This window comes from Haemaphysalis longicornis, unplaced genomic scaffold (genome assembly GCF_048455015.1).
Source record: "Haemaphysalis longicornis isolate Haplotype H1 unplaced genomic scaffold, Haemaphysalis longicornis Haplotype H1 scaffold_14, whole genome shotgun sequence".
NCBI lineage: Eukaryota > Metazoa > Arthropoda > Arachnida > Ixodida > Ixodidae > Haemaphysalis > Haemaphysalis longicornis.
In genome coordinates, this window is record NW_027526245.1 from 23,375,041 (window position 1) to 23,519,219 (window position 144,179).

General features: G+C 48.4%; 1 protein-coding gene across 2 annotated transcripts; it reads right to left on the reverse strand.

Moving 5' to 3' along the window:
* Window positions 1–39,256: 39,256 nt before the first annotated feature.
* On the reverse strand, window positions 39,257–117,483 carry LOC144165197 (sphingomyelin phosphodiesterase 4). Of its 2 annotated transcripts, none has more exons than XM_077695317.1 (16): window positions 117,369–117,483; window positions 114,258–114,344; window positions 112,896–113,105; window positions 108,167–108,272; window positions 108,014–108,078; window positions 103,566–103,825; window positions 94,622–94,955; window positions 87,022–87,176; window positions 82,291–82,378; window positions 81,449–81,555; window positions 75,847–75,970; window positions 72,118–72,157; window positions 69,622–69,773; window positions 52,699–52,914; window positions 47,504–47,746; window positions 39,257–40,124 (listed from the first exon to the last, which is right to left on the reverse strand). In XM_077695317.1, exons 1-16 carry the CDS (start codon window positions 117,402–117,404, stop codon window positions 39,750–39,752), a joined length of 2,598 nt encoding a protein of 865 aa, XP_077551443.1. In that variant the 5' UTR covers window positions 117,405–117,483; the 3' UTR covers window positions 39,257–39,749. The 2 variants fall into 2 exon arrangements, with proteins under 2 accessions (XP_077551443.1, XP_077551442.1); XM_077695316.1 differs by lacking the exon at window positions 117,369–117,483 and adding an exon at window positions 116,851–117,297.
* Window positions 117,484–144,179: the final 26,696 nt, after the last annotated feature.

A 144,179-nucleotide genomic window follows, 5' to 3' on the forward strand; every position in this document is an offset into this window, starting at 1 on the left:
TCACACAGCCGTCTGCTACGGGCAAGCTTTGTTGACACCATGAATCCCGCACACCGCTCAAGGCTGGAAAAGCGAACGAAAAATCTGGCCCCATGTGTGCGGCGGCCTGGCCTTGCCCCTTCGCGGTGTACATTACTGAAGTTCATATCGGCGGCACGTGACTTTTTATCGGCAGCGAACTCGCAGCCGCACGGGGAGGATTCTGCGCTCGCTCCCTTGGATGCACAGCGCACTGTTTATCCAAAAAGCGCCGTATCAGATGTGGCCCCGCTGGTGCCGGGTCTTATTTTGTGGCGGTGGTAATTCCTGCCGGCGGCATGTGAAAAAGACATTTTAAACCGATACAGAACCCGTGCACAAAACGCCAGTACAGCTTGGGGCGGCGCGTGGTGGAGAGCGGCAACGTTGGCAAAACATGCTCCGCCACGGCTCTGAGCTTCCTCGCGCTGGAGCGAGCACCATTTCTTTGACAATATCAAACATCGGTTGTCCTGGCAACAAGGCACAAACTGCTCTAGAAGTCAGTTACGGTTGCGTGATCCCGGTTCAGCTTGGGGCCCCACCTCGCGGCATATGGGCACTGCAGGCATACTACTCACTTCCATTTGGAAGTGCGAGATGCGTTTGGCATTACAGGAGGCGATGGTGTGTGTGTTGTGGACGCCTTTGTTTCGCGATGAAATGCGACGTTGTGCTTCTGCGGGTGGATAGTGCTTCCCATGGTCTGGATTATCTTTCTCAAGCGGCGTACGACTCAACCTCGCATGGGGTATGTGCAGTGCGCGTGGCTAAAAGCCATCTCGGCTTGTGCGCCAGAGTTAAGTGACTTGCTGTTCGTCCCCGCAAACCGCGCGCGAGGTGAGTGCCGAATTTACGAGGGGCAGGAGGAGGCAACCCATCGTCTGTCAATCGCGGTTCGGACTTGCAACGCATGTTGTGACGTTGTGTTCGTTCGAAACGCATCTCTGGATTGTTTGGAAGGTGAATAAAATGTGTGCGTCAAACCCGGGCATTCGGCTCAGGGCGTTCTCTGCGATTGCAAGAAAGAAGTGCCACGGGGCTTCAACGCTTTCTTTATGGAACGTACTCAAGTAAGAGAATATTCATGTCGTGTTATGGCCCTGTTGCATTCAATACAAACGGTTAAGCGTTTGTTTACACTTGTTTCGTTTGTCGTAAAATGTCCAAGCACTCCGGCACTCCGCTGTCAGATCAGCCGGCGAGCCGACGCTGAGCAGACGACTCATCTCTTTGCCGGAAGTGCGTGAAAAAGCCGCCCAATAGCAGGATGTCTAGCTCATGACGAACATCTGGGAATCGATGATGTAGACATGTGAAGATGGCGGCGTCCAAAAACACGAAGTAAAGGGTGAGAAAAAAGCAACAAACTTTGCAACAAAAGTGTGAGCTTTCCGCTGCGCGTAAAAGAGTAATACTTGGCACAGATGATGTTGACGACCCAATCTAACGATTGCGCTAGTCAATTTAGTGTGCTCAAAACGCCTTTCAGGGTCCCTTTAAAAAATTCTTCTCATTCAACGATTTCCCGTGACAGCCGTGTTTTGCACTTGCTAGTGAAGCAAGTATTTTGGAAATCTGGTGCAGTCTGCAGAAGTCAAACAATGGCTTGCAAAACGTCTTCTGCACCTTTTCCCCTCCTTCGATCTATCGTAAACTCGCCGCCCTCGTCACCCTCTCTCAGTCCTTGTCTTTTTTAAGCAAAGCTTTCTACCTCGGTTCTTTCGTTCTCTGTTCTTTCTACAACGGTTCTTTCGTGGCGTGCGGGACAAGAAACTTTCAACGCGGCTGCGGAGGCAAAAGCGGTTTTCCCTCACGAAGCACAGTGTAGGTGGCGCGGCAAATTTACCCGGCGTCCCCCGCGCACTCAAAACGGCGGGCTCATCGGCGCGACCCGGCTTTGTCGTCTGCTTTAGCGACGGCTGTTTTGGGCCTGTTTTGGCGCAGCTTCGCGTCCATTGCGCACTTCCTTCGCACGGCTTGATTAAATTGTTCGACAGCCCCTGCTGGGTAACCCGGACACAACAGAAATAAGTGGTCGTACGGAAAAGATACGTTAAAGATTGGTTGGCAGGGCGGGAAAACAAAATGTGGAGACCACATACAGACATCTGGCCGCTAGAGAAACCTTTGCGCACTGCTTGCCACGAATGGGACTCCGTTTTCTAGTGGTGAATACCAATTCGGTTGTGTTTTAAAGGGACACTGAAGTGAATTTTTCAAACTCCCGGTTTTGCTTGCACTGCGTAGACTGGCTCAAAATACCATTTTTCGTCGTTTATCCGGTTGATAAGTCGGTAATTATTTTATAAAGCGGGAAAGAAGAAAAACTACCATGCGTGGTCTGTGGCGGCCGCACCAACTAAAGGCTGTGACGTCGGGAGGAGGTGGTACTGTGATTGGACGATGTCCAAGGTTAGCATTCAAAAAAGTTTCGGTTTCGGTTCTGTAAAACCACATGCTTGACATCCGACGGCATCGTTGGATGGGCATTCTCGATATCTCAGTAATCGTCGTACCACGCTTCTGCCATGTTGTCGGCTGTAATATGCCTAAGTTAAGCCTCCCAGGACGGCTTGGCATCGTATAAATCACTAGCCGAGGCTTACGCAGTGGATGAACACCCTCCGCGTCACCGCAGACGCTCAAATGCCATGAGCTTTTCCCGCATATTCGTAGCTTGCCTCACTCATGCCTGTATCGTAAAAAGCGTGTTCGCACCAGGCCAAGCGTGTGCTGATTCTGGCCTGTGCCCACTGCCAGCAAGCAGTCGGTGCCTGTGGCAACATCACGCCAACGAGAACTGGCTAGCGCGTCAGTGTAAGTCTGCGCGCGTTCTGCGAACTCGCTCGTGGAGCAGTGAACGTTACGGCCCAAAATAGTGAATTCAGGTTAGAAAACATCAGCTGCAAACAAAAAAATCAACTTACAAAAAAAAATAAGAATGCACCCTCGGGGATTAGAACTTGTGACTTGCAAAACAAACATCCTAGCGCTTAGGTCTATTTTTTTTTTCTTCAATAAAGAAAAAAAAATAGACCATTCGGCCACGAGCCATTTTTTCTCCTTTTACTGCCAAACGAAGCATAACAACAACAACAACTGTACAAAAACACGCTGAGCCAGGGATTACCTGGCGAAACAATGCCCTTTCATTCTAATTAGTTCACTAAACAACGACAACACTTCCTCGTCACCTTTTTCCTTCTCTATTACTTCGCGGATTCTACCAACACTTCCTACAAAGTACTGTTCGACTGAACGTGCCCTGGGGTCACTGCTTCTGACGGCCATACACAACCGCCAGATACCGTGCAGGCCCAAGAGCATTAGTAAGTCGTAGGGGTATTCGCTACCCTCAACGGGAGGAAACCGGATACCGTAGGCGTCTACTGGGAGGTCATTCTGCAGCGTGCGCTGAAGGACGCCCCACAGCATCCCAACAGTCAATGAACACATGCTCTACAGTCTCCGGCTTCTTACACAACATGCAGTATGTACCCCATGGCACAAAAAGACCTCTGTCGTGCATCCATACCAGTACTGGCAGCGTGCCGGTGTGCAGGTTAAAAAAGAAAGTCTTCACTCCCGGCGGTAACCTCATCTTTTTTACACGTTTTAGAACATTCTGGCCGGGGCGGCCTGCGTACACACTTCTATACAACGGTACAGGGAACACAACGCTCACTAAGTCTTTATACAGAACTCGCCTACTGACACCACTCAAATACTCTACTGAAAACCTGCTTGACAATAAATTAAATGAGAAAACAACCTCGCGCAGGAAGCGTGAGGACACCCTCGACATTCGCAAACACGACGACACAACGAACTCGATAGTTCGCCGGCTAGCACGACCTGCATGTAAGTGCGAAGGAAAGGGTCTCTTTGATTCCTAAGAAACATAAACCGTGACACAACCTGTCTCAAAAAGAGATGCCCCAGACCCAGCCCTCCACTGCCCACCGTTCGAAACAAGTTAGTCCTCGTCGTTCGCTCCCACCCGGAGTTCCACACACAGGTGGCGAACACACGGTGGAACAGTTCAAGATTCGTTCGTGTACAAAACAACGCTTGCGGCACATACCAAATTTTTGCCGCGAGAAAAACGTTACAGACGGTGGCACGCGCGAAAATTGACAAATGTCGCCCTCCCCATAGTTCCGCCTGTTTCCGTCCCTCTGTCGCCTTTTCCCGCCAAAACAATGTATTTTCTCCGTACCGGTCCAATGGTACAACTGGGTACCTAGTTGCAGTGGTGTCCCACTGAACGTTTTCGAACAACCTGGGAGGATCTTCCCACGTGCCGTGCCACACCCCCACACACTCCTCCCTGTTTATCACACTCCAACTCATGTCGCAATAGCTCTGTGTGATGCCCAGGGCATTGCGGACACTTTCTTGGTCAGTGGTAAAAATGGCCACGTCGTCTGCATACGCTAGTATGCGCACCTCGCCAGACTCTAACTGAAAACCTTGGACCTTGTCGCTCCCTATTATTTTTCTACACAAGGGTTCCAAGTACAAAGAAAACAACAATGGTGACATGGGGAAACACTGCCGGACTGATGAGCGGACGTCGATCCGCGTTGACAGCTCGCCATTAACTATAAAACTCGTTGTGCAATTTAACTACGCCATGCGCACCCGTTTGCAAAGGATCGACCCAAGCCCCACATACTCTAAAATGGAAAAACGACTTCGTGGGGAACTCGGTCAAACGCTTTGGAGAGATCAATCTGTAGCATGGCTACTCTGAGCCCGGCCGTGGCCGACGCTTCTGCGTTCGGGAAGCCACCCCCGCGAATTCCACGTAACGTCTGGCAGAATCTCTGGTTTCCCTCTTTGTAGAGCCACGTGTGTGAATTCAAGTGACATCGCATGGGCAGTTGTTGTGGGTGTCGTTTACAGCTGTGAGGAGGCGCTTGTCGCAGCGCTCAGAAGTGAGGACGAAGAAGACGCGGGGAAGGAGAAGAAGGGAAGCGCACAGCAAATCAGGAATGCGTCGAAACACGTTGTTAATTTTGTACAAATTGTACGTTCGTCCAATACTGAAATTTGGCTGTGCAGTCTATTCCGGTACTGCTGCATATAAATTACCTCCGCTTTTTTTGCTTGAAAAACGTGCCCTGCGCTTACTTCTTGGGTTGCCTAGATTTGTTGCTGACACTGTGGTATACCTAGAGGCACAACTTCCTTCATTAGAGACGCGCTTCCAGCTGTTGTCAGTAAAAAAATTCCCCGCATTTCCCCGAGGGGAAGAATGTGAAAGTGCGAATGCACGAGTTGAATTTGCGCGGTTCGGTAATGTTCGCGAAAGAGAGATCACACACACACACACACAACTACAAAGAAAGAAAGATGCATTTATTCACAGACACCTATTTGTGTTGTCGTTGCACTTGTTTGCTAGAGCGGATCTCAGCTTTCAAATTTCGTGTCAGTACTCCTTTAAGCGGGTGCATTAGCCCTTCTCACGCCCGATTCCTGGCCAATCCCCCCGTGGGTATGTGCCATGTCAGCGGCCAGGCAGCGCGCGCCCATCTCCCCCCGTTGCCAAGGAAGACGAGGAGCGCGCGCACCCGCAGCTGTTGCTATGCGGACGGCGGCGGACGCTTCAGGCTCGCTTAAGAAGTGCATTCGCACTTAAAACATCCCTGAGGATGATAGGTCCCCGATTGGTAGATAAGCCCCTTACATTCTTGACGACGACATGGCCTAGGTTTAGACGCCCTCAGCTCCTTTTTGTCAATTCAATTCTTCCCGATATTGGCGTAGACTTCTTTACCATTGAACCATTATCGACGGGGGATACGCTAGTGCCGGTTCATGTCGATAACGTATTCCCAAAGAATGCCAAGCTGCTTCCTGGGCGTATCCATCCTACAGAGCATTTTAGAAGAGCACATTGCTCATTATCCACATCATGTGGTCATTGCCACTGATGGCTCGCAATATGAATCCAAATCAGCGGTTGGAATTTGTTCTTTTGATCTAGATTGGAGTTTTTCTTTTAAATTGACTGATTACACTCCCATACTTGAGGCAGAACTAGTGGCCATGGCCATGGCCATAAAAAGAATTCCTAGCTCTGTATCACATGTAATTTTCATAACTGACTCACTATCCCTTTACCCTTCTTTTGTCACATGTAAACATTCTATCCATCTGAAAACATTTCACCACTTTTTTCCAAAGCACATCGTATGTGTACGTGTTGTGTGGGTGCCTGGACATACAGGTATTCTGCTCAATGAGAGGGCGGACTCATTAACGGGTTTTGCCATAGGTGGCCCAATACTAAATGTTTGTTCAAATCTCGCAGCAATAACTGTGGCACGTCTTCGTAGGTATTTTTTACTCAGGGGGCGGTCCAACGGTATACTCGATAGACCAGAGTATGCTCACCTAAAATTAAAATGGAATTCATCGTTTTGTGTCTCCCGCCAACGCGAAGTTGCCCTCACAGCTATGAGGTGCCGCCTTCCAAAATTGAACCTATATTTGAGAAGGTCAGAAGTGGCATTAACAGACGCATGCTTGCTTTGTGATCAACCCGAATCATTAGAACACTATTTGTTTGAATGCCGCCGGTTCACACAGCAAAGAAACCGTTTCTTTACTCTCCCATTCGAGCGCCTTAGACTTTAACTAAAGACTCCAGTTATCCTTTCATTCGGTGCTAGCTGCCTTGGCAAAGCAAGCAAAGAAATTTGCTTCCTCCTTCACGAATTGATCACGGCTACCGGAAGACTCATATGCTAGCGGATTCGTCCAATCATTTATCCGGCCCCGCCCCTAAGGAGTGTAGTTTATTATTAATATTATATTCCAATTCTAAAGAACAGTTTTTAAATTATTAAACAATCCTCAAGCCTTGGCCAATCCCCCTCAGTGGGTACGTGTCATTACAAACGGAGAAGAGAAGCGAGGTGGCATGTTGGAGGCACTCAGTGCCAAGAAATTGAATCCGAAGAGCATTTCTTTCTTTTTTACCGCTGATTTTCTAACCATTGGAGAAGGCTGCTGGAGATTTTCCAGCTACGTCTTGGACTGCCTTTGACTGTACCGGTGCTTTTGTCGTTTTGGGGGACTAGGCTGGGCCGATGCCATAGGGACGTGTGCAACGCCATCCACTCCTTCATTTCAGAGACAGCTCGTATGTAGTGTTAAAAACATTCCGATGAGGCTGTCGTTTACTATAGTTTTCCTACTCTTCTCTCTGTTGTTTTTTTTCGTGTTTTCTCTCTCTCTCTCATTAACCTAGACTAAATTCTTTCTTCTGCTCCATTATTTTACCTCGCATGATTGATTGTAATGAAAACATAACTCTTCTTGGCCAATCCCCCTAAGTGGGTATGCGCCATTTTTCGGGCCACCACCACCACCACCACCAGGAGGAGCGAGGTAATCGGCGAGTTCTCTGCTGGTCGCGAACATCCAGGAGACCTCAAGGTCGAGCCACGTCCTCCTCCTGTCTTGTCCTGTCTTCTGGGAGCAGGAAGCAGCGTCGGCAAGCCGCTCGGGTGTCACAGGAACAAGGTGTTCGGGAGTTACCAGCTGGACGCCAACTCCTAGGGTGTGGTAACTGGCATCACCTGGGAACAATACACGGAGGAACTCCCATGTACATCCACGAGATTCCGGGACGAGAGTGCCATTAAAAAATTCCCCCGCATTTCCCCGAGGGGGAGAATGTGAAAGTGCGAATGCACGGTTGTCGGCCCGCTTGCGGCGCTTGCGCTCGGCCCCCGCAGCCCACCGCCTCGCCGCCTTCTCTTCCATCTCTTCCATCGGGTTTGTAGTATCACGTGTACACCACGCAGTTATCAAGCCGCTATAACGCCGCTGAGTCGCCAACGCACGCCGCTGACGACGTAGTTTGAATGCGTTAAAGATATAAGGCGCGTTACTCACGCTGATATCAGCGTGGCGTCTCATTTTTCGGGAACAGGCGGCGTTGGTACGGAGCGTTTACGTCGCGCAGAGTGATCCACCAGAGTGGCTGCATCTTTTGGATGCGTGCGTTTGCTTGCCTGAGTTTTGAATTGGTGCCGACCTTTGTTAGACTGACGGGCTTACCCTTTTCTGTCTGTTAGTGTTTATATTGTGTGTCAATTGTCTTGGCTGACTTCTCTCTAAAATTTCCATGTATTAAAGAAAAAAAAAAAAAAAAAGTGGCGTCCGTGGCTTAGTCGGTAGCGCGTCGCGCTGCGGCCGCAAAGTCCTCGGATCGAAACCTGGCGCCGGATGCTGTTTCTTTTTTAAATATAGAGGAGCACTGCGGACGCCGACGCCGCCGCCGGCCGCCGCCGCCGCCGCCGGCGGTGGATGGTTTGGGGTCGCACTTAAAAGGTAGAGCGCGTGACCTGTGGGTCAGAGTGCCTACGCCCCCGACAGCGGCTGTTGTGTCCTGACTGCCACGCGCTGTGTTCGCGGGATCGGTCACCACACAGGGTACTTCCGCTGTGAGCCACACCTCCTTCATCACCTTCGAGATGGCAAGGCCGCGTGAATCTGCAACGTAGAGCTCTTCGGTGACCAACGAGCGAACAGGCAACAGCGCGGCGTCATCACTTGAAGGGTCAGAGCCAACGGCAAGGCCACCGGGCTAGCGCACCGCTCCAGAGCTCCGAAGCCACCGACTCCACAAAGTGAGTGCGAACTATTTTGAGTGGGACTTGCTCTTGGGACATTTAGTGTATTTTAGATTGATGTGTGTTCGTAATCTGTGTACTTGTTTACGTACTTGTCTCGACAGTACAGGCCGTGTCTGACGTCACCTGCCGCGCTTCCTCGCCCCTATTTCGCAATAACCTCCTCAACACAAAACAACCTGCTTTACAACAGCTTTGCTTTCCAACCACCTTCACAGCGTGGACTGGAGCCAATTTTTTTTGCGCTGTACTGTATCCTGAGCCGAAACTGCTAGTTTTTAACGTTGAAAGTGGTTCTCGCGGAAAAACAAAGCATCTTCCATTTTGGCCTATACATACATTTTTCCGCAACACGAAAAAAAAAATGGTACACTACGCTTTCTGCGCATTCAACAAAGGGTCGCCGCTCGCACGGGGCACCTTTAAATTCATGGTGACGGTACTGGGGACACCGCGGACCCTTAGCCCGTATTCGCCCCGAGATCGAACACAGTCGGCCCCTGGCGGCGGCGGGACGAACCGCTCCTAGTGTGGATGGCGCTCTCTGCAATTTTACGTTGCGTGCCGCGCAAGACTCGTGCTGCACACGACAAAACAACCAATATGAGTACTTGTTTGGCACTAAGCAATGAAATAGTTACCTCTGCTTGCGCATTTCCTCTAGAAACGCAATAATCACCCCCAGTTGCGGGTTAATGCGCTGGTTTAATTCCCCGAAACATCTTCGCCGTGGTGAAACGTGTTATACGAGTGAAACGTGTTGTAAACATTGCTTCGACACATTGCACTTTTCTTATTGATGAGTGCAGTCGTCTCCCATTTCGGGAACGTCAGAGGGTGCTTTTTGAAGGTGGCGGGGTGATTATTTAAAGGATAAAAGTTTAGCACGCGAAATGGGAAGGAAGCGACAAGACCTGTGCATACCCGTGCATTTGCCACACCCTTCTAAAATTACGCTGTTTCCTTATAGAAAGAAAAAACAAACAAAAACAATTACACTGCCCACAACCCGTGCGCTATCGCCAATACATTACCGGGAACGTATTTTACACGCACAAGCGTCTGTGTGATCGTGTTCTTCCCGTACCTTTTCTAAAATAAATACCATTTTTGGGGCAGTCGTTCTTTATACTGAGTTGCTAATTGTACGTATTATTCACAATACGTTTCTACGGATGTGCAAGAGTATTTAGGGGGGATTTCTCGGTAAAATTAAGCAGTTGTGAGTTTGCGTCTGTCATGTGGCATTTCGTGTGTCATTTTCATGTATAACATTTTCAAATCCCGAAATGAATCACCTTGTCCAGAAATGTGTTTCACTCAGCATAAACAAATGCCTACTATGGCCACGTCTTAACCTCTTAAGGTTGATCTAAGTTTAAAGGAGGAGAAAAAATCGCGTAATATAATGCACGTTGTTGCCCACATGGGTGGATGGTGTGTGTCGTGACTCGCTGAATTTTTTTATTTTCCCCATAATGTTCGCTTACAATAAAATTCTGAAAAAGGAGAGCCACAATTCCTGGACAATCTCGGGCGAAAAGGGGGTTAATCAGCTTTGAAAATACACGTGTCTTTCAAAATACAGGTTTCACCGCTACGGAACACGACGCCTAGCGTACTTTCAATTCGAATACTGGTAACCAACATTTTACTTTTCACGTTACATGCGTGCCCTTCTCGCTGCGCTTGGAACGTTGGCAGAACACCTCCCCCCCCCCCCCAAAAAAAAATGTACAGAAAACTTTTATTTGTGCATTTTTAACCAATCCTCAAGAATTAAATGCAAAGACAAAAGCCAGGTGATCAGTTTACAACACAAAGTAGTTACCGGGAACCTTTTGCGCTGTTTCGTAACGGGAAAAAGAGGGAACGTTTTACTACATCTGCAACAGGGCAACTTCATTTGCCATCTTTATGGTTCGTAAGTGACATTACGCAAGAATGCAAACACATCTTGCTGTCCTAGCCGCCTGTTAGATTTTAAAAGGAACGTAAATGGTCAACAGTGCACCCGTAACAGAAAATCTGTGCTCACTGTGAGGTCCCAGAAGCTTGGTTTACACACTATAAACCTGCTTGTCACTTTGCAAGGCTAGCTAAACATGAGATGTTGATTGTACTGCGCGCGTTAGCAATTTAATTCGCAAGTTCGCTTGCGACGAAAGCCTTAAAAAAGTGATCCGACACCGCTATTCATAAAACCTGCCTTCAAAGTCGCTAAAATTTCATTTAACTAAAGCTGCGCGCAGAAGACCTGTTAGAACGGTTGCATATTGTATATCTGCGCTAGCCAAAATTCGGTAATTTTATGTTGCCTTTTGGAACACAAAAAATATAGTAAGCTCTTTAAAAAATTTCAGGGCGGTTAAGTGGTGTTACCATTTCAGGGCATCCCACAAATGCAAGAATGCGTCATGCTACCAGTGAAAGCGATTGAGACGGCTGTTTTAAACTGAATTCTAGAGACCGAGGCTTCCTGATTTGTTTCTATTTATGATTTTAATGAAGGCTCAAAGCCATAATCTGGAAATATCGAGCTTGCTACGAGCCACGGCGTACAAGTTCATTGTCATTATTGCGGCCGTTCTCAGATTCCCGATGGGTCGCCGCTTTTTGGCGTAGTAATGAAAACGTACTGCCGCTTTCATGCTATACATTGAACGTTGAGGAACCGAACTACAGCATACCACTCTTGTTTGCGCCTTTCGTGAAAACATACGGCGCGAAAAAGGCACGAAGCGCGCCCACAGTGTGCATTCTCCCGGGCCGCTCAGCGGAGCATCCACACTAGTAGCGCGACGCTGTCGCCACCTACATGTCGATCTCGCGGCGATATGACCAATTGTGGTATGACCAACCAATGAGGCTTGAGGGGAACGGTAGAAACCACAAACGGTGGCCGTCGGAGCCGTACAGGTCGGGAGCTCCGTTGCAGCAAAGCAAGATAACTATCCCCATTTTGTGACAGTTGAATCTGTCGACAAATCAAATCCGTGCTTCCATTTTTTCAAAATCTTATTCGACCAATTATCTTCATTTACGCTATCATAACGACTACAGGTGGAATTTTCTCGAATCTGTATTACTGCGAAAATGCAGGGCGTTACACTGTTCGCCCTTTTCCGGAATTCATAGCTGTAACTTGAGCGCACAAAAAGAACGAGGACTGAACGAAGACATGAAGACACAGCTATGAATTGTCACCAACTAGCCCACCTTTCAGTGTTGTTGCAATTTATTTCCGGAATTATTTTACATTTTTCTAAAATTTATTTTTTCAAAATTCCTTTTCACCAATTATCTCCATTTCCGCTATTAGAACGATTACAGGGGAAACATTCGCGAAATCTGCATTATTGTGGAAACGCCATGCGTTATACATTTTGCTATCTTCCGTAATTTTTCACTATTTTTCTTATTTTCTAGTTCCTTAAAATTTCGTCCGACCATTATCTCCATTTACGTTATTATAACGATTACATTTGTAAATGAGAGCTCGCTTCTGGGCTAGTTGGTACATTATTTCTTGCAAAAACACTGCGCTAAATTGAAATTACGAAGACGAAGGACGGCGGAACACACGATGCACACTTACGAAAGCGCAATACATTTGTAACTTTCCCGAAATCCTCATTATTGTGGAAATGCATGCAGGGCGTCACACGGTTCGCCAGTTTTCGTAATTTTATATTTTTCCTATTTTTCGTATTTCAAAACTTCATTCGACCAACTGTGTCAATTTACGCGATTATAAGGATTACAGCTTGGACTTTTGAGGTATCTGCATTACTGTGGAAATGTCATGCGTTATACGTTTTGATATTTTCTGTAGTTTTGTAATATTTTTCTTATTTCTAAGTTTTTCAAGATTTCCTTCGATGAATTACCTCCACTTACTTTATATAACGATTACATTCGGAACTTCCCAGAAATCTGCATTGTTGTGGAAATGCCGGGCGTTACACGGTTCGTCAGTTTTTAGATGCAAAGCATCTCTTGCTCGGGGCTATGTCCGGCATCCGTCCGTTGTCCGCACCTCTCCCCGTACACTATAAAAAAAAGAAATAGCGGCGACCGGTTTCGATCCCACGACTCTCCGGCCGCAACGGGAGGTACGCGGCGCTCTTCCCACTGCGCTACAAAACCGAGACAGGAGCAAGTGCTCCGAACGCGCCTTATGTCCTTGACTCATTCAAACTACGTCAAGAAGCTACTGATACAACGAAGGCACGCGAAGCTGAACGTCAACGGAAACGACGACCTGAAAACTTTAGAGGAGGATGTTAGCGTCTCTTGCTCGGGGGGATGTCCCGCGTCCGTGCCCCGTCCGCAGCGTCTCTGATGCTGATTGTGGCAGGGTGTCCTTAGGGATTGGCCAACCAAAGAATCCATCACAAGATAGCTTCGCGTTCAACCACCATCATCATCTTCCCGTAGGGCAACCGCTGAAGAAGAAGAAGGAGAAGAAGAGAAAGCTGCGAAGACGAGGGCGTGTACGTTGCTCTCAGCCGGTGCGCCAACGTCAACAACCTTTACCTCACCAACGCTGACGGAGACTACCGATTCTACCACAGAGACAACATCGACAAGAACATGATGGACGAGTTTCGGCGCCTCGAGCACCGCCGCCTATTCACCATAACACAACAGTACTTGCATGCCTTTGCCACCGGTGTGGACCCGGACGTGGAATTCCCTCTGGCGCTACTAAACACAAGATCACTCAACATAACGGCAACACAATGGAACCACACGAAACCCCCATGATGCTTCGCATCCTCATCGGGGTTCCCCGCGGGAAGATGGTGTAATTTTTGTAATTTTATATTTTCCTTATTATATGTTTATATTAAAATCTCGTCCGAAGAATTATCTCCATTTACGTTATAACTATCCCATTTGGAACTTTCCCGAAATCTGCTGTGGAAATGCAGGGCGTTACTTTATTCCAGTTGTCATAATTTGATATTATTTTTTCAAAATTTCATTTGACCAATAATCGCCATTTACGCTATTATAACGATTGCAGGGGAAACCGTCGCGAAATATGCATTATTGTGGAAATGCCATGCGCTATACATTTTGCCATTTTCCGTAATTTTTCAATATTTTTATTTTCTAGTTTCTTAAAATTTCTTCCGACCAATTATCTTCATTTATGTTATTATAACGATTACATATGTAACTTTCCCGAAATCTGCTGTGCAAATGCAGGGCATCACACGGTTCGCTAGTTTCCGTAATTTTTCTTATTTTTTTTTTAATTTTTCAAGATTGTCATTGTCTCCATTTATGCTATTATAAGGATAACAGGTGGAACTTTCGCGATATATGCATTATTGTGGAAATCCCATGCGTTATACGTTTTGAAATTTTCCGTAATTTCTTAATATTTTTCTGTTGTAGTTCTTCAAAATTTCGTTCCACCAATTATCTCCATTGACGTTAGTATAACGATTACGTCTCGAACTTTCCAGGAATCTGCATTATTGTGGAAATACAGGGCGTTACACGGTTCGCCAGTTTTCGTAATTATTTTATATTTTATTTTTAGTTTTCCGAAATTATGTTGAGCAATTATCTCCATTGACGTTGTTATAACCTCTACATATGTAACTGTCCCGAAATCTGCAATTTTGTGGAAATACAGGGCGTTACACGGTTCGCCAGTTTTCGTAATTATTTTACATTTTCTTAATTCTTTTAGCATTTCAAAATGTCGTTCGACCAATTATCGCCATTTACGCTAATATAGCGATTACAGGTGGAACTTTCTCGATATCTGCATTATTGTGGAAATGCCATGCGTTATACGTTTTAATGTTTTGCATTACTTTTTAATGTTTTTTTTAGTTTTTCATAATTTTGTTCGACCAATTATCTCTGTTTACTTTATTATAACGATTGCATTTAGAACTTTCCAGAAATGCATTATTGTGGAAATGCAGGGCACTACACATTTCTCAATTTTCCGCAATTTTTGTACTTTTCTTATTTTTTAGTTCAAAACTTCGTGTGACCAGGTATCTCTATTTGCACCATTCTAGCGATATCTGCATTTTTGTGGAAATGCAGGGTGTTACACGGTCTTGGCTGTGGGGGCACTCGGCAAAGAATGCTGCGCAATAAAACACCACCACCGCCTGATGGCATTCCAAATATCTTCTTGAAAAAGTGCGCTAAGTGGGTGTCAAAATATTTCAATATTATTTATTTATTTATTTATTTATTTATTTATTTATTTATTTATTTATTTATTTGTAGATACTGCGATCTCGTAACGAGACCTTAGCAGGGTGGGTTACATCTTTGTAACGAGTACATAACATGACACAAAGTTATACAGAAACATAGTCGATGGCAGGTAATAGAAACAAATCAACAACAATCAAAGCAAGTGCGACTCGAATAAAGATAATGAACTTAGTGAAACAACATCATTCGCCAGGTTTTCGTTGTCTTTGTTTTCGTTTTCGTTGTCTTTGTGTGACGCAGATCCAACATATAATTTACAATCCCATCTACGGATTTCTGAACAACCATAGCGTTCTCATAGAACACTAAACGGCTGTAGAAAAGGTTCTTCAATGAGCACCCACTTCGTTGAAACAATACATGACCTCGCAACATCAATAAATGGTAGAACACAGACCGATCTTATCACGAGTAGCATTCTTTGCCGAGTACCCCCACAGCCAGGACTGAGCAACGCCCTGAATTTCCACAAAAATGCAGATATCGTGGAAGTTCAATCTGTAATCACTTTAATGGCGTAAATAGAGATAACTTTTCGCACAAAATTTTGAAAAGGTAAAAAATAAGACATTTAAAAATGAAGGAAAATGTCAAAACGTATACCACATGGAATTTCCACAGTAATGCGGATTTCGGGAAGTTACACCTGTAATTGTTATAATAGCGCAAATGGACATAATTGGATGAACTAAATTTTGAAAAGCTAAAAAATTAAGAGAAATATAATTACAAAAAATGGAGAAACGTGTAATACCCTGCATTTCCACAATAATACAGATTTCGGAAAAGTTCCAAATGATGATCGTTGTAATAATGTAAATAGAGATAATTGGTTGGACAAGATATAAAAAAAGCAAAAAAATTGCATGGGGAAAACTCACACTCAAGACAGGTGACATAAGAATTCTACGCATAGTAGATAATTCTGTGAATTTCTGCATTTTTTTTTTTCTGCTCTTTGTCACGTTCCGTTTTTTCTTCTCTCGCATCGGCTAGCGCTTTGCGCAGAGAGAGGTGCAATGTCTCCGCTTACTGCGCTTTGCCTTGTCTGCTAAACTACGGCTCCGGTTGCCGCGACTGTTTCACACCGGACTTGAAAATATGAGTTCGTAGTACTGAGGCAGTTAATATAATATGGCAGTGAATTAAACAAAGCGATAGCTATTCTGACGTACATAAAGTGAAATATTTTACATTAAAACTATAAACAGTCAGCATGGAATTTCTTAAATGTTCGTTAATATGAAAAGTTCATTGATGTGGTGTTCATTGTACCGAGATTGACTATATTCACATCCAAGCAAGGTCACACTGCTGATTATGTCCGGAAAATATGCCACAGTAAATGAGCTTTGTTTGCTTCATGCGAAGCTGGCACACGTTTTAGAAAAGCATGTATAGGTGCTTCACCCAGCTGAGCAAAAGGTCCTTGGCAGAAATGAAGTCCTTGAGGGATTGTCTCATGCGTTGGGCTACCTGCAAAGTTCGGCTACCCGAGAAGGTTGCTCAACCGCATCATCTGAGCCGTTACTTCAGCGCTGTCCAAGCACGTACCTGCGCAACGATTGCCCCTTCTGATCGTATGCCCCTGTATGCGCAACTTCTGATGTCGCGTCACTGGAGCATAGTAATAGGCAGTCTATTTTAGCACAGAACGCATACAGAAGTTGATGGTGCCATAGTTGCTCATTATTATATCCAATATATTGTTATACGTGGTATAAGTGGACTCGACTGTATAACCTTGATAATATAACTGTTCCCAAACCGTTTGACTAACCATTCCCACAACTGGTTCGAAAAGGTTTCTTTGATTAGTTCCATTTCGGTTTCAGTTCCAAAATGGCGGGAAAATGTAGGTTTGGTTCAATTCCGGTTCTACACCCAGGTTTAACGGCCAGGATTAGCAAGCGTCTTGATCCAAATTCGAATTTTGGTACCGGCTCGAAACAGCATATTGGGAAACACGCTTGACAGGTGACGATGAAGAGGAGCTGCAGTTTCGCTCTTGATGCCTGATTGTACCCTTAGAAGTACACTAAAATCTCTATTGTACGTTGTGTGTATCAAATGCTACTCTAGATTGTTTCGTCTGTGGCAAATGTGAAATTTCCTTGAGATATGCTCAGACATCTGATGGCGCGTTACACTTTTTGTGGGCGGAACAACTTTGCACTCTCAGGGCAGGCTGCGGACTAGAGCACTTACCCGGCCTTACCCGGCCGGGTCGAGCCGGGTAAGGAATTGTTCGATCGGGCCCAGGCCGGACTCGGGCCTGCGTCAGGCCCGCATCAGGCCCGGGTGCTAATGTTTGGCTTTATTGGTTCGCATGTTCGCTCGAACACAAAACTACAAGACACGCAACCCAGGCAACGAATTCTAAAAGGCTCAGAAGACAGACAGAGAGGAGGCGCCGCGCCAGCACGTACCGCGCCTGTCTCCGTCGGTGAGCCATAGTGCCACAACCGCGCCGAACGGCGAACGCGTGATATGCATGGAGGGAGGGAGCGTGAAGGAGCGTGAAGGAGGGAGCGTGAAGTCAGGCGGCCCAGCTTCGGCAAGGCAACCTCCTCTGATGCCTCATTCTCCTCTCGTCGGGCTCCTCCCGCGCAATGCATCATGGAAGATGCACCTCTTTCAGGCCCGCGGTAGAATTTAGTGGCTACGGCTTGCGTTGACCTCAGCTACTCAGCCTGGCATAATCCCACCAGGAGCAGTTGCAGCGCTTTTTTTCTCGCTCGTTGCATTGTGCAATGAACGAAGTTTGCAGGATAAGTTTCGCCTGTTGTTACTCAACAGTCCCAGCTCGTCAGCAATGAAACTACACTCAACTATAAATGTCCACTGTTTTTCCACTTTATGTGGGGGTTGTATGTTGTAGTCATTCTTTTAAATGTACTAATAAGAACATTGCGTGGTTATCACTGCGTGCATGAGACAGCCACCATTGCCTCCACTGATAATATTGCCCTGCAATTATTTCACAAAAGTGTTACGGGCGTAATTAACCGAAGATATACACAGTACAACTGAAAATCGTGACAGTATCTCAAGTTCTCACAGCACTCTCCAAAAAATATCTTCTGTGCGGCTGGTATCTTCACAATAACTGAGAATTGGACAGTGATCGTTTATGCTCAAGGCATAATTGGGAGAAATGGGTCGGGCCGGGCCGGGCTGTGCCCAAACCTTTCGGGCCCGGGCCGGGTACGGGCCGTATTTGAAAGCACCGGGCCGGACTCGGGCGGGCTGGAGCATGGTGCTTTCGGGCCGCTGGAAAAAATCGGTCCGTGCGGTGCTCTACTGCGGACTCTCTGCTCCCGCCAGAAGCAATCGAATTGGCTTATTTCCAACTGTTTTTCGATGACCAACTGTTGCCACTCATCACAAAAAAAGAACAAGTACGAGAGTGAAAAAGCAGGCGCATGTCACTCCGGCGCATCGCGGCTCAGAGCCTGGACAGCCATGGATCTGCCGTAGCTTTACTGCTTCTTGGCAATAGTGCTGCTTATGGGCCTGGTGCGGAAGAACACCCTGCGGGACTCTTAGTTGACGGACCCGATGCTGGTGACCCCATTTTTGGGGGAGATTCCTTTCTGTGAATCGCTTTGCTCTTCTGATGCGCGTCCTGCACTTCCGTTCGATAACAGAGCATTCCGATCACCTAAGGGCCATCAGACCGGTAATGGAGGCCATTCAGGAAAAATTTCCTTCTATACCAAGACTTACACATTGGTGAATCTCCGATGCCTGGGAGAGGTCGCCTTTCATTCTGGCAGTACATACCATTCAAAGAACACCGGTTTGGAGTGAAGATGTTCATGATGTGCGAGGTGAAAACCGGGTATGTACTGAGGTTTATAGATTATACAGGAGCTACACTTAGCCTGCCCAAACGAAAGGAACTTGGATATGCGGGCTCTGTTGTTGCTGACCTTCTAGCAGACTTCCTTGGAAAAGTACACTCTCTGTTGTGGACAATTGGTACAGTGCTGTTTGAATTTCTGCACAGCAACAGAACAAACACATGCAGAACTCTGCGAATCAACAGGAAGGGCCTGCAGTCTTTCAAAACATCCCCAGCTTTCCGGCTCACGCCTAGTTCAGGCATCGGCCACTAGGCGCTGTGGAACGAGCGTCACTCTATGGGCGGCGATATTTTGAGCGCGATTACTCATAAGTTTCGAAATGTGCTGCGATGTTTTTCTTATCAGGTTATCCTGGGAGTGAAAAATACCCGTATATAAAATATAGCTTCAGTATATTGGTTCCCCTAGGTTCCTGAAAGGTTTAAAGTGTGAGTATTGCGGAGAAGCTTCAAGCATTGCGGAAAAGCTCCTGCCATCCCCGGAGAAGACCACACTCCATGGGTGCTTTGCCTCGTCGTTGTATCAGTCCGGGTTTCAAATAAGTCTCATTTTTTAAGCCTACGTGTGTTAGTGGCGCGTTGAAGAAGAAACGGATAATGTGGAGCTAAAAATAAAGCGGCGGTTCGGGTTTTGGGTGCTGTTACAAATCGTCAGTGGGTGCGTGCGCGCGCACGCTTGTGTGTGTGTGAGTGTGCGTGCGTGCGTGCGTGTGCGCGTGCATGCGTGCGTGTGGGTGTATGTGCGTGTGTGCGTGTGTGGGAGTGCGTGTGTGGACGTGCATGCGTGCGTGACTTAGTGAGTGAGTGTGTGTGTGTGTGTGTGTGTGTGTGCATACGTGCGCGTGTGCGCTAACACACACACACACACACACACGCGATACTCACACACAGACGCACATACACAGACGCGCGCACGCGCGCGCGCCCGTGCATGCACGTGCGTGCGTGTGTGTGAGTGCGTGCGTGCAGCTCCTTAATTTCAATCCCAGCTACCACGGGCGGCGCTGCGAAGCGCGCCTCCGTGACGTCGGATTAGGGATTCTCGTATTTGTCGTCTGCTTCACGAGCTCGCTCTCCCTGCTGCTTCTTTGTGCTCGGTTAACGTGTGATGGTTGTCCGCGCCAGATTTTGCGTGTGCGTAACTTTTTATCATGATGATAGCCTTAAAATCGCATACACTAGCTCAAAGCGTGATTTAAAGTATATTTTTTGATGCCTCTACGGAAGAAACATTCACGGCGTCGCCCCGTTCTTTGCGAAGCCGGTGCTGTGCGGAGCTCGAAGAGTCGGAGCTAGGCGTCAGCTTCTGTATTAAGCAATCTTTCGAGCCAGCTGCTAGTAACCGACTACAGAGAGAATACAAGACCAAAACAAATTCCCTTTGGAGCTGTCGGCTTTGCCAGAAGGCATTCCGATTCCCGGTTATCATATGTAAGGTAAAACAGTTTTTGCAACCTTGCCGAACGCTCGAAAGTATTGTATCACATCAATTTACGTTGTCATGGCATGAAAGTGTGCCGCCATGTACTATAGGCTGCAGAAACTGTAGGTTGAGTTCCAAATAACCCACTGTGTGTATAGCTAGGCACGTGCTGGTTTTATACCACGCTTCTAACCAGCATGGAGATATATTGAGAAAAACGAGCAACGTCTACGGTAAATATATACGGTAACACTATGTTTGCACAGACCTGGACGGATATTCCGGTACATTTTCCACAGCCAAATCTTCCCAATATTCAGATATGCGTTATAGGAAAACTGCACTCAAGAGGGGGAGGGGGAGGAGGAGGAGGAAACTTTACTTAACAAAAAAATCGACGTGGTTAGTCGGCCGGCTGCTCAGAGTAGCAGTAATTTTCCTCAATTCATAGAATGCCATCCCAAATAGACCAGGATTTGTTCTTTAAACCTGGAAGTGTTGGAAAACAATGAAAAGCATCTTATAAATATTCATCCGTTTCGATTCTTCTAATATGCGGGCGTATACTATTCATTGCGTTCGTTGGCGTGTATATCAAGCCTTCAACACCGCAATCATGTTATAATTGTTCGGGTTGATAGTCAGTTCCTTATGATAACGATGGTTGCGATAGAAATATTGAGCACAAAAGCCGCCTTCGAGTACTGTGGACAACGTTGTTTTGGGTGCTATCGCGATGGCGTAGCACAAACCTCCTCATTGTATTTGGATGTGAATAAACAACGCACGCTGTGGATATGCACCTCCTTGAACGCAGCCATAACTAAAGCCAATTTGTGAAGAAAGAATGTGTGCCATACAGCCTGCAAAAAATACCCACACGACCTTTGTGGGCCTCCCAAACATCCCCAAACCTAGTAATAGGACGTTTGTGACGGTGCAGAAAAATCAATGCATTGGACACACGCACACACACACACACACACACACACACAAAAACATTCATTTGATACCAGTCAACAACAACGAAAGAAAAGGAAGACATCTGCTTTACTTCCTGCTGTGCCATGCGCGCGTAGGGGCCCGCTGCTTTGTACGTAGCATGAGGCTGTTGAGTCGCCATAAAAGCATCTCAAAAGTACGGTAGGGAAGCCTACGCATTTTGAACACTTATCGAGGAGCTCTGAGCGCTGAACCTCGCGAATAAGCTCGAAAGGACGAGTTACACAAAATCTTCTCACCGATGCTCTGAAGAAAGTTGTTCTCGCTCTTTTCGTGCGTTGAAAACTTGTAGGGGATACAGCTTGAAATTATTCAGATTTGTCTGAAGGTGGCAAAAATCACTGAAAATAACTGAATTACTGTAAATGCGCTTTTTAATGCACTAGAGCATCAAAGCGGGCGATTTCTAGCACAGGCACTGCTGCCCTTCGCAAGCGGAGGGTAGCAGACGACAGCGGCGCGAGTCCCTAAGCCGACGTCAGAGCCAGGGGGCGCCACTCAAACATCTCACCGCAATAGCGGCTAGCGGTCGCTCGTGTTTCAGTCACTGCGTTGCTCCTTCCTTCCTTGGTTGACGCTCGTGCCCACGTTTACTCGTGTCTGCTACTCCAGCATCACGGAAGAAGCGATGGAAGCAACACTGCCTTCAATCAGTACTGAGGCCCCGATGCTCTGCATTTACTCGTGTTCCCCTCGCGGGAAGGCGCGTGAATTTTTTTTTTATTTCTCCAGTAAGAAAAAAAAAACACTAATAGTGAATAGATAGAAAGACGGAAACATTTATTCGGACATACTACAAACCGCTCTGCAACTTTAAATTGAACATTTTTGCCTAGCTCCGTTGGTTCAGAAGTTGGCTAATTAAGCGTGATTGATTATCCGATTAGGCAAGATGCAAAAAATAGTGTGACGCACTACATATAAAATATAGCAACATGCATTTGGTCTCGTCGTCTTAGAGTGCATCGGCATATTTTAAAGTCCGGCTTAGTTAGCTGAAACACCGCTATATATAGTACGGGGTTGAACATTGAGATTGATTTGAGGATTGATTAGAAAGCTGGGTAACTGACTGATTGACGTTGGTTGGATTTAAAGGATTTAGTAATAAGTAACAATGTTCCGTGAGAATATTTTGTTGGGATTATTGTGAACTATTTCCTTTTGTGGTCATCTTTATCTGGCGACGAAAAGAGCCTTTCCATATGCCGCCTATTTCGCTTGTTCCGCTCGCGAAATGGACCGTGTGTATTGTTCGGCATACCGCCATTGGCGCAGCCGTTCCAAGATGGCCGCAAATATCCGCCATGGCTTCCGCTCTCCGGTAGGTGAAAGCATGGGGTCACAGTCGACCCTAAATTATGAGAACAGGATTTCGAAATTATGGTAGCACTACACTGATTCCGGGATGTGCAAAAGTACGAAGAAGCAATTGTCGTAGTTAACTGTTGCGGCAATCTTTGTGACTGCGTGACTCTCCTACATGCTGGAACGAAAAAGTGGAAGTCGGCACAATCCTCTCCGCATTCCGACTAGCTCAAGCACCGAATGTATGCGCTAATATCGTTATAGACTCTCAAATGGCATTAGAGTCTGTATTATGCTTTAGGCTCCAGCCATAATTAGGCATTAGGATTCATCCAGAGTACCTAAACGCTTTGGTAAGATACTCCCATCCACAATAAAGAAGTTAATGTTATCTGGACACCTGGGCAGAAGGGGTTTGAAGAGAACGAGGCACCGACAAAGAGACCCGTGAACTCACGAACCTTGCTCCTCGCGACCACGATTACCGCAATATTTGTGGTCGCGAGGAGCCATTGGCGATTAATCAAGAAGCCATTTCCAAAAAAAAACATTAAGAGCGTCTCCTTATCGTACTCTATAAACACGATACCTCACTGTGCCACAAGGCGTCTCAATTCTGACGAATCGCAAACTGTAGATGACAAACCAACACAAGTATCTACAAATCCACGTGGGCGAAGATGTTTGGCGGGAACATGAAACATAAGCTTTAAACTCTGCTAAATTCGGGAACACATCCATCCTCTTCTGCGTAGCCCAGCCATTTCCAAGCGTATGCTATGGGGAGAACCACTCAAACATTATACCGTATTTACTCGATTCTAGGCACCCCCTTTTTTCCAAGTTCGCGATACCCAAAGTGAAGGGGTGCTTAGATTCGAAAAACCTACAACCTACATTTCCTCCCCCCCTCGGGGCCGCCACTTTTTTCGCGGCCGTTTGCCGACGAGACGAGCGCAAGGAACAATGTTTTATTTCACAAATATTCAACCAAAAAATAGGTACAGTGAACCCACCGCTTTCGTATGATACCCAGACACCTTCACTACCATTAGAGTGAGTTGTGCCGCTTGGGCCGCCGCTTTCAGTATCTCCCAGCAGATCGTCTTCTGTTCCGTAGGAGTGCACGGTTTGTAATTGAAAGCTACATAAATGAATTGGCCACAACGTCAACTAGAGCCCGCTTCCAGTCGTCTGAAATCCACCTTCTTGCGATGGCTGCTTAGAAAACGGGATGCTTAGATTCGCATGAAACTTTTTTTTTCCTGATTTTTCCCCGAAAGTAGGGGAGGGTCCTTAGAATTGGGGCACTTAGAATCGCGTCAATACGGTATATTTCTCTTCTTTCAACACGTCGAAGGCAGCTTGTACTATCTCGTTACCTCAAGGTCACCGCGAGCTGACTGAGAGGACACAAAAAGTAGCTTTCGCATATTGTACCCTTTGAGCTTCCGCATATTACACCTTTGAACTTTCTACCATCTGTCTGCCCCATTTTCCTAGACTCTAACAACTCCTTCCACAACCAACATCTTCACTCTCTCCCTACACAAAACTGCACCGTTCAGTCCAGCCTAGACAATATAGCACAACACTTTAAAACACTGACAATGTCGCTTTCTCGCTAAACTGACCATTGCCCTGCTTTTTTTCTCTATATTGACCACCACCCGCAGCTACAATCTTTCACGATCCCACCTTAATCCCCAGAACAGCAGAGGCCTTTATCTCTCCTCGGAAGCGGTGATTAAAAATATCTGGCCATCTCCACTAACGTAAAACCTGGTGAAGGGCGACGCGTGTAGTGTATAAGAGTATTCTTGGCGCCTTGGCGTTTTTGCCAATAGAGATGAAACCGTTGGGTGGGGAGGGGGGGGGGGGGGGGGGAAGAGGTATACGGCTTTAGTGCCTGCCCTATGCAGCGCTAGTATTAAACCAAGAGTGTAAAACATGATTATATAGTCCTTTCTGGTAAGATGACATGTCATCACCCCGCTTCAAAGGGGAGACCAATAGCAATCATCATCATCATCTTCATCGTCATCGGCTTTGCTGTAAAGGTCTCTTGTCTTCGAAGCACGAAGCTCTCTTGCGTGAGGCGTAAACGAGTGTCGCGCTCTTTTTTTTTTAGTACGCGTTATGTTCTAGCGCGAGGCGTAAACTAGTTTCCCTGTGTTTTAGCACCGTGACTACACGAGACGACGATTTTATAAAACGGCGACTGGAGACACCAACAGCCCTTGCCACTAAGAGGCTCCGCCCCTAAAATACTTGCTGCTAGTCTTTCTCTGATGACTCATTGCTCGTGAAGCTTAAGTCTTAAATGCAGTAATAACTCCATTCCAAAACGCTTCCTGGGCTCCAATAGATATCGCGTCATAGATCTCAAGAAGCGAAATATCCTCTACAACTCTTCCTTGATATCTTAGCATAGACGTGCCTCTGCAGCATTAGCGGCTTTAGTAAGGCTTGATTATCGCGTGAGCGGTGCACATTCATTTAATAATACGGTTACAGACCAGCAGGACGGCAGAATTACGTTACAATACTCGGCAAAGGTTTCTGATAAATCCTTGGTCTGTTTCACCACAGCCAGATTTGGACATTTATCGTTAGGTGTACAAGCAAGTATGCCGACTGCTCGCTACTACTTTCTAACAGCAGAGCTGTAGAAGCGTTTTTCTGTCCGTGCGGATGTGGCGAGGAGGCAAGGAGCCCATAAGCAGGTGTTGAGAGTGCGCGCTTCAAGAAAGAAGTGCGGGTGGGGTGGATCTGGGGAATCGAACCCCGGACCTCCACGCCCTCAAAATGGTACCTTACCACTTGGCCATCCCAAAGGCACGAGGGTTACGGGGTTACTAGTGGCAGGGAATAGCAAAATGTGCAGCCAATTGGAAAGAAAAAAAAGGCCTCCCCTAGTCGGAATCGAACCAGGGTATCTCGTATTATAAAAGCGGCATCTATCCGATTGCGCTACCTTTTTTTTTTCCTTTAATGCATGGAAATTTTAGAACACTTCAAAAGCCAAAACACTTAACACACAATATAAACACTAACAGACAGCAAAGGGCAAGGACATCAGTCGAACAAAGATCAAAACTAAGGCAAGCAAACGCACGCATCATCGCACTCGCCTCGCAACGGATTCGATTTGCCGTCATAGAGCATGCGCTGGCTCTGGACTTGGGCGTAGTAGAAGGGGAGTTTGGCTTCGGACTTTTACTGTTTGTATTTTGGAATTTAGGATGGTGGATTGTGGACCGTGAAAGCGCGACCTGCATTTGTTTGAAGCGCTGATCATACAGGGGCTTTGAGTTTGGGTACCTAGCTGGTTTCAGGTTACAGCTGTGCTTGTGGAAAACGTGGAGAGGTCTTTGTGAGCAAGCGATGGTGCGACCTGCACATGGGTTTGAACCCTTTAAACATTGCTGAATCATCATTGATTGTTGGTCTGACTCATTGCGCATTATTGGGTTGCTGTTGCAACTTAGTGGTGACACCGAGGAAAACCCTGGTCCTGACACTTAGCTGTAAGAGATACTCTTATTTGTCACCGGTGAAATCTTCACAACAAACTCTGCAGACTGGCCCCTACAGAGTACAGAGACCACAACTGCGTACATAGTGGCCGCTCTTGCCACATGTAAACAGTACCACGAGAATGTTGTTGATGGCTGTGCCGAAGCAGTAACTGCCGTTCATTGTGAGGTCAACGAGGTGAATTTAAGATATCGATGATTTAGACAATCTTACACGTGGGAACAATCTAGTTTGTATTTGTGCGGCGTAGCTACCAACAAGAGGCGGGTTCGATTCCTTGCAGCGGCGGCCGCTTTTTTGATGTAGGCGAGAAGCAAAAACGCCCGTGAGCTGGAGATTTCAGTGCATGTTAAAGATTCCCAGGTGGTCGAAATTAATCCCGAGCCCTCCACTACGGCAAGTCTCATCGCCTGTGTAGCGTTGGCGCGTTAAACTATAAAATCAATCAATCAGCCTAGTTGTGTATGGCGTAAACGAAAAGGACAGTCAAGCTCATGGAGCTCTGTTGGGAACTGTCGTGACCAACATCTTTGCGGGCGGGGTGAGGGTAAAAGTGACCTCGGTCGAGCGCAAATACTGCGTTGGCAAGAAAAAATCCACGCGAGAGCGACCTCTTGTGATTCGATTTTATGACTCCACAGAAATAAATGGCAGTGATACGGAACTGTTTCAAGCTGAAGTGTTCAACTATATCTGTTTCGCATGATTTTTCACTGACTCTCCGTGAAACGCGTCGGAACCTGTGGCAATGGATAAAAGTTAACCCTGACAACAGCGATAAAGGCATTCTCGTGTATTGAAACCTAAAATAAAAAATTGGCCACGTATCTGCTCCTTTCGTTGCAAATGCCATCAAAAGACGATAAAATGCCTCCCTCGCTTTCCTGCTCACCTCTCATGTTGTTCCTCTTGCGTCGCGCTCCTCCCAAGGTAAAGACGCCAAAGGTTTGCTTAGATCACTTTAAATTTCCCGCGTTCCACTGCTCCAAACCGGGTGCCTCGATGCGAACACTGCCGTACGGCGAAGACGCGCGTTAACTGCGTTTCCATACTCCACGTGCGTTGCAAGCAGAACGTGGAACCTATCTAGTGAAACCTTTCGTAACTCTTGCCACTTGATTTCTTCAAATGCCGCCAGAAGCTATATGGCGTGGGCGACAGCAGGCGACGGCGGAGTGATATTTTTTTCTTCAGTTGATGAAGTATTTAATCTCGCCAAAATCAAACATGTACGATTTTTCATAAAGAAACGCTGGAAATATCACTTCTGTATTAATTTGTTGTCTTATCTTGTTGTTCTTCAACAATATTGACAAGTATGAACATTACACCGGACTTAGACGGGCACGTTTAGCCGTGACTATATAAGACTATTGCTCAGGCATTGTATTACTTTGGCCGGTTGGCTGAATCGAGTCACAGAGAGACAGACAGACCAAAATTTCTGGGTTTAAGTAGCCCAAGAAAGACTATCGTCTTTAAAAAAGCTGGTATGTTTGGGACCACGCACAGAATAAGCGAGTGGTAATAAACCGATCCTATGGCGATTTACCTGCTGATGCCAGGAATTCCGACGCGTGACGCACCAGGAATACTACACCGCTTGCATTACTATGTTTCGATGCGAGAAGTATTTTGAACAGATAAATTAGAAGATTTTTGTTACTGTATTCCCCTGATATAGTAGTTCCAAACTAATTTCTTTGCCATATACCCTGCTACGTACAAATAGTGACGTCCGAATAGTGCTACGTACGGATAGAGGGACCCTTTGCAAAAAGGCGGACAACACTGAGAATTCAGCGGTAGTAACACTGGTGGTGAACGCGACGACGCCATTAGAAAGGAAGCAGGTCGTAGCAACGCCGTTGCGGTTGCACGTTTTCGCCCACGGCTTCACGAGTCTGTTGCCCCACGACGCGCATGCAATTACGTGGACGGTGGACGGTAGCTACCCCATAGAAACTCTGTGCTCGCAGCCTTTTCGCTTCCTTTCTAACGGCGGCGGAGCGGGTGCACAGTGTTGCCAGAGTGGCTTGCTGCTTTTCCGCCAACGATTTGGCCATTTTGCAATAGTCTTTCATTTTTCGCCCATCAAGGCATCCCTTACCACAAAAGTACCTGGTGCACTATTAAGGTTAACAATACTGCAATTCTTATAGACGGAATCTATAGAAAACCAAACGATGATTAAAGATTACCTCATTCAAATGCACGATTTCCTTTTCCAGAATGTAATTGAGCGCACTCAACTTTTGATAACTGTGATTTCAATCTCGGTGACATTGACTGGGATCAGCTTATAACTGATAGTCACGATCGACGTAAAAGGCTGTGAGCGGCTTTTACATATAATGTATAGATACTTGCTATATCGGTTTATAAAAGCACCCACGTGCATAAAAGCGCTCATTCAGTACTTGATCTGGCCTTTGTATCCCGTCCCGACGATTAACCCCTGAAGTAAGTATAGAAGAAAGCATTTCTGATCCCCATATCCTTTTACTTACATTTGGTAACCGAAATCATAATTCAAGCCGCAACAATAATCTTTTAAGGGTTCCAAACAAGCAGTATAACAGGGCAAACGACGAAAGCATTATCGATCATCGAGAAATAGTGTCTGAGGATCGCGGAATCGCGGGGAATGAGACCGCAGATGAAATGGCCGCCACTGCTGCACTTGCAAACACAGTGGACATAACAACAATACCCTACACTGACCTCAAGCCACACATCCGACAACATCTTCGCAAAACATGGCAAGCCGACTGGAATACACAGACAGACAACAAGTTACACATAATAAAGTTACACTTAGGACAATACACTAGTGACTCACACAACAGATTCATCGAAGTTGCCCTAGCTAGATTACGGATAGGCCACACACACGCGACACACTCCCATCTCCAAGACCCCTGTGTAGCAGGTGTGGGGAGGGCCTATCCATACTTCACATCCTCATTACATGCAAAGCACTCCACTTCCCTCAACTCTACAGACAACACATTCCACTACACCCAGCACTCTTTCTAGCGGATGACCCCGCGATTCCTGTGCAACGCACTTTTAAGTTTCTCAGTGACATCACGTTTTCACATATCATTTCCTATCACGCGTAGTTTTTTAAAGCTTTATTTCATGCCACGCACCATCACAACCTGGCCCTTTACACCAGCCATCCTCACTGTCTTTTATTGATTTTACTTTTGTTCTTGCTTACTGATTTCAGTGTCTACGTTGTGGGAACCCAGAGTCCTGGCGCGTTCCCCATTCCTCGCCGCCCGCCGCCGATGCGAGGGGGGAAGGCTCCTTCTCTCTCCTCGGCGGAGCGGCGCTCCCGTCGCGGCGGCGGTGGCGTGGCCGTCGCTCGTCACGTGACCGGCTCTTCGGGGCCCCGGTCTCGGTGCGCGGGACGGAGGAAGGGCTCTCTTGGCTCCCAGCGGGCAACGAGGAGAGACGTGAGTACCGGAGATCCGGCTTCCCCCACCTTCCTTTGTCTACCCCCTTGCGCCTGCCTCCTGATCCTCGCCGGACGGCTGGGTCGGGACGAGCGAGAGTCGGCTACGTTATTTGGTGGCACGCCAATAAACGAGTGTTTGGCCGTTTCGCTGTGTTTGTGTTCCTTGCTGCTCTCTGCCGCTACGCCGGTCGGCGGTCCGTGGCGGAGTTCAGCCGAGCTAGCCTTGCGGCCGGAACCCTGGTCCCCACAACGTTCTCACCTCTCATATTTAACCACTGTTTTGGCGCTCTTTGCCCCAGTTGGCCTTGCGCCATTAACATCCAACCATCATCATCATCATCATGTGTCTGAAGAATTTTAGATGCGAAGGCATCTCATTCACTCGCCTTGTCCCTGCATCCGGCGTCGGCGTCCACCCCTCCCCCATTCTCGCCGCGCCAGCTGCGCTCTCCGCCGCTCACCCCCTCTCCTCTCCGATAGCGAACACTCTCTCGCGAGGGGCATTGGACTGGATTGGATTCGACTGGATTGGCTTGGCTTGGATTTGAATTGGATTAAAGTGGATTGTGTTGGATTGTTTTGCGTCACAGCCGCGGCAGACGCACTGGCGCCGGTGCGTCCCCTCACCGTTATGCGCGCTATAAAACGCGGTGCCTGCGCAGCTCCGCTCCATCGTTCCAGCGTCGTTCCTCCGCTGTCCAACGCTGCAACGTGAACCCCCGATGCGTCGCATCTACACAGGGGTTCCCGCGAGGGGAGGTGGGAGTTTTTAAAGACGATAGTCTTTCTTGGGCTACTTAAACCCAGAAATTTTAGTCTGTCTCTATGTCTGTCTGTCTGTATGTCTGTCTTTGACTCGATTCAGCCACCCGGCCAAAGTAAAACAATGCCTGCAGAATAGTCTTATACAGTCACAGCTAAATCTACCCGTCTAAGTCCGGTGTAATGTTCATACTTGTCAACATTGTTGAAGAAGAACAAGACATTACGCAAATATAAGACAACAAATTAATACACAAGTGATATTTGCAGTGTTCCTTTATAAAAAATCATACATGGTTGGCTTTTGCAAATTAAATACTTCATCAACTGCAGAAAAAAAATTCCCTCCGCCGTCGCCTGCTGTCGCCCGCGCCACTATAGCTTCTGGCGCCATTTTAAGAAATCAACCGGCAACAGTTACGAAAGGTTCCACTAAATAGGTTCCACGTTCTGCTTGCAACGCACGTGGAGTAGGGAAACGTGGTTCTATAAACGCTGAAGTAGGCCGCCTCGCTTCACGCGCGTCTTCGCCGTACGGCAGCGTTGGCATCGAGACACCCGGTTTGGAGCAGTGGAACGTGGGAAACTTAAAATGATTTAAAAAAAAAACCTGCGGCGTCTTTACCTTGGGAGGAGTGCGACGCAAGAGGAACATGAGAGGTGGGCGGGAAAGTGAAGGGAGGCATGTACTTGGCAAAAGTCGATAAAGACTATCGTCTTTTGACGACATTTGCAACGAAAGGAGCAGATACGCAGCCATTTTTTTTCATGTTATTCTGATAAAAGCATTAATTAGTTATGGTTAAAGTTTAAACAAGCAATAGAGTTTTGCGATGCCAACTCTATTCTTACTAAATAGAATCCTACATAGCGGAAAACACCTAGGATTACATGTGCTATCATTGATATTAAAAGGAAGAAAGAATACGAAAAAAGGGAAATGATTTAACAGACAAAAGTAATCTCCCATGAACATGAAAGATCAGAATAAAAAAAAAGCCACAGATAATTTCTTTTCAACAACACTGAAAGGTTTTATGATAAATCAGCCAGAGTAGTTTTGGCGATATTTGTCTAAGAAAGTTGCCCCCACCACCACATTGCAAGTAGCAGGTGCTGTTGTGAGCGGCGCAAAATCAATTTCAAACTTCTGCAATAAGTATTTTCAAGTGTGTTTACACGAGTTACTGTCGTCGTAGTAGCACCGCTGACAACGTCTCGATCAGCAATGCCGGGGATAGAGATAACAGAGTCCGGCATTTAAAACTTGTTTTTGCAGATTGACGTCAAAAAAGTGCCGGTCCTGATAATTTATCAAGTGTTTTCTTTATACAATACTCTGAACATCTAGTTCCATTCTTGTATGCAATCTTTACAACGTCCCTCAGGACGACCATTTTGCCCGAAGATAGACTCTGTGCAAAAATCACTCCCATCCATAAAGGTGGCAACAAACTGCAGGCAGGCCAGTCTCACTAGCAAGTTCCGGCTTTGTTGGAACACATTCTCAACAAAGCAATAATAAATTACTTAGAAGAAAACAATCTGCTTTACTCAAAGCAACACTGCTTTCGCAAGGGTTTGTCCACGGGGACTCAGCCTCTTGAAATAACTCAATTGCATCACCAATAGATTCAAATCTCCAAGTTAATACAATACTTTTGAGTTCACTAAAGCCTTCGACCATGTCCGGCATCGCAGGTTTTGAAAAACTGAAGTAAATTAGCTTCAAATCTCAAATAATATCGTGGGAAAGAGCATATTTATCGAACCACAGTCAGTACATAGCCATCAACAAATCGGAACCTGAATGTCTGGACGTTTTTTCAGGGGTCCCACAGGTTTCCTTCTTGGGCCCCTTACTTTTTCTTGTATGTTTATTGACGTTGCTTACTGCGTTTGAGATGGAGTTACCTAGTGCCGTTGCATAAAATACAGAGTACCGTCATTGAGGCTTGCAACCATTTCGGTGTTTATCAGTGTTGCCAAGTCCCGCTTCTTCAGCCTCACTGCTAACATTGACCAGGTTATTTGTAAATAACACTGCCAAAGACACAGCAACACTGCATCTTCGGAGTCACCTATGCAGCTTAAATGCTGCTAAGCGCGTTATTTTTTATTTGCGTTCGGAACAAGGCCACTGGCGCGCAGCTGCAGGCAGGACAAGCCGAGACGACCACAGTTGACCGACAGAAAACGCATAAACAACAAAATGGCGGTACCCATGAAGCGTCGCAGTGTAAACAAATGTCACGCGGTGCGAACTGAGCAATGATCACGGCGGCAGCATGGAACAATAAGAGAAAAGAGTGCCGACACTCTACAGCCTTATCTAGGGACACTAGAGGTACCGTTCGACTGTTTGGTGAGGATTGAGTTGTTTATTCAATCGTGCGTAATAACTGGGAATAATAAACACTAAATTCTTTGCTCTATAATACATCTCGTTCGTGTGACTTGGAACTTAAAATTTAACACTAGTAAAACAAACTCTGTGAGCATAACTCAGAAGAGGTCACCGCCAGAATTCACCTACACAATCAATGTCTCCGAAGTGTCGCCAACAAATTCTATGAAATATTAGGCTTAACTTTCGCGCATATGTTGAAATGGGATGCCCATATTGAAAACACATGCACCAAAGCATTCGCACAATTGTGCTTCCCCCGTAGAAACTTTTCCGCGCCACAGCCTCACGTTAAATTAGCAGCATATAAAACGCTTCTATAACCCATCCTCGAGTACGGCGGTATAGTTTGGAACCCACATCAGCAATATCTTGTACACAAATTAGATAAAAATTCAGAATAAGGCACTCCGTTTCATTTACTCTGATTAATTGATTGATTGTAGGGTTTAAGGCGCCGACGCAACGCAGGCGATGAGGCGCGCCGTAGTGGACGGCTCCGGATTAATTTTGACCACATGCGCCGAAATCTCAAGCACACGGGCGTTATTGCTTTTCGCCTCCCTCAGAAAATCGGCCGCTACGGCCGGAAATCGAACCTGTGTCCTCGCGCTCAGCAGCATTTTTATTTTAAATATTCTAGACACAATAGTGTAACTTCACTACGCATTCGACACCGAATTCTAAACCTTGTCGTCACGTCGTCTGGTTTCTGCTATGAAGTTCATGTACGTTTTGTATCAGGGAACTATAAACATACAGAAAAGTGGTTACATCCAACCTCCACATCGGCACTGGACAAGGACCAATCATGAAAAACATATAAGGCCGTTTAACACGCGTAAAAATGCATTCAAGTATTTTTCCCCTGATGCATTGAAACGTGGAACGTATTAGTACCACGCGATGTTACCAACGCCGGATCGTTTGACTGCTTTGTTAAGAAGGCAGAATTGTGGTTCACTTCATCCCTGGAGCTGTAAAGGCGTTTGAAAAATGTGTACAGGCGCCGTGAAATGCAATTGGAACATGGTCTCGTGAATTTACAAACATTTCTTCTTCCGGAAACTGCCTGGCTGCATAAGTGTGCATTTGCATAAGTCCTCGCAATAGAAAAAAGCTTCCTATAAACTGCTAATGGCTGTCATAAAGCCAATAAGACACGGTGGTTTGTGATATTCACAAATCCTTGTTCCAGTTACTTACGACGGCTCCTGTACGTTCTTGTGCCTAATACAGCCGAGATTACAAGGCAAGCAGGTCGTCACCTGTTCTTGCGTGCATGCTTTTGATTTACAATTTATTGCCTGGTTTTACCGATGATGTGTAGCGTTTAATAGTGCCTCACTGTGTTATGTGCGTTAGAATACTCTGTACAATGTTATTATAACTTGTTTTTCCCACAGCTGTGTGGTAACTGAACCGTACAGCTGAGAAAGCGCATATATATTTTTTGCATGCTTGGACAGCGACGTTTCCGATTTGTGATGTTTCGTTCATTTTACCGCTGAGTAGGTACCGACACGCAGTGCACCCATTTTTGTATTCATGCATGTTGCGCGCCGCGACTGCTAACTTCCTGCAAGAGCCTGACAAGGGTTACAGTATTTATAAAAAAATAAGTCCTCTCCACGAGGGAGGGGGGGGGAGGGGAAGAAATCAGTTGCGCCCTGCACATGTGTCTGGAAACAGGGCTGATACCAGAGGAATCCGCACTGCTAATTTGTGCACGTAAAGTATGTCCACCTGGCAGAGTGCCTTTTAAACACAGGTGCTGTCGGGCAATCCATGGGTTACGGCGTCCGAAAATCCCCGACAAATAAAAAATACCGGGCGCACGTGAGCGCCTACCTCGCGGGGACCACCCGACCGTTAAAAAATAAGAAAACGCTGAGCGCCATGAGCGCATGCCTCGTGGCGACCGCCCAGCCTCCCCGGCACCGTTTATCAAGCCAAGCATTGGCCAAGATTGGCAAAAAACTTCAGGGTTCACCGTAATCGTGGAAACACTTCCAAAAAAACTGACGGAAGCTTGTTGCTACACTTATAGCAACAAGAATGGAGTAAAGGTCGTCACGGAAGTGAAGAAGCAAATCCGCTGCAATCGTGAACTTAAACCGTCGTGATGGTCGTGAAGGTGGCGCACAGCTTCGCTACCTTCAAATCTTACGCGTTAGTGCGAGTTTCCTTAATTTTTAGTGCGTGCATTTCGTTCCTCCGTGACATTGTAGACGAAGCCCTGTCTCGAAAGTGCCAGAAAGAATAGGGTGCGGTCAAATCACGTAAACTTCGTCAACCCTTGTTGCCCTCAGCGGAGCCCCAGTCAACATGCTTCGAAATATTGCCCGGAACATCCGCTCCCGAGCTGACGTGTTAACCGAGAGCAATAAACAGCTTTGTTAATGTCATGCTCAACTTGTTTACTGCGTCATCTGTACCGTTACTTTTTTATGTTTTCTGTGTCATATAATAAAAACTTGACTACAATTATCATTTCAATATAATTAACAAGGTGTGACGGTATACATATTCAACCTTACTTCTCTGCATTAAAAGCTATGCACACTCACCTATACCTTTTTTATAAAAGCGATAGCAGAGGCAAACACTGTTTGAACTGTTGAAAACAATCTCTTCATGAAAGTTTTGCGGGTAATGACAATTCCCGAAACACAAGTATTCCTCGTGCGAAATTCCCTATGAGAAGCTGGCATTCCCTACCAGTCTACCTAGGGGGAATTTGCCTTTGAAAAATGGCCTTTTGACGAGTGGGACAATACCCATACGAGTCATATATTCGGGATTGTGTATACATCACAGTAAATTTCAGGCCTTTTCCTCCTTCAGGAATGCGTTGCCGTGTCTAGTGTCGCCGTTAGGGACGCGGCAAACTCTGGTGTCCAAATCATGTGCACTTTGTATAAAGTACAGGAACATATAGCATATATACAAGACAACTGAGATAGCGCGCAGTGGGTCTTAGAAAGTGCTTGCTGGGGTCTAACCGGCGCCCCGGGACTGTGCCCGCGACCTGTAGCAAGTTGGACAGCAAAAACCATCTTGCTCTCAAAGTGCCAAACATCATGCTTAGCCCTTCGAGAGCAAGAAGGTTCAACCGAATTCAACTGGGCTCAACCCAGAATCAAGTAAGCTGGGGGCGTTTAACGTTTGCCTGCATTTTCTATGCGAGCTTGGCTCAGTGTAGCCTCTCGTTTTCACTCGTGAAAAAAAATGCAACAAGTTCCACCGCCAAAGCAACCTTCTTCGTCCGGCCAACAATTCATCTCTACCCACGCTTCGCTATAAAAACGCAGCGTAACGGCCACTGTTTGCCAGAGCCGCACTACAGCTTCCTTATCATTCGCAGTCGGCGGAGCGGGGCTCGACTATCGCGTTGCCACGAAGAAGTCGGCTCTTTTCTTTCTACATTTATGCTTGATAAACAAACATTGACGCTGAAGCCGGGAATTTTAAAAACTGAACTGAATGCGGCACGTGGTGGCCAAAGCCAGTACTACTGGCCATGAGCCAGAAAGCTGGACATGAAGAAGATGACGAAGGGTGAAACCGAAAGCTGGCTTCCACACAAACACTCTGCTGGCATTGAAATGGTGCGGCGAGCGCGAAATCACTATGTTGACATCAATGCATGGACCCCAGATGCAAGACTCCGATAAAGTGGACAGAATGACCGGAGATAAAAAGAAAAAGCCCTTCAATGCACGAAGAAAATGGGGCTCGTTGGCAGAGTAGCTGAGCCTCAGTGAAAGCATCAGGAAAACTCTGAAGTGGAACAAGAAGTTCTTTTTTCACCTGCTCGACATATCCCTGCTGAACGCATTGATTCTCTACGTGAGAGAGCTGGCCCCACGGTGAAGCTTGCGTGTTTAGAAAGAGAGTTGCGGCCCAAATATTGGAACAGTACAAGTCCCAGATCCAACGACCAAGGCGTGGAAGAAGAACCACAGACGACCTGCTGCGACTGACGGAGCGCCACTTTCCAGAGAGGGTGTCTCAGGCCTCTTCCCAGGGCAGCCGCACGCAAAGATGATGTCATGTGTGTGCCAACACAACTCATCGCTCCAAAAGGAGAACAGACGCGCGCTGTGTGTGTGCAGACTGAGATGAGGCACTGTGCGTAGACCCGTGTTTCAAGGAATACCACACTCTGAAATACTACTGAACATTTTCCGGTTCTGAGTGATGCTGACACCAAAATACTGTTCGATATTTTTTTACAATTTAATCCACACTTTACTCACTTTGTACATTCCAAATCCGCAATAAAGTAACTTGAACAGCAGGGAAAGTCTAAAAAAAAAAATTCGACCCTCAAAAGGTTAAAGCCAGACTGCCCTCCCCATAAGCAAGGCGACTAATCCCGAAGTTCCCGTGTGAAAATGAGTCATTACCTCCCAACAAAGATATGCCGAATGAACAAGTGAGGGCACATCATCTAGGACCCTGTTTGTTCAACCCATTCATGCAGCTATGCTCGTTAAAACTGGTCAACTAAATTGAAGTTCACCTCCAATAAAGTACAACCTTCCGTCTGTATATTATTCTCTTTGGTGTTTGCAATGCAACTGAAAAATATTTCACTCACTTTTGGTCATTTTGAATTGATTACGGTGCAGGGCCGGTGATGGCAAACAAAGCATGCAAATGCCGCACAAAAAATCTAAAGGGAAGGCGGAGAAGGCACGTAGTGCCGTGGCATTCCCGCCAAGCCAAAGCCAACTTGCATAGCCACTCATAGCGTCAGTAAAACCGAAACCATAACCGCATTCAAACCAAATGCACAATGTTTCAGCCACGCTCTCGGGCACAGGGCATCGTGGCGGTCGTACATCGCGGCTCAATGTGGGCTCTGCTATGCAGGACGGCACTGATAAACGAGGTCGGCACAATAGGGGCAGTTTGGCGCAGGTGAACAAGTGTGGCACTCAATGGCGGAAATGGCTCAACTGTTTCGCCCCCGCTGTCTTTACTGCTTGCCACTGATGCAAAAAATCAAGTGAAGTGATCAAATACGGAGCCCTTTCATCTTGGTGTTCAAAGCACTCACTACTGGGACTCGGAAAGAAAGGGAGGCAACAAGGTGCGGGCATGGCAGGGTGGCAGCACTGGGCCTGCTGGCGGCATTGGGCCCTGAAAGCGCTCCACAGCAGGTCAGCGGGACACTCATGGTCCCCGCAAGGGAGCGCTCAAGGGCAGCTTGCACTCTTCCCTGTTCAGTGCTCTGCATGGGTGCTCAGTCTCGAACGAGAATGCAGGAAGTGGAGAGCACGGCCCGGGGGCCCAAAGCAGCAGGTGAAAGTAGGCTGGGGCAGTGCGCAATGATGGGCTGCGCCTGACAGGACCAGCATGTGTCGTCCTGTGCGTGCTCAACGTGGCCCTATTTCACCACCGAGTTTGATTGCCATGTGGTGACACGTGACCATGCGGATGGCTTCTCTGCAGCACATGGCACTTCGTTGCCGACAAGCACATTCCCTGCTCCCTGCGCATGCCTCTCTCTCTACACAGCACCCCATGCGGAGTAGTGCAGTGGTGGAGCCGTCTGAGCCAGTCGCGCCTGGAGCAGTCGCACAGAGCCTACAAAGGGAGCAGTGGCTTCCGCATCTCAGTCGCCAACAAAAAGAAGCCCCGTGACACGCTGCACCCTTCAACTAGGTCTTCAGGTCGAGATGAAGAACATGTTGTGCCTGGTGTCAGTCTTCCTAACCCTTTCAGGGTCACGGACGTACATGTGCGTCCTCTGCAAACACCTTCAAAATGGTCAATAACATACATGTACGTCATCGCTTGTATGTTAAAAAGCGCGCCTTTTTCACCAACTTCTCTTGCTTGGCATGTGCTGCTACACTGCGGAAATACGTCAATTATTTTCTTGCGCCGACGGCTCTTCCTTTTATTTTTTTATGATTTACTTCAGCGGCGCGCCGCTGAAGTATCTGGTAACATCTGGTAACAAGGTAACAAGGGGCATCTGGTAACAAGGGGGCGCGCTGGGTATCACCCACCAAAGGCCCCTTACGTCCACCGGGCGCCTCTCGCTTCTCGAGCCCACCACAGACCAAGGGCGCCTGTGAAACTGATGTCTATCTGATTTCGATTCACTCAAAAAGGTGCGGCTTGTTACTCTCTCGTTTTTATTTACAAATTTTCTTGTGTTACGCATGAATAAACAACATGTATGTTACAACACAAACGATCCTTTTGTCACTTTATGCTCACCTAAAAGAATTACGATAATTTTTTCTCAAAATAGATTCATCCAAAGAATTTAAATCAGCAATAAAAAAAATCGACCCTGGGAGGTCGCATTTGATGAAAAAATTCGACCCTCAAAGGGCTAAACAGTTCCCACCACCAATACAACTGAGCTTTGTCAGAGTGATTTGAAATTTCCGCTGTCGAGTTCTCTGCCTCTAGTTTTTTTCAATGCACATACATACCAGGGCAGTTTTGCAGCATAGCTTTCCCACCACTGTTTATGTACCCTTTCTCTGAATGCTCCCCAAGAAATGGTGACAAATGAATGTAATTGTGCGCGCAAATTTATTTAATTGCACACTGCAACAACACAGATGCAATAGCGACACTGACATTGCAGAGTGCACAATGACGCAGTATATTTACAATGAGAGTCCTTCCCAATTTCACAAAAAAATAAGTTGTACACGCAAGAGGACGCATTCCAGAAAGGCATCCCAACAAAACGTTGTGCACAAGCGCTAGGAGATGCAAAATGAATGCTCAAGTGCCACATCATGAATATCACCGTTATTACAACCAGTGGCACAAATAGTGCCACCAGGCGGGCGACCAAATGTCTGCCCAGTGTCTAAAAAACTATCCCCCCGGGGATTCGTTTGTGGCACCCTTTGGCACACCAGCCATTGTTCATTCTCCCGGTCCACTTCAAGGGGCCCTGCAACCTTCGTCACACCAACCGCCACCCAAATGCACTCGGTCAAGATGGCGTTGTACTTGGAAGGAAAAAGCAGCAGCCGTCTTTGTGGCAGACAGTGTGCCTAGTGCGCCCTCGCTGGGGGCGGCCTTGGTGCGGGGGGTCTTCGGCCGGCGGAGAGCGAGCGTGCCCAGTCCCAGGTGGCACGCAGGAGCACAAGCAGGGCCGCACAGAGGCCCAATACGAAGGTCACGACCCCGAGCCCGTAGCCCAGGCTGTGACCCACGAGGAGCATTGCGGCCACGTAGGCCAGCAGCTGCTTGTGCGCCAGCAGCCGCAGGCACACGCGCGGCGGAAGCACATGCCTCCGACGCACGGCCGGCTGCCCCACGCACCGCTTGACCACCTCCGTGTACGTAGTGGGCGGCCGAAGGAGCTGACGCGCCACGTGGCCGGCAAACCCCGGCCGCTCGTACAGCTGCACAAGCTGGGCTCCGTACTGCGCACACCACAAAAAGACACGACCACTTTAGGAGAGGAAATGGACGACACCAGCACAGCAAGATCAGCTACATTTTTATTAACACAGACAAGAAATATATAGGGGTGCGCGTGGTGTAAATCAGAGATGCTTGATGATGCGTGCGCAAGTGATCCTTCTGTATGTATGTATGTTTGTGGTTTATTGGCGCAAGGGTTTCCAAGACCAAAGAGCGCCAGAACTATGTTATGTGGTCTTTCAATAGTCATGTTTGTGCTTAAAATATGTATGAAATGAGTATGATACATCTTAAAGTACTGTATATATGGGTGTAGAGGGCCCGTCCACTAAAGCATGAAGATGTTCATAATGGTGGCTGAAATGGATTATGGGTGCAACGTGATGCACCTCGAGCCAAAGAGCATGCGACGAGAGTGGGCCTCCCGTGCGGACAAAGGGAGCATGAGGGCCTCACTCACTGCTCGTAGGCTCTGAGATCACGCACTGTACGAGATGAGTTTTAAAAACTTGATGTCTGCAAGATAACTTAAAAGACTTTTGTTTGTAAACATAGGTTCATCTCCTAAAAAGAGTGAAGGATGTAGTGGAATGTTGTAGGTATATATTTTAGGGAAATGCCGTTTTCTGGCCTCATTGCAGAATGTGCACTCAATTAATACATGGAGGACGGTGAGCCGTTCCCCACACTTGTTACAAACAGGTGGGAGTGTTCCATTCAAAAGATATGCGTGTGTAGCGTAAGTGTGGCCTATTCGCAGTCTGTAAATGGATACTTCAATGAATCTGTTTTGTTTTTCTGTTGTGTATCTTCCTAGGTTTGGTTTTACTGAGTGGAGCTTGTTGTCTGTGTGTGTGTCCCACATGTGCTGCCAGCATTTACGGATTCCCCTCCGGATTACTGGTTTCAGATCGAGGTGAGGGACCTGCGCTACATCAACACCACTACGTAGGGCCGCCAAAGTGGCGTTCTGGTCAGCAATTTCATTGCCCAGAATGCCACTGTGTCCAGGGATCCAGCAAAGAAGTATTTTTAGCTTTGACTTATAGGCAGTTATAAGAGCTTTAAAAAGGCGGTTTAGAATAACGTTTTTTGTGGGCTTAAAGGAATCCAGTGCAGTTACCACGCTTAGGGAGTCTGTGTAGATGACTGATTGTTGTATTTTGTTCTGTGTAATGTGTTCCACTGTGATTAGAATACCATAGGCTTCTGCTGTAAAGATGCTACAATTTCTGTTCAATGTCCTTGTGCTGGCAAAGTCCGGGCCATGTGCAGCACAGGACACAGAAGAAGAAGACTTGGAAGCATCTGTGTAAAAAGAGGCGCATGGATATCTGTGTTGTAAACTTAAGGGGGGACACTGGTCTTAAAACAATTTCTTTTAATTTTCAAGCAACCTTTGTGAAACTTGTCAGTCTTGCTGCTTTTCTCCCACTGATTCCAGATGTGCCATTATTTTCTCAGTTGGTCAATTAGTTCCCAAGATAATTAGCACTAATTAGCCATTTTTAGTCAATCAATAGACAAAACAGTGTTGGTCATAAAACTGTAATCTTTATATTTTCCAATACTATGAACCCTGGTGAGTGCAATAATCGAAGCAGTTTTTTGATGCATCGCTTGGAACTAATTTTACCGCTCGTTAAACTTTGGTGTTTGAAATGGGCACTCAGATTGGCTCCTCGTCACTGGTGCTACCAAAGTTTAATGAGCTGTAAAATTATTTCCAAGCGATGCATCAAAAAACTGCTTCGATTATTGCACTCACCAGGGTTCATAGTATTGGAAAATATAAAGATTACAGTTTTGTGACCAACACTGTTTTGTCTATTGCTTGACTAAAAATGGCTAATTAGTGCTAATTATCTTGGGAACTAATTGACCTACTGAGAAAATAATGGCATATCTGAAATCAGTGGGAGAAAAGCAGCAAGACTGACAAGTTTTACAAAGTTCACTAGAAAATTAAAAGAGGCTGTTTTAAGACCAGTGTCCCCCCTTAAGAAATGCTGTAAAATCAATTCGCGGGGTGCACGACGCTTGTCAATTTGTTTAAAGGATGTGTCACAATGAATAGTTGACATGTCCCAAGGTGGGACTATATCGGCGATACAGGTTTTGATGCCATCATCTAAAGACACCCCTATCTCCTCTGCAAGGCCTTTCACACGCAAGGCTACAGGGGCAGGGATCGACGGGCGCGCTAAATACAAATGGGCGGATGAGATGTCATTCACAATAGAATTGCATGGGTGATTCGTCATAGACATTGTCCTAATAGCATAGAGGAGTGCTGTATAAGCACGCTGGTGCTCTAGGCACCAGTGGTCGCATTCTACATAAAGACTCTGGATTGGACTTGTCCTGAAGGCTCCAGAGGCAAGGCGAAGGCCCAAATGTAGTACTGGGTCTAACATTTTTAAGGCAGTTTTAGACGCGGACCCGTATGTTACACTTCCATAGTCTATACGTGACCTAACTAAACTCACAAAGAGACGTAGAAGGCAGTCTTTATCAGCACCATAAGACTGATGTGACAACACTTTTAAAATGTTAATGGTTTTTAGGCATTTTTGTTTTAGTTTCTTTAAGTGCTGTACGTACATTAGTTTTCCGTCAAGTACAACACCTAAAAACTTGTGTTCTTTCTTGACAGCAATCCGTTCTCCGTTCAGTGTGACATCGGGTTCTCGACGAATTTCACGCTGTCTTGTGAATAACACACATGTACTTTTGTGAGGATTCAATTTAAAACCATTTTCTTCCGTCCATTTTGCAAGCCTGTTCACACCTAACTGTATCTGCCTTTCACATATGGACTGATTGCATGACCTGAAGCTTATTTGGACGTCGTCAACATACATTGAGTAGGAGATTGAGGGTGGCAACGATTTCCCAAGTGAATTCATTTTAATTATAAACAGAGTACAGCTTAATACTCCACCCTGGGGAACCCCATTTTCTTGTATGTATGTTCTTGATACCACTGTCCCTACTCTTACCCTAAATGTCCGCTCCGACAAATAACTTTCAATAGTGTTTAGCATATGTCCAGACACACCGAATGCCTTGAGATCAAGTAGTATGCCGTAACGCCAAGTTGTGTCGTATGCTTTTTCTAAGTCAAAGAAAACAGAAAGACAGTGCTGTTTGTGGATAAAAGCATCTTTGACATACGACTCAAAGGCAACTAGCTGGTCAGTTGTGCTTCGACCTGATCGGAAACCAGCCTGACAACTGTCCAGAATGCCGTTATATTCAAGAAAATGGATTAGCCTCTTATTTACCATTTTTTTTCAAAAACCTTTCCTAAGCAACTTGTCAGAGCTATTGGTCGGTAACTGGCAGGTAGTGAGGCATCTTTCCCCTGTTTTAATACGGCAACTACAACTGCTTCTCTCCAAGCTCTCGGAAAGTATCCCGCCGCCCATATTTTGTTGAAAAAGTGCAAGAGTGTTCGGAGAGTTTCTGGGTGCAGATGTTGTATCATTGTGTATGATATACTATCTGCCCCAGGCGCTGAAGCCTTACATGTTCCCAAGGCGACCAAAAGCTCTGTTATGGAAAATTCCGTGTTGTATGGTTCGTCAGATCTTTTGTTATCACGAATCGGTTTCTTCTCCATAGATGTTTTGTGTCGTAAGAAAGCATTCGTGTAATGAGCAGAACTCGATACATATGAAAAGTATTTCGCAAGTGTGTTTGCCTGGTCCTCTAGGGTACCGCCTGTACTGTTGACCAAAGGTAGGGTGTGTGTTTTCCGTCCATTAAACTTTTTAATTCTGTTCCATACTTTGCCTGCATCTGTGTACGAGTTGATAGAAGTCACGAAAGAGCGCCAGCTATCTCTTTTTGCTTGCTGGCGAATGCGTCTTCCTTGTGCTTTTGCACGTTTGAAGGAAATCAAGTTTTGCGTAGTGGGGCAAGTGATCCTTCTGTGGCCCCCATGGAGAGCAAGGGAAGACATGTGCCAGCTGCATTTTTGGGCACGTAACGATGATCTAGCCACTCGTGGACGGCTTGGGGACGTGGTCACGCTTGCTTCTTGTGTGCTTCATTTCCAGGTGATTTTACCGTGAGCACCCCCATATATTTCTCGTCTGCAGTTGACAGTACGAGAGTGCTTGTGCTTTTCAGAGTTATTCCCTATCACCACCCAGCTTTGGCTTGCTTGGCAATGAAAAATGGATCCGCCTTTCCTTGGACCGGGATACATGTACAGCAATCCACATCCAAACACACTCAGTGCACTTTCATTTCCCTAACTTCTGCATGGTCCTTTCAAACGAATACTGCAGGGGTGGTTGTATAACTTTTTTCCCCACCACCGACCGTGGTACAAGTGTTTTTGCTGGTTACAACTGGATTCCTTGCTCTACCACTAAACTGCCACAAAGCCCTCCCAGAAGTCGCACATCAGATGCACTCTCCACAAAGCAGGTACTGTATTTACTCGCGTAATTGGCGCACCCTCAAGTTTTATCCAGGTTTACAGAAAAAAAAAAATGTTCACGTGCATATTTTGCACTCCGTCTCACCCAAGACAACCCAATGGTGCGTGCACACAAACAAGCGCGCTTTGGCCAGCAGCGCTGGGGCGTGGTGCATGGGAGGGCACTGATAGATGAGACTGCGCATGCGTAGTCCCTACATTGTTTCAACGCTGCCTGTATTAACATTGCCAAACACGTGAGCGAAAAATCACCAAATAGCCGCTCTCCTGTTGCTCTCTCCTACCCTTTCCTGCGTGCTTTCATGCCTGCCAGCCAGCACCGCTTTGCAGAACAGTTGAAATTTTGTCTAGCGTTCCCCAGGCAACGCTCCTACGCCTTCTTGTTTTTCTCCATGCCTGTCTATCTTGGTCTATCACTGGTAAAACTGCAGACACAAAACCACTTGCGCTGCCCTAGGCTGATGCTGTTTTGTCTGCACTTAAATACTTGGACCATCGGTCCTCATGTTCCATATTAAAAGGCTATTACTACTATCACCCGCACGGCAGAAGCAAGCCACTTTATTACGAAGCAAACCGTGTCACGCTGCAAGGGCACGAAGCATTTCGAGAACGGAGGGCGCAAGCCGAGGCATTCAACTCGGCATTCGCATTAGAACTACTGTAGCATCCGAAATAACCGTTTTTCTTTGCTTTTTGTCTACCCGACAATCACTATGTTCTTACTGCTACTTCACTTTTGCCTCCGTCAGTCATTCTTTGAAAAACACCGCTGGTATGAAATGAGCTATAGTTTTACCGAGGTCCCCAGCGGCTCCAGAACTAACACCACACCATGGCTAAAATGTCATTTAAACAGCTCGTGACACTCAACAGGACAGCTGAAAGATGCGGACCACAGAAGTGGACGCAGCATTTGCGACTCGCACGTAATGACATAAGGCGGGACACATCTGCCAGCGCACACCACACAGCGGATGAGCAGCTGAACCAAGCGTCCCTACCGTTGCCGTTGGAAAGCCGGCAACGCGTTAGGCAATGTTAATACAGGCAGTGTTGCTTCTTTCCTCATCTCCTTCCTCCTCGCCACCTCTCTGTGACGGAGCAGAAGCGAGGACACCACTTGGCCCGCTTTTCTGGCATTTGTGGCACTGTCCAGAAGTTGCTCTCATTCCCAATAAGTTCTGATACTTTGCGCCTTTGTGTTTAGGGCAGTTTTTCAAAATACGGTATCGTGGCCTTTCATCAATGCCATTATGGACACATAATGTGAGCCGTCTTGTGAGTGTGAGCCGTCTTTCTTCGAAACAGCCCTTTACGAGCAGTTTTTCTTGGAATAACTGTGCTGCTGCACTCTCTCAAACAGCAGATACGAATTAGATCTCCCCGTCCGCCCTGCATGCCCACTACCCACTGCAGCAATGCCTCCATGCTGCTGTCGAGACTAGTGAAGTTGGTAACGGAAGGGGTTCATTACTGCAGCAGCCCAGTCTCGCTTCTTTGCTGAGTGTCCCCTTGAGCAGCTCTCCAGAGAAAAGCCCCCCCAACAGAGCAAGGGCAGTGAACAAGCAACGTGCTTGGAAAACAAGGACACACAAGGGCTCTGGAGGAATGTCCGCTGGAGAACACACCCGTGGCCTGTTCTCAATGCAGAATTTTTGCCAACAACTCGCATGAGATAGACGAAAGTGTCTGGCACACGAGACTCTGTTTGTTAGTGGGTATGAGCAAGGCCCTTCCAGTGTGCTTCCAGCTTGGGTGTTTTGCTTGGATGGAACGCTCTATCTATTCTTCTATGCAAGTGCAAAAAGAGCTCTGCCACTCTGTCTGAGTAGCCTAGGGGTAGTATCGAAGGTTTCCAAACAAATGCCCCTGGGCCAGAGCCGCAGCAGTGCGAATATTTCTCTCAGGATGCGTGGTTTTTGCCAATTCTAAGATGTTCTTTTGGCTCAGTTCCACGCATTGTTTTCATCACCAAGGGTGGTCTGCAGATGGGGCACGGCATATATGCCCGTCTCATTAAAGCAGCCATAAAGAGAAAACACAAGTTTGGTTCATTCAAAAGAGTGCCTCGTTAGAATCATGCTGACACCACTCTTAATGTAAGCTTTGCTCAAATAAGCTATATAATTAGGAAAAAAGGGACTGGCCATGCGACCCACCAGCTCGTTTCCCACAACAGAACCTATGATGTCATACCAGACAGCTCTGCGATTGGCGGAGGCCGGCAAAAGAAAATGCAAATTAGGCAGGGCTTATAAGCTTGCCGAATGAGCTATTTACGCTTAAATTTAGGGCACATTCTTTTTATACCAGAATGGTGGGACAAACAGTGGAAGTTACGAAAGCAGACATAAACATAGAAGTACCGATGGGTATACTGCTGTTGGTACTGCGCGCACTATGCTTGGTTGAGCTGCACAGGACTGCGGGGCTTTGAGGTTGTCTCAGTCGACACTGGCCGATTGACGGAAGCGATGATGTCTTACGTGACCACATTTGTCGAGCGCGCGCCGTGTTTCACGAAACGATTGTCTCCATGAGCAAAACAAGGCAGGCACAAATACATTCACAAACAAACGAAAGGCAGAAAACGGCTTGCCGCGGTGTGGTGGCACCATCTAGGTTCAGTAACGGTAAACAAGGCCCTGTGATGTCATTGCAGATGACGAAAACGCACGATTGAGTGGGAAAATCAAACTTTTAACCTAAATTAATTAATTTCTCAGTGAATAAAGCATCGTTCGCATTCGGACAAGCGCTGGGGGCACTATAAAACACGAAATCTTTGGAATAACACAAACTTGTGTTTTGTCTTCATGGCTCCTGTAACACTCTGCATCGCACCGGCCTTGCTGGGCTTGCACCCATTGTGTGAGGAAATACGGCGCCTGTGCCCGCTGGAGAAGCGGTCCGAGTGCTCACCCGGGCGTTGAGGGCGCACGCGAGCAGGTGCAGCAGGCGCACCAGGAAGACCACCTCGTAGCTGCGGATGGGCTCCGTGTCTGGGTTGCCCTGGTACTCCAGCGGGGAGGATGCGGCACCGCCGCCAGGGATGCTGCCGCCACCTGGTGCTGCCACCCCAGAGTCCGTCGCGTCGTCCCCTTCGTCCTCCGCTTGTGGCAGGGGGGCACCCGGCTCGTCCCACATCTCCGGCACGGGGCTCAGCTGAGGGGCACAAGAGCGCGCCACGTCACCCACACAGGGCCACCACCCATCGAGCACCACTGGTGAAACAACCCACACGGACCCCATCCCCCCCCCATGTCAAGAGAATGCACTGCTAGCCTGCCATCTGTCGACAGAGCGCTGGAAATGGCAGTCCAGTGTTTGCCTCTGATGCCGAAAGCCAAAGAAAAAAACTGAAAACACGAACAGCAGCTAATCCAATGTCCCCTGGTTTGGAATCCTTTCTTCATCGAGTTGTGTATCAAGTCCGATGTTAAGGAAGTCTGATTTTTGTCCCCTACGTGCTACACCGATACAGGTGCTAAGTGCATTGGCAGACCTGCCAACCAAGCACCATAAAAATTAGGGAGATTGGAGCATTAGGGAGGGGGTGTTTTTTTTTTTTTAGTTTACATTTCTGACCGACATCTGAAAGGGTTAAGGGTATTTACTGTGAGCTGCTTTGTTCTTGCATCATGTGACAGACAGACGCAATTGTTATGATGCCTTTTCCCTCACCTTCTTTCAGTACAGTGGCGAGCGCATTTTGGGGCCAGCCTTTGTAAGCTACAACCAACATTCCGGCAGTTTCCAAATGCACGGTGCACACGGTACTATTGTGGCCGGAGTATATTTCACTGTACTCTTACGGTATGGTTACAGGGAACAAAAAGTATGTGGCGAGTGCTCTCCCCCAGCACCGCAGATGTTGCAGCAGGGAAGACACAAGCACACGCATTATTAGGCAACCACTTTTCGGGAGATGGGAGATAGCATTCGTACAATTAGGAAATGCGGTCGAAATTCGGGAGACTCCCGGATAATTCAGGAGAGTTGGCAGGTATGCATTGGCCACCCTCCCAACGTGACCAATCCACTCGGCATGAAGCGCAGATGCGCACAATAGTTCAAGGGCCCTTGTCACAGCAAGAGGTGGCTGTACAGACGTCCGGGCTTGCACACGTTGGCAACATGTGTGGCCAAAAAAATTCCCGCTTCCTCTCGTTGACTGCACCTGACCACTGAGCCAGTCCACAGACCACCGCCAAAGACGGGGGCCAAAGACAAGGGTGCCCACAGTTGTGGTTGAATGAGAACATCCTCGACAGAAGTCTGCCTGGCTGGGTTACACTTGAGAAAGAGGCAAATACACCAACCAAGGGCATTTATTGAGAGCAGTCCCAGCGTTTCTGAGCCCACTCGGCTCCTTCATCAGGGGTGACTTGGAATGGCAAGAAACAGCTCTCACACAAGGTGTCTTCTTTCTAGTCTTCTTTCCACTCGCATCTGGCCCTTGCGCGTCGGAGGCCGTGGGCGTAGACGGTGGGAAGGGCTCCCAGGGACCTATTCAGGCCTTCCCAGTTCCCTTCTATGTGCCAGGACTCGAGGAGTATTCTTTCTGAGTACAGTATAAACCAGCATATAGGGTATATAGGTGGAGTTTTTTTCCAAAAAAATCCGCACAAAAGTAACCCCTCATTTTATATAGTGGTCATTGGAAAAATGCGAATCATTGTCTGGCAACAATGTGCAAGTGTAGTCCATCGCCATCGCCCTTTGTGTCGGACTGCTATTTGCTTTTCTATTTTCTATAGTTTTTCGTCTTTCACTCGTCTTGTGTGTGTGCGTGCATGCATTTCTGTACGTGTCTGCTCCGAGATGAGCAGCGGAAGTCGACGCCAGCTCACCACTGCGCTCAAGCTGAAGGCAATTGAGTCGCCGAGCAGAATGGGAGTATGGCGGAGCAACGCCAGTTTGGTGTTTCATAGAAAAGGGTGCAATACTGGCAGAGCCAGAAAGCTAAGCTGTGCTCGTGCAGCCCCCGGAACAGATCGTTCTGTGGATGTCAAGCGGTGCACCCCGAGTTGGACAACAAAGTGGCGGACTTCGTTCGGGAACTTTGCTCACAATCACTGCCGGTTGCAGCGAAGGCCATCCGTGGACCGGCTTCGCGAACTGTACAATGAGTGGATAGCCGGCGACAACGAAGACATCTACGGGCTGGCTGCGAAGACTATCCCTCACGACAGTGTCAAGCTGGGTGTCCTTCTTTGGCAGTCGCTGCCCGACGACATGGTTGCACAAGAGTTTCGTAAGTGCTCCATCAGCAACACGCTCGACGGCACTGAAGATGACAGTGAGAAGCAGTCATCCTCGGACGACTCTGACAGCCCGGATGAGTGACTTTGGGGCAGGCATAGTGGGTGGCAGTGATGGACGGGCGTCGAAAATAAATATAGACATTGTGTGTGTGCTTCTCTGCTGAATTATTTTTTTGTCAACTTTTCCCACCTCAAGGTAGGGGGTCGACCTATATTCCAGTTTATATGGTAATTGGTTTCAATTCCAATCCCCTGCACACCTTCCAAGTTAATCCTGTGTCAGCTGCTGAGTGTCCGACTTGCGAATGTTGTTTTTGTGTTGCCCGAGGCATTCCGGGAAGTTCCTGCATGGTCTTGCCAACGTAACTAGCGGGACATCGTGCGCAAGCAATTTTGTTGACAAACCCCCTGGGCTTTTTCTTTTGGTGAATGCTCTTTGAGACGGGGCATCAGCCGTCCAAGAGTTGACACTGGCTTGTGGGAGATGAGAATGCGTTCCTTCCGAACAATGCGGGATACTGTTTCACTTGTTCCTCTAACATAGGGGAGGGGGAAATACGGGTGGGTCGGTGAGCAGAGAGGGTGGGAGGGCAGACGGCAGAGAAGGGATTGTTGACCCATGGCATCGATAGAGTGGAATTTTCTTGATTGCAGCCAGATTGGGGTAGACGGCGTTTCACGTGCCGTATGAAGTTGCTCGTGTATCCATTTTTCTTCAGGTCAGCGATTACGGCTGTTTCTTCTTTCTTCTGGTCGTTTTCTGTTGAGCATACAGTTCTATCTCTGAGTGACAGGGCTCAGACTACTGAAGATTTGTAGGAGTTCGGGTGGTAGGAGTCGAATTGTAGGTAGCGGCCGGTATGGGTGGGTTTCCTGTACACTGTGAAATTTAGTCGATCTGGCTGTCTGTCTTTTTATCAAAACTTCGAGGAACGGTGAGGTGCTGTCCATTTGTTTTTCCATGGTGAACTGGATGGCTGGTTTGATCATTTAGCTGCGACAGGAAGTTGTCTGCTGTTGTTTCTTTGACGATACAAAAACAGTCGATCACGTACCGGAGAAACACCTCAGGCTTTTCAGGGAAATTTTCCAGAGCGGTCGTTTCAGTTTTTTCCATAGCAAGATTCGCTGTGGTTGCGGAAATGGCAGCCCCCATCGCAGTTCCAGTCGCTTGCTTGAAATATTACTGCTTGTAGCAGAAATACGTGCTCTACAGGCGGAACTGCAGAAGTTGCGCCATCTCGCCGACGCTGAGGCAGGTCCTGGAGCTCAGGCTGTCATCGTTATCGAGGGCAGTTGTGGCGGTTGCGACGGCCAGGGAAACAGGGATGCCGGTGAAAAGCGACACAACGTCAAAAGAGACGAGTCTGTCCCCACGGTCGATTGGCACTTCAGAAACAAGTTTGACAAAGTGGCCGGCGTTTTTGAAGCGGGTGGAGATTTTGCCGACGACAGGGGAGAGAACCTGATGAAGCAAGTTAAACAGGGCTCAAAGTGGTGAAGTTGCAAAGTCCACAGTAGGCCGGAGGAGGGGCAGCTCCCCAAAATTAAAATATCGCAGCTGACATAGCACCAGAAGAAAACTAGAGATAAGCATTGCTTTAAAAAGCTACGCCTAACTAGGCCTCAAACAGAAAATAAATGCTCCTGTAGTCACAACACTACAACTGAGATGAGCAAAGATCCAGACAAGAGCAGAGGTAGGCGAAATGGTCCCTTTAGCATCGAAAGTGTCAAATGTTTGCACTGATTTTTCCCTTAACAAGACATTAGACAAAAAAAAATAAAAGTAAAAAAACGAGAGGAAGAAGCAAAAAAGAAACCAAGAGGAAACAAGAGATAATTTCGTGCATTGGATAACTAAACCTCGCTAGACTCCAGATTTAAAAAAAAAAAAAACATGTTTATGTTATTAACAAAACACAAGAAAGAAAATTTGTGCATTGCCCGCACCCAAAGTTCTTCCTTAAGTCCCGTGAAACATTCCTGCCACAGAGTTCAGCAATTTATGAGGAGTGACTGAGAGTGTCAGTCCTCTAGGAAGTCTGCCAGAGCACTCTGTGTCGCAAATGACAGCTGAACAAATGAGTCCTATACTTTACGCTGTGCAATGCGACTGGAATCGAACATCATCTCATAGTTGCCTCTCATTTTATGGCACTGCTTTGGAGCAGTTTAGATGCAAGACTGCTTTTTGGAGCAGCATGGTGCAAATGGCGTAGCATTTCCACCTGTGCTGGATGTATGGGCAAATGCCACAGGCTTCGGTTGCCTCCATTCGGCAGCTCCGCTTTCACCTTTGAAGAAACAGATGCGCAGACACAGAGCTGAGATTCCGCTCCCTAGTGGGTACAAGCAAGGCCTGTGTGCACCCAGCATGGCCACCTGACACTCCACCTCCATGCCTTCTATGCAGGTGCTGCTAAGAGAGCTCCACCATTCTGGCTCAGTAGCCTATGGGCAGAACTGCGAGTTTTGGAACAAATGCCGCGCGTTTGAGCCCCAGCAGTGCCAATACTTTTTCTAAAGACCCGTGATTCTTTTTTTTTTTTTTTTTTTGCTGTAAAATGTTCTCTTGGGTTGACTCTGCACATTCCGTTTGTAAATAACAAAGGTTAGGTTCATCAAAGTGATCTGAGGGGCTAGTTGGTGTGCTGACATGATTTGATAAAAATGTGCATGTAAGGACGCATGTGCTGTGTGTTGTCTCCGTTCACTGGTCCCGTCCTTACATGCTAATTTTTATCAAATCACGTCAAGGTTAGGTATCTTTTGGGAGGGCAAAAAGGTGGGCTGCGGCACAGCAGCGCATGCAGTCAACTCCTCCCCCAGCCGGGAAGGGAGCGGCACCTGGAAGAGTGCGCAGAGGTCCTGGACGGCGGCCTGCAGGTGGCCCAGGGTCCTCCTGCGCTCGGCCGCCTCGTCCGGCGGGGCCCGGGAGACCAGGGCGCTCAGCCGGCCCACGCACACCGACAGCCAGCCGGGGGGCGCCGGCCGGCCGCTCAGCCGCTGCACCCGGCGCACCGCCTGCCACGCCTGCACCGCCTGCCGCACCAGCTCCGCCACCTGTGGGGCACGGGCAGGGGCAGGCACTCCTTTCAGGGGGCCACGCCTCACAGAAGGGCTCTGCGCTCACCCAACACTCCCAGCCACAAAGCAAGCACAGGGAGCACTGCACAACTTTCGCATTCTGCGCCACAGCGATGTTTTACAGGCAGGAGTGACACAACAGGGGGCCAACACCACAATATCAGTGTGTCAAATGCAGCACGCTAGCATTCAACTACAGTAGAACCTCGTTGCAAGAGACACTCGAAGGAGCCAAAAAACGCGTCTCTTGTAACCAAGGTGTCTTGTATGCAATGTTGCTGACATGGCGAACATAGGAAAACCCACCAAACCGCCTTCATTGAGATGTCTCTTAGAACCAATTGTCTCTTGCAACAGTCTCTTGTAACGAGGTTCTACTGTAATATAATGCTGCAATTCACCGTGCAGATTGATGCTTCTTTTTATGTAATTAATCCCTGCCCACCTGCTTGGTCTTCGGACTGCAGTATGTCTTAAAGGGGCACTGACACAAAATTTTGAAAGCGAGATAACTTCGGAGATAGATTGGTGGGAACACATATACATCATCTGCAAAATATCAGCGGCGAATACAGCCTAGAACATATTTAAAATCAATTTTAAAGTGTGCGAAACGCAACCGAGCAGCCAGGAGAGGACCACGCGCAATCGACATCCCGAGGATATTATGTAAATAAAGAACATCCAAACACGTCACGAGTTTGTGTTGGCCGCTTCCGCACTGCCGGCGTTATTCGCCGGCTCGCCGCTCTAATCGGAGGGCTGGAGGGCGGAGCTTCTGCTCTCGAGAACGAACAACCCGATCGTTGGCAGCGGAGGCGCCGTGATTTCGTCAGCTCATGGGGCAGCTGGCCGCGAACAAAGTTCTACAGCGATTCCAGGCACTCTGTTTCTATTACTGTTTATTACCATTGGATGTGAAAATGCGCCGGAGGCACGAAAAGCCCACTGAGCTAGCCGCACGGTCGCTGTGCAGGCGGCGGCCACGGCCGCGAAGTGGCCCACGCCGGCGCAGGTAGCTCGAGTGATAGCTTGTTACCGCTGCACGAAATTGTCCCCTAGTCCCAGCCATGGTGGCTTACATGAGAAAGGAGTTAATGATGCCATGGCGGGTTGCATTAAAAATTGTCATGTGCACCACTTACGAGAGCGGCACTCGAATATCCGCCGCAGTGCTAAGCCGAACACATCTGTAGGCGGACCTGTAGGCAGACCTGCCGGCTGCTCCCAGCGCGCGTCTTGCCACCCACCGTCTCGAGCGTCGCGCGTCGTTCGTTAGCCGCGGTAGCATTTGCACTCGCAGCGGCTGTGTCATATCCACGGTCGCTTTTTAATTAAGCGCCTCACGACATCAATACGTGGGGGCATTCGCAGAAGCTGCCGTCGATGCGAATTCGACAGTGCTACAGCGGCTCTGCTCTGTGATATCCCTCCGACTGTCACGTGGTCAGCTTTGTTCACACAAAATCCACAAAATCCATCGTTTCGCGGCACTCGCTGAAACCGAAACTGCGACTGGCCGCATTGAAAATGCCTCTAATTAAACAACCGTTGCACGCTGAATCAAATGAGGTTTCTACAGGTTATAAGAAGGTCACTAGCTACTTATCGCAACAAAAAAAAGAAGATGCAAAATTTTTGTGTCAGTGCCCCTTTAAATAAAAATAAAATAAATGCGATCAAACAGCACTTGCAGCTCCATTACAACCAGCCCACCATGTTTCGTGGCGGTGTCTTAGGCAGTGGCACCACTGACACTGTCGCCACTGCCTCCTCTCATTCCTTTAGTGTCTCCAGTAGTTGCTTGCAGATTGCAGTAAAATGGGCATGCCTGTTACCGGGACAGAGCAACTTCCTTTAAGAACCAAATGTGCATTTTGTCATCAACTCCCCTTAAAAATGCCTTACAGGCTCCATTACAGAAGACAGAGTACAGTGGGATACACAGGGAATCCTAAGCGGTGCTACACTTCCACTGGCACCACTAACAGAGACTGCTTGGAAGGCTCGAGGGGGCTCGTAAACAAGAACAATATGGCAGCAGAAAGGACAAACCACCCAGAACGGTAAAAAAAAGAAAATTAAGGGCTTTGTGCCATACTCGCATGGCAAGTGTTTCAATAGTTAAGGTGGCAGACTGGCCTTAGAGCTATATTTTTTATTTACCAACCAATTTTAATGAAACTGCACTACGTTATAGAGTTTTTTGTGCTGATTTCAAATCTCCTATTAGATTTTTTGTAAGTTGATTATATTTTGAGTTAATTAATGAATAATTGCCATTATTTTGGGACACAGTTACAAAATAACCACTCCATACAGAATGGCAATTACCATGTGGCTAGGCAGACAAATGACTAAAGAATACAACGTAGGAAGAACTTTTTTGATTTAGCTATTTTTGGTTGTTTTACAACACAGTGAACTTCGCTTCTCCCGCGCTCTGCCAGAAATGGCTCGCAGGTGGTGCCAATTGAACACAATATTAATTTTCCAAAGCCTCCATTTGAAAAATTTGTTTCCAACATTGTATTCTCCAGACATCTTGGTATCCGAAGCAAAAAGAATTAAAGTTGTACCTGCTCTGGGTGACAAGATATCTGAGGATGAAATGCTAGCTTTGCATTGGAAGAAAAGTGCCGTTTCACCATCGAATTCTGCGCTGAGCTGCAGAGTGCACTTTAAAATGCTATTATAATAGAACAACAAAATATGGTGCCTTTTGATGAGGAAATTTACAGACTGTTATAAAAATGGCTGTGGAGGCCAAAAATTCCATTTTTGAGAAAACGCTTTTTTTTACCGTTTTTCGGCCCCAAAGACCCAACTGCCCCCTTAAGGATTTTATTATTAAAGCCAATATTGTCGGCTGTTGTAGAGATTTTCAGTTTCTGCAGAAGGCACAAAATAGCGGCTTCACTGATAGTAATCTCCGGCATTGTTGTAGCGTATGAACTATTTAAAATGGGAGCGGATGAAACATCCTCTCGTAAAAACACTTGAAAAAACCTGATTTAGCAGCTCTGCCCTTAAGGGTTGGGTCTTTGGGGCCGAAAAACGGTAAAAAAAAGCGTTTTCTCAAAAATGGAATTTTTGGCCTCCACAGCCATTTTTATAACAGTCTGTAAATTTCCTCATCAAAAGGCACCATATTTTGTTGTTCTATTATAATAGCATTTTAAAGTGCACTCTGCAGCTCAGCGCAGAATTCGATGGTGAAACGGCACTTTTCTTCCAATGCAAAGCTAGCATTTCATCCTCAGATATCTTGTCACCCAGAGCAGGTACAACTTTAATTCTTTTTGCTTCGGATACCAAGATGTCTGGAGAATACAATGTTGGAAACAAATTTTTCAAATGGAGGCTTTGGAAAATTAATATTGTGTTCAATTGGCACCACCTGCGAGCCATTTCTGGCAGAGCGCGGGAGAAGCGAAGTTCACTGTGTTGTAAAACAACCAAAAATAGCTAAATCAAAAAAGTTCTTCCTACGTTGTATTCTTTAGTCATTTGTCTGCCTAGCCACATGGTAATTGCCATTCTGTATGGAGTGGTTATTTTGTAACTGTGTCCCAAAATAATGGCAATTATTCATTAATTAACTCAAAATATAATCAACTTACAAAAAATCTAATAGGAGATTTGAAATCAGCACAAAAAACTCTATAACGTAGTGCAGTTTCATTAAAATTGGTTGGTAAATAAAAAATATAGCTCTAAGACCAGTCTGCCACCTTAAAGCCATATCATTGAGCATTAGTCCCTTCTTAAGCGCTCTGTTTTCACAATCGTTAACTACCGGAACTGTACCTCAAGACTGGCTAACCTCAAGACTGGCTAACAGCTAAGGTTGTCCCTTTCTTCAAATCCGGTGACCACTCTTCCCAGCTGAATTACAGGCCCATTTCCCTAACTAATACCATATGTAAACTCATGGAGCATGTCATACACAGTCAAGTCATAAAATATTTGGAAAAACATAGCATCATTTCTAATTGTCAGCACGGTTTTCGTAAGGGTTATTCCTGCGACACCCAACTTGCCGGTTTTGTTCACGATCTTCACAAATCCATGGATGCCGGATGCCAGGTTGACGCGGTTTTTTTGGATTTCGCTAAAGCTTTCGATCGCGTTCCTCACCACAGATTAATACTGAAACTAGCAAAACTTAACCTTCACCCGGACATTCTTAAATGGATAGAAGCTTTCCTATCCTCCAGGTCCCAATTCACCTTTGCTATGAATGCAAATTCTTCCTCTGTTCCGGTAACTTCTGGCGTCCCCAAGGGTAGCGTCCTTGGTCCTCTCCTTTTCCTTGTCTATGTTAATGATCTTCCCAACTCTGTATCTTCTCAAGTTAGACTGTTTGCAGAGGACTGCGTAATATATAGAACCATTTCCTCCGATTCCGACCGTTCAACCTTGCAATCTGATCTGGACAAAATTAACCTCTGGTGTTCAACCTGGCTTATGTCACAAAACGTTTCTAAAACTAAGTTTATGTCCTTTACTAACGCTACTAACCGTATTCCCAATTATTACTTCTTGAATAATGCGCCACTTGAGTTCACATCTTCTTGCAAGTACCTTGGCCTTCACTTTCAGCAGGATCTAACATGGCAGCATCACGTCGAACTTACTCTTGTAAGCACTAACCGTTCGCTTGGGTTGCTAAAACGTAATTTAAAATAGGCTCCGTCGCAGTTAAAAAAGATTGCTTTCACCACTTTAATTCGCCCTAAATTAGAGTATGCTAGCGCCATTTGGGACCCTCATCAAGCCTACACGTATCAAATATTTAATCCGTGCAAAACCATGCTGCTCAGTTTATTTACTCTGATTATTCTTGCTTTTCCAGCGTCACTAACTTGAAAAACCATGCTGAACTAGTTGATTTGGCGCTGCACCGGAAACATGCGCGCTTATCACCTTTTCACAAGCTTTATAACCACCCGTCACTGCGTGAAAGTTTTTTTGAAAGCCCCTCTGCTCTCTTTCCACGACGCGATCACCCCAATAAAGTTAAACGCCCACAATGTCATTCACTTCATTTCGCACAATCATTCATACCACGCACCATTGTTGAGTGGAATGACTTGCCAGCACATGTTGCCACCGAAAAAGATTCCAATAAATTCTTGCAGCTCTTGCACACTACGGTCACTAACTAGAATTTTTTTTCTGTAGTTTTTACCTCTTGCATAAATTGTGGCAGTAGCTTGCATACGTTGCTCTTGGTCTTGCTGCAGGCTATTTCTGCATACGCTGCCACTTGTTATGTTCTCTGTTCTTTGTTTTTGCGTTATATTGTTTTCTTTTTCAGCCAATATTATGGGCGCAAAAGTGTCAAGCAAATTCTTGAGGTCTTGCGAGCCATGTTCCCAATTTATCTGATTGTTTAACGATTGTACAACGCGGTATGGCTGTAGGTTGTATTTATTGTTTCTTCCCTTCGTTGCAACTAATCACTAGTTATAATGCGTATTGTATTTTTGTCAGTATTTTTGTATAATGTTGTCTTGCCCCCCTCCCCCCTATGTAATACCCTCGCCTAGAGGGCCTTTAGGGGTACTCTGAATGAATGAATGAATGAATAGTTGCTAACCTTGATAATGTAACAACAGGCAGCCTTAAAAAAGCACTGACAAAAATTTTGCACCTTGTTTTTTTTTTTGTTGTTGCAACAAGTAGCTAATGACCTACTTATAAGGTGTGGAAACCTCATTTGCTTCAGTGTACAATGGCTGTTTAATTAAAGACATTTTTACACAGTTTCAGTTTCAGCAGGTGACATGAAAGGCTAGATTTCGTATAAACAGAGCTGTGCACGTGACCGTAGGAAGGATATCGCAGAGCAGAGCTGCCGCAGTACTCTCGATTCCGTGTCGGCGGTAGTTTCTTCTAATGCCCCTACGTACAGCCACTTAATTAAAAACCTGCTGCGAGTGCAAATTGCTGCGGCGTCTAGAGAATGACGTGCAACACTCGAGGCAGTGGGTGGGGAGACGCACACTGGGCTGGATTGCCTACAGGTCTGCCTACAGATGTGTTAGGCTTAACACTGTGGCGGATTTTTGATTCCCACTCTCGTAAGCAGTGTACATGACGATTTTTAATGCAATTTGCCATAGCATCATTAACTTCTTTCTCACACGTGCTGCCTGGTTTGTAACTTGAGTCCCATTTCGTGCAGAGGTAACAAGCTATCATTCAAGCTACCTGTGCCAGCCTGCGCCACTTCGTGGCCGCGGCTGCCGCCCGCACAGCGACCGTTGCTGGTGGTATACGCGGCTCCTGCAGGGCGCCTGTCGTGTCCCCGGATGTTTTCGTGTCCAGTGTAATAAAAAGCAATAAAAATAGAGAGCCTGGAATGGCCGTAGAACTTACACCGTGGCCAGCTTCCCGATGAGCCAACGAAATCCTGGCGCCTCCACCGCAAATGACCAGATCATTTGTAGCTCAAGAGCTAAAGCCTCTGATTGGAGCGGCGAGCTGGTGAGAAACGACGACAGTGCGGAAGCGGCCAACACAAACTCACGACGTGCTTGAATATTGTTTATTTACTCCGCATTCAAACAGATGTCGATCTCGCGAGGACCTCTGCTGGCTGCTCAGTTGCGTTACGCCCACTTTAAAATTGATTTTAAACATGTTCTAGGCTGTATTTGCCCCTGATATTTTGCACATGATGTATGTGTGTTCCCATAATCTAACTCCCAAGTTATCTCGCCTTCAAAATTTTGTGTCAGTACCCCTTAGTAATGACAAAACATGACTATGGGCCTCATGCACTGCTATGACAGCCCTTTCAGCGCCACCACTGGGGACACTAGGACCACTAGGGACAATGACAGTTTTAAGTGCGAATGCACTTCTTAAGCGACCCTGAATTACGCGTCCACCGCCGTCCGTCCGTCCGCACCACATACCCACTTAGGGCGATTGGCCAAGAAGAGTTCCTAATTTCTTTAGCACATACCCACTTAGGGCGATTGGCCAAGAAGAATTCTTTCGCATCACCCGTGCATTCCCACTTCCCCATGCTCCCCTTCGGGGAAATGCGGGTGAATTTTAAGTGCGAATGCACTTCTTAAGCGACCCTGAATCACGCGTCCACCGCTGTCCGTCCGTCCGCAGCACAGGTGTTATCGCGCGCCTCGTCGCCCCTAGCAACGGCGCGGAGCGGAGGGGAGCGTGTGTACCAACGGCGCAATGACGAAGTACGCCACGTGACGTCGCGCGCTCTCGCCTCCTCTCCCCTTCGCTCGCCTGATGTCGCTCACTCTCGCGCGAGGTGCTGAATAAAGAATACTGTCGTTTCACTTTACTTGCGTGTGTGTGTGATCTCCTCGAACATACACTTTAATTCACCAAGATTTCCAGAGAACGACTAACGGGGTGTGTGAATCCCCACTTGATCACGCGGGGGTGTTAAATGCAACTAACAGGCGAATGCCAACACAGTTCAACATAACTCCCCCTCATAGCATCACCCGTGCATTCGCACTTCCCCATGCTCCCCTTCGGGGAAATGCGGGTGTTTTATTTTTCTCCCTGTGGCCAGACAGCTTATCATGGCACCGTATCTTATACAGGACGATCACCAGTGCACAAAAGAACGAGTGCCCACTTTGCTGCTGACCTAACGCAACAGAAGAAACAAACCGGTGCTTGATTAACACGAAAGCTCTTCGCAAGGGCAATGGGCGAGCAATGCATCAGCACAAGAACCAGTTGCAAACAGGTGCAACAGCCACCGTTTCCACACTCTATGAACGCTCTGCCTTACCACACGGGTGCTGCCACCAATGCTGCTCAAACGAAAGAGAAAGTACAAGCAAGACGGAAACTTGCGAGCACACATGTAGGTGGCGAAAGAGGAATAGAAAAGAATGCGAGGAGGCTCGTTCGCTACACATAGGGTCCCCCCAATGGAGAGAGAGAGAATGGTGGGAGTGCATTGTTTTGCTTGTTTAGCCTCACAAGCAGGGAGACATCCGACTGACACAACCGCACAACTGCGCACTTTTGCATCGAGGGATCCTCACAGTGGCACGGGCACACCACACGTGGCTGCTGCTGCTGTGACTGCCATTTGACACTCGTTAAGGGGGGACGCGGCTTTCAACTTCGGAAAAATGACCAAAAGATCGTTTTTTTGAAACCCACATATTCGGCTTCCATGTTTCCTATTCTGTGCGTCTGCAAAGTTTTTACGCTGAAAAGCGTCGCAAAGTGGCATAAAAAAATACTTTTGTCAGGCGCGGTGACAAACTATCAGCGCAAAAGGGCGAAAAAACGGCAATTTTCGGAGCGCTCTATCTCCGCAACGGTGCCACCGGGCGCGGCCATTTTGATATGGTTAGATCGGCCGAGCGATCGTCTTTCCGGTTCCGCTCGTCTCTTGTATCTTCGTTCATTCACAAACGCACAAACGGCAGAAAAGAAACGACGCACAAACGAAGGTAGAAATAGATGCTGAAGCGCTATTGGTCCTCCGGTCGGGGCGCATAACAACGACCCTTCCTGATTGGATGTCGCGGGCGCAACGCAAGATGGCGGCCGCCTGAGCTGCGTAGCGAGCGGATTGAGTTCATTTTCGCCGCTTCGCTCGGCCGAGTTTCTGTTCAATCTGTGGTATTAAACACGCACGTTATCACGATGGGAATGCCAGAGATAACGAGCCAGATTACGGGAAGTTGTGTGGCTCGAAAGGCGGAGGTCATCGAACGCTTCGTGGTGCGCGTGACTCTACCGTCGCCAGACCTTGGAGAGTGACGCGGTGTGCGCGCTTGCGATAGCGGTTCGTGAAGTGAACTTTTAGTCGGATTTACGATGTTTACACGCTTAGTTATTGCTGTGTTTTGACTGTGGGCTCGCTAGCCTTGAGAAAGAAACGGTCGACGCGTCAAACGCTGCGGCGCTCACGGCATAGCCGACGCGCATTGGAGCATCACATGACTGGGCAACCGGTTACGATTGAACGCCAGTAGTTGTAATTAATGCCTACGACGTTAGATTTAATCTTAAAAGCGACCTGACCAGCCACATCAGGTATAATCAAAGTTCGATATGTCGCGGTAAGCGTGCGCTGCGATGCGCGCGAGCCATATCGCCTTTCTTGCGCTACGTTTCCCGTGCACTTGTAATTTTCATGCAAACAGGTTTGAGTTAGTAATATAGGAATAAAAATATGCTCTCTGCATTAAAAATGTACGTTACTGTGGCAGCATTTAACAGTAATTTTTTTAGGGAAATTATTGATACCATTGCTTAGGGCATACTGGCTGTGCTGCGAGAAATATTGGATGCCTTGAATGTCAAAAGTAGTAAAAAAATATGCTCTTGCATTGAAGTTGGGAGTTGTGCAGAATACTCTACCAAGCTTCAAAGTAGCTCATTTTCATCCTTGTGGTATGCAAACTTTTGGCAATGAACACCTGCACGTATGAGTACTAAGTTGCTGTGCCAGGCAAGATAAAACATAAAAAAAGCCAAAAATGTTCAAGTTTAAGTAAAAAAAATGCTAAACTTGGTGCCATGGTGACAACACTGCAAAAGGAGGTTGTCCAGTGCGATACAGCCAACCAGCTAACCTACTTTGCATTGAAAGCCCATTGAAACCCATCTTCCCCTCCATTTGGTTTGCAAAGGGGGTATGTACTCTTCACGGAGGAGCTGAAAATGATGTTTTCTGGAAAGAGAAAGGCTGTAAAAGGCACTCCAATTTCAAGGCAAGGCCTTCCAGAAGCCCCATGTTCAAAAGGACATGAAAGGCTGCAACCGTGGCGACTTTTGATAAGTGAAACCTATGTTGCAACTTCGGAAGCCGTTTTCTCAAAACAGTTTTTTTTGCCACCTATGTCGCTTGTACCAGGGATTTCTTCGTGACCACTGGGTCTATTTTGATTCCGTTTCTTGCATTACATTCCTTGATGAACAGTTCAGGTCGTGACACTTTTGGTTTTCCAGATTTGTTTTTTGTGACTTTTTTATTCAAATAGTCGTTCACAGTCGACATGCCTGTTGCACATTAACCTCTAAAAAAATGAAAACTAAAAGATATTGCTTTGTAAAAAAAAAATTCTAAAACTGTCACGACCTCGCCCATTCATTTGGGAATGCAAAGCACTTCGAACAAGTTTTCTATCGTGTTTTATAAGTCGCTCAAGCTCGGTACAAGCGGAACAGAAAGAAAATTTAATAAATAAAAAGTTATCAAAATATTACTTGGAAATTTTTATAGTGTTATCACAGAAGCATTTCCACTTGCTGTGCCAATTTTCATCAAAATCCACTCAGAAATAAAAAAGTTGATTTTGAAAGCCACGTCCCCCCTTAAGGGGGGACGCGGGTCTTAGAATGGTCAAAAATGGCCAAAATATCGATTTTGAGAAAATCCAATTTTTGGAATTATTGTACCTTCAAGCACCTGCCTTCAAAATATCAACGCGAAATTCCATCGGGAAATACTCTAAAATCATGTTTTAAAACGCCTCGAGGGCCACGAAATGCCCCGAATTGGGCAAAAGTTGCTTCAAATTCCCGCGCGCCCCGCGGGCGAAGCAGCCGACCGATCGCCGCCATATTGGTCTTGTTTTGAAGCTTGTTTCTTTGTGCGCATTTTGCGATATCTCAAAATGGCGTCGCTTGAGTAGAACGACCGCCCTTGCCAGTTTTCCGAAGGCACCTTCTCGGCCGCCGATTGGCTAGAGCGGGCGCGCGCGGTTTGAGTTCGCCATACGACCCCTCCCATTGGTCGGCGTGACTGCTGTCATGGCGGTCGCCATCATGGCGTCTGCTACGCACGTCTGACGGAGTCCGCTCTTCTGGCGCAGCGCTCGCTTAGAGCAGTTTTTTTTTTTACAGTTTCTTTTAATTCTTCCATCGCGTACTTTCGTGAATGATGCCAGGAGACGTACGTTTGAAGAAGACGACCCGTCATGCGCACGGGAAGCGAAAGCATCGTCCGCCTATTCCAAGGTCGCGTGGTGCGACTTCGGGCCGCTCGACTCCGCCGGATGAGAATCGTTCGCCGCCTCGTATTGCCTCGCCTGCCCCATCGCCTGACCAACCACCTCCGGAATCCATACCTGGTCCAAGCACGTCCTGCCGGCTTGACACGAGGTATTACACGGCGGAGGAGATCGCCGCGCGTACGGAACACGCGGACGAGGTCAAGCGCGGAATGGAGACCAAGTCAGCAACGCAGCGGAAATTCGACCTCCTTGAAGTGGATTTGGCGCACTCAGAGGAAGAATCCGGCACAGATTTTGTCTTAGTGGATTTTGCAATGCTTACTCAGCTCCAGCCACAAAAGACGCTTTCCCAAGCAAAAAATGCAAGAAATGCTAAAGACTGTTCAGATTTCCTGCCACAGTGCCGTAATATGGGCAGGAGGGACGTATTGTGAACCAGCACTGAAACATCTTTATCCACGTCACAACTGCACATTAGCACTAAAGTGATACAATGGTTATTTGTGTGAAGCTTGCAATGAGACTGCTATCGTTGTCATCGAGACAAATTAGTCTTCTAAAGTGAACCAAACTTGCAGCTGCATTAAATGTGGTCTCAGTGCTTTTTATAGAGCCATACTAGGCATGAAAGTGTGTGCAGGGACAGGTGCAGTGCAGCAGTTAAAAAATAGAATTCACCAGTTGTCATTTGTGGCACCCTGAACCACAAGCAGAGGGTTGTGAAGCAAGTGCAGCTAGAGGGTGCGGCTGCCAGGCTTCATGCGTGTTTTGTTGCTACAACACATTATATTATCCCATACTAGAAACAGAGGAGAAAGAAGCCCCTGCGTACTTCCAAACCTGCTGCGAATGAGTGCTAACAAGTGGTAAGTACACTGGCACCCTCTGTCCATGCCCATTTTGGTAGAAATTTGAAAAAGACAAACAGGCTATTTCAACTGCTTCACGTGTGTTCAACCGTATCAGCACAATGCCAACCACTCCACCTTCTCATTCGTGTTTCTGGCAATGAACTGGCAAAAAGTTGGCCCCCCTCCTTGCTCAATGTTTGTGAGCTTTCTGTTTTCTCTCCTCATCGTGCCAAGCCTTAAGGGGGGACGTGGCTTTCAAAATCAACTTTTTTATTTCTGAGTGGATTTTGATGAAAATTGGCACAGCAACTGGAAATGCTTCTGTGACAACACCATCAAAATTTCAAGATGATATTTTGATAACTTTTTTTATTTATGAAATTTTCTTTCTGTTCCGCTTGTACCGAGCTTGAGCGACTTATAAAACACAATAGAAAACTTGTTCGAAGTGCTTTGCATTCCCAAATGAATGGGCGAGGTCGTGACAGTTTTAGAATTTTTTTTTACAAAACAATATTTTTTAGTTTTCATTTTTTTAGAGGTTAATGTGCAACAGGCATGTTGATTGTGAACGACTATTTGAATAAAAAAGTCACAAAAAAACAAATCTGGAAAACCAAAAGTGTCACGACCTGAACTGTTCATCAAGGAATGTAATGCAAGAAACGGAATCAAAATAGACCCAGTGGTCACGAAGAAATCCCTGGTACAAGCGACATAGGTGGCAAAAAAAACTGTTTTGAGAAAACGGCTTCCGAAGTTGCAACATAGATTTCACTTATCAAAAGTCGCCACGGTTGCAGCCTTTCATGTCCTTTTGAACATGGGGCTTCTGGAAGGCCTTGCCTTGAAATTGGAGTGCCTTTTACAGCCTTTCTCTTTCCAGAAAACATCATTTTCAGCTCCTCCGTGAAGAGTACATACCCCCTTTGCAAACCAAACGGAGGGGAAGATGGGTTTCAATGGGCTTTCAATGCAAAGTAGGTTAGCTGGTTGGCTGTATCGCACTGGACAACCTCCTTTTGCAGTGTTGTCACCATGGCAACAAGTTAAGCATTTTTTTTACTTAAATTTGAACATTTTTGGCTTTTTTATGTTTTATCTTGCCTGGCATAGCAACTTAGTACTCATACGTGCAGTTGTTCATTGCCAAAAGTTTGCATACCACAAGGATGAAAATGAGCTACTTTGAAGCTTGGTAGAGTATTCTGCATAACTCCCAACTTCAATGCAAGAGCATATTTTTTTACTCCTTTTGACATTCAAGGCATCCAATACCGTATTTACACGATTGTAAGACGACTCGAATGTAAGACGACCCCCCCAAAATCGCATCTCAAAAAAAAAAAAAAAAACGTGCGCATTTTGCAGAAGGGAAATTTATTCACGTGGTTGCGGAGGATTACTCATCGTCGCTGGAGTCGTCCTCGCTGGTGCTGCTGCCGTCATTGCTGCTGCAGTCCCACAGCACGTCGTCGTCAAGTGCGAGTCCACACTTCGCGAACGACCGCACCACGGCATCGCGTGGTACGGCCGCCCATGCGGAGAGGACCCACCCGCACACAGTAGCCAGGGAGGCTCTCCTCACACGCCCGCTTGGCGTAAGTTCGCGGCTTCCTGACGAAATGACGCGCCCGCTTAGAAAATTGTATCACAAAGAGAAGCTCTTCCGTCAACTACCAATACCCCCCTACGGCGGCTCTTCCATCGATTATCGGTGCTCCCTCAAGAGCCGTGCGCTCTTCATAAAGGCACTCGTAATGCGCGCAGTAGATGCTAACAAAAGAAAAGCTTTTGTATAAGCACGCGGAAAACTATGCGCTTTGGGTTGAGCGGGAAACTATTCGAGATGACAATCGAAGCAATCGGCAGCAGCCACGCGCGATCGTGATTAAAACAACATGGCGGCTGACGGAAGCAGCCGCTCGCAATTTCCGTGAGCGCGTTACTCGCTTTCACGAAGCATTTTGTTCGTCTCTAACACGACCGGCTTTATCGTCGGGGTCTCTAATAAACAAAATGAGTATTAGCGAATCCCTTTATTCAATGCACGGTGCAAACGTAGCCACTATCATATCTCGTTGCTTAGTACACTTCCGAACACGATAGTGGGAGTTTAGTCGCTCTAGGTCCAACTTACAAAAGGTGCATCATTTTTATTGACGCCAGAATGTATGAAATGAGCGTGCAAAGCCGTTCACACCTCGAAGCACCCCTGATTTCTTGTCTCTCTTGTCGTTGCAAGCGGTACATGGTTCGATTTCGATTCTAAGACGACCCCCCAACATCGGATTGTCAAATTTGAAAAAAAGGGTCGTCTTACAATCGTGTAAATATGGTATTTCTCGCAGCACAGCCAGTATGCCCTAAGCAATGGTATCAATAATTTCCCTAAAAAAAATCACTGTTAAATGCTGCCACAGTAACGTACATTTTTAACGCAGAGAGCATATTTTTATTCCTATATTATTAACTCAAACCTGTTTGCATGAAAATTACAAGTGCGCGGGAAACGTAGCGCAAGAAAGGCGATATGGCTCGCGCGCATCGCAGCGCACGCTTACCGCGACATATCGAACTTTGATTATACCTGATATAGCTGGTCAGGTCGCTTTTAAGATTAAATCTAACGTCGCAGGCATTAATTACAACTACCGGCGTTCAATCGTAACCGGTTGCCCAGTCATGTGATGCTCCAATGCGCGTCGGCTATGCCGTGCGCGCCGCAGCGTTTGACGCGTCGACCGTTTCTTTATCAAGGCTAGCGAGCCCACAGTCAAAACACAGCAATAACTAAGCGTGTAAACATCGCAAATCCGGCTAAAAGTTCACTTCACGAACCGCTTTCGCAAGCGCGCACATCGCGTCACCCTCCAAGGTCTGGCGACGGTAGAGTCACGCGCACCACGAAGCGTTCGATGACCTCCGCCTTTCGAGCCACACAACTTTCCGTAATCTGGCTCGTTATCTCTGGCATTCCCATCGCGATAACGTGCGTGTTGAATACCACAGATTGAACAGAAACTCGGCCGAGCGAAGCGGCGAAAATGAACTCAATCCGCTCGCTACGCAGCTCAGGCGGCCGCCATCTTGCGTTGCGCCCGCGAGATCCAATCAGGAGGGTCGCTGTTCTGCGCCTCGACAGGAGGACCAATAGCGCTTCAGCATCTATTTCTAGCTTCGTTTGTGCGTCGTTTCTTTTCTGCCGTTTGTGCGTTTGTGAATGAACGAAGATACAAGAGACGAGCGGAACCGGAAAGAGCGGAACCGGAAAGACGATCGCTCGGCCGATCTAACCATATCAAAATGGCCGCGCCCGGTGGCACCGTTGTGGAGATAGAGCGCTCCGAAAATTGCCCTTTTTTTTTTTTTGTTTTTTCGCCCTTTTGCGCTGATAGTTTGTCACCGCGCCTGACAAAAGTATTTTTTTATGCCACTTTGCGACGCTTTTCAGCGTAAAAACTTTGCAGACGCACAGAATAGGAAACATAGAAGCCGAATATGTGGGTTTCAAAAAAACGATGTTTTGGTCATTTTTCCGAAGTTGAAAGCCGCGTCCCCCCTTAAAGGGGCACTGACACAAAATTTTCAAGGCGAGATAACTTCGGAGATAGATTGGTGGGAACACATATACATCACCTGCAAAATATCAGCGGCGAATACAGCCTAGAACACATTTAAAATCAATTTTAAAGTGTGCGATACGCAACCGACCTGCCAGCAGAGGACCACGCGCAATCGACATCCCGAGGATATCGTGTAAATAAACAATATCCAAACACGTCACGAGTTTGTGTTGGCCGCTTCCGCACTGCCGGCGTTATTCGCCGGCTCGCCGCTCTAATCGGAGGGCTGGAGGGCGGAGCTTCTGCTCTCGAGAACGAACAACCCGATCGTTGGCAGCGGAGGCGCCGTGATTTCGTCAGCTCATGGGGCAGCTGGCCGCGAACAAAGTTCTACAGCGATTCCAGGCACTCTGTTTCTATTACTGTTTATTACCATTGGATGTGAAAATGCGCCGGAGGCACGAAAAGCCCACTGAGCTAGCCGCACGGTCGCTGTGCAGGCGGCGGCCATGGCCGCGAAGTGGCCCAGGCCGGCGCAGGTAGCTCGAGTGATAGCTTGTTACCGCTGCACGAAATTGTCCCCAAGTCCCGACCATGGTGGCTTACATGAGAAAGGAGTTAATGATGCGATGACGGGTTGCATTAAAAATTGTCATCTGCACCACTTACGAGAGCGGCACTCGAATATCCGCCGCAGTGCTAAGCCGAACACATCTGTAGGCGGACCTGTAGGCAGACCGGCCGGCTGCTCCCAGCGCGCGTCTTGCCACCCACCGTCTCGAGCGTCGCGCGTCGTTCGTTAGCCGCGGTAGCATTTGCACTCGCAGCGCCTGCGTCACATCCACGGTCGCTTTTTAATTAAGCGCCTCACGAGATCAGTACATGGGGGCATTCGCAGAAACTGCCGTCGATGCGGATTCGACAGTGCTACGGCGGCTCTGCTCTGTGATATCCCTCCGACGGTCACGTGGCCAGCTTTGTGCACACAAAATCCACAAAATCCATCGTTTCGTGGCACTCGCTGAAACCGAAACTGCGACTGGCCGCATTTAAAATGCCTCTAATTAAACAACCGTTGCACGCTGAGGCAAATGAGGTTTCTACAGGTTATAAGTAGGTCACTAGCTACTTATCGCAACAAAAAAAAACAAGATGCAAAAGTTTTGTGTCAGTGCCCCTTTAAGTGCATGACGACTGGCCTGTCGTTATGGCCCCCTTCAATCCCGCGCTGCACCTGGCAAGTCTGCCGGCACTGCTGCACTCCAAAGGCGCATGCCCCCAACTGACCTGAGCGCGTTTCTGGTCGGAGCAGAGCGGCCGGTAGATGAAGCTGGGCTCCTCCAGGTCGGCCACGTGCTGCCGCAGGGCCGCACCTACGGGACGCAGGCCGCCGCCACTGCCGCTGCTGCCGTTGCCCCCGCCGCCCACGCCCTCCTCCGCTGAAACAGTGTCACACCAGCACACGCTAGAGGGAACTGTGCCGCTGAAATCGTGCACCACCACAGGAGCCAGCAACCTTGGCTGGCCACACGGCTTCTTTTCACACCGCAAGCTAAAATCGACAAAAAGGGGGGACACTTCCTTCCTCGTCCATCTTGCACGAAGCTCCTACATTATTGCCGACAAATACATCTTCCGTACCTCCACCATATTCTATTGATAAAACAAAGGCAAAACAATGTTTTACATCACATGGTTGTTCTCCTGCAGCCACACGCTTGTTGGCTCAGCTTGGCGAGCCATGCAAAGTAACAGTGGAACGGTTGTCCACAGTACATGACGGCACGCCAGCTGAGGCACAGCCCATTCAGACACCGGCACCAGATTTCCCTCAGAACCCCAATACTATAATACAACTTTCCAGGTACTCAGCGAACGTGTCGTATGATCAGAGTACGGGGTAAATGCCGGCCTTGTGGACGGCCTCGCACGATACGAAAGCCAAGAACTTATTTAAACTACCACACTAGCACATTCTCACGTAATTTGCAAAACTATACTAAAACACGAAGTTAAAAAAAAAAAGGAATGCCTACTCTTTGCCCCCTCCCCTTCACAGCATCTGCACTACCCTACCACCCGGCGCTAGCCCCCTGCACCTCGCACACCAGATAAGCTGGGAAGGCTGACGCAGCCAACCAAATTGAGGGGGGAAAAACAAACAAGGGGCGTAACAAATTAAAAGAAATTGGGCTTCCAGATAGGCAGGGCCATTAGACTGAAGCATATTTTCTGAACCGTACTCAGTCTGTTTAACGTCAATCTGTCCAACCTAACCATATCAGTGTCATGTCCAGAGTTCCTCACGGATCTGCGCTCGGACCATAATTATTTTTGATATTTATAAATGCCATTGCGGCTGGTATTGCTCTGCCGCAAAAAAATAGTGCCGGGACCCATTCTCGCGGCAGGGCACTTTGCGCCAAACTCAACGAGCCAATCAGCGCCCGGGTCCCGTGAGCGAGGTCACGTGAGCGAGGTCAGTGCTCTCCTTGAGGAGCTGTGGGCCGGCGCGGACAGCCGGCGAGCGTGCAGAAACGTTCTTCCCTGCTGCACCGTTGGAGAGGGCGAGCACCGGTTTGAGCCGCCGCCGCCGCCGCCTTTTCCCGCGCGCGCTCTCAGTAGTGTGGCCCCCAAAAAGCAGCGGCGTTTTTGCGCGCGCGGCCCTGTGCGCGCGCTGCGCCACAAGTGAGGACGTACCTTGATGCACCGACGCAACGCAGGCGATGAGGCGCGCAGTAGTGGAGGGCTCCGGATTAATTTGGCCCCCTGGGGATCTTTAACGTGCGCCGAAATCTCGTACACACCCGCGTTTTTGCTTTTTGCCTCCATCAGAAAAGCGGCGGCCGCCGGAAATCAAACCCGCGACCTTGTGCTCAGCAGTGCAACGTCTTGGCCACTGAGCCACCGCGGCGGGTGCGTTGAGCACTTGGACCAAATAGCGATGGCATAGGACCGTTCAAAGGGTGTCTCCCCCCTGTACATTGCAGCAATGCTGTCTTTTTTTTCATCAACGCCTTGTACTATCGTTCGTTTCGCTTGGCCTTGGCGGTTTCATGCTCACGTTTTCCCTTCTCAATCAGTCCGACCATGTTTGCGCTATCTTGCTTGCGCAAGGCGCGGGGCTGGCGGCCCAGCAAGGACGTCGTGGAGGGGAGGAGGGCACAAAACAGGCGTTTCCTTTTTTTTTTAAACTTGCGATTTCAGCTAAAGGTTCCCAAATCATGCGAGAACGTGCTAACTATGGTAGTTTAAATAAGTTGTCAGCCCACCCGTCGCACGAGACCGTCTACTAGGCCGGCATTTACCCGCACCCCGGTTGGACAACACACTGTGGTCATACGACACTTTCGTGCGGTCCCTTGAAAGTCGTCCCATTGGGGTTCCGCTGCATTTTGAAAAATAAATTGCGCCACATTTTATGCTATCAACAACAAACCTTAGTCATTTCCTTGCCCTGTCCAATCCATGAGCTTTCTAATGCAGCCAACATTCTGTGCTTGTGTGGCCCATACATCCCAAGATGCTGTGAGCTACAACAGACCTCACGACGAGGATATTGTGGCCGGGGAAAAAAAAAAACAAGACTAGAACTGAAGAATTTACAAGACACAGCTATCACATTCTTCAGATACATTCTTTGAGATCTGTAGACAGGAAATGCTTTTTATAAAGAAATTCGCCCCTTGTCAGGATGAGAGAGAAAAAAAAAAAAAAAAAAAAAAACGGCCGTTGTGCACGTCTCCTTAAGCAGCCTGCCGTCCGCCATTGTGTTCCACTCACCTATTCTGATCATCGCAAACAGCCGTGGCTGGGAGAACACCTGCAACAGAGGAAGCGTCAGAAAGGGAGAACATGACAACGGTGCTTACACACAGAAGCATACCTGCCAGGCTTGCCAAAATGGCATTAGGGAGATCCGACTAGGAGGGGGGGGGGTAGCAGCAACAACAGAATGGGTAACTTTACACACGTTTTATACACATAGCAGGAAATGAACTGTTTCTTCATCCAAACTACCAACAAGTTACACCACTGACGAGGCTGACGCCGCCCTTTCAGAAAGTCCTGGAAATAGTACTGCCAAGCGCAATACAAAACAGCAGGAACTGAACTGTTCTGTTGTTTCGTCTAAACTAACAACACCACTGGAGACTTGCTAAATCTTCAGAACGGCCATGCTCGTGTGAAAATGAAAGCGGCGGCGGCGGCGCTGCGTACGAACAGGTTCACCGTCTGCGCATGGCCAACTACGCTTTTTAAGCACTTCACTGATAACAATGCCGATTGGTGCCGGGTTGGATTTTCAGGTATACATCCGGCACAATGTGGCCAGACTGGGGAAAAGATTTGGCCAAAGACGGGTGCGTTTTCGGGATATTTTTGTTTCAGCCATACAATCGTACAAAACCATGAAAATTCGGGAGTCTCCCGGAAAATTCGGGAAACGTGGCAGGTATGCAAAAGGCAACCACAACTAAACAAAGTGACCACATTGGATGAGAGCTCTTTGATTTCCAGCAGGGCAACAGCACGGTATGTGACGGCAGAGAACACCCCACTATTGAGCCTCACAGAGGACCTCAGACGTGAGCCAGACTGAGAGACCCAAATGGTGTGCTCTAGCAACAGAGTCGAGAAAGAGTACACAGATGGGCCTTCTGGGAGACCTATTTCATGCCCCCCCCCCGGTCCACACATGACATTGGCCAACACGGCAACCTGGGGGAAAGCGGCGATATATAAGCATGCACAAGGGGTGCATCACACACATCTCGAGAACAGTGCCAGTACACCTAGGCGCCCCCCAAAGCCCTACCCCCTTCTTGGTGAAAGCTCTCTTGGTAGCCCTTGTCGAAAGCTTCGCCCTTTCGGCCATTCCTCGTACTTTTGCCATAGGCGCACTTACAGGCCACTCGTGGACCGTGTATGGCCCAAGTCACCATGTCCGACGCAGGACACAAAGACAGCAGGGCGAAAAAGCCAGCAAGTAGGACACACGGGGGTGTGAGTCAGCACTGTGGTTCGTCATCTCCTTTCTTAGGGTCCGTGTGGAAGTGCACTACCATCAAGGTGTTCCAAATTACTCGAGCACAATGGTCCTGTGCATGGTAGTGTGCGGCACGAGTGGCCGGACTTGCCCGCTGCCAGGGCCCAACTGCCCACGTGGACCCTGTGAGGCCTTGCTGCGGGACTACCTCCAGTCCGGGGATTACCCGGTCCACGGGCAATCCCGTGGCTGGAAGGCCCAGCAGGCTGCAGTCGTGTGAGAGGGTCCCGCCCTGCCTGGCCAAGAGCACCTGCTCGGAGGCACCAGGGATGGAACACTGGCTTCCCGCAACCAAGAACCAAGTCCCAACCAGTATATACTTGGTTGTGTGCTCGTGTGCTTTCTTTAAACCTTTTCTAGGGATACTTGTTTCCTCTTGAGGTAGACAATAGGCATTGTGAATGACACTCTAATTCTGCTCAGCAAAGGACATTTTTAGCATCAGGGAGTAAACCCTAACATTGGTGGAAATTGGTTCAATCTTTCAGTACTGAGCGCTACGCCCACGTCTGCCACGTTTTTGAAAAGCCTCATTTCAAAGCCATTGTGGCACAATCAAACGCAGACACTCAGGGACAACTTTCTGTGGCGATGGAGAGAAGGCTACAAGGGGGGGGGGGGGGGCTAGCTGTCTTGTGTTACTGCGTCAAAGTAGTTTCCGATAAAGTGGTCTCGGTTGCAGTTCTGGCGTGACAGATGCGCCTTTGCTATAGTAGTTCATTTCTCCTCATGTGCATGTGGTTGAGTGTGCTGAAGCACGATTACCGAAATTGGAGACACACTGGCGCATTCTTTTCTACACTTCATTTGTTTCTCAACACAAGCACACCCTTTGACTGGAGAACTCAGACCAACTTAACAAATTACAGCGTGGACGATACCGTCCATTTCTGAGCCGCCCAGAAATGACGTGATGTTTGTCAGCGCTGCAGTGCTGAGGGCATGCACTGATGTGCAAACTCTTCTGGGGCTGAAAATTGGGCAGCGCAACTTACGTGTTTAAAAGCGTGCTTACATACAGTGGGCATGGTATACCAAAAGAGCAGCATGCACACATTACACCGCAAAGTCAAACCCCATTTGGATCGCATTGAGCGCACGGAAGGGTGAAACTACCGCACCAATGCGCTCATCTTTCCAGTAACTTCAGCTGGTCTTCCAGTCACCAAATTAAGCCGTCTGATGCTGTGGGGACTTTGGAGCACCACACAGAACCTCTGCCTTGAGCCGCACGACATTACGCTCACTTACGCCGGCAAGCTGGCTAACCGAATGAAGTGCGGAAGTTGCACACCACTTGCCTGGTTTCGCCCTCACGCATCTTGAAAATGCCACGCGCAAATTGGATGGCAAGCTATCGTAGGGAAAGGAAGCTGCTGTCAACGAGAACGCCATGTTTTTTTTTTTTTTTTTGAAACGGACCCATGCGATGCCAGGGGTGAACGTCGCAACCAAAAGAACCCGGAAATGTGACATAATGCTCTCCGTTTCACATATTCTGACTAATAGCTTAGTGCTATCGTCTATCCAAGGCTAATGTATATTTTTTGACTGCTCAGGTTGCACCCAGCAAATTATTTTTGTCGCACTATTCCCCGCAGCACAGCAGAATGGTCTGCTTCGGCACTGCAGCCTTGATTGCACAGTAAGCTGCCCCAGAAGTATAACAACAGGCAGAAATTGGGGGAAGCTCCACATTAAAGAGAACTCACCTGTTACATTCCTATGGGGGCTTACTATGTCATGCACACATATGAAAGGTTTTAGAAATGCGTACAAACGTCCACACAGCCTAGTTTGCTTATTTTAGAAATAGACGACTTCTGTGCTGAAATAAATATGGAACACTCTCCCTTGCTAGACAGGTAGCGCCATCCAGTGAAAAGCAGATAAACCAAAATGTGTTTCTTGTTTATTTTTTATTTCAACAACGAGGTGATATATTTCTGACAGAACCAAACCAGGCCACTAGGAACATGTCTATGTATTTGTCAACCTTTTCACATTGCTACACAATGCTTTTTCAACCTGTGGGCCATGAAGTGGTATGTCCCACGGGAATGTGAACAGGTGAGACCCCCCTTTAAGGAGTCTCAGTGACAGCGTGCAATCCAATCGTGTCGTGTGCCCCGAGAAGAGGCAACAATCGTTTGTAATCAAAACCAGAACTTGTGCCATGTCTCGCTGCAACTGACAATCAACGACAACAACAAGCAAACAAAAGCAAACACACAGCCAGCCATGGCTGTGTGCTTCGCACCAGCCATATCAAGCGTGTTCTCTGTCACTTGAGCCAGCACTACCCCGACTTTCGTACCACGTAAATTTGTAGCAAATTTTCCCCAACTTCACGTAGATTTCCCCAACTTCACGCAGAACTGCCCAAAATCCCGGAGAAATTCCGGCTTTCCCAGTGCACCCTTGCGAAGTGTGCGCACAGCAGCGAGCAGCGCAGCACGCACCTTGGCGACGCGGTGCAGCATGAAGGAGTTCCGGCGGCTGGCCAGGTCCATGCGGCAGAAGCGCGGCAGCAGCAGCCCCAGCAGCTCCGTGTAGAACAGCAGCTGCTCCTGCACAAACCCCTGCCTGGGGGCCACCACCAGGGGTCGCACTGATGTGATTGGGTCGAGTCAGTCTGGAGCAGCTTTTGGAGCAGCCAAAAGTAGGTTTTGGAGCAGGAAAATCGGCTTTTGGAGCAGCTAGAACGAGCATTAGGATTTGAGAAATATCAAGAGGAAAAAAGAGGGGAAAAAAAATATTGAGAGGAAAGAAAACTGAGGGGATCACCAAAAGCAGCATCCTGGGCACACAAAAATGTTTAAACAAGCAAAATGCCTGCAGTGCAGACGAGTTCCTGCTGCACAGATGTCTTTTAACACTGATTATGAAATGCCTCCAAGACAAGCACCGAATCCTTTCGTGCAAGTGTGTACATGCTTTCACAGCATGAGCCAACAGATCATGAAATAACTTGAAGTTTTATTTTAAAAACGACAATCGGGGTAGCATTGCAATTGGTAGGCTACAGAACTTTTTGTAAAACCCTAATGAACGGAACACAGTAACACATGACAGAATGTACTAAATGCATTTTATGTAAAAGCTTCTAGCGCCCGACCTAAATGTCAGTTTCTCTCCAGGTTCCCAAGACGAAATTGCGTGCTATATATGTCCTCTCCGACTTCAACACTCGCTTTCCAATTTGCAGGGGACTAGGTTTGCAACAACGGCAACCCTCTGGCTTTCTTTCAGCGGTAAGACTCTGTCTTCATGAAGCGCCCACCCAGCTTTTGAAAGAGGGTCACCTATGATGCTCATCGAGTAGGTGGACCAATGGCTAACTTATTTGAAACGAAGACAAAAAAATCAGTGAAAACGTCGACCCCATCCTTCACGAAGAGTAGCTTTGCAAAGCAAGTTTTATCGGAAAACACTTTCCTGAAGCGCTCCTGTAGCACTCCTCCTGAACGGCATGTTGAGTCAGAAAAGATCCCTTTCTTCGGAGCTCAAAACTGTTCAATGAACCGGCTTACAGCCGATCTCAAAAGAAGCCATCTTAAACTTTCGTCCCTTTCCCCTTTCTCGCTAGCTACCCTTGCAATGCCCTCTCCATCTAGACCCCTCGGAGTTAGTCACGTGAACTCCTGCCAAGCTTTCATCATCCTCATCACCAGCCTATCTACGCCCACTGCAGGGCAAAGGCCTCTCCCATTAATCTCCAACCATCCCGGTGGTGTGCTAACTCGCCAAGCTTTATTGCAAAGCAGATAGTAAAGCGTGAACCGCATGGCGCGTTTTTACACGCGATTCATGCACGTTGACGTTGCGTGCGCGATATTTTCACGTCCGCATTGACGATATCGCGCCCGCGGCACCTTCTACCTCTGTCAGAAACTGACACGTGACGCACGCGACAGTGGGAGGAGCTTGCCGACTTGCCCCAATGGGGAAGCGCACACCTCACGGCGGAAGTTTCGAAGCGCTCGAGACAGCCAGCTGGCTCAGACAGAGATGTTTAGGCTTACTACCCCGGCAGGCATTGCATGGGCGCTTTCACTAGCGACGGGGATGATGTTTTAAAGTACCATTTTCGCCCACATTATCAGCTCCTTTACCACACAAGCAACTTCCTGTGTGCCTTCAGCAGCATTTTTGAGAGCGGTTAGAAGCAGTCGTTCGAGATCCCCACACCCATCGCCTCAATGTCACACCACTTCGCAGCCGAAGCCGCCGCCGGTCGCGCCCCATGCGGTGTGCGGGTGTTCCGCGGCAGCGTCAGCGCGCCTGTGGCGTGCACAGAGCATTTTCGCAAGCGTTCTCCAAGATTCCCTCCTCTTCAACGCTTGTGGCGTAGAGAGCACGCCACATCGACCCGGCGAAACGAAGCTTCGGCGCAAGATTGGCGCAGATTGCTCGAAATCAGAGTCCTTGTAGCAGGATGTAGCAGGACTTACCTCTCGGTGCAGTTAGGCGCAATTGGCACAGCTATCACATCACTGTGAAAGGCGAGGACACAAACAAGAGCTGTTTTGTCCTCCCCGTTCGTGTCTTTGTCCACTTTTTGCACTGTCATGGATTTGGAGCTTTCGAACATCCAATTAAACAACGCGATATCCAATTCAGCTTCCACTCACACAGCACTAAAAGACTCCGAATATTTTTTAAATATTTCAAAATGCAAAAACACATATTGACTGTCGTTCCAATAGACTGGGATACACAAAATCGTTCTGTTGACAAACGAGACATTCTGAGATGGAAACACACGGGAGATATATTTTTTTACAAGTCCGAACCAGATGGGAATTGGATGAATTGCACTTTGAGCACTGACGGTCCACTGCCACTAAGATGCACACACGTCCTCCGCTAGTGACGACAGGCTTTCCCACCCTGCACCAGTGACGTGCGGCTGAACGGCAATCCAAAGGCGCTTCTGGGATGCACCTCTCATGTCAGCATTAGGCCAACTCCACCGTTGTGCTACCCCAATCCTGCTCAAGCTACTGTGGCCAACAGCCTCTGGATAAGAAAGCCCAGCGCCATACTGGCATTAGCCTCCTGTTCTTGAATGATGCGCACACCGTGCCTTGTTATGGCAAAATTTTTGCCTCGCCCCGACAACAGACTGAGCAACAGAAGAGCACAGAACGAACACAGAGTGAAGAGAGCATGTGAACAGAGCTGCCTTGGACAGATCTGAGTGGGCAACATAAGACCCACGCAAGAGCCTCGTCTTCGTCACCCTTTGCCACCATTGACGTGCTGTCCACATATGCCACGGGGCATATGTGGCTTGATTCTTTTTGTTTAATCTTTCCTTACCATCATAGGCCATCGGACACAGAGTTCCAATGATTTCAAACGTCCCGCGAAAGCTAAAAACGGCACCTTGCAGGGAACACCATCTGGCATATTTATTGACAACTCCTTTTCCGATTTATTATTGTTCGTTTACATTTCACATGTGCAGGCGGCATGGGGAGTGAAATTTGAACATATGGTAGCAACGAGTTAAGAGAAAACAGCGTCCCGTTTCACTGCGCGCTCCGCAAAGGTGGACAGCTGTTGCAGGGACTTTGGCTGCTGCTGTTGCAATTTATTTTACAACAGCAGCAGTGATGACTGCAGCAGCGATGTGGACTTGTCATACTTTAGTTCTGATAAAGACACTCCCATTCAATGGCCTCACACTTTCACAGGTGCTGCCAGGTAAGGTTCGCTTTTAACTTCACACTGTATTTAAAACAAAACCTGCTTCCTCTCAGACGACTGCGATTTTACTTTCATGTGTAGGGTCTGGACAACGTGCGGCGGGGATATCTTGCCAAATGCACAGCACCATATCGCATTATTACCTTCAAGATAGCCTGGTGCTCATGTCAGGTTAGCGCTGCGGAGCATTGTGCACAGCTTCTCAAGAGTGCTGGATTTTGTTTTTTGCCGCTGAAGTGATAAGAATTTTGTGCGAGACTGCGAACAAGTATGTTTGGATGCATATTTTAGAGAGACCATCTTGCTCTCAAATAGCTTTGTGGAGCGGCACAGCCTTCAGGGCCGCAAGGTTGATGGGCCCGCAAAAATCCAAAACTTGATGTACGGCGTTGATGTACACGTTGAATCATAGCTTAGGAACATAGAAACAAATTGCATATCCTAAAATTCCTAAAATAATTTTTAGGTTCAGTACAATTGCCTAGAGTGAATACTTCATCATTTACTTCATCATATAGAGTGAATACTTCATCATTTTTTTCTGTTTATTTACACATACAGTCTACGCCCATTACAACGGACCCTCTGAATCCGGAAAAAAACATCCGCTGTAGCCGAAGTATGCAGTATCCGACCAAGGGGGGGGGGGGTATGAGCCCTAAAGTGGGTACTCCGACGATATTGCATATGCATAGTACATACACTTTGTTCTACACGCCTGCAGCACCTCTGCACAGTGTTCGTGCAAGGGCAAAGAATCGCGCAAACACCGTTTCCAAAGCTTAGCCCTGGCACTTGCAAAAGGCCTAGCGCATGCAGTCAAGCGTGTAAAGACGCATGATAAGCTGAGCAAATAAAGCAAGAATATAACTAGGCGCAATTATTAACCAGCTATAAAGCAACAGCCGTGGCCATCAGAATTAGCTAGGCTTTTTTAAATCCCCTCACGACAAGGCAGGTTTTCCCGAAACCGTTCGTCAAACAAATCGGATTGCTGCCTGATGTTCCCTCAAGGCAGCTTCCACATTTTTAGCAATTTTAGTCTGGTCATTGAAACAGCTGTAATGAAATAATCTGATGACGGACAGCTGTGAAATCGAAAGTTAGACCAGTTGGACTGCGCACGGTTACCGGCAGATTGCACACAATGGATGGGGAACAACCAAACCCCCTACTTGAGGCATTTCTTAGCTTTTTCACCGAATGGAATGTGAACGATGCATGCGTGCGAATAATAAAAGCCAAACTTCACTGAACCCAAGTTTTTTATTAAATAAAAAACTGAAGAGGGCAGACTCTCCTTTGAGCGCACCACTTCGAGTATTCGATAGCCCTGTTTTCAATCTCACCAGAGTCGCGTTTATCGGCAGCGGCCTTATTCTTGACGGTAGAGCGGACCGTCTGCTTAGATGGGCCTGTACTTCTGGCGATGTCGGCCTGTTTTTCCCCATGTTCAACAACGTTAATTACACTTAATTTATCCGACAGTGAAATCAGCTACCCTGCCGCTTATGCCGCTGGTCGCACAAAAAAAAAAAAAAAATAAATAAAGCCACTGGCACTGGCTTGGCTGTGCCAACAACCCGACTGCCAGCAATGTTGCCAGACATAACAGTTTTCTTGCCAAAATAAACAAAAAAAAAGCATATCGGGTGCCAGCCCCGTGGAAGTCCGCTATAAACATTCAGTCGAAACAATTTTTGCCTAAAATTTAGTCTGTTGTAGCCGATTGTCTGCTCTAGCCGGGTCCGTTACGAGCGTAGTGGACTCCATTTAAAATGCATGGGGACCAGACAAACCAACAGAAATGGTCTGTTGTAACCGAAAGTCCGTTGTTGCCGGATCCACTGTAACAAGCGTAGACTGTAAATAATTGTACCTTTCACAAAATCGCTATTGTGTGCTTGAAAGAGGAATCTATAAATTACAATTTAATGCATAGCAATGCTAAATGTGTTGAGTAGCTCAAGAGGGAAAAAAACGTTTTGTGGAAGCACTCAAAATAGGCCACTATTGTGCGGTAATGAAAGAGTTAAGCGAGCTCTACCACAGTTCCCAGGATTAAGAAGCTAGACCAGATTACGTCCCTACAGTGTGCAAAGCAGAAAAAAAAAAAAGGGACGTTACAGGTGAAAAAAATGCGAAAGGGAGGGTCATTGAGGGACTGTCAGGAATGCGTAAGCATCTCGCTCCTTTTGTTGTTTACAAGTTTCGGCATGCCGTCGCTGTTGGAACACGTTCGCTGTTGTTTTGACGCCTACTCGTCCCTGCGAAAGCTGCACAGTCCATTTTACCTACGTCGCTGCGTCTGTAATACGCAAGCAAGCACAAGCAAAAGCTGCCCCTCACCAGCAGGCGTCCACGGGCTGGCCGTCCGCTGCCGCCATGTCGTGGTGCCTGCCCAGCGGGGATGCGTACCGCCAGGGCTGCACAAAGCTCAGCCACGTCTCCAGGGGCTGCAACCACCACACAGGGAGGGCAGAGGGATCACCACCACAGCGCTCGCAATTTGCACCCCTCTTCCTGTTGGTCAGCACAACGCGTTCTGCACTTGGCCCCCCATCCATGAACAGCTCATGCGTGGCCAAGGCAGTCACGGAATACGGCATCACACTGACTCATTCAGGAGACAAGTATGGGGCACCTCCCTGGTCACAATCTGCGTTGGCTGCTCGGCCTGATAGCCCGCTAGGCTCGGTGGGCAACATTGTTAACTGCACCGAAATAAACACCAACGAGGACATTTCCTCGAAGTCGGTCCATCGTCGCCACTAGCGGGCTGCGGGTCGCCTCTCGGCAAGAGGGTGCCTCGACCCTCGCACACTCACAAATGCGGGGCAAATCGTGACAATTCACTCGCAGCCAACCTTTCCAAAAAGCTCCTCCCAGCTATGGCAAGAAGGTCACAAGATATCTCAGCACTTGCCCAGAGCTTACACATGGTAAGGGAGCACAAATCTCGAGAAAACCATTGTTCTTTTATTCTCGCGCTTTTCTTTGGCAAGTGAGGGTGGCATTCCAATTGCTGGAGGCAGCGAAAGAAATGCACGTGGGAAACATGCCACGGGTGGCTGCACAGTGGTCAGGACTGGCACACAGCTGCAGCTGCACATTTGGCTCCATCAAATCAGCACACACACGTCATACATGCCCTTCACACCCCTCTGCCCGTTGCAATGTAATGCCCTCACCAGGCGGAAGGAGGAGTCCAGGGGCCAGCAGCTCAGAGCCTGCTTGAGGAACTCGTAGAGACGCTTGCGGAGGAGTTGAGGCACGGCCCTGGGCGCAGGGGACAAGAGAGAGGGAGGCACAACACCGTCACATGCCCACTGCTGCATGGCCTTCTCTCTCTATCTCTCTCTCACACACACAAACACATGCACCAAGTTGATGGGAAGTTGAAGAGCTAGAACAGCCATGCGAAAAACTGGCCGCACATCCGCTCACTTTGCTGCCAATGTGGCCAAAGGAGAGAGTCATCTGCCTGTCTCCTCATCCTCGCCCAGCTGCCATTTGCCGTGTTCGCGTTTGGCAGCAATTTTGCCGCAACCACTGCTCACGCCATCTACTGAAGCTCTTGTGACTGTGGGAGTTTTTGGAGTGCCACCAGGGGGACTAGGGTCCGGCACAAGCACTCTTCGCTGTTTTGGGGGGTCAAAACATTGTTTTCAACGCCTACTTTTTTTATTTGATTTGACAACGAGCAAGCAGCCATGTCTATTTAATTAAAAGAACGCCGTATGTTGATGTTCTGCCCCAAGTGCACCTAATGCTTTACTCTTGCTCAACAATGTTGACAACTATGAAGTGTGATAATACAGTGGAATCTCGGTCATACGAATCTCCAGGGGTGGCAAAAATATTCGCATCACCCGAAAATTCGTATCATCAGAAAACGAGAAAAAATGGAATAGTGCCGCGCATGTGACGGGGGGCGGCAACATGGCGTCAGCTCTTGCCGTGAAGAGGTGCAAGTAGCTTCAGCAACCGCTTGTAACCTTTTGTTCAAACGCAGCTCAAGATGCAAACTAAATTGCTCATGCGGGAAAGGAGCTCACAGTGTGGGAGAAAACTGCACTATAAAATGCCATCCGCGCCAAATGTCCACTGCGGAGGTGGCGAAGCCAGCTGCTGCGAGCGCTTCGAAATTGCCGCCATGAGGCACACGTCTCCCCATTGGCACAAATCGTGAGGCTCCTCCCACTGCCGTTCGCAGCAACCGAGGCAGAGGCTGGCGCCGGGGTGCCAGCCCGAATTGTCAATGTGGGAGTCAAAAGAACGTGTGCTTATCGTCGACGCGACGTGCGCACACGAACCGCATGCAATTCGTCCGCATCAGCGTTGCACGCACGCCCACGTTGCCGATTTCGCCCCCGCGACAGATTCCAACTCGCTCGGAAAATGACGCCCGACGCACGCGGCAGTAAGAGGAGCCTGCCGACTCCGCCAATGGCAAGGCGAGCTCTTCATGGCGGCAGTTTGAAAATGCTTTGGACAGCCCGCTGGCCCCGCCGGAGGTGTTAGGCTTACCACGGTTGCGGATATTTGATTGGCGTGTTTCCTAGCCGCGCGGACGATGCTTTATAGTGTCATTTTTGCCCATATTATCAGCTCCTTTACTGCACAAGCAACTTCATTAGTTCCTTAAGTGGCACTTTAAACAGCGGTCAGTCAAGCTACCCACACCACTTCGCGGCCGGTGATGCCGCCTTGTTGGCACTGCTTGCCGCGCCGCGCACAGCATGTGGGTGGTATTCGTGGCGGCACGTTTTCGTCAGCAGAAAACGCTCCATGGGGTTCACACTTTAACATAATCGACGCGTAAGTGGAGCAGGCAACACGGCAAGGCGACAAAAGGGTAACTAGAGCGCGGGGCATAGACCTCAGAAGCGAGGAATGCGAAGAAGGCAAAATGGCGAAGGTATTCACCGTCAGAAATGAGGGAACGGTTATTCAAAAAGTGTAATACAAAAAAAGGAAAAAAGTGTTTATTCAAAAAGTGTAATACAAAAAAAGGAAGCTAGAGGCACCCGAGCTGCAGCCAGCGGAAACGAAAGCTACAGAGAGAAGGGATTGTAGCGGGAGAAAGACCAGGCGTCGAGAAGGCGAGATGTTCTATTCGTTCGGAACAGCACCTTTCCTGCCGCTATTGTAAACACCCCACGAGGAGGAGGACCGTCAGTGGGGAAGGACTAATGCTTTTGTGCCCGCGCGCAACCAAGGCCGCACGGCCGCACTAACACTCCCACCTCCCGTCCACGCCGCAGTCGTCTGCTCGCGGCTCGCGTGTTTGTATCACCTGCACCGGAGCGGTAAATGCGTACGGATCATCTGAATTTTTTTACATTGCATACAATGCATTTTCGGCGGAGAATTTTGAAAATTTGTATCACAGCGAAATTCGTATCAACCGAATTCGTATCACCGAGATTCCACTGTAGTACCATATGTAGTGGCTAGAAATGGTTTTGCCCATATTAACCTCTCACTCAAGAATTCACTCCAACTTTAGGCAAAGCAGCTCTATCAAGGGACACACAGACTTGCAAACCAAAAGTGTTGCGTTCAAGTAGCCCAAATGGTCTCAATGAAACACGCACGCTCAATATTAGGTAATTTCAGCTTCACTTAGCACTGCACCCCGCCCACACAGGGAGTCAGGGCAGCACCTTTGAAATAGAGCCCTAAATCAAATAAAAGATGAAAGTCCAGCAATACACATAGGCCTCGCCCAACTGACACTTCGACCTGCTCAAATTTTTCTGTGCAGGCATGGTTTGACGGGATAAGTACCAGTCGGCACCTCAAGGCACTGTTTTCGAGCACGATGAGTGACTTCGTAACAGTGCCCGGCAACTCTCACAGTCCCCACTGCACAGCTCAGCACACCAAGCGACACCATGACGGTGTCAATGCACCCCCAGTCAGTCGCACTCAACATTTCAGGGGGATGGGGGGGGACACTACTGGCGCCTCTCAACCGCAGAGAGACACGTCCTCAAAAGGGGTCCCTTGTCTACACACCACGCTTGCCTCGACAACATGGCCACCCACACAGATGCCCTCAGGGAAGTCTGACGATGAGGTGTCGCCGGCTAAGATTGGAGAGAAGCAGCTCTTCCTCTGGCCTCCACAGCACACTGGGGAGGCGTGCCCCAGGCCATCGCCTTATTTGCTCTCACCCGAGCCTGGGCCTCAACAGCTCCATGGGCGTCACCACACGGGTCCTAGCGGTTATGCACGCCTCTTTACAACACTCCCCATGGCACGAATTGGGCAGAAGTGGCACATGTGACAAGCGCTTAAGCTCCCTTTCTTGTTCCTCCTGTGTGCAGCAACACACACGTGCAGGTGCAGACAGAGCGGCTTTCAACGTTGAACTGCCACGTGAATGCCATCTGTGGCCTCATATTTGCTTCCGTTTCCCCAACAAGTTTCCCCCAGATGTTTTAGCTGCACCTTGTGGCTGTGATTGGGCAAAAGTCATGCTTGTGCACTGCAAATCGTGTGCCCTTCTTTGGTGATACAGCCGAGTCCACTTAAACAATATCGTGTACAACAATACATCGCATCTAACGACAAACAACTATGGCACCGTCGACTGTTGTATGCTTTCTTCAGTAAGGTAAACTGCTTATTACAATGCCCCAGTGCTGTGATATTGGGTATAACGATAGAATCCACTTACAGCATGCACCGAAAATGTGAGCTGCCGCCAGCTCTTCGTACCGACAGCGGGTGTCGTGATGCGCCTCGCGTCCCGTCCACCCCTCAGGAAACGAGTCAGCTGCGCCACTTACGAAGAAGTGAGGGGAGCAGAGGAGCAGATTTCCTCCCGAGCTTCCCCCTCCCAGCGCTGCCACTTTCGCATCGTCCCCATGCCTGCTTCCTCGCTCGCTCGCGTGTTCACTGGTAGCGTCACGTGTGCGCCGCTTTGAATTTGGCTGGGTGCCTCGGGGATGTGAGGGCCGATGTTTTGAAACGTCCCAGTGCCTCACTGAAGGGGGCACTCGTTGCGCGGATAAGTGCTGCATACAGCAGTGGCAGTGACGACTCTGGCAACGCGGTTGTGCAGCAGTGTCTTCGCAGGAGACCCAACGCATGACACGATCCCTCGGGGGCTTCGTTTCCGCCAAGGACCCTTTGCTCACCTAGGGCAAGCACTTATAGATGCTCTTGGAAAAAATGTGTGCCAGCTTCGTGTACAGCAAATAAAGCTTAACGACTGTGGCTTGTTTTCTGTAAGTAAGTGGAACCACGACCTTGCTTGCAAGCCAACAAAATGTGCTGATCCCTGTTGTGTTTTTTTTATTTTGCAACCCGCTTATAACAATTATCCGTAATAACAATGAGACTTCCTCGGCACTTGGACATTTACAAGTGGACTAGACAACATCTACAACCACCATCTGGCTCCAATGGGCTCCAGGGGCCGTCAGGGGCGTGGCACGGCTTCCTGGCGGTCAAATCTCGACTGGGCTGCAGCAATGGCAGGGCTGCGAAGAGGTGCAGCACTGGTCGGGGCCATCCGGTGACCAGTACTGTACAACCAGGACTTGAAGCTGACGGCGTGGAGGGTGGCTGGACCGTGTGCGCAGCCAGAGTGCGGCTGCCACACACGGGGATGGCAGGAGAGTGGCTGCTCTCCATGGGCAGGGCCCACAGCTGATTGGGACTGAGGATGTGGGGTTTGGCATGCATCCCAGCCTGCACCTGGGCAAGGAGGCGTGCCGCACTGGAGGGCTCCCCCGGATTACTTCCAACCACCTGGCTGCATGGCCCCTTTAAGGTGCGCTGAAGTCTAGACACCCACAGGCATAACTGCTCCTGTCCGAGAAGCAGCCCCCCCCACAGCCTCCCGCCGGTCGGCTCTCCGCGTCCCCCCCCCCCTTCCTCGCCCTGGGGCGGAGGAGCCCACTGACCTGCGGACGTCGTCCATGGGGCACTGCATGGGGCAGGCGTAGAGGCTGCTGCCACCGCTGTCGGAGGGCAAGCGCAGGGAGTAGCAGAAGCGGTGCAGGTACTTGACCAGCACGCGCACCATCAGCACGTGGAACTCGCTCGGCACGTACCACTCCTGCGGCACCAACACCGTGGATCCACGTTACTTCCACGCAATGAGAGTTCCAATTCCGTCGAGGGCGCGGGAGTTTCCCATTATTTTTAATTTAAGCATTGATATTTTTTTATACAAATGCGCATGCACATTTTTAAGCAACATCCAAAAGTAAATGGAAAGGCAAGAATTCACAAAATAGAACCTCTTTCCACAGGCACAGTGCCAGTTTGTAACGTCTGCAGCTCTTGCCGAAAACGAAGTCAGCACGTGCCAAGTCTTCAAAAAAAAATTAATTAATAAGGGGTAGCAAAGGCAATGGCCTGGTTCTCATATCCAACGCACAAGCAGACGACAGGGTACAGTTTCAACAATTTACCTATACGCTGCCCCACAGATGATGCAGCAACAGACTTTTTTTGTTTTGACAATGCGTATCATAAAATAGACCATTTCAATAAGCCTATCACTGTAATTGGGCTCTGTCAACTGTAGTTTTTTTGCTTGACCCTACGTCGAATGTCACTTCAATTCCCATTTCAGGCTCTGCCGGACATGACTATTTTTTTACTGTGAAATACAGGGGACGCAACTTCAATTTCATTTTCAGGTTACGTCGAACGTAACTCAAAACATTGGGTTAGAGTTCCGTCAGAAGTAACTTTAACTCTCACTTGGGCTTCCGTCGGAAGTAACTCTAGACAGTGCACAATACAAAACCTGTGCGGGTGCACGTGCACCCAGAGAGATGTTGAATACGCAAGATGCCTACAGGCGTGACCCTGGTTCACCAACCTGTAAGCGGCGTAACTCATAGGAAACGGGTTTTCTTCTCTGCGATCTTCAGCCTGGTTTAAAACTTCTCTTTAACCTTTAATTTCACGGACAACTAGACATAACCATGAATACTCATTATCGCCAATTTTCGCCAGAACTGACACTCACAAGTACACATTTTTCCCCCTAACTGTGTCTGAATGGAATTTTTTGCCACAAGAGCTTTTTGAATTTGCTGATTTTATGAAAGAGCTTGAGTCCCACATTGTAAATTTTGATGGTTGAACGTTGCTATAGTCTTCGTGTTGTCTTGATTGTTGTTACTAATCTTCATTATATTGTATGCATACTGTGTAGCCCCTCCTGCCAGGGCCAAAATACTGGCCTGCAGTATCGTTAAATAAATAAAATAAATAAATAAATAAAAATGGACCCGCCCATGCACCGAGAGAACAACAAATTACCATTCAAAATACTGCCGAACGTGATGTGGCCGCTTGCACTGACCTGCCACGCTGGAAGAGCGGGTGCGGCGCCGCTGCTACTGGCTGCACTGGCTGTGACAGCTCTCTCAAGGCATGGCGCTGCTCTTTTCACTGCCTCTATTCTAGTTCACTATAGCCAGGCTGCCTCCACGGCCGCATGCTGCGCGGTCTTTTCAGAAACCAATACAGTGGTGGCCACGCCCGTGCGCTGAGGCACAAGTTTACACAATTTGAGTCCGCAAAAAATGCTTTTGAGCACTTTTTGGACACTGCTGGCCTCAAGTGGGTACCGTATAAACCGGTATATAGGTAGAGTTTTTTTCCAAAAAAAAATCCGCACAAAAGTTGCCCCTCGTCTTATATAGCGGTCATTGGCCGAATGTAAATTGTTGTCTGGCAACAATGTGCAAGCGTAGTCTGCCAACGAAGTGCAACCTGCCGTGCAAGCGTTTGTGCATTTGTGTGGCGGGTGTCTGCTCTCTCGCTCTATCAGGCCTTTATTTGCTTTTCGCTTTTCTTTAGTTTTCCTTTTACTCGTCTTGTGTGTGTGCGTGTGTGAATATCTGTACGTGTCTGCACCGAAATGAGTGGCGGAAGTCAACGCCAGTTCACCGCTACGTCTAAGCCCTAGGCGATTGAGTCGCCGAGCAGAATGGGAATATGGCGGCGCAACGCCAGTTTGTGATTCGGACAACAGTGTGCGGCACTGCCGGAGCCAGAAAGCTAAGCTGTGCGGAACAGATCACTCCGTGGATGTCAAGCGGTGCACCCCGAGTTGGACAGCGAAGTGGCGGACTTCGTTCGGGAACTTCGCTCAAGAATGCTGCCGGTTACAGCGAAGGCCATCCGCAGACTGGACCCACGAGCCATAAAATGAGTGGATAGCCAGCGATAACAAAAACACACCTACGGGCCGGCTGCGAAGACCATCCCTCGCGACCGTGTCAAGCTGGGTGTCCTTCTTTGGCAGTCGCTGCCCAACGATATGGTTGCATGAGAGTTTCGTAAGTGCTCCGTCAGCAACACGCTTGACGGCACTGAAGATGACAGTGAGAAGCAGTCATCCTCGGACGACTCTGACAGCCCGGATGAGTGACTTTGGGGCAGGCATAGTGAGTGGCAGTGATGGACGGGCGTCGAAAATAAATATAGACATTGTGTGTGCGCTTCTCTGCTGAATTATTAGATGCGACGCATCTCTTGCTCTCGGGCTTGTCCCTCCTGCGCTGTCGTCGCGCCGTCCGTCCGCATCCCACCTCCGTTCTTCTCTCCCACAGCTGTGTGCAACACTCTCACTCCGGCTCATTAGCATACCACAGCTGGCGCGCTTGTTTGGGTGCGCTTCGCTGCGTAACGCTGCATTAGCAACTGCTCCGGCGTGCCCTGTAGAAAGCGCTACATGCCATTCATGCTATATATTGTTGTGACAAATAAAGGTGTGCATCATTCGTTCTGCTAGCACCGCTCCAGGCTCCAGTCACTGGTGTTGGCACGGCTATTGCAGCTGTCAGCACACATTCCCCTACATGGTGTCAGAAGTGGGATAGCTGAGTACGGTCGTCACTGCCGCTGCTAGTTTCGTGCCATGGCAAGCAAGTCAGAGGCCGCATTTGCTGGGATACCTGGACTACATCCGCCACCGAGCTTCGACTTCGCCGACCCAAGTGCGTGGCCTACCTGGATTGAGCAGTTCGAGGACTATGGCTTTGCTACAGGACTGCACCAAGCTACAGACGAGGTCCGGGTACGAACACTTCTTTACTGCATGGGTACTCAGGCTCGACGCGTTAGCATCTTTGAACTTATCTGCCGAAGAAATTCAGGCATACAGCGTTGTGAAGAGCAAGTTCACTTCGTATTTCGTGCACCCTGGCAATGAAGTTCATGAACGTTATCGTTTTCACAAGCGGACTCAGCAAGCAGAAGAAAGCGCGGATGCATTTTATTCCGCATTGCGAAACATGGTAAAGAAATGCAACTACGGCTCGGCGTCCGTCGAGGACAGGCTTGTTCGGGATCAATTTATCGTCGGTTTGTTGGACAGCAGGTTATCGGAACAGCTATGCCGCACACCCGACTTATCGCTCGACAAAGCGCTCATGCATGCGCGACTGCACGAAGATGCGGAGCGAGAAAAACGTGAAACCCAGTTATCGGCACCAATCTCCGTTGATGCAGCAAAATACAGGCCAGCGCCAAGGCAGTCACGTAATCAAGCGCAAGGATCAAGGGAAACGCCCCCCACCGCCGCACACCGATCGTGTCATTTCTGCGGACGAGATGCGCATCCACGGGAATTTTGCCCCGCCAAAAGAGCCGTTTGCAAGTTTTGCAAAAAGAAAGGACAGTTTGAAGCTGTTTGTTTAGCTGAACAACGTTCACAAAGCAGGCAGTCGCACGCTATCGAGATGCATGCCGTGAACACCAGTCGCAAGGCGAAAGCCAAGTTTGTTCGTGTTCAAGTGAACGGTGTACCGCTCGAGTTCAAGGTCGACTCGGGAGCAGAAGTTACTGTTGTTCCAAGCACTTTTCCCGGGGTACCTTCGCAACTCGACAAACCGGAGGGTCATTCCACTGGTCCAGGGAACCACCCCTTGAAGGTATCTGGCCAATTCACAGCTACATTGGAGTGGAAGGGCCGCAGCTGCGTGCAGCCAGTGTACGTCATGCCTTCACAGACTACTCCTCTTCTGGGCTACCCTAGCTGCTATCCTCGCATTGGGTGTCGTTAAGTTCATCGATGCCGCCGAGCGAGGTGAAAAAAATTCCCCCGCATTTCCCCGAGAGGGAGAATGTGAAAGTGCGAATGCACGGTTGTCGGCCCGCTTGCGGCGCTTGCGCTCGGCCCCCGCAGCCCACCGCCTCGCCGCCTTCTCTTCCATCTCTTCCATCGGCTTTGTAGTATCACGTGTACACCACGCAGTTATCAAGCCGCTATAACGCCGCTGAGTCGCCAACGCACGCCGCTGACGACGTAGTTTGAATGCGTTAAAGATATAAGGCGCGTCACTAACGCTGATATCACGTCGCGTCCGTGGCTTGGTCGGTAGAGCGTCGCGCTGCGGCCGCAAAGTCCTCGGATCGAAACCTGGCGCCGGATGCTGTTTCTTTTTTAAATATAGAGGAGCACTGCGGACGCCGCCGCCGCCGCCGGCGGTGGATGGTTTGGGGTCGCTTATAAAGTGCATTCGCACTTAAAACAAGCTTGCTCTGCAAGTGACTCAGCCCCGGGCCAGGATATCTTTGAAGGGCTAGGTAGAGTAGGGGAGGAGTACACGATTCGACTCAAGCCAAATGCAAAACCATTCGCTCTCAGTGTACCTCACAGAATTCCCATCCCTCTGTACAACACAGTAAAGCAGGAGCTGGACCAGATGGAAAAGCAAGGCGTTATAAGGCGCATTACGAAGCCGACACCATGGTGTGCCGGACTTGTCGCAGTACCGAAAGCATCGGGAGGATACCGAATACAGTCTACGCCCGTTACAACGGACCCTCTGAATCCGGAAAAAAACGTCCGCTGTAGCCGAAGTATGCAGTATCCGACGGGGGGGGGGCTATGAGCCCTACAGTGGGTACTTTGACCGATATTGCATGCATAGTACATACACTTCGTTCTTTCTACACGCCTGCAGCACCTCTGCACAGTGTTCGCGCGAGGGCAAAGAATCGCGTAAACATTCCAAAACTTAGCACCGGCACTTCGAAAAGGCCTAGCGCATGTGGTCAAGCGTGTAAAGACGCAAGATGAGCTGAGCAAATAACGCAAGAATATAACTAGGCGCAATTATAAACCAGCTATAAAACATCAGTCGTGCCCATCAGCATTAGCTAGGCTCTTTTAAATCCCCTCACGACGACGCAGGTTTTCCCGAAACCGTTCGTCAAACAAATCGGATCGCTGCCTGACGTTCCCTCAAGGCAGATTCCACATTTTTAGCGATTTTATTCTGGTCATTGAAACAGATGTAATGAAATAATCTGATAACGGTCAGCTGTAAAATCGAAAGTTAGACCAGTTGGACTGCGCACGGTTACCGGCAGATTGCACACAATGGATGGGGAACAACCCCTACTTGAGGCATTTCTTACCTTTTTCACCGAACGGAACGGGAACGATGCATGCGTGGGAATAATAAAAGCCGAACTTCACTGAACCCGAGTTTTCTATTACATAAAAAAACTGACGAGGGCAGACTCGCCTCCGAGTGCACCACTTCGAGTATTCGATTGCCCTGTTTTCAATCTCACCGGAGTCGCGTTTATCGGCAGCGGCCTTGTTCTTGACGGTACAGCGGACACTGTGCTTAGACAGGCCTGTACTTGTGGTGATGTCAGCCTGTTTTTCCTCGTGTTCAACAGCGTTAATTACGCTTAATTTATCCGACAGTGAAATCAGCTACCCTGCCGCTCATGCCGCTGGTCGCACAAAAAAAAAAAGCCACTGGCTTGGCTTGGCTGCTCCAACGTCCCGGCTGCCAGCAATGTTGCCAGACATAATAGTTTTCTTGCCAAAATAAACGAAAAAGCACACCGGGCGCCGGCCCCGCGGAAGTCCGCTATAAACGTTCAGTCGAAACAATTTTCGCCTAAAATTTAGTCTGTTGTAGCCGATAGTCTGCTCTAGCCGGGTCCGTTGTGAGCGGAGTGGACTCCATTTAATAATAATAATAATAGTGTTTATTGATTCCAGAAAACAGAATACAAATGCGGGTCTGCCAAAGCCACAAGGGCTTGAAGGGCAGTTAAATGCATGGGTACCAGGCAAACCAACAGAAATGGTCTGTTGTAACCGAAAGTCCGTTGTTGCCGGATCCGCTGTAACGAGCGTAGACTGTATGCGTAGACCTAACGAAGCTTAACAAAGAGGTTCTCCGCGAAAGGCACATGCTTCCAACGGTCGAATGGGTACTCGGGCAACTTGGAGACGCAAAAGTGTTCTCAAAACTCGACACCACAGCAGGGTTTCACCAAGTGCGGTTGTCTCAAGAATGCCAAGAGTATACCACATTTGTCACGCCATTCGGACGCTACTGCTACTGCCGTCTTCTTTTCGGACTGACTTCGGCACCAGAGTATTTTCAGCGTGAAATGGCTCGTATTTTGGAGGGACAGCAAAATGACGTCAACATGATAGATGACATCCTCGTCTTCGGAAAAGACCGTGAAGAGCACGACAAGCGACTTGCTGAGGTTCTGGAACGACTGAGGAAAGCCGGCGTGAAGCTCAACAAAGCAAAATGCTGCTTTGGTCAAGCCCGAGTGGGAGTTTCTGGGTGTTGTCATAGAAGGCAAAGGTATTTCGCCAAGTCCCGGAAAACTCGAAGCACTGCGCAACTTGGAAGCACCCAACGACGTTGCCGGTGTCAGGCGCTTTCTCGGCATGGCCAATCATATCGGTCGCTTCCTGCCCAATCTTTCGCACGTAACAGCCCCTATTCGCGCCTTGTTAGGCGAGCGAAATGCGTGGCAATGGGCACCGCCTCAGGAGGCTGCCTTTAATCAGGTAAAGGCAATGCTCACCTCAGACCTGTGCGTTGCGAAGTACCATCCTGCTCGCAATACTATCGTATCTTGCGACGCAAGCTCATTCGGTCTGGGAACTGTTCTTCTGCTGGAACAGCCATCGCATGTGATGGAAATGCATCATACGCGTTCACAACACGTTTCACGTGACTTAGAGAATCAACCCAACGGCAACACCAATTGAACCCCCCGATGCGTCGCATCACACTAGGGTTCCCTCGCGGAAAGATGGGTGTAATTTTTTTTTTGTCAACTTTTCCCACCTCAAGGTAGGGGGTTGACCTAGGTATATACCGGGCCGACCTATATTCCTGTTTATACAGTAGATAACATCCAAAGGCTTGCCGTGGATTGTATTAATTCTGGATCACTGTCCCGACACATTTTGTTGCCAGGAGGAGCAAAATACATGGGCTTCTATGGACGTTTGCAGGTATTTGAAAACATTTCATTGCCGCGGGAATTTCGTAGTCGTGGGATTTCGTTAGTGCAGGGTTTGGCTGTATTACGTCACTCCGGCACATATTACCTCCTTCTAGTGCGGCATTTGAAAGTTCTACAATAATGGTTACCTTTCTTTTCGCTCAGAAAACGTCTTTGGTGCTGGGACAGAGCGGAGCGAGTGACGAAAGGCCCTTCAAGGAAATCAGCCGAGCTGCACGCAGTCTCGCCACCCACCTCGGCCATGACGCTGAAGGAGTGGTGGTGCAGCATGGCCCCAGCCGGGGAGGACAGCTGCTGCTGCTGCTGCCTTCCCAGCCAGAACTCGAGCAGGATCTCGAGGAAGCAGTGGGAGACGCGCACGTTGGGGCTGCTGCCGCCATGCAGGCCCGCCGGGGACGCCCCGCAGCCGCCGCTGTGCTGCTGCTGGTGGAAGGAGGGGCTGTTGGGGGCGCACAGCGAGGCCAGCACCTCCTTGCGGATCAGGCACGACTCCAGCTTCGGGTGCCGGTGCACCGGCCCCACTGCGGCCGGCCCAGGGCTGCCCCACAGGTCCCGGTAGTGCAGCGCACTGCACCGGGTTAATCCCACAGGGCGTCACTGCCGCTGCCTCCTCAAAGGGGCCCTGAACAGGCTCCCAAAGGTCGCCACGCAGCCCTCTCACGACTACACGTACTAACTATTACACCTCTATCTAATGCAGGGGCTGCACAATCACGCAAACAAAAAATCTCCCCCTCTTTCCCTTTCACCTTGGTCGCCATTTTCCCCAACAGCCATGGCACCTCTCCACGAATGCAGAGAAGTGGCACAGCCTCTGTGATGCAGCTGGTGCTGAAACTACGGCACCACTATTGGCGGGTCCCATCAAACGCTGCACCCAATCCCCATTTCCGGCTCCCGGGAACCGCCGAAGATTCAGGCCGTGCGGGCGGCCATCAGTGCAAGGGACTCTCCTCCAGCACAGCGCACCTTTGCAGCGACAAACGCCGATCTTTATCATGCATCCAACAAGCTTATCTGAGGTTGTAGCTATGGTGCGTCAATTATAAAAATGGATAAGGCTGAAACGCATGAAGCGTCTTCTGCAGGTGGAAGCACTGTGCGCACAACCCGTGCAGGCACAACATAGGCCACAGCAGCTAAAACTTGTCACCGACTGCCAGTGTGTTGGCAGAAGCTTGTTCACACGTGCATGAAAGGGGCTGACAGTGAGTGAAAAACTGCAATGAGCACTGTCATCACAGTGGCTTGGTATAGCGGCGATCAAAAAACAGCAGCGATGCTAAGCCTTTTCTACGAGAACCTGCCCCCGAGGGACCGGTTCGGCACATGTAAAAAATGCAAGCGGGCCGCTAGTTGTGGTGGTGTAGGGATTCTCCCCGGTGAACGCTCGCATTATTCCGTTTGAACTGCCGCGCGCCACTTCTCCTGCAATCTGTGAACGCACGGTGGACAGATGTGCAATGGAGGGGGGCGTGGCACGTTTTGTGCAAGGTAGGTAAGCGCAGCGGCGCTTGTCAGCGAGGGGAGTCCCCAGCCGGGAGTGCGCCAGCCAGGAGAGACCAGCCGCCGCCAGCCACCTTCAAGGAGCTCGCACGATGGAAGCGGACAGCCTTTTCCCGCCATGCCGTGAGCCTCCGGACATTGAAGTGCTTTGGTGAAGTGCTGTGGCGAATGCTTTCTCCTGTGACGCTTATGTTCTGTTACCACTGCTCAAGCAAAGCCGTATTCGAGTTCCAACTTTCTGCGCAGTGATGTTTTGACAAGGCTGTTGCCAGAACCTTCCTCGGCAGGCAGGGCTACCTGCTGTGGAAACCTTAAATTATTGTCGTGAGCAAGCATGGTGTGTTTGCTCCCCTCCCTCTCTGACCCGCTACTTGAAAAGGGCAGAAGCCCCAGGCCTTATGGCCGGCCTTTTGAGAAGTGATAACTCGGCCAATCCTTAACATTCTAAAACCATTATTTGCACTCAGATGTTCCTTGGATATTACCCCCACAACCACAAGCATGAAATCACGGCCTTTGAAACCTACTCAAGGCTTCTTTAAAGGAGCCATGAAGAGAAAACACAAGTTTGGTTCATTCAAAAGATTGTCTCGTTAGAATCATACTGACACCACTTTTAACGTAAACTTCGCTCAAATAAGCTACATAATTAGGAAAAACGGGAATGGTCATGCGACCCACCAGCTCATTTCCCGCAACAGAACCTGTGATGTCACATGGGCTAAGCTCTGCGATTGGCGGAGGCTGGCAGAAGCAGACGCAAATTAGGTAGAGCTTACAAACTAGACGAACGAGCGATTTGCGCTTAAATTTAGGGCACATTCTTTACAAAGCAATAAGAATGATGGGACAAACAGTGGAAGTTACGAAAGCACATGTAAACATAGAAGTACTGATGCGTTCTGCTGTTCGTACTGCGCACAGCATGCTTTGGTTTAGCTGCACAGCACTACGGGGCTTGGGGTTGTCTCAGACGACACTGGCCGATTGACGCAAGCAACGGTGTCTTACGTGACCCCATTTGTCGAGCGAGCACTGTTTCAGGGAACGAATATTTTCTCCCAGAACAAAAACAAGCCAGGTTTAAATGCGGGCAAAAACAAACCAAACGCTTGCCACGGTATGGTGGCGCCATCTAGGTTACGGAACGTAAAGAAACGCGGGAACAGACCAACACCGCTGTACAGGGTGGAGACAACCTTTGAACGGTCCCGTGCCGCCGCAATTGGGCCAACGGGCTCAACGCGTTATTCTTTTCGTTTCCCACGAGACCTAGCAACGCGAAACAGACAATATGATTCAAACTTCTTCAGTAAACCGCATTGCAGCGATAATTTTAGCGCGGTTTTGACACAATGACTTGCTTTGGCGGCGAGCGAGCAACCGAACATGGCGGCGCCAGCGTTACGTGTCTCTACCCTGTACGGCGGATGCGTGAATGAAGGTACTCTAGGCTGCCGAGCGGTCGGTTCCCGTGATGTCACTTGGGACCACGAAAACGCACGATTGAGCGGGAAAATCAAAATTTTAACCTAAATTGTTTAATTTCTCAGTGAATAAAGCACTGTTTGTATCCGGACAAGCGCTGGGGGCACTATAAAACACGAAATCTTTCGAATAAAACCAACTTGCATTTTCTCTTCATGGCTCCTTTAAGAGAGGGCTCTAGAAGTATCAACAATTGGTCTACAGTCGAGCCCACTTTAACGGTATCAGTTACAACAATATATAGGATGTAACAATGAAAAACCATGGCACCATGCACTCCTATAGAATAAACCGCTTATTACAATGCTCCAGTGCTGCAATATCGGATACAAAGATTGAATCCGGTCACAGCGTGCACCGACATGCGGGCTGCTGCCAGGTGACGACACGTTCCGCAAGCCGCGATGCGCCCTCAGAAACAAGCTGACTGCACCGTTTGCAAGGAGGTGAGGGAGGAGGAGAGCAGTTTCCCTCCCAAAACACCCTATTGGCGTCGCCGCTTTGGCATTGCCCCACAACCGCTCGCAAACTAGCGCGTCTGGTTGTGTCGCGTGCGCACCGCTTTGAATTTGACTGGCTGCTTCTTCGACTGCCCCCGTTTTTCCTCAGATGGGACGTCAGGGCCGACGTTTTGAAACGCCCGAGCGCCTCACTGGAGGGGCAATCGTTGCGCGGATACATGCTGCGGAGAGCGGTGGCAGTGACGACCGTGGCAACGCAGTTGTGCAGCCTACTCAGGTAGTGTCTTCGCAGGAGGCCCAATGCATGATACAGAGCCTTTCGCTCAGCTAGGTGAGCACCTGTAAATGCTCTAGAAAAAGATCTGCGCCAGCTTTGCGTGCAGAAAACAAAGCTCACTGACTATGGCTTTGTTTCTGCAAATAAGTGTGAATAAGTACGACCCTGCTTGTGTGCAAATAAAATTGTGCAAGCTCTGTTTCGTCTTTTCGCAATCCGCTTATAACAATTAGGTTATGACGACGGGACTTCCCTGGAACTTGGACATTGTTGTGAGTGGACTCGACTGTAGTTGTTCTAGCCTCCTGAAGTAGTGCAAACTCAATACGGACACAGGGAGAAGGAAGCAGACAGCGCTGCGGCCTGTCCCTTCGTCTTGTCATGGTTCAGAGGCCAATCGCCCGAGGGGACTGGGATGATGGGCACGAACGATGGGCCAAAGTAGAAGAGGACGTTGCTTTTCAGGCCTTTCAGAGGCAGACCAAACATGGAACGTCCCGAGCACCACAGGTCAGGCAGAGTGACCAGCATGGCCAAGGCAAATAAAGCCCCTCAGAGCCTGCCACGACTACCCGGGAGGGGATATTTCAGCCCGGGACAAGTGGCTGAGCAAGTGCAAGAGCACAGCAGGAGCAGGCAGCATGAGAGGCAGACAGTCTAGAAGGAGCGAGCCAGGGGGACGTGGCCGGGCCTGGAAAACGCCCTGCAAGCCTGAGTTGGAGTGGGCCGACATTACATTGGTGCCAGCCTCTGAGTCGCTCTGTCAACCTGTGCATTGGCGGCCTAGCGATGACGGTCGAATGCCTGCGTCCAGCATCTATGCCCACCAACCTACGCGGCGATGGCCCTCGCACAGCAACGCTTCTGCGTCCTCCCAGGTACCTCCTACTGCCTGGGTCACCACAGGGTAGCCACAGAGGAACCACGTCAAGACACGCGGAAGAGCCGGCACTGCTGCACCCAAAGACTACGCCAAACCCCCCGTTGTGGCCACATGTCTACGCCCCGTCAGCAGTATGTTTTGGATGCATTTGACACCATTCAGCTGTTCTCAGGCGCGCACAATGACTAGCAATGAACCACTTCTTGTCTTCTTGTATGGTGAGAGCTGAGCTGTGAAGTTGCTGCAAGGTAAGTGTAAGGGTTCCAGGCGCCAGCAACGCGGGAAGTGTTGAACACAGAGGGAGCGGCGGTTCCGGGACTGAAGAATGAATGACTTTATGGCAGCCAGCCTGTCAAAAGCGAACGGCCTCTGGGTCAAGCCACCGGTGTGAGGACATAATGTCTTGGGCCTCAACCGCGTTGTCACACTGTTTTGGTCAGTGCGCGTGGTGCAACTGTGGGAAAATGTTGGTAGCCCGGCAGCTCGAAAAGCATTCCGGGAGCTTGGCGGCAGCTGGTTCTGTGGCCCAGGAGACGGGGGAGCTTGGAGCTGCCAGCTGTGGTTGGACAGTGGCCGATTTATAGTGACAGTTCTCCCTTTGTTGGTCCGCCAACACGCGCAGTGAGGGCGCGTTCAAGTAGCGGGCCGGGGTGGATGCGGGAGATGCGACGCCTGCGGCGGCCGCCATATCCTGTGTGCTCTACGCGTTGATTCTGGCGCGGGGTCCAATTATCAGGGCATCGCCTGTCAGCGGCGTAGAATCTTGGAGGTGCGCCGGGTTTCGTTAAGACGGACAGTTATGGGTTCCAGGTGGTTTGCAGTGGCTGTCCGGTCTTGGACGAGCGACGCAGGTCGCATTCCTAGAAGCTGGTCCCTGGCGCTTGCACTGTTTCCGCGTTTTTCTGAATGCTTGTTGTAGTTGGTTCATTTCCTTTTGATCGTTTCCTTTTGTTTCTGGTGAGAGAGGGTGACCTCTGTTTCAAGGTTTTGGGGGCCGCAGTTTAAGCCTGGATGTGGTAACCCAACCAATCAGATCGCCAGGGGGATGCTGATTGGCCTGTGTATCAGGGGTGCAGACTGAGTGACCCATTAAAACCACGAGACACGACGTCTTGAGGTCGGAATCCTCAAGGTTTAATGTGCTACGCACGGCCGGCGTATTGCCGGGCTAGCCAGGTTCGGCTAGGGAGGATCTCGCAACCTGGGTAGTCTTAGGTCAGGGTCCGTCGCTGGCAGGGGTGCCGCGTGCACAAAGTTGTAGCTGACTAAGACTCTCCCTTTATTTCTTACTTCGTTAACTCTGTCTTCAGTCTGTAAATATTCTGTATATGTCTTCTGTTTAAATATAGTTTTGAAAACCCTCTATCAATTATCGTCGTCGTGTCAGCAGTGCCGCAACCATCAGGCACCAACGCAGAAAATCATCAAGAAGGCTTCTGTCTTAACGCAACATAAAACATCGAAGAAGCACAACGAACCTTCCTTTACTGTAAGGCTTGCAAAGTAATACTATAACAAACTCTCGGACATGAATTTTCGGTTCACAGGTGAATTTCCTGTCGTTTTTGTTTCATTCTCGCAGCAATAAAATTCCTGCAAAACAGAATTTTTTGGCTTTCCTCACTAATTTCGTTATTGCAGGGTTTGACTGTACTTTACCCTTTCGTCACCGTGGGAAATTTAGTGAATTTTAGGGGTCTAAAAAGCATTTTTCTTCTTCTAGCCATACTGGTTGGTTAGGCACTAATTGCAGTAACATAAAATACAGTGATTTAATGCACTTTCCAACAACACCCGTTTTTATAACGTTTTCATATACACAGTTGCGAACTAAACATGAAATCCGAAATTTTCATCAAGTTGTCGTAGAAAATTATAATAAAGGAGTTAACAAACTACCACTAGTAGTATAAAAAATTTTGAATAGAAATCTTGTACGGAAACATCCACCTCACTGTTTGTGTTGTCCCAACCAAAACTGGCACGAGGCTGTATAAGTAATTGATCTACGCTGCAACCAACCACTTAAAGTGCCATTCTATGACTGCTGGGCTGGTAGGCAGCAGCACAAAAACAAAAGGTAACAAAAAATTTCTGTCAGTACTCTAGGGCCTGGCACTCAGGCTGGCGCAAAAATGAAAACACGACGCAGAATTCTTGCTTGCCCACACAATGTTTAAAGTAAGGCTCACTTTTGTTTCAAAAGAATTGGAGAGAAGCAGCTCGATCATGCCACCCACAGTGCCAGCCTTCCTTCCCTAGCAGCAGATTGGTTGGGTGACTGCTGGTGGCATCCCCTTCGCAGTGGGGTGCTAGCGTGTCTTGAAAATCGAGGAACCTCGCTGTACTGCTTTAATGCTGCCAGGGGTGGCAGGCTGAGAGGAAGTTCTGTCCATCAGCGATGCAAGTCTGCTCTGTCTATCTGGGGTGTGACCACCGCAGTGTGTACCGCAGTGTGCTTATGCCCTGTGTTTTCTCCCGCCTTCATTGTGCTTCTAGTTAAAACATCCCCAGTTCTCCATCCCCACTTGTGCCTGCACTCCCGTAATCCTAGTCCCGCGCTCTCCTCTCCGCTCTTCCTCCACCAGCATTGCAACCTTCCCTCAGTTGCCTCTTCTAGTTCACTTGTGATGAAATGCAATAATCCAGAATCATTCTTGTGAAGCTCAACTGATCACCTTTACTAATGACCTCTGTTCTTGGTTGGATCTTACGTCAGTAGTCGATTGCATTTTCATTGATTTCGCGAAGGCATTTGACTGCGTCTCCCATCCACTACTACTTTATAAACTTAGCAAACTGAGCATTGACCCTAACAATTTAAGATGGATTGAATGTTTTTTTGCAAATCACTTCCAATATGCAACTATCAATGATAACGAATCTCCTCACTGTCCTGTTACGTCTGGTGTCCCTCAGGGATCAGATTTGGGGCCTCTTCTCTTCCTAAGTTATAATAATGATCTCCCTGATACCATAACCTCATCAATACGTCTTTTCGCTGACGATTGTGTTATATATAGAAATATATGCGAACCTTCTGACCTCTCAAAACTTCGAACCGACCTTAACACAATTTCAGCCTGGTGCAACACCTGGCTAATGAAACTAAACGTCGACCTGTGCAAATATGAGAGGTTAACACGAACAATCAAGCACACCCCCTGTAAACACATATTTCCTTAACGGCTCCCCTCTTTCATCGGTTACCACCTACCACCTTGGCGTTCAGATTTAAGATAACCTTTCGTGGCACCCGCACATTGAATATATTAGCAATAATGCTAACCGCATGTTCGGCTTCCTTTGACGTAATTTCTCTCGAGCTCCCACTTCATTAAAACTGCAGCTTTACAAAACCCTTGTACGGCCGAAGATTGAATACGCCTCTTCTGTATGGGATCCACATTCTGCCAATCTCATCTCCACATCTCCATACTTGAAGCTATCCAAAATCGAGCCACTCGTTTCATTCATTCTGATTATTCCCGGTCATCCAGTGTCACTAACATGAAACAAATATTACAACTGCCTGATCTTGCAACCCGTCGTATGATACCCCGCCTATGTGTTTTCCATAAAATATTTTACACCAGTCAGACGTTAAAACAATCCCTTTTTTCAGTTCCACCATACGTGTCATCACGCATTGGTCATCCGTTAAAAGTTGGTGTGCCAAACTCCCGAACAAACCTCCACCTGAACTCGTTTGTTCCAATGACCAGCTTGCAGTGGAATCACCTTCCAGCCTCCATCGTCTCCATCAGCGACGCTGCGCACTTCAAGTCTGCAGTCAGCGATCACTTTTTGCAACCACCCTGCTGTTTCCTTTTCTCTTGTTGTTTAATATTGTACCCCTCCTCTCTGTAACGCCTCACGGCATTTAGAGTAAATAAATGAAATGAAATGAAATGAAATGAAAGTATAAGCATGTCTTGTATACTTTTCTTCCCCCCCCCCCCCCTCCCCTTCACCCCAACATGCTCTGTCCCTGGCCAGAGCTGGAATCATCAGGCCGACCTTCCTGTGCTTGGTTTTTCAATAAAGTCCCTTTGCCTCTCTCTCTGTGGCAAACATTTCGCTCGTATGTAATATGAACTTGGATGGAAGCAGCTGCCTCCCAAAACACCCTGTGCCCAACTGCGTTTCCATTTCCCTTCCATAGACCCCACATGGCCCCTCCATCTGGACACACATCCTCGCATCACCACAGAGGAGAGCCTTTGTGCAGGTCGCCGTGTCGCACCAGGCTGTGTTCAGTGAAAGGAAATTGAGAAATGCCTGGTCAAGGTAGGTTGGATTACGTTAGCTTGTGTTTGGGTCAGTTTTTGATTGGGTCTGAATAGGTTAGGCAGGGTTTAGGTTCGCTTGGGTTGCGTTATGTCCCACTGAGACAGCCTTTTTAAGGCGACGCCGCTGAACGAGACCTGCGCACAGACTGTGCCACCACTGAAGCCCCACCAAGAGCTGGGCCACTTGGTGCGCCCTGGAAGTGAACGGCGCAAGAGCAGCGGATGCGGAGAGAAACAACGGGCACCCCCATCCCTCGCCCCAGCGCCTTGCCTGGGAGGGGGGCTTGCCCCTGCAAACAGGGCCGGCTGGTCGTATCCGGGCAGATCGGGAGGGTTCTCGTGGTCGGCTGGCAGGAAGTAGTGCAGGTAGTCCTGCACCAGGGCCAGGTACACCCCCTCGCTGCCACCAGCGCCACCGGAGGGGGACACCCAGCCGGCGCTGCGCTGCTGCTGCTGCTGCCCGTCCCCCATGGCCACGTCCACCACCAGCATGGGATGCTGCTGCGGGGCAGGGGGCCCGGGGGCCGCTCCCTGCACGCACGGCACCACTCTCTTGCCCCCGAGTGGCCAACAAAGGCACACAAGAAGCACCGTGGGACAGGCGCTCTCTGCACCGCATTTATCACTCAATTTGTCATGATCATTTCATTGATTGTAGGGTTTAACGCACCACTGCAACGCAGGCGATGAGGCGAGCTGCAATGGAGGGCTCCGGATTAATTTTGACCACCTGGGGATCTTTAACGTGCGCCAAAATCTCGTACACACGCGCGTTCTGGCTTTTCGCCTCCATCAGAAAAGCGGCCGCCGCGGCCGGGCGTCAAACCCGCGACCTCGTGCTCAGCAGCACAACGCCTCGGCCACTGAGCCACCGCGGCGAGTATCACGATCATTTACAGTTCGTCTTAACAGTAAGATGTGCGCATTTATTTGTGCATTGCGAAAAGAGCACCTGCAAAGCTTCTTTTGAGCAGATTAAAGTTCTTGGCAGAAGTGAGAACAGTCTGGCCCAGGAACTGTTAGAAGCCTATTATATATCAAGAAAAATGGCAGCCACTGCATTAGCGACACGTCTGTGCTCCTATGTGGCAACGAGGCGCTCTTTCTAGGAGCTTCACCCTGAATGTGCACGTTTTAAAAATTTTCATTATACTTCTTTTTTCTGAGGAGCACAGTGCGAATGGCCCCTGAAATAAACAATTGTATGTAGTATATCATATGTGATGATGTTTCCAACAGATTTAGTTGGGAGTGAGCGCTTGTCCCGCCATGCTTCTTCTATGTCGTGTTTTTCGTGCTCTAACTTTTGGAACAGAGCACCTCTGCCCACACTCCCTTCGGCTAGCTTGCACTGCTTGGCACCATTTCAAGGACGACCAAGTAGAAAAAACCACTGAGCTGCCTGCTTGCACTAACAGCGAGTGGCTTCAGGCAAGAATCTGCCGAGCTGAGTGACAACATGCTGGTAAGGCAGCGACAGCTTCAAGATTCAAGGAGATAGTTGGTCAGCTGCTACCGAGTGTGACTGCAACTAACCAGATACCCAAACAAACCTGTAAAGTGGTAAATAACTGCACACTCACCACCAACTGTCTCTAAAGAAAAAAAAAACTTAACTTTCCCCCTGTTGAATACCCCACAGCTCCCACTTTGCCACCTCTGTGTTTCCTTGATAGTAGTAATGGCTCGTAACTGTGGCTGCCTTTGCAGAGTACTTTCCTCCATCTGACAGAAGAGAAAGCACTTTAACTCTTTCGGGACCGCTCCATAGGCCATCGATCACACATGATCGATGGTTTTGCGAGCCTGCAGAATACCAATTTTCGCTCGATGGAACACCTAGCGACATCTAGGAGATAGTTTGAAAACTAGAATTGTCTTTTTTGTGAAGTTTCTTTTTTTATCGCCAGGTGGCAACGCATCAGATATTTTATTCTGACGGGCAGTGGCTTCGAATGTAAACAAACATGGCGTCATACTCGCGCGAGCGCGATAAGAAATCCACCTCGTCTCGTCTCGCATATCTTCGCCTTCTACTGTGGATTTTAACGATGAGAGTGGCAGTGAAGAGTCGGAATGCGGCTTTAGAGATCGATTTTCAGTTCGAGTGAGGATTCGGGTGTCGATCAGCCTGGAACATCAAATCGCGCTCAAAGGTGGGTGTTGGTTTCGGTTTCAATTGGCCGTGGAGTAGGTATGTGCGCTCAAAATATGTTCTGGCTGGTTTATATTTGTTCGCTAGGGTGTTAACTACCTATGGTAGTGATCTCCTGCCACCAGCGCAGAAACGGATCAAGTTTTCGCTGAGACGAGAGCCTGGCGTGTACCTGGGCGACGATGTAGCCATGGCCCTAGTGCCAAAGAGATCACAGACAAAACAAAAAACCAATTACACCTAGCCGCATCAAACTTTTGCGATGAAGAACCAAAGCATTGCATTAGATTTTGTATATCCTGAAATAATTTTATTCTTTTCTAATATTTTTATATTTACGCTTTTTGCTCTCTTTATCTGTAGTTTTTTTACGAAGTTCTTAATTTCAGATTTTTTTCATAGTTCTGTCATCAGTGTTGAAGTAAAACTTGGAATTGTATGTCAAAGAACATATAATTAGCTGCATTTTGGTATATGCTAAGGCAGGATGGTGCCTTTGCTTTATGTAATAAAAAATTTGTAGCGAGACCTCCCTTTTTCATCACTTTTTTCGGCGGTCCCGAAAGGGTTAAAGGGACACTAAAGTGTGGAAACAAGTTTCCCTCTAGTGGCAGAGAACAGTGGCACAAATGCAAACGTAGCACTCATGGCAGCGCCAGCGGCTTATTAACGTAGCAAATCAATAAAGCGTGGAGACAGGTATCGCCCCCTGTATTCACTTGCCCACATTGCATCTGTGATGTCACGACTTCCAAATGTTGAAGTTTGTGCCGCTTTTCCAGGACAAACATTTGAAATGAAACAAACAACTTTCCCAAACCCAGCCCGAGTGTATATTTCCGAAAAAGAAAGCTTAGGCAGGCTGCACTGATCCCACACTTCAACATTCGGGAGTTGTGAGCCGCAGTGCGGGCAAATGAATGCAGGGGCCTGTCTTCAAGATTTTGGCATTTGGTGCGTTAAGGGGGCAGTTGGGTCTTTGGGCCAAAACATGGTCAAAAAAAGCGTTTTCTGAAAAATGGCAATTTTGTTCTCCGCGGCCACTTTTCTATCAGTGTGTAAATTTCCTCATCAAAAGGCACCATATTTTGTTATTATATTATAATAGCATTTTAAAGTGCACTCTGCAGCTCAGTTAGCGCAGAATTCGATGGTGATCGCCACTTTTCTTGCAATGCACAGCTAGCATTTCGCCCTCAGATATCTTGGCACCAAGAGCAGGTACAACTTTATTCATTTTGCTTCTGATACCAAAACGTGTGGAGAATACAATGTTGGAAACAAATTTTTCAAATGGAGGCTTTCGAAAATTATTATTGTGTTCAATTGGCACCACCTGTGAGCCATTTCTCGCAAAGCGTGGGAGAAGCGAAGTTCACTGTGTTGTAAAATGACCAAAAATAGCTGAATCAAAAAAGTTCTTATGTTGTATTCTTTAGTCATTTGTCTGCCTAGCCACATGGTAATTGCCATTCTGTATGGAGTGGTAAATTGTAACTGTGACCCAAAATAACAGCAATTAATCATTAATTAACTCAAAATATATTCAGCTTACAAAAAATCAAATGGCAGATTTAAAATCAACACAAAAACTCTATAATGACGTGCAGTTTATTCAAATTGGTTGGTAAATAAAAAAAATAGCTCTAAGACCAGTCTGCCCCCTTAACAAGCAATGAGTGCTATGATTGCATTCACGGCACTGTTGACTGCCGATAGAGGGGAACTTGCTTCCACACTTCACTGCAACTGCTTTCAACGTTGGCTCGAATTGCTGTCCTCAGTGTCCCAACAGCACAGGGCTAGTGCCCTTGTCTCATGACTGCAGAGCTGCAACTTCGAACCCCAGGGACCGTCTTTCCCCACCGAGGTGTGACTCAGTCTAACGTTTCCTCCAGCCATGCCACACTTCCATGGCAAGCCACGCTTGCAAGAGTGTCAGTATCCGGGAGGCCGGATCCACACTCGCTCTTACGACCAAAATCCAAGGTTTCTCAAGCGCATCACGCAATACATAATGCATGTCGACAATGAACAATGCCACCACACATTCAGCTGACAGTGAGCAGACAAGGGAAGGACTGACCCCAGGGGTGGAGCAAAAAGCAAAAACACCCGGGTGTTTGAGATTTCGGCATTCGTTAAAAATCCCCAAGTGGCAAGAATTCATTCCGAGCCCTCCATTACAGCGTGCCTCATTCTCTGTGCAGCGTTGGCACGTTAAACTTCATAATCAAACAATAGAAGGACAATGTTTCTGAAAAAAAAAAAAAAAAAAAAGCTTACACACGAAGATTTTTACTTTGGGAAACGGCGGTGATCAGAACTAGCCACAGGAAATGCCGCACCGTTGCCTCAGCCTCACTAAAGACTTTGTGAATCTCAGGAACGTTTCTTCAAGTGACAAATCTGCCCCTGCTCTCCAGAAGAGTTCTGTTTGTCACCCTTTCCAGAGCTCCCACGAGACCACAAATACAGCGCACCCAGCGGGTGACAAGCAATTCCAATCCCGCTGCCCTTGCAATGGCACCAAGCCCCATCCCCAGCCCAGGAGGAGTACTCACCGTGAGGGATGCCGACGGGTTGACGACGTGGTAGGCAAAGTGGAACATGTACAGCTCAAAGGCATCTGGGAGGGAACACGGTCAAGGAGCTCTCTCACCTGCTAGGACACCCCGCACCCCCCCACCAAGGAGAAGCGGCCCCAGCAAGGATACTGATCTGCAGGCTGCTTGGCCGCACCAGGCCGCCCTGGAACGTGGGCAGCCTACCCGCACAGAAAGGGGGCACAGCGCCCGTGCTCAGGCTCTGCTGGACGCCAGACTGCACAGCCAGGCAGGGAGCAGCCATTAGTAGTCGCACCAATGTGCACAACGATTCCTTTTGTTTTATTCGCAAAACAAGTGTTCAATGGAACCACCTCCCCCCTGCTGCCACTGCAGCCATTACCTATACAGTCCTGTCCACAACTCGTGTTGTGCAGTCTAGTCATACATACATCTGCATCTAGTGTGCCTTTGTTGTGGTCCTACGCACATCTGCATTAGTATTCGGTTATTGTGTAAATACAGTGAAACCTCATTAAACCACACCTGACGGGCATGCGAAGAAAGTACGTACTAACCGGAACAACTGTTTATCCGAATGCAGCCGGCCAAAGGGAAACAGAGTCGGGGATCCGGCTTAACTACGTACAAAAAGAAACCACGGCTTATGTGGGTACGGTTTAATGAGATTCCACTGTACACACATTCTCCTGGATTTCATACCACTGCTTTTAGTTGTGCCCTAAACCCATGAACGTTTCTGTCACAATACATAAGCTCAGTCAAACCCATCTCTCTCTCAGCAAACTTGGCACCAGCAACAACTGTTTCTCACCTAGCTCAGCTGCTGCTTTCACGGCAGTATGCTTTGAGAGGGCCACATGCCCCCCCACCCGGCACACCTCTGCAAGTGGCCCACACACCGAATCCCCAAACTGGCCCCTTTCAAAGCGCACATCGGCGGCACATGTGCCCATACCCTCCCCTATGAGCCTCCCCAGGATGGAACAAGGCAACCACAGGCAGGAGAAACAAGATCAGCCATTACGAGAGAGCGCTAGGCGATTGCTCTTTTCAGTGTCGATGGCATCACCACAGATGCGAAATTAATTGAGAAAATGACTGCACTGGCACTCACACCAACCAAATGCCCCTGAATCTGAATTAGCGAACTTTAATACAGTCAAGCCACTGTACTACGAACACAGACATAGTGAACTATCACATAGAACGAATCGAATTCAATAACTGGTTGGTGACACTGAATTTCTGCCGTGGTTGTGCAGTTTATAATGAAATTAAAAGTGCATATCTGGAGTAGTATCACTCACAACGAATATGCACTGCATGCTGTTGTGCCAGAGCACCCAACACAAATTCGCTTGGCCTGGCGATGCGCCGACAGTTGGGCTGAATCACGCCTTGCTCAAATCAGTGTCACCAGATAAGGTACCATCACTGAGGCAACTTAGGTGGTGCTTATCAGTGTTGGGAGACTGCCGCATCTATGGCCTCGCCGCTAACCTCGACGAGGTCGTTTGTTAACAACTCTGCCAAAGATGCAGCAAAGCGGCATCCTCGGACGAACTTCTGCTACTGAAATGCATCTACACGCGTCATCTTTCGTTCGCGCTCAAACTGATGTCAGTCGTGCACAGCCACAGAGCAAAGAGGTCAAGCTAAGCCTTCCAGAGTTGACCGACAGAAAATGCATAAACACCCATGAACCGTCACAGTGTAAATGAATGTCCCGTGATGAGAACTGACCAATGATAATGGCACGGAACAATAGGAGAAAAGAGTGGTGATACTCCGTAACCTCATCTAGTGGCACTGAGTCAAACCACCCATGGCAGACATGCACCAACATGCCACGGTGCTTAAAAGTTGCCTCCCCTTTCCCCTTTGCGGCCGACACAACCTCTTCGCCTCCATTCGTCGAATTCACACTGCGACCAGCGGAGAGTCCTGATTGAAGGGATTTGAACCGCTTGCCCCAGGAACGGACTTCCGGGGGAATACAAAGCCTGAGCACACGAGCGAGAGCAGAAATCAGCACTCAACGAAGACACCGAGTTGAGACATGCTCTCGCCTTTCTGTGAGCCATGTAACGCCCTTGTTAGCCTTGTACATATGGTATATAAAGGCTGATTTAACTCCCCATCGGATTGGCAGCTCCATAGCTCAGCTCTGCACCACGCTGATAGCGGGCTGAGCAAGGCAACTTCGCAACAATGCCCAAGCAAGCAGGCCGAGTCGAAGCGTTTCCACGGACAGTGCTCAAATGCGATCACCATAGCAGTCAAACCATGAAACCCTTTGCAAGCGCACGGTGAACCCTCGTTCGCGATCCGATGAGCCACTGATGGTGAGCGCAGTCTGTGGGCCAACCACAAAGCCTGCTGGCTGACTGCTCTGCTGCTTCCCACTGCACCATGGCACCAGAAAGCGACCGTCTGCGACTGTTCCTTGCTAGGCCCCCACGCGCAATATAACCTAAATTCAAAGACAAAGAACAGCGCTTTCTTTCTGCAATCGGCCTTCATCTATGGGAGCAGCTCCTTAAAAGCCAAGTGCACTCAAATTTCACCTCGACCAAATTTATTTTTAATGTGTAGCTGTGTAGCCCCAAATCAGCTGTGACACGAGTGGTAGCCCCATGAAATGCCTCGTTAATCAGTCAGAAGCGTTTAAAAAAATCTCCGCCACAGACCACGCTGCACCTGCCGGCGGATCGCGTAAACAGCCATGACGCGCCTGTGACGTTCCAGCTGACGGGGGCTTCTTCCTCTGGCCAGCCATGCCGCTGGAGAAACTGTTGAGCTCTGCTTCGCACGCATCACCCATTTGCTGCCCCGCACACGCGTAGAGCTTGCACGCAGACTTTCTCCTGATCACGCGACAATCCGGCCACTCGCTGGACGGCTGCATCACTGCAATGGCCCTTGGTTTCAGTTTCAAAATCATCGATTTTTGCTCACCGCTTGCGGCTTCCACACGCGTATTTCAGCAGTTGTTTTTTGCATGTTGCTTTCTTTTTCAGCAGACTATATGGAAATACGGTTTTCAAGAGGTCGAAATTTTGAGGGCAGTTGGCCTTTAACCTTTTCACGGGCAAGCCCGAGATCCCTTGGGCACCCTCCCCCTTCCACGCCTGGGTATGCTCGTGTTGCTTCTTTAGGGGACTCCCACCCTCGTGCAAGAGAAGAGATCGCGGACGTGTCGCCCATCCATACAGAAGTCGCATAAACGCACAGACTGTGCCTGGTAAATGTCCGACAACAGATAGAGCTCATGCCTCTTCCCTTGTGCCGCTTCGACTTATCTCAGTGGCATGGCTTATCTCGACTTGTCTGGCCTCACTGCCTGGTCGGATGAGAACAGCCGCCAGGAAGCCACGCAGGGAGGGAAGACGCACCTCACATGGTCCCCACATCCCCTCGCCACTCACCCCACTTTACCACGGCCTGATCTAGGTGTGAAGGGACTCCTCACAACGTCTGCTCTCACCTGACAGCAAGATCTCTACGCTCCAATTATTTTCAGCGTAGAAAACTGCCTCGGCTTTTCCCACAGGTGAGATGGCCACTCTGTCCCCTAACGCTGCCTCTTGGCACACAGAACACCTCCCACTAAGGCTAGCACCCACCTTTGAACAGAGACTGCAGGCACACTGGGAAGATATCGCTTCCCGTACAAAATGAGCTCAGCAACCTGGAGAAGGTGGTTTCCAATTTTTCACAGGAAGAACCACAGTTACGGCCTTCCTGGTGCTGACATGTACGCTCACATTTTGCACCAAACAGTGCTGATATGCAGCGATGTGTGTGGGCTTTTTGCGACTCCATTCAGTGGCCATGGCATGAAGTTAAAACAGGCATTCACCAAGTTTACCCTGAGGACCAACTGTGTGGAAGGCCACAGACATGACCACTTTCATGGCGAAATAAGCATCAACTTTTACAAATTTCAAGCAACAAACACACCCATTCGTGCGTGTCAACAACTGTAACCGAAAAGTGCAGCAATGGCATCACAAGCAAATGCACTGGATCTGATTAAAGGCTTCCCACCAGGGATGTGCAAGGGCTCTTCAAGGCATTTTCGAGGGTGCAGGGCAACACAACATGCAGCAACTTTTACACGAACACAAAGGTGTCCAATGTCCTGACTGCCCCATCTATCGTTGCCCACATTAAAGCAAGGACAGCCAAACATGAAAGTGTTCGATACAGAGTCTGATTTTGTTATTTGCCTTACAATTACACCCAAAATTTCTGACCCACGCACCTACCCTACTTGCGTACTTTTTTTTGCTTTTGCCCATGAATTCATGTAAACGGCATCGATGTTTTTGTAACTACTTTGAGAGATCAGCACTTCAGGTATGAGGGGAGTTGGAAGGTTTTGTCAGGGACAGAGTGCAGAGCTGCCCCCCACCCCAAGCACCACTATGAGGGGTGGCTCTGTGATCATGGGAAAAGACCACACAATGCAGAGTTCTTCAATAACCACCACCCGCAAAACACTGCTTCAGGATCCGGGCGGTCCAAGCACCCCTGCTCCAATGGAGCTGAGGGGAAAGTGCATTGGCACAGCCCCCAGGAGAATAAGACTGGACTCTGCTAAACATTTACTCAATGACACTACATAATCAAATAACGCTTGCTTCTGAAATGGGAAAACAGCACATTAGGTAACGTATGTTTCCACGGTTTTTCCCTGTGGTCTACGGCAGCAGCTGCAAGCACTGGTGTCAACCTGCTGTTGACAGGTGGCAGGCTAGTCAACTCGCCCCTGTTTGCCCCCAGCCCAGGGGGGCCAACCACGGACCAATTTTCTATGCAGGGAGTTTTGCAGTTGGCGCGTGTAGAGAGACTCCGGCCCAAGTGCACTCACGGGCAGGCAGGCAGCCGGGAAGTCATACTTGAGGCTGGCATCCGACATGAGCCGGTAGACGAGCCGCAGCAGGGGCCCCTCGGGGCCCAGGAAGTGCCGCACGGCGTCGAAGCCCGGCCGGCCATGCGCCAGGCCCCGCAGGCCCCAGCCGGGCTGGGCTCCCAGGCCAAACACGTGCTCCACCACCGTGGGCAGGTAGTGCTGCAGCTCCTGCGGTTGTCGCAAAGACCACACAGTCTCTCGGGGGCTTGCATGAAACACGGAATTTTCGGCCTCCCTCTGTCTCTCTCTCAATTGAGCCACCCGGCCAAAAGGTGGAAGAATTCTGTAATGAAAAGTTTATGCGGGTAGAACATTCCAAAACCACTAAATCTCAAACCATATTTTATACTTGCCAACATTGTGGAGCAAACAGAAAACACAAGCATTACGCATCTTTGAGGCAAAACACAAGGTACAAGCAGTGTTCCCTTATTAAAATTTTAAAAAATAGATGTGTGCTAGGTTCTGCGGGAGCCAATAAAAATTAACGTCGCAAACAATATTTTGACCCAAAATTACAAAAAGAGCACATGGCAACAATAACACAGGGTTGCAATAGACGGTGCGGGAGCAGTGGAACGCGGGAAAATTGAATTGACTCGAGCAAACCTCATTCATTTTTTTTCGTGGGTGGAGCAAGACCGGAGAGGAAGAGCAAGAGGTAGGCGGGAGAGGGAAGAGAGGCATTTACGTGGCCATCATCCTTCGACGACACCTGCAGCAAAGCGAGCCCACACACGGCCAAATTTTTTGTGCATGATCACCAAGGGTTTTTGACCACTCTCAAGGCTCTCTGTGCGAGTGGACCTTCAAGAACCTTGCAGTCTGTCAAAAATCTAGGCAAGACAGGTGTGCAGCGGGGCAAGGCGGACGGTCAAAATGACGAGAGATCATCGAGAAGGAAGCACCTTCTCAAAACCATGGCTCCAGAGACACTCCCTTCTTTGCAGATTTCGCATAATTGGTTGCTAGAGTTCCACCGACAAGCCCTCTGAGTGCGTTGGGAGGAGCAAACACTTATTTGCTGAAGAAGACTAGCCAAGCAGCAAACACTCACTTAGTCCCTACTTAGCCTTGTGGTGCTCTTGATAAAAAGAAAGACCAAAGAAGTCCATAAATAATCCAAGATTGTCAAGCTGTCCAACTTGAAAGGTTTCCAAGGACTTGCATGAACCGCGACTTCCACAAAGTGCGATTCTGAGGCCCAACGGTTCTGCTGCGTCGCAGAGAAATCTCACAAGCAGGCCCGTGGAAAGACCGGTCTGCCCACCGCCCAGTGGCGTGTGGTGGTGGGGAACACGCCCCTGCACCTGGCCTCACCTTGAGAGGAAGCTCGTGGAAGAGCAGGCTGAGCTCGGCACATCGCTTGTCCAGCGGGAACCTGTCCAGGGCCGTCACAAGGCTCCCCTGCAACAGGCAGCAGCAGCAGCATCCCCCCTTACACACCCACTTCGCCTAGCGGGACCATTCCCCGCCAACCGCCCCAATTTCTTCTTTTTTTAAAATCTCATTTCTCATCCGGGCATTGCCCGAACGCTTATGCAAACTTTTCGATGCAAGGCCGTTGTTTGCTTCTTCCCTCCCCTGAGTGCGACTAAACTTCACACATGAAGGCAGAACATCGGATCGCAAAAAAACTTTTGAAAAACCCACTCTTTTGTGCATGATTGCGTTTTGCACACAATTCCTTGATGGAATGTAGAAGCACTATGCATTAATACAAAACAACCTTCAAAGATAAACATTTTATCATTCTACATGCACATGTGAGCAAAGAGTGCCTACTTTGAAACTGCTCACACCTCCTTAGGGAAGCGAATGCTTTGGTTACAATCACCCTGCCTATTTAACATCATATTCTTCGGTGAAATGGTCTACCTGGCCTCACTCACCACCATTTCGTCTGTTCCAACCTGTTTCCCCACTCGTTTTGGTGTAATTTAAACTTCTATTGTGTCTTTCTTGGTGGCTATTCTGTCGCCCTGATGCTCTACCTGTTGTCAGCCCCCTGCATTGCATGCCATACTGTTTCGATGAGAAAAGGGGCCGTTGACTCGAGTTCCTCATATTTATTCCCATCTTTACTGAACAGGCAAACAGGTGACACCCAGTGGCAGCGAGAAATACCCCTAGGCGTGCCATTCCTATTACGTTTCCTCTCATTATCTGGTCCACCTAAGTGAAGCATGGAAGATTTGTTACATTCGTTATTGCGCCAACAGCAATCACTGTGGCTGAAACAGACCTGCATGTTGCCTTCCTTAAGGGGCCACTGGTCTTATAAACATTTTTTTTTTTGCTTTCCAACCAAGTTTGACGAAACTTCATTGGCTTCTTCGTTTTTTTTAGCTGATTTCAAATATCTAATTAGTTTTGATGTCACGTGACTAGTTTCCGAGTTTATTAAAAAAATTCCTGATTGTTCCTGAGAAAAATAGGAAAAAACTATTCAACAAAAGAGTACCAGCAAGACATGAATGCATACCAGAAGTTGTGTAGAAAGAAATATGGGAAGCAGCTTTTTGTTTTGCAATCACATATACGTTTACATCAATTCAAATTTCTGAGTTTGAACTACTACTACTAACCAATTAAAAATAATGCTAATTAAACAACTACTGAAACACAAAATCTGCTTCCCATCTCACATGCTTTAAACATCCAGCTTCACAGTGCAAAGGATCTTCCTAGCTGCACTACTAGCTGGAATGTACCTCTCGAGAATTTCGTATCACTGCCATACCACTCATGGTGAAAAAGTGGGGAATTATTATGGGAAAATTATTTCTTTGCTGAAATGAGGCCTCTATGGCTTTTATAAGTGCCTGGTGCTGTTTCATGTATGGAATTCCGGGAGGAAAAACTGTGAAAATCAAGAGAAAAGTGATACCTAAAAAATGCTTTTCGGGCAATTTTTCGGTCCCAAAGACCCAGGTGCCCCCTTAAACTTAGCCAGGGGGAAGGCAGTCGTGAAACGCTGCCCTTGGAGCACCCATCGGGGCTGCCGCTTTGCTACGAGAAGAAATGAAACACACTCCGTGCCTGACTCCAAGCCGGAAAAGGCAAATTTTATGTCCGTTAAAAGAAAACTACTCCAGTTTTTACATGCGCCTTTAATAGGAGCTTCTGCCCGACATCCATTCATGCTTGCACTCTCAGTTCATGCACCGACACCGGAATCAATGCGGCATTCATTCTTTTTTCTCAACTTGCACCAAACAAAGAGACGAACATCTGTCGCTTGTGCCTTTCCTTGTCCACACCTGCTTAGCGTGTTAGCCCTTGTTCACCCTACGTCATGAACCAACCAGCTCAACAAGGTTTCTTCAACATCAGTATCAAAAGACCATGTCTTCTCTTGCACTGACCCAGCTATCCAAAATTTAACTGCAAGAAATGGAAATTAGTGGCATGTTAGCCGCTTCTTAAACTCCTACTGCCAGGTCGTGAGAACAAATCCATGCTGATCCTGCACCAGAAACACTTGGTTCAATACTAAAATTGCTGCATCAGAGTTAAAATTGTACAGCATCGAAAAACCCAGTTATGAAGCACTGCTACACCCAACTCCTCCTCCACACTTCATCAAAAGCCAATTGAGTAACACTGCAAGTTGTTTCATTTACGCAATGCACAATATCAGCTGCCCCTGTGTAAGGGCCCACGCAGCAGTTGCGGCAATGGTTTATTTACCCCACAATTATTTTCTGAGACGAAGGCTGTGCAATTAAAAACGCGCAAAACTGCGGGACGATAAAAACGGGATCCTTACAACTGAGCCAGCAGACGCATTTCAAGCCATAAAGACTCACAAGGCGGGCGACACGCGGGAGGATCCCGTGCGCGGCCAAAACAGTCGTTCAGTGTTTCTCCAGATTGCCACCTGCTTTGCCCGAAAGAGCGTGGGACCGACCTGGCAAGAATCGGGGGAGCGCGTCTTGTTGAAGGAGATGTAGTCGAAGGGGCTCCTCCAAAACATAACTGGGCAACCCGTTGAGCCCGCGGGCGTCAATGTTATCTCAGCACCGAGGCCGCGTGGGTTGGGCGCGCAACAGTCGGCCACAACCTGCCCGGAAGCCCGTCAGAGCACGGTAGCGGCCAATGAAGTGCCGCGGGGAGATCGCATCGAGGTGCGCTCCTTTTTTGGCCGACAGCGGCACGTTTGAACCGAATGCGACGGGCTGCGGTGAGCAGCGACAAGTTTTGCCTCTGCGTAACGCGCAGCTCCCGAGGAGAATACTAAAAGCCAGTTAAATGACGGCCACATCCAACGATGCAGTGCTGCAACACGTGATTGCGGATAGTACAAAAGCGGAACGCGCAGCCGGGCATAAAATCATTCCCCAGTAGCTTTGGATCGAAAACTCACGCTAACAACGGAACATTGTTGTCTCAGTGCACGAGTCGTAGTAGTTAACGATGAATACGCACCGAAAATTGAACCGTGCCGCCCGCGGAACCAGCCATGACGACAGTTGCGTGTATTTCGTAATTGTTGATTCCGCGGCCACAATGTTGCTTACATGATGTTTAAATCCGCTATTTATAAGACAAATGTGGCCAAGGATTGTTACTTCTGAAGTGCTCCTGGGTGCTCTGGGAAACTTCGTAAAACCTATATACTGTAGCAATATCACTTTGAATTTTTACAATCTGAAAAATTGTAAAAAAATGCTTGCACTTTTTTTTTTTTTTGCAATTCAGCAACGTGGCCCGAGGGTTTTTCTAGTTTTTCTGGTTGCATCCGTTGCATCGTCGGCCTCGTCTTTCCTCGTGTGCTTTGGGCATGCAGCTGCGAAAGAAAAGCTCTCGGTCGAGGTGGAAAACTATCCGTATATTCTACGAAGCGCTAACAGCGTGCGCAGGCAGCCTAGCTCTTCGAGAGAGCGTTTTCCGTGCCCCTCTGAACTACAGTGAACTAGAATACTTGGGTTCACTGTACTCTGCATAGAGTTTCATACAATAATAATTGCATGAAACTCTGTGGTACTCTGAACTGGATTCACTGTACTCCGCGGGGATTCGGAACCGTCTGACGCCTGACGCTGTCAGTGCTTTCAGGGCTGTGCGGCGTATGCGTATGTTCACTATCATTATTTCCCTCGCCTTCTATCCCTTTCTTCCTTGACTCAACCGTGATTGTGGTGCCCTCAATCCGAGGCTTGGTCATTTTATTCTACTATCTTTGAACAAAACAAGACGCTTCTTTCTTCCTGGACCCCCGCTCGCTGATTACGCCCGACGCTCGGCCGCTGGTCAGGCCATCAGGGCGCTGAAGAGCTGCGCTCTGTAAGCGCAGCGGTCTGCACTTGCCACGAGAGGTCCCCTTGAAGTTCTGGCCGCTTCGATACAGTACAACTCGAAGCAGACATTTTCCAGAATCGTACAGGCAATGTATTCCACTACACCCATCATTACTTTTAGCCGACGACCCCACCTTTTTGGCAAATAATTTCTTATCACGACCTGTACCAATAAAATAGCAATTTTATTTGCCTTCAAACCACTTAACTTTAATGAGCCCAAACCTCCCAAACCTCCTCCTCCCAACTGGAGGTTGTGGTTGGCATCGGCGGCCGTCGCCGACCAGCTGGCCATTATCTTGAAGAAAAATAGCGCTAAAAATTGGACAGGGGTAAAGGCAAACGCGCAACAAGTACGTTGTTTCAGCGTTGTTCTCCTTCAAGTAAAGGACCGTACAAAAAGGATGTCTCCCTCTCTCTCCCCTTTCTCGACACGGCCGAGAAGCAAGTCCACAGCTCTCGGCCACTGATTACGCAACGCGGCTTGCGATTATTAGGGCAATTACGACCAGCTGTACCCTGACGTCGCCGATTTCCTGCCGCATGAGCACCACGGAACTCCTCAACTAGAGGCACTGCTGTACTTTGTACCAAAATTTGTCGTTTAATTAGCTCCTTCGATCCAGTTCGCCACTGCTTACCATACCCAAAGTAGATCTCACGGAACGACCGAACCGTACGTGTCTGACGTTCATCGCGACTGGCACATTGTATTGCCCTGTGTCACCGTACGTCGTATGTAACTCACCATGTCAAGCCATGGCTGGATTTTGACCCGTTTACCTTCTGTAAGCTTGAGCACGAGCACAAATTGCCACTGGGCAGCACTTGATCCACTGTCGAACATAGTTTACTCACCTTCTGAGTGTGTGCTCGCATTGGTGTCAGTGTTGGGGGCCGGGGCTGAAGCCACGGGGACATCTGGACCTCAAGTGACAGCTCCATCTTGGACGAGCTCACCCGGAAAATCTGCGCCCAGACTTCGTGGACCACTCGGAACGACGGGACTGCTTCGCTTGGGGATGATGATGTTTTGAGGCTCGTGCTCCCTTCTTCGGTACAAGAGGGCGCAGTGAGCAAGAAGATGCCCACTGCAGGAATCATCATTATCAGCAGTATCTGCTGATCGTACATGTTGCATGAGCGCCAGGAAATGTGCACTCTTAGCTCCGCTAACCTTGGATATGCAAAGCAAAAGCTTGGCTTAGTCTGGTTGAGTCTTGGTTTCGCTGATTTAGCTGTATTGCCCACCACGTCTCAAAGCCGTTAGGTTCCGTGCAACGCTCACAGAAGGAGGTCGGGCGAACGCGGCTGTAGGGGCCGCTGGCCGCTCTGACACCGTGTGAGCGAGAGCGCCTGACGTGTTGCGCGTGCTCCGAGGTTGTCGGGAATAAAGAGTTCCATACTTACTGCTGGACGGGTCGGTCATCTCTTTCGTGGGCTCCGAACATGGTGTCAGAAGTGTTCAGCCATGTCTAGCGACCCAGAACGTTCCCGCTGTCCGTGTCGGCGCCTCCGGAGTACAAGCACCGGCCCCATTTGTGTTCAGAAATCCGGGAGAAGGGGAGATGTAGGGGCCGCTGGCCACTCTGACACGTGTGAGCGAGAGCGCCCGACGTGGAGCGCGTGCTCCGGGGCTGTCGGGAATAAAGACAGATAAAGAGTTTCATTCTTGCTGCTGGACGGGTCGGTCGTCTACCTCGTGAGCTCCGAACCACGGCGTTCGCCTAGGCTAACGCACCGTTCCTCTCCGCCGGGCGCGAGACGAGAGAGAGAGAGAGAGAGAAATAAACTTTATTGTGATACGTAGTTAGGAGGGGGCGGTGACCGGTAGTTGCAGTTTGCCGGTGACCAAGGCAGCCCGTTCCGTCAGACTTGTTTGCATCTGCGGGTCGGAGCTACCCAGCGCCGCCTCCCATTGCTCGGTGGTCGTTATTGTTGCATGCCCACATGGTATGGATGATGGTGTCTTTCAAGCCACATGCGGGGCAGTTGGGGGACTGATACAGTGTGGGATGAATTAGGTGCAGTTTGGCGCGACAGAAGAAATGCTGCGTGACAGAAGAAATGAGGCGCCATAAGCGTTCTTCAGAGTGAGAGAGGGTAGGATGAGCCGGCGGGAATATGCGGCGGGCGAGGCGGTAATGCTCAGTTATTTCCCGGTAGCTAAGCAAGCTGTCTCGTGCTGATCGGGCTCCGTGTAAGGGTACGAGGCTTCGGCCTGCTCGGACAGTGAGTTCTCGAGCTGCTTTGTTGGCTGCCTCGTTGCCCCCCAGCCCTGTATGGGCAGGAGTCCAGATCAGCTCCACGGGGTCGATAGGAGGATTTTGAACAAGAATTTGGAGCGCCTGAGGAGAGATGGTACCTCTGGCAAAGTTTTGAATGGCCGTTTTCGAATAAGAGATGATAATTGTGGGGGTTGGCCGTTGCGTTAGTGCTAGGGCTATTGCCGCTTCCTCCGCCGTTGCCGGATGACGGGTGCGTATTGTGAGGGAGGTGAGGGGTGGAGAGTTAGGGCTGAATATTGCTGTGACAGCGTACGCGTCGTGATGTCTATAGTCTGCTGCGTCTACGTAGAGGGTGCCCGGCTTAATGGGATATTTCTCAGTCAAGGCCCGTGCTCGCTGTTCCCTGCGTGCTTTGTTGTGCACTGGGTGCATATTGCGTGGGAGAGGGCGGATGCAGAGGTGCGCATGAATGCTTGGAGGAATGGGGACTTTGGGATCAGTGATTAGCGGAGCTCGCAGATTTAATCTATGCATGATCTGTCGACCAGTGGATGTTGTCGATAGGCGCTTAAGTTGATTGAGTTGATGGGCCTCGACTATTTCTTCTGCAGTGTTGTAAACGCCCAGCTGTTCTAATCTGGCAGTGGGAGTGCTGTGGGGTAACTGCAATGCCGTCTTGTATATCCGGCGAATGAGACAATTAATTTTTGCCAACTCTGCTTGAGAGGGATTGAGGTATGGCAGAGAATACGTAATACGGCTTATTACAAACGCCTGTATGAGGCGGATTCTCTCTGCTTCTTTAAGGCCTTTGTTGCGAGAGGAAACTCTGCGTAATATGCCCATGGTTTGAGTTACCTGGGATTTTAATTGAGTTATAAAGCGGTTGAGTTCCCGCGGTTGCGCTGGAGAGTAAGGCCCATAATTTTAATGCTAGGCACCTCCAACACTTCCACGTTCCCCACGTGGACTTTTATACTGGGAGGCGTTTTTGAACCCGATTTAGCTGGAAGGAGAAGTAGTTGTGATTTATGTGGGGAGCATTCTAATCCGACCTTGCGAGCTTCGTCAGTGACGATTCGGGCACCCGTTTGTAGGGTGTCTTCGATTAGGCCATCACTGCCCCCTGACGCCCACAGGGTAATATCGTCGGCGTAGATGCTGTGTCGTAAATTGGGAACCTGCGCAAGTTGCCGAGGGATGTTAAGCAGAGCAAGATTGAAAAGAAGTGGTGACAGAACTGCGCCTTGTGGGGTGCCTATAGAGGGAAGAGTTATGGTGTCCGAGGTGATGTCACCAATCTGGATTATTGCCGTTCGAGCCGTTAAGAAGTTTTTGATATAATTGTACGTGCGATGTCCCGGAGCTAGTGATTCCAAGTTGCTAAGTACAGCTAAATGGGATACTCTATCAAATGCTTTAGTGAGGTCTAGTGCGAGTATGGTCGCTGCATCGACCTTTGAAGGGGGGATGATTATGTCATGAAGCAATTGGAGATGCACATCTTGCGTGGAGAGTCCTGCCCTAAAGCCAATCATGGTGTTTGGAAGTGCACCTGTTTGATCTATGTGTTTTATTAATCGTGCGTGAATAATGTGTTCCAGCACTTTGTCCATACACGAAGTTAGAGAAATTGGCCGTAGGTGTTCTAGGCTGAGGGGCTTTCCCGGTTTAGGAATAAGGGATATTTTAGCATGTTTCCACGCGGGGGGTAGGCTTCCTGAGGACCAGTAATGATTATAGTATCGGGTTAGCGTGGTAATTGAGTTGTCATCGAGGTTTCGTAACATCTTATTGGTCACGCCATCCGTACCTGGCGCAGACCCTGGACGGAGACGAGTCAGGGCTGCTCTGACTTCAGATTCAGTTATATCGAGATCCAACGCGCTATTGTCTGGTCCTCGATAAGGAGGTAAGGGCTCAGATGAGCCCTGCGCTATGTAGAGGGTTTGGATTTCTTCTATTAGTTCTTGATTGGTGCCTGGGTAGTTTTGAATTATTTGTGTTAGGCGATGGTGATGTGCCGTTTTTGACTGCTTAGGATCGAGCATGTATCGGAGTATGGCCCATGTGCGACGCATGCCAAGATTACCCCGCATTTGGTCACAGAATTCACCCCACTGTGCTTTCGCCAGCTCTGCAGCGTGAGACTCAATCTTTTTGTGGAGCTCTGCGATTTTGAGACGAAGACGCCGATTCTGTTTCTGGCGTCGCCATCTGCGTTGCAAGCTTGTGTATGCCTCCCACAAATGGTGTAGGTGTGTGTCCACAGTTTCCGCTGGGATATCCGGGTCTAGTGGTTGGTCGTGGTGTCGTTTGGTTTCGACTATTTGGTTTACCCAGCTGTCCAGTGTTGCGGTATTGATTTCAGTGGGAGTATTTTGCTCGCATGTGCGTCTAAACACATCCCAGTTGGTGATGTATGAGTCACGTTGCCCGAAACGACCCAGCGCCGCGTGCATGGGAGGCTGCGGGGGTGGTTGGCTGCCTCGGCCGCAGTCGCCGACCACTGTCGCCGACCACAGTCGCCGACCACAGTGGTCGCCGACTGCGGTCGCCGACCACTGTCGGCGGGTCGGCGACCGCAGGCAGAGTTCCTGTAGCTATATACAGGAACTCTAACCGCAGGCGCAGTGAGGCGCCAACAGCGGGCCCGGCGAATCACGCGATGCGCTTCGAGGGGTGTGTCTCCGGTCAAAAGGCCATTCGCGCATCCTGCACGAAATCGCTGGACGAAAGTACTAAAGCTTTGCTTTAAAAGAAAGCTAGCGCGGTTCGCTTTCCAACGTCACAAAGAATACGGGGATAGCAGCCGATGGGTGGTATGTCAATTATACCGATTAATTACAAGACGTAAAAGATCTCGACCACTCCGGGGAAAGCTAAGCCTATAGCCGAACACGGCCATGGGTGGGTGGCAGGTTGAAACATCCGACGGCATGGACAGCCGAAGAGGACACGACCCAGAAAGCAAGCAGATCGTGCAAATTCAAGACGCGAGTGAAGAAATAGGGCACGGAATCAGCAAAACCTCGGAAAAGGTGATTCAGGCAGGCAAGAAGCGACTGCAGGCAAGCAGAGGGGAGGCGCACGGGGACGACCTCTATAAGTAGAGAAAAGGCTTCAAACAGAAGACAAGATGGCGGAAGTGCTTGTGGCTTGGATGTCCAATGATATAGTGCCTGGCTAGTGTGCGGAGCGCGCGCATTCTCTACGGGAGAGGAGGGTGGCCCCGCCGGCGATGACTGCGCGCAGAGGCCGCAAGGGGCGCTGCTCGGCGAGAGGGTGCATGAAAGCCGCCAAGCTCCTCTGTCGCGGCGGCGTATTCGGCAGCCCACGCTTTGGTCGGCGGCGTGTGAGCACTGCCGAAGTAAACAGGTAGTCCCTTTTCAGAAACTGTTCGCCCATCCTTACAGTAAATAAGCTACCAATCGCCTGGCTATTTTGTGATTTCATCCAGAAACCCAAATTTAAGCTCTCCTAAGGCAGTATATTGTATATGCCGACTGAGTGCGAAATCTAATTTGAATGGTTTATTAATTAAATATTCTGAACCTGCGGGGAGCTAAATCTTTTAGAAAAAGTGGCGCTTACAGCAAATGAGATGGATACCGAACATCACAAAAATATTTTAATAATAAAACATATAGTTCACTAGTAAACAGGTAACAGATGTACATTTTTGCAGGCAATATATATATTTATAACAGAAAAAACACATTCCTATTGCATGCGGCTCTTTTTCTCGCAAATACTAAATAAATAAATAAAATTTTCTATACCTTACGCGCGTTTCGCCGAAATCCAACCTCGAAATGGGGCATGTGTACGTATTAGCATGCTTTCTGTTTTTATTCGTGTTTTAAGAATAGATAAAAAGTTCTGCATGTTTCTACAAGCGTTTCCGTTTCACTCGCTAGTTTCTTGATGATATCCTCATCATTGACGCTTTTAATCTCCGTCCCCACGCTGAGCAGCGACAAATCGCTGAGGCAGCTGTCAGTCACCACTGATCAAAGCGGTTTTTGATCGATTTCAGCTGGCTGAATGACCTTCTAAATTCGTTACCGACAAGCACAAAAAAAATGTAGCAGCAACATAAACATCTGGGAATGAACCTTCAAAGTTTTCACGGATTAGAAGTTTCGCCATGTCCGTCACAGAAGAGCAGCCTTCGTTGCTCGCATATGAAATAAACTGCCCAAGCTTATCGGAAAATATGTGCCAGCCAGACTCGGACGGATACTTTTTGCAATGACCAGTGCCTGCAGGCTCCTCGGAACTAGTGAAAAGCAGTTCCAATCTTTAATAACAGCAAACTGCGAGGATACTTCGGTGTACGACCATTGAACGAAATTGCTACAATGATTGAAGTAATGTATTACACACACATAAAACGTGTACACGCTACTAGCAAGTGAAGGCGGGCCTGGATGCGTTACATCAATAAGAACGCGGCCAGAAGACTTGAGAAGTCCTCGAAAAGCTTCCAGCCCGATTGGCCGTGAAACAAGGCACTCACTCACTGCACAACACAGCACTGACGAGTACCCCCCCCCCCCCCTACAGGGGATCGTGTAACGCCCTGCATTTGCACAAAAATACGTAATTGGCGGCACTAACACACTAAATCGTTATTTAGCATGAATAGAGATAATTGCAGAGGCAAAATACTGAGAAACCAAAAAAAAAAAATAGAAATTTTACGAAAATTTACAGATGAGCAATATGCATCTGAACTCTGGCCTGAGCTAGAAAAGCTCGAAAAAGGATGATGCGAATACGCATTAAAAATAGCGAGAATGACCCAAAAGTTATGCCTTGCATTTCCACAAAAATGCATAATTGGTAGAAGTTATATTGGCGTCCATAATTTTTGTACAGACAAAATTTCAAGAAACCAAAATACACCACAATAGAAAAAAATCATCAAATACACTTTTTCTACGACCTCAAGGGTCGTCTACTTGGGAAAATAAATCCAAAAATTAAGAAGGGGGGGGGGGGGGGGCAGGACATCCCGATCCACCCTCTGAATCTGAACGAAAAATCAAACCGAAGAATCAAACCGAAGAATCAAACCGAAAAATCAAATCGAAAAATCAACGGCCCCGTTGCCGAAAGGTTGGTGGCCGAACTAAGGGGAAAAAGGACAAAAAAGACAAGTGACCAGGAGAAGAAGAAAATAGCTGTCATTCCTTATGTGCACGGGGTTTCCCATAGGCTAAAAAAGGTGGGAAACCGAGCTGATGTGAGAGTAGTTTTTTCGGCGAGGACCAAGTTGAACGGTTTGTGCCGCCGAGTGAATAGTGACGCGCCAAGGGCCCAACCGTGCAGTAAGAAGCATGACAAGCGCTATCGGGAGTGCGACACCGCGGTGGTGTATGACATTCCACTTTCCTGCGGTCGCTCGTACATTGGACAGACAGGAAGATGCGTAAACGACCGATTAAGAGAACACGCGAATACAGTCAAAAATCGCACAGGAAGCAACCTTGCCACCCACTGCGCATCTTGCAAAAATTGTTGGCCTCTTCTCGAAAGATGCGACCTCATCAAGAAGCACAAGGACCAAATCACGCGGGAAATTGTTGAAGCATTCCAAATCGCCTCGAGAGGGGATAAGTGCGTCAGCAAGCCATCGGTTACCTTAACTGCGAAAGAGATGCTATATTTGAAAGGATGAAACAGTACCCAGAGTGGTGTGATTAGTTCGGGCGCGGCGAAAGAAAAAAATGCTTACGCTGTCTGCATATCTTGTGTTTGTTTTTTGTATCTTTGTTTGTATAGCGTATATATTTGCGTTTGCAATAAACATGCTCAGTTGTTGTCAGCGCTCGTGTGTGTGTTCTCCCTCGTCCTTCGTTTTTTCGCGCTGTTTTGCTTCAGCTCGAGAAGCGGTTTGCAAGCACGTGGACTGACTCAGTTTTTTAAGGGTGCTCTCCTAGACCCACGGTTTAAGTCTTCTTGGTGATCAGCTGCAACAGCCGAGAAAATCGTTCTGCTTTTCTGGGGAGGGGGCCTCTTTGTTAGGGCAGGACAGCACCAGCACCGTCTCGAATGTAGACTGTGAAGCGGTGCAAAGCCGAGTGATGTTTAGAAACATCAGGCAGAATGAAAGCACCCGCTTAGATAATATGCCTGGAACCCTTGCGGGGGAAGTCTCCCTGTAACTTTCAGAGGGAACTTCTGCAGACACGGTTAAGCCCCTGACCTACCGGAAAGCGAACGCTAGCCGTTTGCACTTGCTTTTCCGACTGGCAAGGGCAGTGTTCACTGTGAATGCCACGTCAGCTGATGTGGAACGCGCGTTTTCCACGACATCGCTGATCATGACAGCGAAGCGAAACCGGCTGTCAAACAGGTCTTTGGAGCAGCTCATGTTTGTCAAGCGCAACGCATAGGGAGAAGGCAACGGTTTCTTTGTGTTAATTTTTTGTTTTTATAACTGGCCGTTAAAGCACCCGTCATTTACACTTCGTGTTTTTAATGAATGAAACTGCACTGCAGCTCGCGACCCTTATTGAAGCATATGAAAATCCCCAAGACAACTACATAAGCACTTTTTCTAGCGTAGCGATTTCCACAGCACTAGACTGGCCAATTGAGGAACGTGTCTTTGTAATAATATCGTGATCATTTTGTTTACATCTTTTCTTTATATTGATCGCCCAGACAAGAGGACACTTCGAGAAACGTACATTGCTACTCCACTGCATGCAACTCCTCAAATTAGTTATACAGGTCTCAGTACATGTTTTTGCTTAGTCGAAGGCCGCAACGCATTTTTTAAGTCTTTTAGTTAGCCAGAGCCGAAGGTTGCGTGGTGTAAAAGTGTAAACTATCTGACAATTTGTAAAAAAAAAAAAAAACAAGACGCAAATTAGTACACAAACAAATGCACTATCCCAGTATACGGTAACTGGAGAAAAGGAAATTATCCCTGCGCATTGGTTCCCATCGAGACAGCCATACAAAGGTCGCGACTCGCGAATACTCTATAGCCTGAACTTTCCATCGTGCGCAGTGGAGTATGCCTGACGCACGTAACTAAGATTTTCGGCAAGGGAGACATTGCATACCTGCGCACACGCAAACAGAAAATTCTCACCCCATCCGCGTTTGCAAGGCGCGCTTTACAAGCGTCAGTGCTGACGACCTGTACTGCCCCTGATCCGTATATGGTGCAAAGGCAGGACAAGATGCTCGAGCATTGAACTGTTCCAGCTAATACCACCAGATCCGGAAGTTCTGTTCACCGTTAACAAAATTATACTTCTAACCATACTAGGCAGTTTTAGCATATCGTTACCGTGTTTACGTTACCGTTTACCGTGTTTGCGGGAGTAGACTGCGCAGCGCGAGAGTTACCGCGAACGGTAACTTACCGGCACAGGCTTCACCGTCGCCAGCGCTTCCGGTAACATGGGAAACGGTAACGCTAGCACCGTAACGATATGCTAAAACTGCCTATTGACGACCGCTCCATGCGCATGTAAACTGCTTAAAAGGAATATAATGCCTTCTTCAACCGTACTTTTGTCAGCACAAAATAGAACATGCCGTCACGTTAACATTAAATTGATTGATTGTTGGGCTTAACGCGCCGCCGCAACGCAGGCAACGAGGCGCGCCGTAGTGGAAGGCTCCGGATTAATTTTGACCACCTGGGGATCTTTAACGTGCGCCGAAATCTCGTACACACGGGCGTTTTTACTTTTCGCTTCCATCAGAAAATCGGACGCCGCGGCCGGGAATCGAACCCGCGACCTCATGCTCAGCAGCGCAACGCCTTAGCCACTGAGCCACCGCGGTGGGTACGTTAACATTAAAACATTCACGCTTAAACACTAGTAAAACACCACAACTCGTAAAAAACATGCTGACCATGCAAATACTATAATAACTACCGGGAGAACTGCCCCTGTGGTAATTAGTCGGGTAATTGCAACGCACGAGATATGCCACGAAGCCACCATCCTTTGACCTTGGTGACGTGTTTTGCGTATTTTAGCATCTTAACGCTTGTATAACATCAGCTTAATAGTGGGTTGATTGGTACCTTTATAATAACCCGATAAAACTACCAACTTGCCTTTCATATGTTGAGGAATTAGAGGAATGGAATTGAACTGCCCGGCAATTCCAGGAGTGGGAATGGGGGACGTTTTGGCATTCCGAGGAATTTAAAGGAATGGAATTTAGGCAAATTGTCATTCCCCGGAATGGAATTGGAATGGAATGAGGACGCCCATTCCGCAACACTGGTATAGGCACATCGCGTCCTGGTCAGCGGTGTTAGTGTTACGGTCGCTGCGACGTCATTCGTGGGCCCAAAGATGAATGAAAGGGGCGCTGCCGCGTTCGGAGAAGTTAGAGAGCACGCAGTGAAGTTCACAGTCGTTATGGGCCTTGAGTTTCGCCAGGGTGGGGGGGGGGGCGCTCCGATCGCTCGATCTGTTCGGACGTGCCTCGTATGGGCTCCGCCGAGTTTTATGCGCTGAGCCGAAACTTCCAGGCCCATCCGTCTGACTTCAGCATCCAGAGACGTCGGAAGGCGTCAGGACCACCCCAAGTATCCTCTTTGGTGGTTCCCTACACTTCTCGTGCCGAAATTGAACGATCGACCGAAGACCACGCCGGGGTTAGGCTTAACGCCTAGGACTCGCCCGGCCTTGCCTCGCCGAGCCTCAGCGCAACGCTACCAACATGGAGGCAATCGCCGTCGATGGTGAGCCAATCAACGCAGAAGAACTCCTTCACAAGGATTGGAAAACTGTGCGCAACAGACAACGAAGTCTTCACCAACCTGCAAAGAATTCAACCGTAGAAAATCGCCGCTTGCAGAAGCCGCCACGCCGTGGCCCTCCGGCCGCGCCGCTGCCGCCCGACGACATCAAGATAGTGCTCCGACCACGGGGAGTTACGCAAAGTTACGCCGGCAGCACTAGCGGACACGGGGCTTCAAGCAGCCCAAATAGCACAAAACCCTCAAGATCAGCTACGTATCCGACCTACACCGAACTATGTAATCGTCAGCACTCCCTCAGAAGAACGAGCTCAACGCTACGCCAACATCAAAGCCATTCAGGTAGGCGGCACAACCTTCATGATTGCTGCGCATGTGGCGGCTCCTTCGAACACCACGGCAGGGATAATTTTCAATATCCCCGAAACGGATACCCATGAAGAAATCCAAAGCAGCATTTTCAACTACAACCCAGAACTCCCCATTTTGGCCGTGAAGAGACCCGGAACATCGAATATGGCACAAATCCTATTTAATGGAAACCGAGTCCCTTATTGGGTGCGGTACAGATCGATGACCTACCGCTGTAAGCCATATCGACGTAAAACTGAAGCATGCCTCGCCTGCTGGCAAGTCGGTCACAGACAGGATGTTTGTCCTAACCAGAAACCCTCAAGCCGCTGCAGTATCTGCGGAACACCAAATCCCACCGAAGACCACACGTGCACACCAAACTGCATTGTGTGCGAAGGAAACCACCCGACAGGGACGACGGACTGCCCGCAATGTTTTCAACCACGCCGACGCATAACATATGCTCAAGTGCTCAAGGACTCGCCCTCAAACCCCTCATCGAACAGTGTCAGCCAACCCTCCAATGACAGCGGGACCAAAAGGACAATGAATAAGCAAGCAAGCAACACCCAACGAACAGCAAGCAGACCTAACGGCGAACCGAAGGTGAGCCACACAGTTGCTTCTTTCCACTGCTCAGCCCTCAAAGTTACATCCCCACCACCCTCGCAACCCCCACCACCACCACCAGCCGCGATACCCCCTGAGTTCCTCCAAGAACTTAAGGCCATGCGCCAGGAAATACAGGCACTCCGTGCAGAAAATCAAGCCCTAAGAAATGAAATAACAACTCTTAAAGCTACAAACGATCAACCAGACGCACAAATGGACACAGATCTCCCTCCCGCGCAAAAACGCAAAGCGGCGGATCCACTCCCTAACGAACCCGAACCGTCACTTGACCATCGAATTACCGTTGTTGAGAAGAGCTTAAGCAACATCCGCAAAACACTCAACGAGCAGAAGGTAGAATTTAAATCAACCTGCAGCAACTTTAGTGCCAGCCTTGACGCACTCCGAAACGAACTACACGAAGGCATTAAACGAGTACTCGAAAACGTCCAACCAGTAATGGGCCAAGATCACATGTCATTCCCTGCTCTTAATGGCCAACCCTAAAAGAGTATAACGCTATGGCAATGGAATTGCCGAGGATACTCTAAAAAAAAGCAGAGCCTACAATTACTCATCCAAGCTCAGCAACCTCCTCCCCAAATTATAACGCTACAGGAAACAGGCAAGACGGTCTCGCTCCCTGGGTACAGAGCATTTCAAAACAGGAACAGTCCATTCACAGCAATACTGGTACACCGCAACATCCCAGCAGTAAGGGAACAGTTTGAAAACACCGACGTCAAACACGACTTTGTTACAATTCATCCCACCCAAAAACAAGAAGACATGCTCCACATACTCAACGTATACAGCCCCCCAAAAGCGCACCGCCAAAATTTTAAGAACCTCTTCACACTAGCTAAAAATGCAGCGGGGTCACAACCTCTAATTATAACAGGCGACTACAACGCACCACATCGAGCCTGGGGTTACCCCACAGACACAGCAAAAGGGAGAAACCTATGGGAACAGATACAACAACTACATTTTACACTTGAAAATGACCTCCAGACACCCACCAGAATAGGAAACAGCGCACAAAGAGACACTACACCCGATCTCACCTTAACCCATCGCATAAAACAAGCAACGTGGCAAGTTACAGAACACACACACTAAATAGTGACCACTACATAATACAAATAACAATACCCATAGGTAATAAGCTAAGACAACTACGCAAATCGCCAAACATAATAGACTGGCCAAAATTCAGACTTCATAGACAAAACCAACAGGAATCACAAGAAACGACATCTCTAGAGAGATGGACACAGCAATTACTAGAGGATGTCAAGCTACATACGAAAACGCCAGATGAAACTCTCCCGGATGAAATAATGGACCCCCATCTCCTACACCTTAGAGAAGCATATCACAGCATCCAAAAAAGATGGCGGAAAAATAAACTCAACCATCGCCTACGCAGGAAACTAGCAAAGCTGGGCGAAGCAATACAAAAGTACACAGCTCAACTAGCACAAACTCAATGGGATGACATATGCAACCAAATGCAAGGAAACCTGGGCATGAAAAGAACATGGCAGTTATTGAAACACCTCATTGACCCCAACAACACTAAATCAGAAACAACAAACCGAATAACACACCTAGTACAAAGCCATAAAGGAGGACAGGAAGATCTCATCAGCCAAATCAAAGATACATACTTCCCAGAAACATCACGGGACCCAATCCACCCTTACCGAGGAGAAGTGAACCACGAACTAGACAAAGAAATAACTGAATCGGAACTGAGAGGAGCCTTGCACAAACTACGCCCACAGTCCGCACCAGGACCAGACAAAATCACTAATAAAATCCTCAGAAACCTAGACGACACCTCAATAACAACCCTCACAGCCCTTTTTAACGCATATTGGACCACAGAAACACTACCCCAAGAATGGAAACACGCAAAGGTCACGTTTATACCAAAACCGGGAAAATCCCTCAAAATCGAGAATCTAAGACCAATATCTCTAACGTCATGCCTGGGCAAGCTATTAGAGCACATAATACATGCGAGATTGACACAACACTTAAGCAGGCTCCAAATCATACCACCGACCATGATAGGTTTTCAAGCGGGACTCTCCACACAAGATATACTACTGCAACTTAAACAAGAAATAATCACCCCAGCAAATCACTTTGACACAGCAGCAATCCTAGCCCTAGACCTCCACAAAGCGTTCGACAACGTTAAACACTCAGCTATCCTAAACAACTTACAAGCAACAAACCCCGGACAAAGAACTCACAGATACATCCAAAATTTCCTCTCAAATAGAACAGCAACAATATCAGTAGGAGAGGTGCAGTCAGACACCATAACACTACCAGCTAAGGGTACCCCACAAGGGGCTGTGCTGTCACCTCTCCTCTTTAACTTAGCAATACTAAACATCCCAAAAGAATTAAACAAAATACCCACATTGAAATACACTTTATACGCGGAGGATATTACATTGTGGATACATGGAGGCAGCGACGCTCACATAGAACACACCCTTCAAAAAGGAGTAGAGGCAGTCTCAAAAGCTGCAAATGAAGCAGGATTAACCTGCTCACCTTACAAGTCAGAATTACTCTTGCTCCCGCCCAAAAGAAAGAAAGAGAAAACACCTCCACAGATTTCACTCCACATTCAACAACATCAGATACCCATAGTTAAAACAATCAGAATACTAGGATTGCACATACAAGCGAATCGCTCAAACACAATCCACATCAAGAATCTCTCAACCCACGTAAACCAAACCATATGCCTCATGAAAAGAATCACCAATTGAAGAGCAGGACTTAGGGAGCGAGACCGTATTCGCCTGATTCAAGCATTTGTAATCAGCCGAATTACCTACTCCATCCCCTACCTCCATCTAAGCGCCCAAGAAATGAAAGCAATAAATACACTAATTAGAAAAGCATACAAAGCAGCATTACGAATACCTTTAAGTACATCTAACGCTAGACTCGATGAGCTAGGCATATACAACAATTGCGAGGAATTAATAGAAGCGCATTTAACTAATCGATCAGTCCGTCTGACCAAAACTACCACAGGTCGACACATACTAAAACAGCTCAGAATCAACTCCCCGGCAATAATAGCTGAGAAAGAGCCCATCCCATTAGAAATAAGAAACAACCTAATCATAAAACCACTGCCGAAGCATATGCACCCAACACATCACCAATACAGACGAGAACTTAGGGCACAATACCTACAAAAAAGATACCCTCCAGGTCAAAACACCCTCTTTGTGGATGCCGCTGAATACCGACATAAAACAGCATTCGCCATTGTCGTAACGAAAGGCACAGACGAATCACCAGTGCATGCAATAACCATCCGCACGAACAACCCAGCAGAGGCGGAAGAGGCAGCAATAGCCGTAGCATTGACGCAACGCCCCACGCCCCCCACAATTATCTCAGATTCCAAAACCGCTATACAAAATTTCGCCCAGGGCAACATTTCATCCCTGGCGCTCAAAATTCTTCAGAAGAATCCCCCCTCACCCCAGTAGACATACTCTGGACACCGGCCCACGCGGGACAGGAAGGGAACGAAACCGCACACTCTCAGGCTCGAGATCTTACCTTCCGACTGGAGTGGCGCCCGACCCATCCCACGGGGCAAGGTCATCCAGAGACAGTCTCCTTAACTATACCGATATTACGGAACATTACCGCCTCTGCCGCCGAAAGCTAGCACCCCCGCACCCGGAACTCACAACAGCCCAAGAGCAAGACTGGAGGCTCATACAAACAAACACATACCCACACCCAACCCGCCTGCACCTAATCCACCCGACACAAGTCCCATCCCCGAACTGCACCCTCTGCACAGCCCCAGCCACCCTACCCCACATTCTGTGGGCCTGCCCCCAAAACCCCTATCCCCGAATCACCACAGCTGAGCAGTGGAGAGAAGCACTGGCATCCCACGACAGGGAGGTACAGACCTCCCTGATCGCAAGGGCCGCCTCGGTCGTCGTTGGGCTAATAACGACCACCAACTTCTCACGCTAAAGACAAGCTCAGTTTAATAAAGTTTTGTCTCTCTCTCGCCAAGGCGGCGGATATGTGACGAGGGACTGACAGCTTTTTTTGTAATGCACGCGCCGTGTTGACAAAGGCGGAACAGTATTTTAAAGGGGGGAATAGTTTGGGCGCGCTTTAAAGAGGCCGCCCGAAGGTCGGTTCTTAACATCACACTGAGCTATATGGTAAGTAGGTTAGTTGAATCACGAGGAAACTTTTGGAATTGGTTAACGTGTAATAAATCGTGGTTTATATTGTTGGTCAGGCCCTTCGTGAAAAACAATTTAAAGTAACAGATATAACAATGTTTTTAATTTACTGCCTGGTGAAGCACAATAGCTGCTTTAAGATTTCGAACGCCAATATTGTCATTACGACAGGAGTTCTGAAATATAATTCATATTCTGTGTAGTTATTTAATGCCGTAATAGGTGAATTGTAGGTTGTTAATTATATCTTCGGCAACGACCGTCCTTTGGAGACATTTACAAATATCCATGTTAATTCTAAACGAATCGAAGGTGTCGCGCTTTAAATGTCACTGCCATAATGTTTTCTATTTCACCTCTGATATTGCCACACATGTTATCTTATCTACTTTGATTGAGAGAGGGTCGCAAACTAACGTCACCAGCCCAGAATAATCAGCGCAGCGCAGTAATTAAGACACTTCTGAATCTCAAACGTTGCTTTAGTGTCCGGTTATTTGCTTGACATACTTGTAATTACTATTTTGTTTTCACTTCATCTCTGGCAGAATGCAGGCCATGTGGTAAGGGGTTTCAAACTGCCTGTGATATTTCTGCTCTCAGAAGCAAAGTAAATAAAAAATCGGTTGGATGGTTACTGACAAGTTAAGTTTTTTGAGGGCGGGAGGAGACGGCGAAGTTTACGCCACACATTTATCTACATTGGGTTTAACAAAATGCGTGCATTCTAAACGCACTCGCGTAGTTCTTATATAGCATGGCGTTTTGTAACGAACGCTCCAAATACACGGAAAAAGTAAACGCCCGCTTCGCGCTACTCGGCTAACTTGAAGCTTCGCAGCGCTTGGGAAGCGCGCGGAACGCTGCGCGGACGGCGCGCAGATGCACCCTCTCGCACAGCAGCGCCCCAAGCGGGCGCCGCCGCCAGTCATCACGGTCGGGGCCACCTCCGCGCCCTCCCTCAGCACACTAGCCAGTGTATTCTAGGCAATATACCAATGAGCCGCAAAATCCGCTGAGACCGATGATCCAATCGAGCATCAATGTCTATCGAGATGAAAGATCTAACAAGACGAAATGTCCAACAATAACGACAGGTGTAGCATGCTCATTCAGATAAAGCGGATAGCGACGAGTTTGAATCGGTTGTGTAAAATTTTACCCCATTAAATTTAAAATTTAAAAAAAAATTTAACTGACCGTTTTGACAATTTTGTTAGTCTTATCGGTCTTATGCATGCATTACTAAGTTTTGCGTCTATTTGTTAGTCTTATCGGTCTTATGCATGCATTACTAAGTTTTGCGTCTATGTAACCCGTTGTACGTGAGTATACTGTCCCGCGGTGGTTTGGTCAATCTCAGCAATATAATTTGTCGCTAAACCAAACAATAAAGTTTTGTCTTGAGTGCTGCGGTTCGTCAAGGTTTAATCCGTTGGGTTCCTCACATGCACACAGTGTGGTAACATCATACACGTGAAGATTGCCGTCAGAAAATCATATTTCGATAATTACCCGTAGGCTACAAAAACAATTCTTGCACTTGTCATTTTCTTTGAAATCAACGCATGATCTATTGAGTTGGCCGGCGTACTATTGTACAGTTGTAGTGTATTCAACTGTAGTGTTGAATGTAGTGTTGAATGGGCGGAAGGCTAAAAGTGGTCCGAAGATGACAATCCCTTTTTAGGTGTTAAAATTCAGTTGAAACTGCAAATGTCCGAGTAAAAGATACTATGAGGCTTTGCGGACAGCCGTGGGAGGGGAAGGAGGGGCTACGGACCAATTTATGACGCCTAATTGATTTGAACCTGCGCAGCACTCGAGGTACATAAACGCTTTTGCTTATGCTATTTTATCCTTCTGCTGCCTTGTTTTTACTTTATGAGAAAAGCGACTGTCATTGCCAGGAATCAAGTCGAAACTTCGTTTTCACTGGCGCAGTACCGTCTGCCATGTTCTAGAGATAAAATTGTTTCAAATGAGATGATTGCAAATGCAGCAATACCGTTACACTTTTTTAAGCTCCGCGCCCAAGGGCCACACCAATCTGTGACTTCCTTCATTTTTCTCCAATCGTTGGTGCAAGTGGAGCCCATGAATAGTCTTGGGGACATTGCACAAGCCAAGAAAAAGAAAAAAGAAAAACGTGTTGGAATTTTAAGAATTCTACGCAACCTATAGCTAGTTACACAACCGTTTTTTTTAATTTGTTTACTTTTGCTTGTGTTTGCATGGCATAAACGAGCGCAAAGCATCTTTTTCGACGTTTATGCAGCCGCTAATGCCGCATGTAAGTTTTAAAGGGACCCTGCAACACTCTTTGAGCACTGCAAGTAAACCTGCGCGACGTTTAGATTACACTGTCAGGAATACCTGAGCCAAATATTACACGTGAACGTTCAGCGGTGAGCGTGCAAATCGCTGTGAAAGACGCGGAAAAACCAACCTCGCTCCCTTCAAATTTCCTCATTATGCACCCCTGGCAAGCGACGCCATTGAGGCAATGGCTGTCGATTGGCTGTCGCTGGTGAGCTTCGCGGCTTATTTCTCGCGTTTCCTGTGACGATCCGCCGTTGTCGGCGCTGTGGACGAACCTCTTCTATGCCTGAGCCTTGTACGCAGTTTTGACGTTTCTTTGACGTTTCTTATGAGCGAACGTGGAGCTTGAGTGACGAACTTAACACTCCCCTTTCGGCCAGATCACATGACAACAAACGTTTATTGCTTCAAAAACGCCCTACCAGCCTGAGCGCGCGCTTGCGAGCAGGCAGCCGTGCCTGCCTTTTTGTGGCACCGAACCGGAAATAGACCCCTCCATGTTACGGATAAAAGGAGAAAACTCCCCGGCCTGTCAGATATCGAAGGCCGCCGGAGAAGAAGCCGCGAGCCGACTCCCTCCCTCTCCGGGAGAGAGCGCGCAGCTTTCGTCGCGTTGTCCGCGGTTGAGTTGAGAGGGAACAATTACGCGGGAGTTCTCATCGCCCGTAGTTTCGGTGATAGTGAACGGATTTTTATAATTATTGTGGAGGAGATTGCTGAGACAATACACTTTACCTTACAACACATTCCGAGTAGTCGATAGTAAGTGTTGCAGGGTCCCTTTAAACCCCGATAGAAGAAAAAAATCCCGGGCCGTCTACACTTACGTGAAATCTGGGGAGGGGTGAAGCATGCAGTGTATAAGTCTATTCTTGGCGTCTTGGCGTTTTTGCCAACGGAGATAAAACCATTGGGGGGGGGGGAGGTAGAGGTATACAGCTTTGCTGTAAAGGTCTCATGTCTTTGAAGCACGAAGCGTTCTAGCGCGAGGCCTAAACGAGTGTCCCGGAGTTTTTTTAGTACGCGTTACATATCGTTCCAGCGCTAGGCATAAACGAGGGTCCAGGTGTTTTTTTAGTACGCGCTACGTTATAGCGCGAAGCGTAAACGAGTGTCCCAGTGTCTTAGTACCGTGACTACATGAGACCGCGATTACGACCACGACAGGAGACGCCGACACCCCGAGCCCCAAAGGGGCTTCGCCCCTAAAATACCATGCGAGGTCTGCGGCGGCCTCAGCAACTACAGCCGTGAAGCGAAATTGGCGAAATCACGCAAACTCATCTCGCGCCATTTCGCCACGAAACTCCCCATAGGCCCATGTATAAAAAAATTCCGGTTTGCCGTTCCCCCGCCCCCCTTGCGCTGGGCCAGCGCAAGGGGGGCGGGGGGGGGGGGTAACGGCACTCGTTTGCCTCGTGCTTACCGGGTAAGCACGAGGCAAGTACGGGGCCTAAGGGGCAAGTTAACTAGCCTGCCGTCTGTCGGCATAAATTTGAAGTACTGGTACCAGAGCACGGCCATGACCAGAGTGACCTAGATCACACAGGGGTCCAAACGCCTATACTTTTAATACATCAAAATTGAAACCAAAAACGGGTAAAATTTGTTAAGGGCGCTGCGATTGCAAGACTTAAAGGGACACTGAAGTGAATTTGTCAAGCTCCCGTTTTTGCTTGCACTGCGTAGACTGGCTCAAATTAGCACACTTTTCATCGGTAATCCGGTTGCGAAATCGGTAATTATTTTACAAAGCGCGAAAGAAGAAAAACTACCATGCGCGGTTTGCGGCGGCCGCACCAACTAAAGCTGTGACGTTAGGAGGAGCGGGCACCGTGATTGGACGATGCCCAAGGTGAGCAACCAAACAAGTTTCGGTTTCGGTTCTGTAAAACACAACTGGTGGCGTTGTTGGATGGGCATTCTCAATAACTCGGTAATCATCGTACCGCGCTTCTGCCATGTTGTCAGCTGTGAAAATGCATAAAGATAAGCCTCCCAGGACTGCTTGGAATCGTAGCATTCACTAGCCGAGGCCTACGCAGTGCATGGACGCCCTCCGCGTACCCGCAGACGCCCAAATGTCATGCGCTTTTCCCCCATATTTGGAGCTTGCCTCACTCATGCCTGTACCGTAAAAAGCGTGTTCGCACCAGGCCAAGGGTCTGTTCATTCTGGCCTGTGCCCACTGCCCGCAAGCAGTCGGTGCTTATGGCAACAGCACGCCAACGAGAACTCGCTAGCGCGCCAGTGCCAGCCTGCGCGCGTTCTGTGAACTAGTTCGTGGAGCCATGAACGTTGCGGCCCAAAAAAAAAGGTGAACTTAATGTAGAAAACATCGGCAGAAAACGAAAAAGTTAACTTACAAAAAAAAAAAAAAACACGTACCCGCGGGGACTCGAACTGGTGACTTGCAAAACACTTGCGACAACACAACTAGCGCTCTAGACGACTAGGCAACGAGACCGGCTCAGCCGACCTTGGTAATATAAGGTATATATTGTACAACACGTTTACACTTTTATTTAGTTTTGGCATTTCAAGCAGCTTAGGTGACTATTTGTTGTATTGCGCTCGTGCAGTAAGCGTACCCCGAGTTTCCACAATAGCTCACGTCTAGCAATTGCATTTCGTAGACGGAAAAGCGTTCGGAGATGCGTAGTCGTGCTGCTGACCGCTGTGGTTGTTCGCCCAGCGCAAAAAAAGTGCTTCCCGCACCCTAGTTTTACGCTGTACGGTAAAAATATCAGTTGATTTTATTTCCTTAGTACCTATATTGACTTCGCTGACTCTTCTCCCGCCTTCAAGAGGCCTTGTATTTTCCTACTGGCGTACCAGTCAGCGAAGCGTCGCATGTGCGCTTGTGCAGCGCTTGTGTGAAGCGACCTTGACTTCGAGCTAGATACATGATGATGATGATGATGGTTGGATGTTTATGGCGCACGGCCAACGGGGGCAAAGAGCGCCAAAACAATAGTCATATATGAGGGGTGAAACCTTAAAAACTAAGTAAAGTCAGCAAAAACAAAAGTGAAATTACAAAACGACAATGAGCATGGCTGGTGTATAGGGCCAGATTTCATGATGCGTGATAGGAAATGAGGTTTAAAAATTTGACGTCTAACAAATACTCAAACACACGTTTCACAGAAACAATGGCATCGTCACCTAGAAAAAATGATGGATGTAGGGGAATATGTTGTCTTTAGAGTTCTCTGAAGTGTTTGCGTCGTGTTGTGTGAAGTGCCTTGCATGTGATTAGTATGTGCAGTACGGATAGGGCCTCTCCGCACCTGCTGCACTGGGGTCTAGAAGATCCCGTCAGCAGATACGAGTGCGTCGCATGGGTGTGCCCTATCCGCAGCCTACCCAAGGCGACTTCCGTGTGTCTGTTGTGCGAGTCAGATGTGTACCGTCCCAAGTGTGGCTTTATTACATGTAGTTTGTTGTCTGTCTGTTCATCCCAGTGTGTTTGCCATGTTCTGCGCAGGTGTTGTCTTATGTGTGGCTTGAGGTCTGTGTAGGGTATCGCTGTAATGTCTACATTGTTCCTGAGTGCAGCAGCAGCGGCCCTCTCGTCTGCCAACTCATTCCCAGCGATCCCTGCGTGTCCTGGGACCCAGCAGAGGACCAGCTTATGCTTTTGTGCATACACGGACATGATAGTGTTAAATACAAGATTAACAATGTGGTTTTTGGGGGGTGTATGCGATGACAGTGCGCGAACAACACTCAAAGAATCTGTATAGATGATGGAATTGGGAATTTGATTTTCAAGAATGTGTCGTACAATCAGTAAAATTCCATACGCTTCTGCTGAAAAAACTGTTGTGTGCACGCTCATGGTTCTGGCTGCATTAAAATTTGGACCATGAGCAGCGCACGACACCATAGTGGAGGTTTTAGAAGCGTCACTATAAAATTCCGCACATGTGTATTTAAACTGCAAAGACAGAAAGTGCTGCAGTATTGCAGCTCGTGGTACACGATTTTTATCAAGTCTCATAAAAGAAAGGTCGCACGACACAGGGCGAACTTGCCAAGGCGGTAAACTGTTAGAAAACGATGACCTGTACACGTCTAAAAACGAAGCACTGAGATCCGAGGCTCGCTCTCTCACTCTAAGTGAAAAGGGCAGAGGAACGGATGGGCGATTTACAAAGAGCAGAGATGTTGATGTATCATTAAAGACAGGATAAAAAGGATGATTATTCAGCGATGAAATTTTAAAAGCATAAAGCAAGTCCATGTATGTTCGTTGGTTCTCAAGGCTCCACTTATTACATTCGACATAAAGACTCTCAGCAGGGCTAGTGCGAAAAGCACCCGACGAAAGACGAAGGCCCAAGTGTAGCACTGGGTCAAGAATTCGCAAGGCTGTCTTAGTCGCCGACCCATATACCACACTGCCATAGTCCAAACGAGACCCAACCAAAGCAGTATACAAGCGAAGCAAGAGTTCTTTGTCGGAACCATAGGATTGGTGGGAGAGAACCTTAAGTATATGCATTGTTTTGAGACATTTATTTTTAAGTTCGTTGATGTGGGGAATGAATGTGAGTTTGTGATCAAACACCACACCCAAGAACTTGTGCTCCTTGTTCACAGGAAGCGACACGCCATTAAGAGTAATGTCTGGGTCCGGATGGACCCCACGCTTCCTGGTGAACACAACGCAGGAGCTTTTTGCAGGATTCAATTTAAACCCATTGTTGTCTGCCCAGCCGGCAAGTTTCTTGACACCAAGCTGGACTTGACGTTCGCAGATTGACATATTACATGATTTATAGGATATCTGGACGTCATCTACATACATGGAATAAGAGATTGTGGCTGGCAGTGCCTTACCAAGAGAGTTCATTTTTACTATGAAGAGAGTGCAGCTCAACACGCCACCCTGTGGCACGCCATTTTCTTGCACGTGAACCCTTGAGAGTGCACCACCGACTCTCACTCGAAACGTTCTTTCTGACAGGTAACTGACAAGAGTGTTTAACATGTTACCCGAGACACCGAATGACTTCAGGTCACTGAGGATCCCGTAGCGCCAAGCGGTGTCGTAGGCCTTCTCGAGGTCGAAAAAGACAGTTAAACAGTACTGCTTATGCGCGAAGGCATCCTTGATGTACGAATCAAGAGCAACTAGTTGATCGTTCGTCGATCGCCCCACCCTAAAGCCTGCCTGGCAGCCCTCGAGAAGACCGTTGTACTCGAGGAAGTACACGAGCCTGCGATTTACCATCTTCTCGAAGAGCTTGCACAGGCAGCTCGTCAGGGCTATAGGACGGTAGCTTGAGGGGGACGACGGGTCCTTTCCCTCTTTCAGAAAAGCAACAACTATAGCCTTCTTCCAAGAGTTTGGAATGTGCCCCGAAAGCCATATCTTGTTATATAGGTGTAAGAGTGTTAGAAGAGTGTCTGCGTGCAGGTGTTGTATCATTGTGTATGTGATGTTGTCTGGACCTGGAGCTGAGGGTTTACACGTGCTCAAAGCAGCCCTCAGCTCATGCAGTGAAAACTCTGAGTTATAAGAAGATGTTGACCTATTGTTATCTAGTATAGGTTTCTTTTCGGCCGTTTGTTTGTGTTTCATGAAAGTGTTTGTGTAGTGTGCTGAACTGGAAACGTGTTGGAGGTGTTGCGCGAGGGTGTCAGCCTGGTCTTCGAGTGTGTCCCCTGTTGTGCTGACCAGAGGCAGGCTGTGTGTTTGTTGTCCTTTGAGTTTCCGTATTCTTGTCCATACTTTCCGTGTGTCTGTGTAGGAGTTTATTGATGTTATGAAGGAACGCCAACTCTCTCGTTTTGCCTCACGGCGCACACGTTTTCCTAACGCCTTGGCCCGTTTGAACAAAATGAGGTTACCCGACGTGGGGTACCGACGAAGGACACCCCACGCCTTGTTCTGGGCCTCTCGAGCCCGCCTACAATCCTCATTCCACCACGGCCTCCGCTGGTTGCGCGGGGCACCAGAGGCGTGGGGAATGGACTTTTCGGCGGCGTCGAGGATGTGCGCCGTGAGGAGTTGCGTAGCTTCTTCAACGTGTAGGTGTCCTATGGATGTGTGGTGTAGTTTGGATGTCTCTGTAAATGTGTTCCAGTTAGCTCGTGCTACATTGAACCTATTATGGGAAGATGGACTGCTCGGGCCTTTACCTATATACGTTAATGAAGTGGGGAAATGGTCACTGCCATATGGGTCAGGTCCCACACCCCACTCGAGAAGAGGAAAGAGAACTGCGGAGCCAATAGCCAAGTCAAGACATGAGTATGTGTTGTGTGCTATGTTATGATATGTAGGCTGCTTATTGTTGAAAAGGCATGCTCCAGAGGATGTAAGAAACCTCTCTATCAGGCGACCTCGGGCATCCGTTCGAGAAGAGCCCCAAAGAGAATTGTGAGCAATAAGGTCGCCTATTAGAATGTATGGTTCAGGCAGCTGGTCAACCAGCGCCTCGAAGTCAGAGCTCAAAAGTGTAACATCAGGAGGAATGTATATGGAGCATACCGTTATCAACCTATTAAATATTATTAAGCGTATTGCTACAGCCTCAAGGATAGTGTTTAAAGTGACAGGGTGGCATGCTAAAGATTTCCGGGTGATTATGGCCACACCCCCAGAAGAGTGTGTGCAGCCATCCCTGTCTTTCCTGTATACCAGGTAACTATTCAAGAAATTTGTGTGTTTGGAATTCAGATGTGTTTCCTGGACACACATTATACTTGGCTGATTGGCATGCAGAATCTCATAAATGTCGTCAAGATTATTCAGAAGGCCTCTGCAGTTCCATTGAACAATATTTTCTCTTCCCATTATTATGTGTTCAGAGCTACTGGAGTGTGACTATTTATGTAGGGTCTTTCGGGGCTTGCACTCTTGGAAGGGGTTTTCTGACCTTCTCTACTGACCTGGACGTCGCAGCCCGTTCCTTCCGCTGCGATGAAAGCCGGAAGGGCTCGACGTCCATGTCGTCATCTGAAGGCAAGGGGGTGCCCAGCGGACTGGGCCCCCTTGACATGGTACCCTTTCGGGTGTTCTTTGCATGCGCTGCTAGTGCCGAAGGCGTGGGGAGCACCCCAGATGGCACAGGCAGTGAGGCGTGGGAGGGGGTCGCTGCGATTGCCTCCGCCTCCATCTCGTTCGGGCCCTCGCGTGTGCTTCGGGCCGGTGGAGAGGGGGAAACGGTGGGTGCAGCAGCATCCCCACCGGACGTGGATGCCACCACAGCCGCTGCTGACTCAGCGAGCGGTGCGGAGGCGGGTTGGGCTGCCTGAGGCAACCCAGGGGGGGGGGGGGGGCAGGGGCGGGACCAAGTCCGACTCGCGGTACTGGGTCCCCGCAGAAACCAGGCGCCGCTCCGCCCCCCGGCGAGCTGCGTCGGCGTACCTCCCCAGAGGGAAAGAGGCGAACCTCT

Excerpts from the sequence above, each read along its gene's own strand:
- LOC144165197 (XM_077695316.1), bottom strand. The coding sequence starts at position 116,916 with ATGTTTTGGAGGAGCCCCTTCGACTACATCTCCTTCAACAAGACGCGC. Across the intron at positions 114,345-116,850 it reads GCTCCCCCGATTCTTGCCAG|GGGAGCCTTGTGACGGCCCT; the intron begins GTCGGTCCCACG and ends TGCCTGTTGCAG. Across the intron at positions 47,747-52,698 it reads ACCTCTGCGCACTCTTCCAG|CTGAGCCCCGTGCCGGAGAT; the intron begins GTGCCGCTCCCT and ends TGTGCCCCTCAG.